At 39.9% G+C, this 123,917-nt stretch overlaps 3 protein-coding genes across 4 annotated transcripts; 2 read left to right on the top strand and 1 right to left on the bottom strand.

Annotated features, from left to right (window-relative positions):
• Window positions 1-52,093: 52,093 nt before the first annotated feature.
• Window positions 52,094-57,245, bottom strand: THNSL1 (threonine synthase like 1). Its single transcript, XM_063413984.1, is given in 5 exon segments — window positions 52,094-54,884; window positions 54,886-54,933; window positions 56,771-56,775; window positions 57,084-57,122; window positions 57,125-57,245. Coding segments are annotated over 5 exon segments (2,445 nt in total). The 3' UTR covers window positions 52,094-52,652.
• Window positions 57,246-57,265: 20 nt separating this feature from the next.
• On the top strand, window positions 57,266-68,150 carry ENKUR (enkurin, TRPC channel interacting protein). Its single transcript, XM_063413952.1, has 5 exons — window positions 57,266-57,495; window positions 60,924-61,069; window positions 62,169-62,386; window positions 64,150-64,296; window positions 67,774-68,150. Exons 1-5 carry the CDS (start codon window positions 57,350-57,352, stop codon window positions 67,945-67,947), a joined length of 831 nt encoding a protein of 276 aa, XP_063270022.1. The 5' UTR covers window positions 57,266-57,349; the 3' UTR covers window positions 67,948-68,150.
• Window positions 68,151-77,951: 9,801 nt separating this feature from the next.
• On the top strand, window positions 77,952-119,421 carry PRTFDC1 (phosphoribosyl transferase domain containing 1). 2 transcript variants are annotated; one of them, XM_063413962.1, is made up of 9 exons: window positions 77,952-78,038; window positions 81,656-81,762; window positions 82,278-82,461; window positions 98,759-98,824; window positions 113,382-113,399; window positions 114,819-114,901; window positions 115,321-115,367; window positions 117,390-117,466; window positions 118,098-119,419. In XM_063413962.1, exons 1-9 carry the CDS (start codon window positions 77,994-77,996, stop codon window positions 118,143-118,145), a joined length of 675 nt encoding a protein of 224 aa, XP_063270032.1. In that variant the 5' UTR covers window positions 77,952-77,993; the 3' UTR covers window positions 118,146-119,419. The 2 variants fall into 2 exon arrangements, with proteins under 2 accessions (XP_063270032.1, XP_063270041.1); XM_063413971.1 differs by lacking the exon at window positions 77,952-78,038 and adding an exon at window positions 78,226-78,421 and having other exon boundaries at window positions 118,098-119,421.
• The last annotated feature ends 4,496 nt before the right edge of the window (window positions 119,422-123,917 follow it).

The raw sequence follows: 123,917 nt of genomic DNA, 5'->3' as shown, positions 1-123,917 counted from the left end.
CCTGTTACATTTTGTTCTAAGAATTTGCAGATGTCAGCTAATGGAAATAAACTTCAAAGGGAGGAATAATTTGAATTAATTGGGAGCTAAATCACCATCTCAAAATGAGTTCTGTTTGGAAATGGTTGCTTTAAGCTGTTTTGTTAAGTGGGTCTTTTAACAGCTTTGCTGTTTCATATAGAGCTGACCACTTGAAATAAGAAGCAAATAGCACAAGCTACTGATTATGGACCTTGAAGTTTGAGGCAGCTCTTGCTTTCAGGCTGATAAAATGTTCAAAGTGAACCCTCAATTAAAATGCTGCTTTTTCTCTTCTTGGAAGAAACAAGATTTAAGCAAGAAAACCAGACTATCCTTTCTCTACTCCTGTCCATCTGCCCCATTCCACATTCAACAGAAAAGAAAGAGGTGAGACAGAATAGATCTTTTTTTTAAACAATGAATAACAGGGACATATCAGTGATATCAGAGATGGAAGGAAAAAGTGGAGGCAATGAAATTTCATTTTTCTGACTCTTTTCTTCACAACTTGTAAAAAGAGAGGGTCTGCTTTACTATGTGAAGTCGTTATGGTTTTTGGATGGTGTAGAAATAATGACATGACTCTCAATATGATGAAATGAGAGCAATCTTTATTCTTCTAAATTCTCTATTTATAGAGTACTTCAGCACAATTTGTATGATTGGTCTTTAGAGTCTAGACCCTTTTGTAAATACCTTTCACTTCTCAAGGATTGTTTTTGGTTCCTCCTTTGTTTTTCTCAGGCCACTTTCTCAGTGAAGGTATTATGTGAATGATTTCACACACAGACACTGCTGCTGCCTGATGCCTAATTTCAGACCAATTGTCAGCATCCATAATAGGTCAGACAGACTTCACTCTGGAGGAAAAATGTAGAGGTAGTACAGCAAGAAAAAGGAATAATGATACAGCCTTTTGTCATAGGTACAAGGCTCCAGAACACCCATGTTTTTGATTTATAAAAGCAGTTTTTATGGACAAGAAGACACATGGCCAGATAAGCTGTGCGCCAAACCTTCAAAAGTCATACAAAGCCTATAAATCAGGGAGAGCAAATGAGAGATGAGACAGTCATTTGCCATGCCAGTGGTGGGGTAGGAACACTGTAAGGCTGATCTGGACAGTCCTCTGGCATTGAAGAGGGAGGCATGACCTGAAGAAATAAGGCAGGCAGTGGGTAGGACATACTGACAAATACACTGTCAGGTCTCTCATCACCAATGCCCTTTATTTGCAGCTGTGGTGTTCATATTTCCTGATGTGGATCACTGGTCAGTAGGACCTGCATAAAGATGCACAGAGCTTCATCATTCATACAGATGGTAAAGGGGTCTTGTGGGGCTAAGAGCTTTTGGTCTTTGAACTGAGAAAAAAATCCCTATACAAGAAATAATCTCTTCAGCCAATCCAGCCTTCCTCTAGAATTTTCTTCCAAATTAATGTCAGTTCAATAGCAGAAGGGAATTTTTGTACATGTCTGTAAAACTGGGGAGACTTGAATATACAGTTCAACCGAGCAAGGAAGACATTCAGCAGAAACTGCTTGTTCCCCACCAATTCTAGAAATCGGAGGCTTCTGAAAAGATTGAAAGCTAATACTGATGAGGTAGAAGGAGGATTCAGCCATTATTGTCAAGAGGAAAGCTATTTCAGAGGAACATTTCAATTTACCTTCTCTAGAAAGAGTCATAATTTCCCATGAAAAAAACCAACCTACTTTGCAGCAATAGAAAAGAAGGATAACTGTTTTTCTTCACCTAATGTCACCCTGTGATTCCTCTCTCTAAGGCATAACATAGCCAGTTTAGTTTTTGCATTGATTATCTCAATTACATTTTAAAGGCAATTCAAACAGTAAAATCAAAACAAAGGTGTGTCAGTTACACATTAAGTTGTGCCTTCAAGGACATACTCGTTCATATTCAGTTTTCATTTAATAGACTGTCGATATTTGCTTACTACAAATCATAATTTGTTCAAGGTGCCTATTTTTCACAAATGCCATCCAGCAGTGTGGGATGGGTGTACAGTATCATCCAGCTGTTGTCTTAATCTATGGAACACACACCAAGGGCAGACAGAGGGGAGGACTTGGGACTTACAGTGTCGAAAGCTTTGTTACCCGTGCCTTCCACTTTCTTTCCTTAAATGTTTGCATGGGACAGCATCAGTCCAGTGCAGGGCTTGATGCCTCTTTTTTTCCAGTGCAGGTTAAAACACTAGCTCTCTCAAGAATCAGTGTACTTCTTCATCCCCTCTGTGCCCCAGAAAGAGAATGATGAGCTAGGTCACCTGTTAAACTGGTGTCTCTTCTGACTCAACTGCACCAAATGACTAAAGGCAGAAAAACCACACGAGTATGTCCTTTTCCAAGACTGTAAGTAGTGGCCCACTGTGACTGTAGCATAAGTAACAGGACTGCAGTCTGCCAGTTTTCATAGACAGACAATACTTTTACCAAACATAAATTTCTTTTTCCTTTACTGAGATACACTAAATTTACTGATTCTGAGTAACCTACATAAGGACATGCTGTTCTTCACATAAAAGAGATTTCCAGTAGCTGTAAGAAAAGCCAGCTCTAGGTATTTCATTGAAACACAAATTACAGCTTTCAGAGTAGTAAAAATACTGATGGTAGTAAGATAATCCAGAGACCTATTTTGACAATTCACAGTTGTTAGTGCTACTTCCCTATTCAAAATCTACTTTTTTTTCAGTTGGTCTATCTAAACTCCATCTTCATTTTCAGATAGACGCAATAGCTAAAATCTATTTACACTGCAATTCAATAGTAAACCACTCACAGATTTTGCCAGAGTCAGTATTTTAGCCTACCTTGACAAAGGAGAGACACCAGCAAGTTTTGCACTGGACTGATGCTGTGCCTTGCAAACATTTAATGTCAGAGAGGGGAAGATATGGATTAATGTAGCTTTTGACACTGTAAGTCCTTCATTCTGTCCACCCTTGGTGCAAGTTCCAAAGTTTGAAACAGCAGCTAAATAAGAGTATATCCAATCCCATGCTGCTGGGCAGGATTTGTGGAAAGTGGACTCCCTTCACAGATGATTCTGCTGAGGACAATTCAGGTCAATGTCTTTTTTTCACTTACTTGCAAGAGAATGTTGTCTCGTTTTACCCTGCTGTGATTAGAAGATACATAACCTTCAGCTTTGCTTTCAGCATCATTTGCAGCTAATAATTTCAACAAGTGTAAACAGCCTCTGCACTGCTGATTCTTCTGAATGTTTTAGTTAAAAATCGTTTTGGAAAGTGAGGCTTGGACTCTGTAGGTTTGGAAAATTCACAAACTCTACTTTTTTTCCTCAAAGATATCAAAGAATTATGTTAAGAGATAGGTAAATCCTCCATTCTCTTCCACAAGCAGGAGAGGCATCTTCTGTCTGATAAGCCAGAACTTATCAGCCATCTTATCTCAGATCTGCTATTTATACTGCCCTTCTGCAAATGTGTTATCACTGCCCTGCATGCTGTTCTAAGGCATTTTCCACAAAACCTACAGATTTCCACATCCGAAATGAGCACAACCCAGCTCAAATTTATACAGAGGCTGGAACTGTGTCTTCACTTTGGATGGCTGTGTGTGGGTGTGTGTGCATGTATGTGTATTTGTGTAGGCGTATTAGCATTCATTGCTTAAATTTTGTTCCTGCTGTAAAAACGACTTGCATAGAGGTTTATTTTAATACCAAATTGCAAGGTTAGTTCATTTTACAAGATGGCAGTTTAACACATTGAGAGAAGGAGGGAAAATAGATTTTTTCCTAAGATCTGCAGTGTCTGTGATGCTCTGCAACAAACAGAGCAGAACAAAATTGTGGTGACCATTTTGATGAAAAAGTGAATGTGCTCAGTGAGCCAACGAGAAGCAGTAGGGGAAATCAAATATGAGACTAGACAATTTTTTCCTCTTCCAGCCATTTGACTTTCTGCAATTTCATTTAAGACAGAAATATTGTACTTAAGGGGGTTTAATGCTTTTTTAAATTAAATATGCTAAATTAGTTTGTGTAGAAACATTTGTCTATAAAAATCAGCTGCGATATTTGGTGAGCTCATTCTTTCCCTAAAAGCAAAATCAGCTGTAGTAACTTTCCTCCTAACTCTACAAAGAAATACTCTACAAATTTGGCTCTTGAATATCCACAAAGTCTGTGTGTAGAAATAAACACAACAAATGAAGACCAAAGAATGAGAACAAGTTGGCTTTAGGGCTCCATTTAAGATGGGAAGAGAAAGCAGGTTTGCCCTCAGAGCCTGTGCAGTGCTGTACCTTGTGCTGGGAAACTCAGCAGCAGCAGCTGGATTGGGTCCCTCCATCTCTGTGGTTCAAGGCAGGAGGACTGTCCCCACCTCTGCCCAAAATTTTCTCTTGACATTGTGATGTACCTGTTGGGTTAAATTCACATCATCTGCTTAAAGCCTGTCAGATCCTCCCTCTGCAGCTCAGTGTCCCAGTGTCAGGGTTACCTTTCCACCTTCTGGTGGGACCCCTCTCCCAGGAGCCCCACCCTGCTGCAAGCACACAGTTGTGTTCTCAGGGTTCACCAAGCTCTGCCTGAAGCCTGGCGCAGTTAAAGGAGGAGGCAGCACCGTTCAGTGTGATACAAGCACAGGTTTGGTGTCAGGGAGAGGTGCTGCAGATGTGTCTCCTGTTGCATTTGTCTTTGCTGTGAATGACAGTACTTTTGTGCTGGTGAACTGTCACATACCAAACACATCGGCACCTCCATTAAATGACCAAAATTTGAAAAAAAATCAAAAACTGGGAGGAAAATTCCTTCCCTTGCCTTCCTGTTCTGGTGAATAGCTCTGATCCTCTGATACTAATTAAGTTCTCTGCTTTTGTCTCTTCCATTGCACTCTTATATATTCAACTATGTATGTACACAGACACTCAACACATGCTTTAAACCTAAGGGATTGTCCTAACCATGTTTCCTTTATACTCCAACCCCATCTACATTTTTAGCCCTGAGAGACTCGGTTGCTCAGCTGAGGCAATGTCAGAGCCAGCGTTTGCAGGGACAGAAAGAGGAAGGTGCAGCACCTCACACAGCTGGGAAGGAGCAGGGGGCAAGAGAGGAGGAGAAGTCCTTCCAGCATTCCTATTATATCCAGAAGTAGCACCTAACAAAGACTGCAGTGATGAGAGGTAAGGGTTAAATCAGCTGAGCTCCAGGGCACACCTTCTGACTGAAGCTTGCAAAACTTTTATTTTTTCTGCACACTGGGAACTCCACAAAGGTGCGCAGCCACCTCTCCTGTGCTTTCCACAGCTGTTCATTACACTGCAGATGTTCCCCTGTCACTTTGCTCTAGGCCATCAGACTTGATAAATTCCTATTGCAAACTGAAGATAAGCTGCATGTTTATCAAAGTGGAATGATATCAACCCTATTTTCATTTCTGCTACTCCAAGAATATGCATTATGCATACATTTTATATTTATGCCAGTTGGACTCAATTCTGCATCTTCCTGTCAGCTGAAACAATTACCTTTGTTTCTAGCAGTGACGTGATGATGCTCTATTTACCTGAACAGGCTTTTAACTCATGATCCTACTCAGCTGCCTAATATTTTCTGGTTTGAGCCACCTTACGTTTGATAATGAAATTTGTGTGGTCCTATCAGTAGCAATGGTAAGACACCCTCCATAGACTTTAAATCTTCCCTCTCTCTTGAAATTTTGGCCCTTGTGGGAGTCATCTGTGACAGGAGGGGCAAGGGCACAGTCCTGAGCAGCAGCACCCAGCCTGCACAGGTAGTGCAGACCTTGGGAGGGTGCTGGCATTGCCCAGCACTCCTTTCATAGCAGTTTTAGGATATTAATGCCAACCTGGGAACATTTCCACCAGGCTTTCTGGTCACAGCCATCCCATTCTGGTCTGAACATTTAGCTCTCTAGGTGAAATCTGCATTGGGCCAGTCAGTCTCCAAGTGGTCCCTTGGCCATTTCATAGTGTGAGACAGCCTGTAACTCTCATCTGAATTTGCTCTTGTCTTTCCTATTTTTGCCCCATAAATGCAGCCATTTCAAGCTTAGCTGCACCTCTCTAAACAGGATATCTCTCTCTTTCTCCCCCCCTGCTCTGCATTCTCTCTTGCAGCCAGCTCTTGGATGTTGCCTTATTGATCTCTTTCCTGTGTTCAGTTTTGCCAGTTCACCACCTCTTACCATCTTCCATTTCTTGTCATCTGAACACTCTGTTCCAAATCATTTGTAAATTCCTGGTACTCTTGCATTTTTGCTATTGCCCTTCTTCTCCTTTTTTTCTATTGCTTCTGGTGGCAGAGCCTTCATAATGACATATTTTATTGGAAAGTGATAATACGTGACAGTAAAGGTTTTTAAATCTCATCTCTTTTAAATCTTTTCTTTTCAATCTTGTATTCCTCCCCCATTCCTTTTTCTCTGGTTATCTTCTCCACTGACTTTATTTTCAAGCCATTTCATTTTCATTTCCCACATTTTTAGAGCTCACCGGCACCCTGGTATTTCCCCTGCAGCTTTGCAAGCTTTGGAGTTTTTCCCTTCTTTTCCACAGGCAGTGGCCACTCATAATCTTTCCAGGAACTGTTAATCTCAGTGCAACACCTGTCTTCTCTTGTGCCCCAGCTTCTCACTTTATATCTGGTCTGCATTTGGATAGTCTAGTTTTCAACTATGTTTCATGGAAAAGCCTTTCATGGCTTTTCCCACATCATTTTTATCTGCTCTGTGCTGTGACTCCCTTCCTTTTTATCCCAGAGGCAGAAGGGCCTTGTTAGCTAGTTCTGTTCCATAGGAAATTTTCTTTCAACGTTTTCTTTTAGAGAATACCAGATTGCAAACACTGTTAAATTTAGCACACAGCTCTCCAGATCCTGATGAGTTAGAACACTGGAGAAAGGTTTGTGCCCTAAGAGCTCTTATTCATCCTTGGTGTTAGTGCCAATCAGTTCTGTCTAGCTCAGAGGTTTTGGCCCTCAGTTTCTCTCTTTTTCCATGTCTGTACCTCTATGTCAGTTTTGAAAAGGGTTATTCCCCTAAAGTTTTGCCCCACTGTTCTCAGTCACTCACTTTTGCCACTAAAATGCAACTAAAAGCATATTGCTTGTACTAGGATTAAATATTTTCTCAAAATTTCTTAGTGGTGGGTTTTCCACAGCCTTCACTAGCAACCAGATGCCTGCCCCAGTAACCTTGCTCCCCATCCTTGCTTATCCCTGTTGCAATGTCAGTCTATTTTTCTTGTGCTAACACAGTGAATATAGTGAACTGTTCATTCCTTCCCCCTTTCAGGTACCCTTTAGATTTTACACATATCCACTTTCAGATTTCTCTTCTCTGGACTGAACTACCACAGGGACTTCAATCCTTTTCTTCTTTGTTCATATTTTCTAGAGCTCTGACCACTCTTGTGCTCTGTCCTCAGGTCCCTCAGGATCTCTCTCCCTGCCAGATCATTCCTCCAACACACGAACACTGCTTTACTGAAGAGAGGCCTTTGCCTCTTTGTTAGTCTGCCCATTCCCCAGGAAATGTTGTACTTACACTCTTCTGATTAGAGAGGAGGTCTCAATGTTCAGATCTGTGATTTGTATATATGATCTAAACATAAGTTTGAATGCTTGTTAAAACAGTTTGAAGCATTTGGAAATCATTCTGATATCATGTAGCACATGCTTCCTTCACTCCTCAGCCACCCTTTCAGCACAGGGTATGTTGTGTTCTCCTAACTCTTAATTCTTTTAGCAGTGACTTTGGGCTGAGGGCACCCTTAGTTTCACTGTCAACTCCTCTAGTCTGCAAGACTTTACTGCTGAGAAGCTAATTTCATTTTCACTAGCAGTTTTCTTTCTCCCTAAAATGGCAGGAGTTGGTTATAGGATTTGTGTTATCCATCAGTATTTCATTTCTAGAATTTCCTGAAGACATATAAAGGGCCAAACACACAAAGTTCAGTGCTGTATTTCTATTTGAAATAACAGAAGTATATAAATCCACCTACCACCAGTGACCTTTCAGGATTTGCAGAATTAGATCACATTGAAAAACTCTGATGGATGAAAAATGTAAGCATAGGGAAAAGTAATATCTGGGATCCCTGGTGCAATGTTTTCAAGAAAAGATTTTACAGCAGTTATTTTACCCCTTGATTTATTCACACCTTTTGCATATATCCTCAGGGCAAAGTACTCAAACTGCTTATAAAAAAATCCACATTTGGACAGATTTTTTCCTCTAATGAGGTGCTGGCTGCCTGTGGTAGATTTTTCTGAGAGTCTTGTCTAACTTCTTGTTGTGACAAAGGTTGCAGCTAATGTTAAACCTGTAACTTCCCTACAATAACTTTGTGGGTCCTTATGGTACTGTAGAAAATGAAGATAGCCTGAAGGGCAACACAGTAAAATGATGACAATTTGCTCTGAGTGACAGGTAAGGTCTATTGGAGGTTGATGTCCATCCACAGACACACACAGAGTATGTCAAGGTCACAGTGTGAACATTTGCACTTCTGTTTTTTGCAAATCTCAACAGAGACTCTATTTCACTTCTTAAAATTAGTTTAGACATTACTCTGAGAGAACTGTAAAATCTGAAATAGGATTTTAGTGATAGATAAATCCAAGAGAATGAGCAATGCCATTTCTTGCACTCAAGATTCCTTCATCTGTAAGTTTTGCTCTTAAATCACACAATGTCAAATAAATCTATCTAAAACTTGTCTGTTCCCCTCCTTTCAATAGTTTTGCTGGGTAAAAGAATATCCTGATGGCTGGGCCCAGAAGGTGTTGGTGTCCCACAGGAGCAAGAGGCAATTCTCTGACATGCCAGTGAGTGGGGCTTGCCTTTTGTAGAGGAGAATCTTCTGCAAGAGCAAGGACACGTGAACGTGAGCAATCCAACTCCAGCCTATGTGCAAGGTTCATTTGGTATTCATTGGGTATTTGGAGATGTGCACAATCTAAGCTTACGTGTGAGAATCAGTGTGTTTGGATAAGTAAGCAGTTGGACCAAGAACTTGCAAGGCCATGAGAAAAGGAAGAAGCGATGTGAGAAAGAGCTCCTGGATGCATAAATGGATTAAAAAGTAACATATAAAAATTTGCAAAACCACTGTGTGTGCAATATATGTTAAACCAATCACTGCAAGCAGAGACACGCGTGCTTTTAAGGCTTGATCAATTGTAAAGCAGCATGTAACATGTGATTATTAGTGCCTTTAAAAGTACAAAGATGAATAGAACTTTGTAATAAACAATTTCACTTGATCATATTGATCATGGCGTGATGTCCCATTCTTAATTCTCCTGCTACAGCCTTTAATCCTTAAACTAGAAATTTAGTTTGCACTTTGTTCTTGCTTTAGTGTTAGCAACCTGCTTGGCTTTGAAGAGCTTTTCTGAGGAGCCTCAACAGCAAGAAAGTCAGTTAATTAATTAATTAATTAATTAATTAATTAATTAATATTTGCCCAGAGAGGCAAATCCCTGGAAATGTTCAAAGTCAAGCTGGACAGGGTTCTGTGAAACCTGATTTAGTTGAAGGTGTCCCTGCCCGTGGCAGGGGGCTTGGATTAGTTGCCCTTTGGAAGGTGCCTTCCAACATGAACCATTCTGTGACTCTGTGATCCAGCTACCATGGCCCAGCGCTAAGAGCGGAGCCAGCCAACACCCTGGGGCCGGGCCAGGAGGGGCCCTGGTTCTGTTCAGCACCCGGAGCGTCCCTCCCGAGCGGCGGGGCTGAGCAGAGCCGGGCTGTAGGATATGGAAACAACATTAGGGGGAGCTCGGGGCCCTCGTCCCGCCGGCTCCGGCACAGCGATTCACCCCGGGAAAACTGCTCGCCAGCCAAACCCATCCTCAGAGCGGGCAAGAACAGCGATGGCTTCACCATCTCTGACCCAAAAGTCAGAAACGCCACAGACTTAATGATTGTCTTTACATCCACCACCGCATTAGTTAATGAGACCAATTATTAGTCGTGGGCACTTCACGCTCCCAGGTTGACACAGGCGCTGATACAATGAAATGTTTTGGCATTTTCCCTGCAATTTTCAGGGCTTACTACCCAGACAGTTTACTATAGTAATTATGCAAGAACGTTTATTATTTTCATACAAGCTGTAATGTGCATAATTTACTTCATAAATAATCATTAGAGAATAAATGGAGAGAAAGTAAAAGAAAAGTTCTGATTCGGAGGAGATGGGATGAATTTGAGTTACAGAGAATTAATGTGGGCAGATCACAGCAGAGCAGTTGTGGGGAAGGGTAACCACGGGTGTTCCAGGGAAATGGAGGGGAGCAGGAGAGACTGGAAGAGACAAAGTCCATGCACTTGGCTGCTAGTATTACACAGAGGGGTTATTAAGTCTCTTTTCCTTTGTTTGGGGTTTTTTGTTTGGTTGGTTTTTGTTTGTTTTGGTGGGGTTTATTTGGTTTTGGTTTTTCTTCTGGGACAAACAGATCGACTCTAAGCTTATTTCAACAGGAAAACAATAAAATGCTTTACACTAAATGGTCTTTTACTCATCTTAAAATGCTTCTACCCTCACTAGTCCCCTGCAGACAGCAGCAGTGGCTGCACAGCAGCCCACAGTTCTGCTTTGAAGCACGTTTTAAGCACCTCAGACAAAAGGAGGAGGCTTTTTGTTTGGGTTCTGTGTGCACCATCTGCTGAGAGGAGACACACAGACTTTCAGAAGGCTGCCAGCTGGCTGGCCATTCCTCTCATTTCAAATAAACATTCAACATGTTTTCAGTAAATTCTGAATGATAGAAGCCTGCTTTTCCTTTCTGCAGTTCTCACTGGAGAGGGTGAGAGCTTTTCTTTCTCTTGGCTATGTTATGGATTTCCAGCAAGATGAACTTTCACTTCAGATTGTTACTATCTCATAAAAATAGCCCACAAGGATTAATATTCATTATTAGGGTATTTCATTATGAACTTTAAAGGTGTAATTAGTTCTTTGAAGTATACTAAAGAACAAGATCACTTAAAGATCACTTACTGAGCCTATACCTGAACCATTCCAAGCATGTTCTAATAAATTTTAAAAGAGAGATTTTTCTTCCTAGTGTGTTTCATTCATAAAAAGTGAGGACTGCAGAGAGTTCTGGGGTGAAGTGCAAATTTTGCACAACCTTCACTGCATAGTGATCCAAAATGACAAGCAAATGCCATACCTAGGTACAGGACACGAATAAATATACATCACTCTGTATATAGCAAAGACCCTGCAGCCAGCACTGGGTGTCTTCAGGAGGAAAGGTCTCAGCTTTATGTCTGGGATGATGCAGATGTCCCTATTTTAAGCAGGATGGAGCATGGCACATCTGGCAGGGAGAAAGATACTTTTGTAATCTGAAAGAAACACAGACCTGAACCACACAGTCACATTCAGTAGGAATGTAATTCTATAACACCACTTTCAACTTTTTATTTCAATGTGTCCTAAATAAAATCATGGAGACTATCAAAGTGGTTGGAGTACCTGATTCTCCCCGCCTCTTTTCAGTGCCTGTGAGAATATAAAAGCAATCAAGTTATTGTTATTAGAGGAAATTCCAGAGCGTCAGCTATTGTCTGATAATTGCTCATCTGAATGTTCTTCCATGCAGGAAGTCATTTGTGTGACCTTGTGTGAGGTCATTTTCCCCTCTTCAGTTGGCAGATAAGCAGTCTCAGACCCCTTGATCCAGAGAGGTAGACACATACAATTGCCATGTAGCCCCAAGATGTAACTCCCATTTTGTCTGCCTCCTAAGAACCTGTGCTCATATGTCCTGAATGGCCATAGGAGCTCCACTTACACAGGCACTAATTCTGGATTTCAGATTCTCAGTCTGTCCTGGCACTTTCTTCCATCTTCTGCTTTGCATCTTGCATAAAATAAATTTTTTTGTTCAATTTTTTTAATTTTATGAGCCATTCGTTATGTAAAAGGTTTCATTGTATGACTTCAAGTGGAAGTACCAGGTTCATGCCAAAGGATTCAAAGCAGTTTGGGGTGGTAAAAGACAGGTGGACAGACAAAAACACAAAACACAGTATTCTTGGAGAAACCTGGGTAAAAATACTCATAGCAACAGCCTGATCATTTGGACAAAGACTAAGGTCAATAACTTTTTTGGGGTCGATTCTCTTATCAACCCAGTAAGTTTATGTAAAATTATTCACATGCATAAATACTTACAGAACCTTACCAGAGGTCATTTCACATCATTCACTGTGCTAAGCTCATCTTTTCCTTTGGTGATATAAATTGCTCATACATCAGGGAGCTAAATCAAAAGCACAGTGGTATTTTATCCTTTGGCTTAAACTATAAGACAATTTCCTTCCCAGGAGAACGTGTCATTTAAGAAGAATTCTTTCACCCTCCAACCGCCTCAAAAATGTAAAAAAAAAATCATATTTAGCTCATTTCCTTCTGGAGAAGAGAAATAATGTGAGTGAGAGTACATGGGAGATTTGTGACTATTAATTTACTGGCAATCCCAATAGCCTGTCCAGTGAAGAAGGAAGGAAGTATAGTTCATCTCAATGGCAATTCCTATTGTGAGAACAGTTTCACATGCTGAAATGTTCCATATGACCATGAAAATGCATCCTCATGCTACTAAAAACAGACTAGGAAATTGTTACTTACAGAAACATAAACAAAAAATATTCCCAAAATAGCGTAAAAGAATGAAGAAAACTATTAAGTTAAGGAAATTCCAAATGAAGGTGGTAACTACATCAGGCAGTGGCATAACAAATACAGAGCACATAAATAAGGCAAGACATAATAAAAGGTAGATTTACCAAGGTGCATTCTGCACAACTCATATCCTGCTGCATTACTTCCTGTCATTAATTACCCCACCTACATCCAAATAATATCAATCAGCCAACTGGAAGCGCAAGTTAATGAGCAAAATTTCATACTCTGGGGGGTCAAGTTCCTTTTCCTTCATTTGTCTTCATTAGCAGCACCTCTCAAGGCTTTTCCCCGAATAGAAGGCAGTGAATTAGTTGAAGAGATTTTAAAAGTTGCACTCAGAAATAAAACTGCTGGATTAGCCTCAGAGCTCTTAGGATGAAATGGAGGTTGTTATTGTTATTAAATGAAATTATCAAAATGAGATGTCTTGCCTTCCTAACTATTTTCACCACCTCTAGTCTTGACCCATTTGCTCGGCACCTTGGCACTGAAGGATGACACGGATGCTTTACAAATCACTGCCTGGTCTGTAAAGTGTAATGGTGTTCCATCTCTGGTTACTCCTGTTCAGCCAGTGAGTTTCTCTTCTCAACATTCTCTCCTTTCTTCATGCTCCATATAAACAGGTCTTATCTCTTTGCTTCCCAAGAACAAGGCAAACAAGGCCACCACCATTATCCTGTGGCATCTGCACAGCAATGACAAGAGCAGTGCAACCGAGGGTCAGCCACACAGATGTCCTCCTTCTCCATAACCTATTCCAGGGAGCTTCTGTCTCTTCCAGTTCTGTTGTCCTTGCAGAAGTCATACACACCAAGACTCTTCTGCAGAGTCCATATCCCTTAAAAAGATAATTATGGACAGGGGCTGGAGATGCAAACAGCAAAGTGAGATATTCCTGCATTCATTCTCCTAGGAAATCTCTTTGGTTTATGTAATTTCTGCTTGTGAGCTGCTAGAAAGAGAAGGCAGTGTCTTTGGGAGCCCTTCTTTATCAGTAGCCAGGGTCAGTTTGAAACCTCTGCCTTGACCCACAGATGAAAAAATATATCACAGAGTTACAGTCCTAGGAAATATTCCCATCACCACAGATTCAAGCCAGTATGGGGTGGAAAGGCAGCAGTTATTTTATAGCTCAAGCAGTTTGCACACTTGTGGGGAGGTTGGAAGCATCAGCATCACTGACAGGCAGCACAAGTTGGAAGTGCTGGGAGATCAAACGTGCACACAGCACACGTCTGAACTGAGACAGGGACTCCTGGGTTTTCCAGTGAATAGAAGAATCTCAAACTCATTCCTCATGAAAATAGATATTTCTTCTGAGCTGTTCCTATTCTACTTAGCTCTAACAGAGAGTCTGTTTATAAAAGGGCAAGGTGATAAATGGCAAAAAGCTGTTCTTGCCTTCAGTGCAGCAGTGTTTTACTTGAGGGATATAAAACAGACTTACAGGAATCAAATGGAGTCAAATAAACACAATCAAAACCACCCTGTAGTGCTGTTCTGCCTACACATACAAGAACAGGAAAAGGAGAAAATATTTGCACTCTTGGAGTTTGGACGCCAAGGTTCATTGTGTCAGTGAAATTCAGACAGTATAGTTTGAGGTCTCCAGCCCCGTGAAAGTTGAGGGCACATGCAGGGTCAGACTGAGGTGGAAAGGCATGATTCTTCTGCCTAATCTGCTGTCAGGAGGCTTTTCTGGGTGACCTTGGCCAAAGGCCTATTGCATCCTCTGCCTGCTGCCAGCTCTCTAAGAAGGGCATGAGCATTTTTAAAAACTAACAATAATATGTGATTTTTTTATTGTACATCTTTCAGCACTGACCTCTCTAACGTGGTGTTCAGGACCAGGTAGGGACTGAGCCTCGTGTTAATGGCACTCAGAAGCAAGCTGATCTTTGTGAGGACGTGACTGACCCTCCCAGGACAACCACTTGACAATCTTTGGTAACCCCAGTGCAGCCTTCCAGAGAGCCTTTAAATCACCCGAGTTACAAACTGCAGTATAATTTTGAAAAAAAAGCGTTTTCAAAACAATTGTAATTACATGTTGGTTTTATCCTTAAATCTGAGTGGAATCAACAGCAGCTCCTTCCAGAAAACAGTTTCCTTCTCAGCTGCTTGGCTTTGTTATGTCCTTGTCTCCACTCAAAACCTCTCAGCTCTCTGAGTCAGAACACTTTCCAGGAGTGGTGAGGTCTGTGGAGCGATGGCTCCTGTGGAGGTGTCTTGGGTTGAAAAATGTAACCAAAAATGTGTATTCTACTTTCATCTGTTGAAGTCAGTTGGGAGATATTGTTCTGTATCTCTTGTAACTCTAGGGGTGGAAAGAGGGCGGATGCCTTCTGTTAATGGGACATCTGATAACACCAGATGAGGCAGTGCCTTCTTATCTCTTCCTCCACCCATCCTCCTCTGAGGGATATCACCTGTGAATGGGCCATTTAAGGCCTCTGGCATGACTGATAACATCACCTCATTCCATTGGGAGATACTCCATTCAGTGGGAGGAGCCAAAGCCTTTCCACGGGGATAAAACCAGCAATCCCAAACACCAAGGGAGCCTGTTTCCACTGGATTCCCAGAGGACAACTAGACCCTTTCCTGAGGATCGTCTCTACTTCAACAGAGCCACAACGGTCACTCTGAGAGGACTTACTTCCAACACCTTCCAACACCCTGACCAACAGGGTGTCAGGTTTGTATTCTGACCCTGTCAGTGGTCCTTTGTACTATTGCATTTATCTTATTTTATTTTTATTTTATTTTTATCTTTCTTGTTGCTTGTTTCTTCTCTCTCTATTAAATTGTATTTCTGACTTGGAGTCTCACTGGTTTTGCTTTCAAACCAGTACAGCAGGTCACTCCTGCTCAGAACAGGCCCTTGGCTGATCCCTGCCAGGGCACCACTGAAATAAATCCACATCCCACCCTCACAGCAGCTGCAGACAGCGAGGGCAGCCGACACCAGGGCTCTGCAGACCCCTCATGGTTCAACCCCCTGTGCACAGCAGCCTCCTCCAAGGACAGACACCCTGGGCCAGGGAAAGGAGGTGCTGAGGGAGCTCGGTGCCAGAACACGGCACTTCCAGAGCACCGGGCACAAAGGGAGGTAATTCCCCACCAAGGAACAGGAATAACTGGAAAGCTCAAGATGCACCATCCTACCTGGAGACTTTTCCATGCATCCCGGCTAGGCATAGAGAAGAAAGGCTTGTTCTGGTGTTTTTTAGCTTATAAGGCGGCCTAGCTATGGAGCCTGAGTGAATATTTTTTAGATAAAATAGGAAAATTAATTTATTTAATTTTATCATCAATTTTCTTGGAAAAATTCAAGATAATTGAAATGCCAGATTCCCGATAGAAAATTATTTCTGCACAAAAACAGATGTTGAGCTGTTGGTCTCTGGAATATTACCCCAGCTGCTCATAAAGAAGGCTGTGACTTCTTTTGAAGAAATCTTTCAAAAGTAATTTGAACAGTTCTTTCATTTCTGGTGTTTCTAGATCCCTATATGGTCTCTGTGAAAGAAAAACTAGGCCAGTCAATGTTTTGGCCCTGGAAAGAATCTGTATTAGTAACACTGTGATGGCCCTGATGCGACAGCTATTTATTGCTATTGATTTTCTGTGGAAAATGGACAGACTTGTGTAGCCAAGCCTGATAAAAGGGATATAAGAAGGACTTTTATACCAACTGTGTACCTTGTCAGTCATTTGTGCTGCCAGATTGATAGAAGTGGAATAGTTTTGGAAATCTGTCTATCAGCAATTCATGAATCTCAATTAAAAACTTCTATTACAAACCCTCAGTATGCAGTGGCAACTACATATTAAATCACAAACTTCAGTTTGTGAGGCTAATGTGCCTTTCTTACCACTGTCTTTCCAGTTCTGCTGGGGAGCAGATGCCAACGTTAATGACAAAAGGCAAATTCAAGATTTGCTAAAGCTGTATGTACCTCCTACTCAAAAGAAAACCTTCTTCAGCAGAGGATGTGGCCAGGTGAGTAAAACCAGCTAGTGTCTACTCAACACTGTGATGACTTGAAACACCTGGTGGCCTGGATCAAGGCCATGGTAGGTGAAAGTGCAGCCTCAAAGCCCCAGAGCTGTGCAGCCTTTTTGCTGCATGTGCACCAGTGAAGCAGTGGTGTGCTTGAGCATGGGGCAGGTAAGTCATCGGGTCTTGTGCCTGTCTGTGATCCCTCAAAGAACTGACAGAAGCTGAGGTGAGACAACTGTGGTACGTGAGCACTGAGCAGGACACACAAACCAGGAAATGGTTGCATATGGCATTACAAGACATGCAGCATGATAATATTAATTATTCAATATATTTCAGTATTCAATATCATTGTGAGTCTTTGTATGCCAAGTCATAGTTTAAAGTAGGAGAGGTAGAAGAATGTGAGTGAATGATACCACAAGCCTCAGCCTGACTTTGATCATTCTAATCAACATTAGTGGGAAATAAATTAACAGGAAAGCAAAGAGTGTCAGATGTGAGTGGTAAGCCATGACGTCCTATCTGCTGGATTAACAGAAAGCTGGACTTCAAACAGCAAGGAGGGATATCTGCTGGCCTTAAAAAGGGAGATAATTTCATATCAGAGGTAAGTTATTAAAGGAAGGAATCAACCCATATCTTAGCTTATGTTCAAGTGAAGATTCCTATCAGCAAATGGCTTTGGAGCTTCCTTAGTGCTCAGGTAAATTCAAGGATTCTCCCCTGCCAGAGAACTGGCCTCTATCAGTGAGTGATCTTCAAGGGAGGGCTCAGAGCTTCCAGCTGTAACTCTCACTCCTGGGCCTGTTATTAGAGGTTTAGTACTGAAGCCTTATAGAAATTCTTTTGCTTTAGCAGATTGTCCTTTTTCTACTCTTTTCCATCCACAACTATGAGTGCAACATTTCTGTGGAGGGTATTCCTAGACTCCCTTCCTTTCAGCTCATGTTTACAGATCAACAGCTGCAAACAATAGGGTCCCACTTAGCACATATTTAGTATACAGATAATATAATGAAGTCATAAGAAAAAAGCATTGTAGGAATATGAAAATTCATAAAAGAATGTATTGGGAAGGAACTGGGTTGTAGAAGGGATGATCATTGGCTGCACCTCGTGGCTGATCAGTTTTCTGCTCTCATCAGGGTAAAAATCTGTAGTGCAACTCTGGTATCAGGCTGAAGGCAGAGGGAGTTTGGTCCTGGAAAGATGTGGCTTTAGAGTGGGTTCCAGCACAGCTGCCAGAGATGGTGGGAGAGCAGTGTCACTGGTGGCTGGTAGAGGAGTCAGCCCTGGAAAGGGCATTTTTTAGTCAAGATGGTGAAAAGAAGCCACTTCACCACCTTGGCTGGTATCCAGAGGCCAGGGATAGAAATCCATTGACCCTGTAAAACAAACTTAACCACCCAGTAGTTAAAGTTCAGGGAAGAGATGTGCCAGGAGATGTGTGAGGCAGACAGTTTGTGCCTTGCAAAGCTGCAGCCAGAGCAAGTGAACACCAGGCTGGAGCTGCCCTGCCAGTGCAAAGAAAGCAAATATCATTGTGAAATGCAGCCATCAGGTCAGCATCAGTGCCAGGTGCTAGGAGAGGACCACTGGATGGGGTGTGACCCTCCAGTGGGTGTGGGAGTGCAGGGGAGCTGCTCCAGCATGCCCTGGTAGGCACTGCAGAAACCCTGCACCTTTGAGGATCAGAGCAAGTATTTCCAGCAGCTTGGTGCAGCTTGGACCTGGGTAATCTGACCCCGTTTATGTTGTGCTCCAGTTGAACAGGGAAACTAGTGGATCTTTTAGATGGACCCTGATGTCTGTGTTGGGAGGAGAGGGAGCCAGAATTTGACATGAACTACTGCAGCAGTGACCATCTAAAGGAGCACAAGCTGCATGAAGTTGAGAGCCCCACAAGTGCTTTGGCCTGTCTGCAGCCTGTCAAGTGTGGCCACAGCTTGCTGACTGCCACGTCTGAGCCAGCTGCCCTGCCCAGATGACTGCTGCAGCATGTTCTGTCTCTCTGAAGCAGTGCCCACAGGTTCACTGAATTTTGAACAGCTGGACAAACTCACACATGCACAGTGCTCGTTGCTGTGGTTCCCGTCATCACAAGGAAAAAGTATTAGCATATGAGTTTGGGTGAATCCACAGCTTGCAAAACAAGCTAGAAAGAATACAAATATATTACATGGCAAATCTTGTGATTTTAAGTCAATCTGTCCCCTAGGGATCAGGGCCAATGGTATAAATACAGCTAAATGAAGTCTATACAGTGTTTACTCACTTTCCACTGCATGACCTAAAAATCCAAGCAGTAGATATTCTCACTGGACACCACTCTGGCCATGTGCATGTTGCCATGCTCATGGTGCCAGTGCCTTGTCCACATTCACAGCTCACAGCAATGGCCTCCTGGCATTTTACCTGTCCTTTTTTCTTTTCTTGTCTTTCCCAGCATCTTCTTTCCTTCTCCCAGAATCTGCCTTTATACCATCCCAAGCATCCAGCCTCAGGCCCAGCGAGCAGCATGTCCTGTCAGCTGCTGACAGTTGTGTTTCCTTCACTTGAAATGGGGTTCCTGGCAACACTGAAGCTGATTAAAACTCTTCACAAGATCAGTTGATTAATCAAGACAACAGAAACATTGATCAGCAGGAACCAGAACATAGTAAGTATACAGGAGGCCCTAAAGAAAGATTTCCTTAGTAAATAACAACCTCACTTTCATGAAGTCTGGAAGTGTCTCATCCATGACTACTGAGCCAGCAGCTTCCCCTCCAGGCCCCTGGCACAGCAGAGTCTGTTCACTATGCTGAAAACACTCAAAGAGATTTGTCATGAAACCAAGAGAAAGCAATAACCTAACCATGGTAGAATAAAGAGTTTTTTACAGTGGAACAACCTTCCCAAGAATATGGTAGAGTCCCCATCACTGGTTTCCAATTTGGGGCAGTCCCAGGGTGCTAGATAGGGTTCCTTTTCCCAATAAGAGGCTGGACCAGATCTTTTGTGGCTGCTTCCAACATGGGCTCCTCTATGATTCTGTAACAGAAGTGAATGTGAGCTCCTGAAAATATAAAGCAGGGGCTGAGGCTCCACAGGTCTCTGTTACTCTGCTGGCCTTAACCAGCTGTACCTCTGAGCCTACTGCAGGCTGGTGAAGTGGGCAGTGCCAGCCTCTGCGTCCCCTCGGCTGCAGTGCCTCTTTTTCCAGGCAGCTGCAGTAGCCACCAGGACTCAGCAGGAGCTGGGAATTTTGCTGTGTACCAGGATGTGGAATCCTCCCTTTTCTAAGAGGCTGAAATCTCATCTTACTCTCCTTGTGTTAACCCCTCCTTTCATCCAAACCCTAAAACTCTGTCCCTTCATCACCCTGTAAAACCCCACGACACGGCCCCTGTCAACCTTATCTTTCCTTTCCCCTGCCTTCCTCCCCCTCCCTGGTCCTGGGGAAATAAAATGGGTCCTGGAAGTTAACAAATAGAGGCTGTCTCGTCTGTTTTCCCTGCCGGGGCTGTACCTCCCTGGACACAATGGTCACTGTTGCCCCACGATGCAACACCAGGACCCCAGCCCAGCACAGAGCAGCTCCAGGAGCAGAGACAGGGGCGGTGTCTCCAAGGCTGAAGTCCCCTTCTCTGTCCTTATCACGATATGAGATACAGGTAGTCTGGCATATTTCTGTGTGCAGAGCAGTCTAATTGGACTCATTACAGCAGTATTTGCATACATGAGCATCACCAGTGACAGAGTGGAGTTGTCATTATGTAAGTGTCCCTGTTTGGAAGGAGCTGTCCGTCAGCCACCCACGGTGCTGGCAGGAGGCGCTTCGTTGGCGGAGAGGCTCCTGCAGCCTGCTCTCCCTGCCATTTGTTTGACAAACAGTATTGTATCAGCCAGGGGACTTAGCGAGCTGTCACTGTGATGACACAGATCTGGTCTGTCATTAAAAGGGAAATCTCTCTGAATTTGTCTGTGTATAAATTGACCTAGCTAAATTCTGAGCAAAGTGATCTAAATTTTCCATTAGACATGTTCTGTTTTGTAAACCATAATGGAAACTGTGAGCATTTTCATATATGACTCTAACCAGAAGCATGTGCTGAAGCAAAATTTATTACATCATCAGTTATTCACAACCTTTTGCAATGTACGGAAAATTATAAACTCTGTAGCAGGATCAATAAGTAGGTGGTGTGTTCTGAATAAGACGACATTTCATAGAATCATAGAATTGTTTAGGTTGGCAGAGACCTTCAGCTTCATCGAGTCCAACCACTAACCCAGCACTGCCAAAGTCACTGGTCAACCGTGTCTCCAAGTGCCACAGCTACACGTGATTGACATGCTTCCAGAGATGGTCACTGCATGGCCTTCCTGGGTGGCCTTTCCTGGGTTTGACAGCTCTTTTGGTGAAGAATTTTTTTCTAATATTCAGTCTGAACCTTCTCTGGAACAACTTGAGGCTGTTTCTTCTTGTTACCTGGGAGAAGACACCAGTTCCCAACTTGCTTCAACCTCTTTCCAGTTACTTGTAGAGAACAGTAAGGTCCTCCTTGAGCTCTTTTTCTCCAGGCTGAGCACCCCCATCTCCCTCAGCTGGTCCTGATCAGACTTGTGCTCCAGACACTTCCCCAGCTTTTTTGCAGTTCTCTGGACTCACTCCGGCACTTCAATGTTTTTCTTGTACTGAGGGGCTTGAAGGGATTGGATTAGATATTCTGACTTCTAAAATGGTTTCATGCATTTTTTCTGCTTTTTTTCAGTGGAAAATGAGCATACAGGATGAGAGGCTTAGGAACCTTATGTCAACCTCAGCCCCTGACAGTGACATCATCCCCTCTGTGTGGCCAGATGAGGTCAGTTCTGCTGATGGAAAAAACCTCAGAAAATTTCTGATACAGAAATTGTGAATACTTTTTGATACAGACTTTGTCTGTAATGTTTTAAACACAAGAGTGATACTAAATTTAGAATTATTTTTATTTTTTAAAGCAATACTGTGTATTTGGTATGCAAATACATGTCCCATAAAAAACAAACCATGTTATCAACCTGGGAGGCACACTCGTTTATCAAAGAAGTGTCCTAACAACAGGACTGAAGGTCACTGATAAGGAGCAAAACCTGACCCATTAATGCCTATGTGGATCTCACAGCTAATGAAAACAGCAGAGCAGCTCCTCAGCCTGCAGAAGCCAAGGTTTGGCAGAGACACGTCTCTCTTCTGCACCAGGGTAATTTGCTGATTAGACTCCCAGGGTCTAAGCAGTAAACTGGGTGCTGATGAGTCCTTCCAAGAAACTGGGGGTAAATTCCTGTGTGGCAATCTCTGTGAGAAGAGCAAAGCAGCCCCTGTCCTCAGCCTTATCAGGGATAACAACTTGTAATGGGAAAATAATGGGAAAGGTGGTAAGATACTGTCAAACCTCTGTCAAGGCAAAAGCCAAATGTCATTTCTTAGGCACTGCTGCTGTATTAAACAGGCTCTGTCTCAGAGTGCATTATGCAGAGGAGAGGAAGGATGGACAGTTTGACAGCAATTCAGTTACTTCAGACAGGCAGATCGCTGCCAGTTTTTCTGGAGTACAAGTATTTTGCTAATTGATAGGAAATGCCAATGAGTGAACCGCTGAATCACAGACCAAACTCAAAACTTCAATTGAAGACATCTACCAGTTCCACTGAATGGCTGTGGTGCGCAGCCTTCTCCAGGGGTTCTTGGGGCTGCTGTGGGAGGGAGAGGGTGAGAGGGCATAGCTAAGAGAGGTTTTGAGCAAGGCTGTTTTCTTCTTTCTCAAGACATATGGGAGTTAAAGAGAGAGGACACAGTGATGTTCTCACATTCCCATTTAGGACAAGACCAGTTTGGTACAGCCCTAGCCATTCCCCAGCAGTGGAATGCACATACATATATAACATGCTCAACATGCTTTCTGGAGACTTCTTCATCAGCACAGAAAAGGAGTCACAACACAGTCAGGCTTGGAAAGTATGTGAGAAACCATTTTAAACCCAAGAGGAAGGGCATCAGAGGACGTACGGAAGTGAATTCAACCCTTCTTCAAAATATATTCTGGGCTCTGTTGTGCCTGCAAACTGAGGATCACACTTCTGCAGAGTGAGAATATTCCCATTCAGACACTGGAGTCTGCTGCAAGCTCTGAGACACAGAGCTGGATTATCCATCCACTGAGCTTCCTCTATTTGCATAAAAAACCCCAAACCCGACTTGTGTCAGACACTGACAGAAAAATACAGGTGGCTTTGTTAGTTACAACCTGTTAAAAATAGGCAGCTTTTAAAAACAAAGCCATGATTTGGAGAGTGAAGAGACAGCCCCTCAGAAACACATTGTTCTACCCTTTGCTCCCCTTGAAGGAAGGTGTCTGGCAGCTCCCTCACCTGGTGTCCCACAGCCCCCTCTCCGGAGAACATGGTGCTGCAGAGATAAAGAAGCTGTTACAGCTTCCCTCCCAGATAAGGATGACTAATAACTCACTCAGCAGGTCCCTCTATTTTGGAAGTGCCATTTTTAAAGGTTTACAATTAGTCAAGTCTGATGAAGGAAAATACCATTTCTCTGGGAGTGGCAAGTAGCTGAGAAAGCTGGTGGCCCCAGATGAATCAATTAATCCTCATCAGCCTGTCCCCAGAGCAGTAGATCAGCAGAGGTCACCAGGCTCTGAACAACAGCCCACTTTCCCCAGAGTGTGAACCACTGTGCACTGGCACCCAGGGCACTTTCAGAGGGTCCCCATCCATCCACCAGTGTAAAATGCTGGCATGACTGACCTGCCTGCAAGAGAGACTGCCCAGACTGCTGAGCCCTAAGGTGAGATTGTTTAATGGGTCCCTTGGTCTGATTTTTACTGAAAGCTAAACCTACCATCCAGCTGGATGGCCAGGGAGAAGGAATGTCAGCTGGAGGAATGTCAGCTGTCAGCAGCCAGAGCCAGATTGCTTTCAGCAGAAGGGAGAGCAAAAGCATCCTCACCCCAGCGCCTGCTGCTGGAGCCTCTGGTACTCGAGAGGCAGTGCCTGAGCTGCTCTCACTGATGTTTCCTCAGAATGTCCCCATCCAGCTACATGGCTGCTCTTGGTGCCTTCCGCTGCTGTTCTCCAGCACTGCTGCTAATGCACATGATAGGGGGAGTTCAAGCACCCAGAGAAATCCCAGCAGCGAAGGCCAGGGCTGGGGATGCCTTTCAGGAGGAGAGCAGTGCCTTTCCTGCCACTGCAGAGAGCTTTTCTGCAAGCAAATCCCTCAGGGAAGCAACGACAAAAGCTAAAGGCAGAAAAGCAAAGTGAGTTTGGCAACCCTAAGGCAGTGTCTCATGCATCTGGTGCAGGCAGCAGGAGGGTCTGGCTGCAGGGGTGCTACTGAGGGGCCTTGGCTCCCCCACTGCACTGATCCAGGATGGGCACTACCAAACAGGGAGAGACAGGAGAGAGCACACAGCTCCCTGCGTGTCAGCAAAGGGAAACAACAGTCACATTAAACCCTGCAGACTTCACTCAGCACCCACTGCTTACGCCAAGAATCTCAGGCTGCAGATAGAGGTTGCATAGATGTTTACATGCAGCATTTTAAATCAGTTCCTGTGACTCATCATAATACAAATATTTTTCTAGCTGAATGTAGGCATATAAAGATTACCTTCAGAACAGCAGCCACATTTAACTACTGCCATGTTGTAAATATCAATAATTAAACAGTAACCATTCTGAAGATCACAGGAGAAGACAGCAGACTATACTTATGATGCTGAGAGAAAAAGGTATTTTTCTTTTACAGCTCTGCAAATATCTTAGAAAACCATCTCATGAGAGTGCATGTTTCCCATAATCTAACTAGCAACCCCTCAGCTTTCAAGCAAAAGCAATATAGAAGATTAAACCAACAGTAATTTTAAAAATTCCATTAAGATAAAAACCCTCATGGAGTGGCACTTTCATTCTGCACTTACATGATCTCTCCTGATTTACCCAACTACATTTTCCTGCCCAAAAAACCTTGATCTGCCAGCCCCACAAAGGCAGTAATACAAGAGAAGAGCAGCAGATTCTGTCTGCCCTTTGCATCATCATGAAAACTGAATGCTGCTTTCTACCTTTCAGCTACTGATGTGCACACACAGCAGAAAGCCAGCCTGGCATTACATACAGGTGATGTATAAAAGGATTGCGATGAAAAAATGTCAGTTGAAAGCTGAGCAAATAGTCTATGGTGTTTATCAAAAAGATAACAGGCCACACTGCAATTGGTAGCTTCAGTTATGGCTCTAATACTGCGTGTTTCACAGGACAGAAAGAGAATTGGGAAATGGTACTGCAACACAAAACCAGGCAGGCCACCATCTAAAGGCAGATTAGGTAGCTACGTTATGATCTGCATGAAATGAGCTGCTAATATCACCCCACTTCAGAGGGAGGAGATACTCCCATTAGAAAAATCTCCATCAGAGCTATCGTTTTTCTTACCAGAGGCAATTTAGTCCCAAGCCTCTATCTGTTCCCAGAAATGGTTCTTCTGTGGAGCCCATGGACAGACAGGAATGTGGATGCCCAGCCTGCACTCCTCAAGTGCCATTCCCATTCCACTCCACTGGCAAGCTCTGGAATTCACCTTCCTGGAGTCTCAGGAGCAGCACTTTGAACCATGGCAGCTTTTTTGGTAGAAGAGCGGCACCAGCATGTGCTAACATGACACTGCATATGATTACAACCATGTTGGTAATATACCCTAAGACATGGTCTTACTCCAGAATCAAGGAGTTTTTTGTTGGTTTTTGTTTGTTTGTTTGTTTGTTTGTTTGTTTTTACCACTGTGGATTAGAAATCAAAAATTCTCTTATTCCAGAAGTGGGGTTTCCCCATGGGGATTTATTCCTGTGTACCCATATTGGGTACATGTATTACATGTACTAGAATAAAAATATTGGTGACTGATAAATATCCCTAAGCTGTTTGGAAGTATAATGTAAACAAAAAAAGCTTGGATAAAGGAGAGGGAAAGGACTGGAGGGAGAAGAGGCAAAGGGCGGGTCTGTTTCACTGCTCTCCAAACGAAGAAATCTTGGAGCTGTGTCTTTAAAGTAAGGTTTTCATGGGATGCAGCCATCCCTTTCGCTTTATCAATTCCAGGAAAGCTGATGAGACTCTCCTTCTGAGAAAGCAGGTGGCTCTGCTCCATCCAGCTCTTTGAAATCACCTAATGAGATCATTTCATCCAGGAGCAAACTGAAGAGCCCATGCTGCATAGCAGCCGCTGCTCGGCAGAGCAGTTGGAGAGTGAAGGGCGTTCAAGGTTTCAAAGCCACATCCTCCCTCATCTCGACATAATCAGATCAGTGGTGAGGTGGTGTCTGCAGGAGCCCCTGGCATGAAGACAGAGCCGCCAGTCTGTCAGTCGGCAGCCGCTGGGTGAAACGGGCAGCACTGCGGTCCTGGAGGGAGAGTAATGAACCTTCGTTTCCACTGCTGTCTGCTCTGTGACAGATAAAAACTAGACTTCACTGCAGAGTATGCCAGGTGATAAATTCAGGTTACTTTAAGGTAAGATATCTGGAAAATGCCTATGAATATTGTCAGCTCTGAATGTACAGCAGGGACCCTGGCAGCGCCCCTCCTATCCAACAGGAGCAACTGAGCAACTATAGAATCATGAAATCATTTAGGTTGGAAAAGACCTTTGAGATCATCAAGTCCAACTGTTAAACCTAACATTGCCAAGCCCAACACTAAAGCACGTCCCTAAGTGCCAGATTCCGCACATTTTTAAGTACCTCATTGTGCTATGGAAGTGTAAAAGCCAAGCAGAGACCTCATTGTAAATGATCTGAAAATTCCTGTAATGTCATACAGCAAATGTCATCCCTACAGTGTCAGGAGATCTGTTCTTTCAGACACTGATCTTTTTATGCCCTTAAGGAGCAGCCTGCCTGTTTCCTCAGTCAGGCAACTTCCTCCAGTACATTTCTGTATCAGAAGCAGTGTGGGCAGCCAGTCCAGGCAGTCGTTTCTGCCCCTCTACTCCGTTCTTGTGAGAACCCATCTGGAGCACTGAATCCACCTCTGGGATTCCCAGCACAGGAAGGACATTGACTTGTTGGAGCAAGTCCAGATGAGGGCCACCACTTGACCATAAGGCTGGAGCATCTCTGCTGTGAGGAAAGGCTTGGAGAATTAGGATTGTTCAGCCTGGAGAAGAGAAGGTTCTGGAGTGACCTCATTGTGGCCTTCCAGTACCTGAAGGGAGCCTACAAGAAAGATGGAGAGAACTTTTACAGGGCCATGTGGTGACAGGACAAGGGGCAGTGGCTTCAAACTAAAAGAGAATAAGCCTAAATTAGATAGCAGAAAGAAATTCTTGTCTGTGAGATCTGAGGGGCACTAAAGAGGTTGCCTAGAGAAGATGGGATGCCCCATCCCTGGAAGTGTTCAAGGCCAAATTGAATGGGGCTCTGAGCAATCTGGTTTTGTGGAAGGTGTCCCTCACCACAGCAGGGGGGTTGGAACTTGATCATCTTTGGTTCCCTTCCAACACAAACCATTCTATGATTCTATGGTCTCCCTGGCTCATGGGAAGCCAGTTGGAGTTCAAACTCTTTTCCTATTTTGTCACGTCCTACTCGGGAGAGAGTGTCATTGCTGGTAAAACAAATCCAAAATTCATGTACTGGATTTACAGCCCTTCCTTGGTGTCAGGTTTTGGCTGGGCAGGAGATGGGAGAAAGGTCTTCTGTTGTTATTCATCAGTAGATGACTTAGGACATAAGCAGAGCTCTTGACATATCCCTCTTATATCTCCTAAGATTTACAGCAGGACTACAGGGTTTGGTGAGCTGATTTCTGCCAGCAGCTATTGCTTTTCCTGGCTGTCCACAAGTGATTATCCAGGGCACAGAGAAGTCTGAAGTGGGAAGTGCATCCCTCAGGCACTGCTGAGCATATGTTAGGCATGAGATACTGGGTTCAGTAGAGAGGGCTTTATACAGTAGCTGTTTCCTATTGAGCTACAAAGCACCAAGATAACACAAATATCAACTGTCTAAGAGTTTAGGTTGCTGTGCTGCAATAAGATACTAATTTATTTGATTTTGATGAAGATAATTCTTTTTCCAGTTCTACAGACAGTGTAGGATTTACACCCACTTGAGGATAAGCAAGTTTAGAAATGCTGAGTAACTGGGAGAGCAGAGAGGGAAAGTTCTTGAAGGCAGAGAACAACAGAGAACAAGAACAGCCAGCCAGGTCACTAAGTCCCATCTCCTGTTGTCCCACAGCCCAGATGGTGTCATCCATTCCAGATGCCAGCTCCTTTCCTTTGGCAAAATAGGAAAGCATTTGCTTTGTGAAAATCTTAGAGAATTTATTGCAAAATCTCAGTGTCTAGGGGGTTAGAAGATTTCTGACTGAAATGTACTCTGTGTATGTCCTGTCTGAATGCCAGTTTTAGGCTGGTACTGCTCTTTCAGTAGATACATCTCTTCTTTCTCAGTCTTTTCCCTTTGGTGTATCAGGAGGCAGGGACAGTGTTTTGCTGGGCTTGACATGTCCCTGAGATTGCTAACAGAGCTCTGCAAGGAGTCCGTGCAGCCATCTCTGAAATGGCAAAGCATCCTTGCTCTCCTGTCCATGATAATGGGACAAAATCCGTGTCTCCCTGATTAAATTGCCCTGATGGGGAAGGAGAGCAGGAGCCAGAAGAGGGTCAGGATAGGCATATGAGCCTGCACTGTGGCTGAGGCACTTTCCTTCTGCCCATCACTCAAGTTAATGGTGAGAAAAGAGTGAGTTTTCTATTATGTTTTCTTGTTGTCATTGTCATCTACAAAATATGCTATGTTTTAAAGAGATTCATACAAATATTTCATTAACATGCTTTAAACATCACTGCATATGGTCCCAGTATGAAAAAACAATATCAAGGCTCTGTTTTGATCAGAATTTTCTCTTGTGGGACATCTACTCTTTATTTTGGTCCTACATAGAATTCATCCCAACTAAATCCCTACAAGAACAGCACCTGAGCCATCTTTAAAGGGATATAGTGATTCCATTCCTGAACCCTGTCATTGTGGGGAGGATCCCACTGTGGCAGCAGGCAGGTGCAAAAGGGCACCCTGGCTGGGAAGGCACTAAGGGTTGGCAAAAGTTTTTGTTGTTCCTGTTCTGCAAAGCTCCCCAAAGGCTCAAGGACATTCTTGAAATTCCTTTCTCCCAGCACAGTTGTTTGATAACCCATAAATAGCTCCTTTTCAAACAATGCTGAAAGCCCCAAGTAATGAGGCAAGAGTGAAAATGTTTCAGTATTGAAACACTTTATTGAACTTGCAGAGGCCAAAAGCTTCAGTGCTCTGTTCAGATTTAAAATAAAAAACAAAACCAAAAACATATTCAAGGAAGGTTATTTCATTCCCAAAGTTCCCATAAAACCGGGCTGTTTCCCTTCAGTCATTACAAATACACCTACAGAGCAGAAAAGGTCATGAAAATAGCAAGACTGAAGCTGAACTGCAGCTGCTCTATGTGCTTTCATGAAATTGTCTTGGAGACCATGGCCAGGGTCCCTGCATTCAGATACCTAAATATAGAACTGTGTATACTGACCATGGCAGAATTGCCAGGAGCCTTTATGTTCAGAGCTAGAATATGATCAACAATTTCTAAAAAAATCCTTGTGATGTCTAATTTTGCACACTAAAAAGCAAATTCAAGCAAACACAAGTTTCTTATGGAAATACTGAGATTTATTTTCTTTCAAGTGTCATTCATGGGATTACTTTCTTCCATGGCTGTGAAGGAAAGATCAGGGAGCACTGACCCTGAGCTTTCTTGGTATTAATATCATACAGTATTACCTTATAAATATCATACCAAGACATCCAGTAATAATGTGGTTATCCCACTCTGTTCATTTAACACATCCTCCTAGCAACATAAAGTCTTTTTTTTTTGACTTAAAGGCAAAGCAGTGCTTTTGGAGAAAGTACTTTTCAAAGGGAAAGAAAAATGTTTTGTCCTGAAGGCTTTCCACCTGTGCCAACACGTGTTGTGTAACTGTGCTGCTCAGCACAAGTCCTGCCGTGGTCACTGGGATGCCCCTCTGCTGTGCGTGCCTGTGCAATGCTGTGTTTCTGAACTCCCTGCCACAGATTAGCAGTAATTTGCTGTCACTAGATGGTAATCCATGGACTATAACAGAGGAAAATACCTGTTATCAGTTTGGCTGTGCAATCTAGAAATGCTGGCTGGCTATTTTATCCTGCCAAAACTAAACCTTCTGTAACACAATTAACATTTCACATTAAATGCCCCTGAGTACCAGGGATGTTTATTTACCCTCTAACCTAGCCTTACTCTGAAGCATGTGCTTACCTTTCCAACTGGGAGCATCCCTTTTAAATGATACAGCCTGTTTGATTAGTTTCAGTACAGGCTAAATCACCAGGAGATGAGGGTCTCCAGGAGAAACACCTTCCCCTCCCCTGCTCTTTGCATCCCATCTATCCTGGTCTAAGACACTGAAGACATATTGCACTCATTTTGATGATAGCTGCTATAAATATTAAGAGGCCTGTGAGGCTAGAAATATCCAGCAGAAAGCAGCCATGATAACAAGTCATGATAAAGTTTTAGAAATGCCTCGCAGCTTTTCAGCTAATGTGTCTTTGGTGAGAATATAACCACGAAGAGCAGTAAACTCACTTCCAGGCTGGTCTCTCTCACATAACTCTTGCACTAGATAGGTGGTGGTTGAAGGTGCAATTAGGTCTTGTGGTTGTTCGTCTCCCTGTCTCCATGCATGGCATTAACCTCTGCAGTCCACTGAAATGCAGCCTGAGAATTCACTGATGGGACATTCTCACCCTCACTTTGCAGAAAAAAAATCATCTGGTACCCCTGCTCAGGATGCTGCCACCACTCCCAGTCAGGGAGAGGCTTGTGCCCCCCTGAGGTCTCAGCTCCCACTTGCCCCAGCAGTGCCGTGCAGACTGACACAGAGGAGCTTGTTCCTCTCCTGGACTGGCTCCGTCTCCTCGTTCTCAGATAATAAAATGACTTCTTGGTTTAAAGATACAGTCTATTGAGTTTTCTTCCAGTTTTAGGAAATTAGATTTGTTTTCCAGCTTGATCTGTATTTCTGAGAATTTGGCCAGTTTCTCAGTCCAAATGCAACACCAAACATTATGACATTTTTCTTCCTTCTATGGGGTGTAGATTCAACTTTTTCCAAACATCGTTCTACTTTTAGTAGATTTTTAATCATTCACTCACACATCATTAAGGATACAAAAATGGGCAGGAGCTGTGAAAAGTGTGACCACTAAATATTAGAGAAAGACCTTCAGCTGGTACAGGTGGCATTTCTGCAGCTGGACAGAGAATGCTGTAGAGTAGCTGAGCAACCCAGCCTCGTGGTGCCTGGGCCATGGGGACCTGGCACAGTTGTGTCACAGTGGCTGGAGAGTGGCTGTGTGTCACAGGGTCGGACAGGTTGGAAAGGGCAGGGTAGAGGCATCCCCAGCCACACCAATCTGGAGTTTAAGTTCCCCCACTTTAAAGGAATGCCAAAAACTACTTCTAACACAGAAAAACGGATGCACCTTTATGCCCTTTGCAACATTAAGCCTGTAAACATGAGAAAACTGCAGGTCCTTTTATAAGCAAGAAGACAGACAAGCTCTAAAAAGACTGCCAGGTGCTTCCCTGTTGCTGAACTGTGTCAGGAGGTGACCCTCTGGCAGTGCTGGGATGTCCCAAGTAGCTCTTGCAGTTTCACGTGTTCCAAAGCAAGGCAAATGAGAAGTGGTTGGTTTAGCATGTGTAACTCCTTCTACCTCCTGCTCCCAGGCAGCACCTGCTGATACTCCAACTTATTAGCCAAACAAGGATTCAGATTAATTTATAAAATTATACTAAGGAGTTGAAGATAAAATATAATCTTTTCCTTTCTTTTGGAATAAAATAAGCCAGTCTCACCTTCAGAAGTAAGACTGGCTCTTGTAGAGCAGTCAGCAGGAGACTAGGCTTACAGACGTGCTGGCAACTGTTTGACTACCAGGCAGGAAATGGAATTCCCTCCAGGCCAGTGTGGAAATCATGGGTGAAGAGAGAGTATCTTTGCAGTGATGATATTAATAGCTCATCTGAAAATTTTTACTCAAATCTACTCACTTCAAAAGCTCAGCTTGGGGACCAAGAGAGGTATTTTTCAACAAAACATTAGTCTCAATTAACAAAATGTAACCAAGATAAATGAGCTGAAAAAAACCAGAAGCAGCTAAAACTGGTGAGGCCATTAAATCTATAAAAGGAAGATGCTGAAACTTGGAAGGTATCCGAATACAATCCTACAAGTATTGCAAGGCAGGGTCAGAAAGGGATAACAAGGCAGTCCCAGGCCGGAGATGCTGAGTGGCCAGACGGTATTGACACAGACAGTCGAACAGCAGCACAGCCCACAGCAAACACTGTGCACTAAGGTGGGCAGGAATTTTAATGAGTCTCATACGTGCTATGAAAAAAGGACTTGGCATTGTTCCCAACGCCAGCGCCCTCCAGATTAGAGACTAAATCACAGCATCCTCAGGGGAGGATGAAAAGAGATAGCAATAGAGTGTCCTTCTTTTTTTCCTTTGATCCTGATGTACAAATAGCAACATGTGTGCATGCATAAGAGCAACGTTGGGGTCTAACGAGCAAGCTGAAGAATAAAATAAAATAAAATAAAATAAAATAAAATAAAATAAAATAAAATAAAATAAAATAAAATAAAATAAAATAAAATAAAATAAAATAAAATAAAATAAAATAAAAATAAAGAGTTGAAAGCAGTGGACTAAAATTGAACCACAATAAAGTAATGTTAGATGATTTTAAGGCATTAATCCAAAGTTTTATGAACATTTATAGCAGGTTGTGTACTCTTAGGTAAACAGTAACTTATTTGGCAAGTAGAGCCCCTTTGACAGATGATTTTCTGGTGTCTTCAGCAGGACCAACACCGCAGTTCTCTCAGAGGAGGCAGATGTACCAACGCAAGTAATACCATGTGGATGACACGTTCTGCCCTCCAAAACATCACCAAAGAACCGGCATATGCAGTGAAGGCAAAAGGAACAAAACGCTCTTTAGGCATCAGAAGGCACCAAAAAGCTCAGCTGTCCTCCGCAATTTGTTATCAGCGCAGGGTAAATGAGTCAGATGCTTCCCCCGGAGCCAGCACCGCAGGCGGGCTGGGAGCGGGGGCCCGGCAGATGGTGCTGGGGATGCCTGTCTGTCCGGAGCACCGGCACTGACAGGAGCGTGTCCGAGCCCAGCCAGCCCTTAGTGCCGCTCTCCCGGCCCCGGCCCCGGCCCCGGCCCCGGCCCCGGCCCCGGCCCCGGCCCCGGCCCCGGCCCCGGCCCCGGCCCCGGCCCCGGCCCCGGCCCCGGCCCCGGCCCCGGCCCCGGCCCCGGCCCCGGCCCCGGCCCCGGCCCCGGCCCCGGCCCCGGCCGCTCCAGAGCTGTCTCTGCTTCCCCAGCACAGCCCAGGCTGCCGCGCCGCCTTCCTGGCCTTCGTCCTGCCCTAGGCTACAAAAGTATGACGAGATAAGTCGGCAAAACTCCTAGAAAAGCCTACTAATGCTCTTGTAAGGCTGAAAAAGGAATGTGCCAGTTATTTCTGCAGCTCTGCCACGCCATGCCACTCTCAGCCGGGAGAGCAGCATCTCGAGTTTTAGGAGCGATTGTGCTGCCACGGGATTGTGGGCTCAGCCCTCATGTGAGAGGAATTCCCCAGCCAAGCTGTGGAGCCAGGGAAGGCCAGCTTGATTCATCTGTTACTGCCACCATTCGTGAAAGGACAGCCCCTCTCACTGCTGTGCCACTCACTTCCACTTGATCCCGTTCATTATTTCTAAATAGCTTTTTATAAATCAGTGTCCTGCAAAAAAACCCTGAAATTGAGCACAGTGGAGACCTAGGCATATACAGTGCTCATATCCAGATAAAGAAATGCCTGTTAAACTGTGGATGGCTCGGTATGGTTCTGGAGGTGCAACCTGGCTGCTGTTCACGTGCCTTCAGATAAGGGCCTTCAGCAACCCTGAGACTGCACAGCAAGACCACTTAGAGTGTCACCTAGCATTGGACAGACATAGTCATCCTTTCAAGCCCTCCTATCAAAATAAGCAGGAATCTGAACACGTGAAACCAACTAAGTCTTTGATAGTAAAGACTGCAAACTCTTTGTTTTTCCACCAACTTGGGAGCTGTGATATTTTTTTTACCAACTGGAGAGGTTGTCACAATTTTTGAAAACATAAGGTAAATCTTCTACAAAAATGGTTTTACATTATTTGGGCTTTTTCTTTTATTTTTTCCCCAGGTAGAGTCAAAAACCTCCACTGTTTTCTACATCAGTGGCTTCCCTTGGGTTTTTCACTTAAAAATCAAAAAGATTAAGTTTTGCCTTGGTAGAATATTTCTATTATTTATGTATGAATTTTCCTGTAAACAAGACTGCTTCGTGGAAAGTCATCTCCTGTGTTTCTCAAAGAAGAAAGTAGCTGTTGTTTGAGAGGCAGCAATGATTGCTTGAATGGCAAAGAATAATTGCTGGGTAACAGCCAGTTGCAGGGCTTTGCTTTTCACTGGAAACCTGTTCCTGACGTAGAGACTAATCAGCTCCTGCCGAAAGGAAATGGGAGACTTGCAGAGCTGCTCCTCCGCTCTCATTCCCAGTGATTTGCAAGGTGTTTCCTGACCCTTTCCAATCTCTGACCAACCTGATTCCAAACTCCTCCTTGGCATGTTTGCCCACCTGCTGTGTACCCTTCCTCTGTGGCAGAATTTAAAACCACACTGCGTTTTCCTTTCTCTATGGCAAATTAAAACGCTGAATGCTCATAGCATGGATGAGCTTTCCAACTGGGCAAGGGGCTTTTTCTTTGGGTAATCAGTGGGGCTGTACTGCCAGGGAGGCACTGCACTGTCACTTTGATCACTGTACTTCTAGCATACTATAAGGAGTAGTGGTGGGGCAAAGAGGCTCCTCTCTCCTCTGTGGGCCCCCCACAGCTCTCCTCAGTCAAGGTAATCATGCCAGGCTGACTTTGCTTTGAAACTTTAGGAAATCAAGAGTTTAGATCAAATCTCTCTCTGCTGGGTTCTAACACAATGCTCTCTGAAAGACCCAGCTCATAGGGCTACAGAGGTGCTCACAGAAGGTATTAGGAGGAAACATCAGGAGTAACTTTTCTGTGATGTTGTAATTAAATGCTATATTATAAAGGGTATATGTAGGGAAATTGAGCTAAGGCGCTTTGAAGGTATGACTTGCTTATTTTCTAGCAGCTGAGAGTTTGACTTTCAGCTGTAGCTTAAACTACTGTAGCTGTAGCTGGGAACTGTAGCACTTCTTTAACTAAGTTTTAGTATGTGCCATGTTAGTAGGGAACTTCAGTAGCTTCAATCACAGACTTGACAAGTATCTCCAGTGACCATGGCCCTTGTTGTCTTTCAGCTTCATTACACACAGCAAGCATGAGGGAGATGGAAAGAGTGAATGAGAAATTTAATTGTGTTGGAAAGCATGATGTCCTGTTCAGGTTCACATTTACATTTCATGGGTAGCTATTTTAGGCTGTGTAAAACAATAATGAAAAGGTTAAGAGGGAATGTCATGGATAATTGTTTTAAAGTTAATAAATATATAATTAATTTTAAGCCTGCATTTTGCAATAATCCAATCTTGCTCCCACTGGACTCCATGGCACTTTTGTGATTCACTTGAAATTAATCAGGTTGCAGAGTTTCCATAAAGTAAAATCCAACACTTAATTAAACCCTTTATTCTGAAATTCCAGGGTCGTCTTCAAAGATGCACAGTAATATTACTCCTACACAGATGTAGATGCTAATGTTACATAGTCACATAGCCAGGTGATGAACAAAACTAGAATAATTCATAACCTTCTTAAATAAATGAACTTCAATGAAGTTACTGGTTGTATCTACAATGGGCAATTTTTAATTTTTGTTATTTACAAGAGAAGTTCAGCTTCTTCTTGCAATCCATTTTTAAATGCTGTTTGGAAACTGTATTTCAATTCTTTTTTCCCAAACAAAATCTTACCTCATCTATATGCACTGTTAGCATATCTGTTATTGCCTTCCCTAAATGCCCAAATTAGGCTCTCAGCCCTGTGCAGGTAAAACCACTCACTGCAGGGAGCTGTGGTATTGCAGCAAGGGAAGAGGGTGAAGTGGGCCAGGGCAGGATGGGGCAGGCAGGATGGGATGGGGCAGCCAGCCCTGGCAACAGGACCCAAAGCCTTGTGCTCACCCAGGCATGACAGCCAAGTTCCCCAATTTCCATTCCAGGAAGGGCACATTCATTTTGCTGCCACAGCAGTCACACAGGCAGTACGTGGCCATTCCTGGACCTCACACTCAGGCCTGGCATCTGCAGATTTGTGAAAAACTTTCATGAATCAGGAGTGAATTTTCCCAGTTATCTCTAAAAGTGCTTGGAAAACACAGAAAATGCACTCACAGCTTGCATCTTCCAAAGCAGAGTCTGAGCTACTCTGTATTTGGTCTTTTTCTCCATCAGGGCAGCCACACCAGCAGTTTGGTTTTAGGCATCATGCCAGTCCTCTAACACACTCTGATTCCCCTTGGACAAGTTGTGTACATCACTGGACACTTGCTTTGCATCAATACTCTGGGTTTTGGTTCGCAGATGAATGCTGTTTGAACTTTTTGTGTCATAAAGGCACTCAGATTCCTTCCGAGAACAAAATGATTTCTAGTAGTTACTCTATACTAAGCACTGCTGATTTTGTCTCACAGCAAAGAGTTATTTCCATTCTGCCTGATAATTCAAAATGTTTCTTTTGGAAATTGTATTTTTAAAGACTCAGCAAACTGAAAATTAGCAGTGATTTTTTTCTTTTTCTTTGTTTTAATAATAAAAGCAACAAGCATTTCCAAAAATACCCTTGTTTATGTATCAATTGCAAGCCAGAAACTGCTTTTGAATTATCGCTGCTTGTAGGAAACTGCCTTAGCTTTACAGATACCAGAACAAAGTGCTTATTTTTGTTACCATGAAAGAAAAACTCCTATGTCCTTCAGCCTGCCACTATTTCAAAGCCCATCTGAAGCAGAGCAGCAGGTGTAGCAGCTTCTCACAGTCAGTGAAAGGAGTGATGATGAATTGCATATATTGCGCCCAGATCCCTGCCCCTCCTCCAAAAGCCAATATTTCAGATTAGGCCGAACACAAACAGAGCTGCACAGGACCACCTGCTCTCCCTTGTGCTACATAATGTGTTCTCTAAGCTCAGATGTGCCTGGAAATTTAGTGAATCCAAGTTCAAAGGAAGCAACTAAGGGCAGAGGGGTATAATGGAGTGGGCTGCAGAAGAGGATAATTTATTTTCCAGTTGATAGACTGCTGTGAGTCTCTCTCCAAAACGTATCTTTTGCCTCTTTAGCAAGTGCCCAAAGGTAAATGCTATTGTTCATTGTGCAGTAACATTTCTGCCTTCAGCTTACACCAGAGACTGGTTTCCTTAGAGGAATTTGGGCTGCAGCAATTTCTACACAACAGAAGCTCACTTGTGACTAGGAAGCCTTTTATTCCTGAGCACCTTTGTCTCTTTCTGGTGTATGAAATTCTACTTCTCCAGGTTCCCAAGTGATTTAACCACATGGGCAGTTTAGGTCACTGGATATATTTTATATTTTGTCTATATCTAGTTCACACTTCATAGTTTTGGAGACGTCTCAATAGCATCATGTCTCACTGCTACTTTGAAGTTAACATTCATGGGGTTTTGTTGTATGGAAAATCATCCAAGTATAAAGTTTATAGGCCATATTGAGGTAATATTTTTCTCTGTAATAAACTGCTTTTGACATGGCTGTAATTTTTTTCCAGACTAAAGATTCTCCTTTTTACAGCTTTTTTCCCCCTGCTTTTTGCCTAATTATCAACTCAATGAAAAAGCTTCCATTTATTTGCAGCCATTGTACTCGCATCTGAAATTTTGCCAAAAGCTATTTGCTATTGCTAGAAAGCTATTGTACTTCCCCTTGTACACCATAACATTAATATTTTCAAATAATTCTCCTACATTAAAGAGCTATGAACTTCCTTCTTAACACTACACTACTTAACACTTCTCTCTCTTCTGCCTCTGCCTCTTGGTTGATTCTCCATCACTTGTTTATTCCTCTCTTTAGTCAAGAATCCACTGAAGGGATTTCTTAACCACTTTAAGTACAAAACCATATCTCCAATTTCTTTGAATGTTACTATTTTCCAGCCTCTAAGGTTTTTCTTTAAATGTCAGTTGGAAATAGCAGGCATTGTTCATGCATTTGAAGCTACAGCTGAAATCTACACAATGTGGATATAATAAAAATTTGATTGGCATTGGTATTGATTGGTCTGATTGCAACTAGTGAAGTAGATGCAACTTCCACTATATGCCAAAATGGATACTCTAACAAAACCAGACACAAATCCCATTCCAAATCTGGTCCTCAGAACTGACATTTCAGAGACACCTAAATTGCCAAACATTTTATGTTAGCATCCTCATTTAAAAATAATCAACAAATAACAAAACCAATCAAACAAAATCCTCTCAGATTAAAATGTATGGAATCAAGGTATACTTGCACTCCAGCTTGAATTGTCCAGCCTGTTATGTCCAATGCCCTTCTGCTAGCTTAATTACCTGGCATCAGAAGTGAGATGAAGAAACTGGCTTTAAGAAGCATGGTGCTGGTAGAAAAGGGTCTGGTCTGAAGGATACAAAAGACAAGGAGATGCAGAATCTTCACTTTGGTCTGAGGATTTCAGAGCACATGCCAGAAGCCTCACACACATTTCTTCCATCTCCACACCAAGTGAAAACCAACAGAAGTTCAGTAAGGCATGGGCTGCATATCAATGCCATCTACAAAATAGTACATCCAAACATGAAGCCTATAAAGGCTACTCCCAAAATGAGATTATTTCTTTAATCAGGGGGATTTGAAGGCAGCACAGTCTGTGATGTATAAATGTAGTGTACTTCTGGGGACAGCTGGTGACTTTGGTTGTGACAGCAAGGTGGGGAACCTCTGCCAGGGCTCAGCAGCAACTGGTGACTGCTGTGACTGGAAACCAGAGTTATTTTTACCTTGGTGCTTGTATAAGCAATACTGCAAAGCGTTTTGGGTGCTCAGTCCCTATCCCAGCCCCAGACACTCACATCAGGGCTGAGAATGTCATTCTTGCTCCTCCAGCCCTGATGCCAAGCTGCGTGGGTGGCCAGAGGGCTGGCTGGTCACTGTAGCTGCTCCAGGGTCACAGCACCATGCCAGTGTGGACATCGGGGTCAAGAGCAGTGAGAGAACGGTACCACATGCCGAGTGTGCCTTGGGGGTTGCATGTTTACAGAGTGAAATGAGAACAGTAAAGAGGCACTTTTGACCAGAGGCTGCACAGAGAAGCATCCTTCAGATGGATCAGGAAGGAGCTTTTGAGATGAGGATCCATATGGAAAAGGAAAGGGGAGAAGGCAAAAGAAGAGCATATGAAGTGGTTTCTGTTGCTTTTTATTGGTGTTGCACACTTTATTTTTAATAAGAGATGTCTTTCATTCATTTCAAAATATCCCAGTAAATCAGTAGAAGTCCTCACAGTTGCAGAGATGCCATCTTCTGTTTTTTCTCCCTTAGATTTTTAGATCCCATGGCAGTATTTGTCCCCAGTCCCCAAGAGAGTGTTCCCAGCTCAGCACATTCAGTTCTGCTTGTTTTTACTTTCCTTATCTTGCACGGTCTCAGTTTACAGACTCTCAGAGCTCAGCAACAGCTTCCTCAGTGACAGTGAACCAAGGTCAGGCACCGATCTGCACAGAACCAGCCAAGGGTCAAGGCCAGCTGGAGCTCTGGGCTGCAAAGCCCTGAACCCAACAGCAGCTCAGGGAAGTCATGTGGTCCCTCTGGGACATGAAACTTGCATTCAGTAGGAAGGACAACTGCACGGGTCAGATCCCTTCTGGATGTGATGATGCAGCAGACTGGTACCACAGGGATCTCCTTCTTCATGGGGATGCACATCTCTTTCACCATGTGATCTGAGATGCACCAGTCAAGAGGGTTCACACTGATCCAGCAAGCTACAACTCCAGCATGATATTCGATGCACACAACAAACTGAAATACATCTACAAGCTGTAGGCATGCACATTATATATACATGTGCAAATAGATAAAATCATACAACTTCAGATAGACTGCTTAACTATAAATCCTCATTCCATGTTAAACAAAATTTTTGAATAAAAAAGTTTAAATAATTTTTTTAATGCTTTATTCCTCTTTTAGCTCAGAATTATTGCCAGACAAAAAGTAGAACCACTCCTCTCAGTGCCCCTGCAAAAAGCTGTTTCCCTGGTACCTAGCCTCGCTGCAGCAGGCTTTTACAAAAATCTCTCAAGAAAACCACAGCTCCATTTTTATAGTAAGATATTAAGGCTCTAGGGAGCCTTAGTCATGGCCATGGTTAAAGGAGTTGTTTAAAGGGTCAGAATTGCAATCTTGGGCTTTAATTTACATACACAGCAGAATTATGTCCAGCTTCTGAGTGTGTACTGGATCTGATTTTTGCTGCTCTTTCCCCCCACTTTTTACTTTCTACATAATAAAGTCTGATCTTAAAAATTTTTGTATCATTCATTTATGAATTTGGGTACGAGTAAGGTCGAGCAAAAAAAACAGCATCTCCTAATCAATTTGAAATCTTGCAAAAATCACCACTTTCAAGCTTTCTGAGAAAGATATAAACTCATCAAATATCCGCACACTCATACATATGCATCTCTTCTCCTCTTAAGTAACGTTAGTATAACAAAATCATGTCTTCTGGTTTTCCTTGCCACTGAAAATTGTTGCATACATACACGTTTCCTTCCAGTCAGAACTCATGGCAGTTTTTAAAATTCTGCTAAAAGAAGTACAGTGACAACACAGTGTCACAACACAAAATGTCAACACAGTTTACAGAACTTCAGCATGAACATTTCAAAGGATACCTGATTCCAAAAGGGAAATAAAACTCTTGATCTGCAGTCCAACTACCAGCCTGAAAGGAATTTAATTACATTAACTACACAATGCTTATTACAAGATTATTTTTAAGATTCTGGTATTTTGAGTTGTAATATAAAGCAAAATTTATCCTTCAAAGACTGATTTTAAAATGTCCCATGAAAAGGCTTAGAGAATTAAAAAATAGTTATGCTAAAATGACTTTATGATAATGGGTGACAATGAAGAATTTGAGTGCATAACAGAGACATCTGGTTTGCAAACAAAACAGATTACCAAGGTGGTCTCAATGGCACTCCAAATGTTCCTTATTTCATCTGTCTATCCTCTAAAACCAGGTCTATGTACAGCATTATCCCTAACAATATCTAATACAGCTATCAAAAAAGGAAAAAAGGAGAGGCAACATCCAGAAGGGAATCTAGGAACACGGGACTGGGAAATTATTTCTGGGGAACTGGAGACAAATGCATCATAGAATTGCTTTCATAAGCTGATCAAAATACTTCTTAAATTAAAATGACAGGAAACTCATTGGAGGATAGTTAAGGGACACTGGAGGTTAAACAGACCAATTTTTGTCTTTTTGGTTCTTACCCACACAGCCACAGGAGCCATAAGGCATAATAACTCATCAGTTGCTCAGCTGCACAATTACTTTTAAGCTGTTCCATTTAAATATAAGTTGATTTATGAAGCAGATCATGCAATTAATACAAGGCAAAAACCTCACAAATGAAGATGATGCTTCTCTGCCCCTGAACTGACCAAAGAACTGAACTCCACCATGGGAGGTGGGAGATCTACTCTTCACCCTGAGGCTTAGCACAATAAGCTAAATCCTCACAGAAGGCAAATTTTATTTTGGACAGATTTTTAAAAAGAAGTGATTTATATTCCTTCCATCTGCTGTCAGCTGTGCCTTGCAGAAATGAGTAACACTTTGTTTGATATTGGGGGATCTTAGTGGTTTGTGAAGTAGTTTTTAACCAGCTTTTATACTCGCTTATACTTTTCAGTGCTGAAAAGCTCACTTTGCACTCCATATCTTTTGGCTCAGCTTCATCACTCTGCATTTTGAACAGAGGTTGACTGGGTATTAGGTTTGATTTGTCTTTACTAAAAGTAATTCTAGTGTCAGGCCAAAATAACACAGTGGATAACTCTGTTTTACAATCAGATACCTCTGAGAAGGAGGGATTTGGACTTACAACTGCCTCTTTTCACAGTAACATAAGTGCATAAGAAAGTAAAAGCTTTGCCACCAGTGATCCAGGAGCACAATGAACAACATGGTGGCAATTCAGGTGCTGCACACTTCCTGGAATCAGGATTTAAAAGCTAGATTTAACAGTTTGAAAATGTAACATCTTCTTGCCTTTTGTAAAGGAAGTGAGGACAGTTTTTCTGTTTTCAGTAATCATCAGTGTAGCATTAGCACCCAATATAAATTCAGAGAATCCAGCATATGCATTTGATAACAGATAAAGTAAAATAATACAATTTGGAAGTACATTAAATATTTAAGTATCTAATAAGTTTCTCAAACATGTAGTTATAGATTTCTGAGACTCAGGAAGTGAAAGAGAGAGGCTGGAAGAGATTATGTGCGTAACCTGGGGAAGCAAACCTTGACCCTTTATCTTCCACCAATTTAAAACCCACATGAAAGTACTTTACAAATCTAACATTTCCAATAAGCAGACCTGGTCATCTATTGAAGGTAAACAACTCCAAATTTCTTTTGGAGTACAATCATTCCAGAAAAGTCTTTAATCAAAAATGTTAGCCAGAGTGATAAATCACTTAGAACAATAAAATCACCTGCATGAGCAAACACAGCTTCTGTCAGTAATTGTGCTTCCTTGCCCTAGGCATGTTTGTTACATATGGGAAGTGATAATACTTGTGGTTACAGCTCCCAGTATCACACTTTCCTTTCCCAGTTCACACTTACTCATATGTATGCTTATCCAGCAGCAGTTACATAAGATGCAATTCCAAACATTTATAATCCACCTCTTGCAAACAATAAACTGCATCAAATTAGCCCCTGACGTGCTTTGTACTAGCAAAGCAATTTGCAGCTCCATCATGAAGTATCAGGACTATTATTTGCCTACAGTCAGTACAGCTGGTTTTTTCTGACAGTGTTACCTGCAAATGCTGGGTTATGTGAACTTATAGTTGCTCTCATATAATTGAGATACCCTTAGGCAAAAGGACAAATTCAGTATAATTTCTTTCCCCCATTTCTGGGAGCTGGAGTACATATCCATGTTGGCAATTCAGGTGCTACACACTTCCTGGAATCAGGACTTAAAAGCTAGATTTAACAGTTTGAAAATGTAACATCTTTTTGCCTTTTGTAAAGGAAGTGAGGACAGTTTTTCTGTTTTCTAATCATCAGTGTATCATTAGTACCCAATATAAATTCAGAGAAACCAGCATATGCTTTTGATAACAGATAGAGTAATTTCTTTCCCCCATTTCTGGGAGCTGGAGTACATATCCATCCGATCCGACATCATGAGATGTCTGAGAAGCAACATCAGTGATGCTCCAGACTACTGACTTCTCCTGGTGATGTCCATCATACCCTACACATTACAGGTTTTTGGGGACCCTGAACCCTGCCATTACCTTGACTAATCTGTTCCCTTGTATAGCTGTGTACAGTTCTATCTACAGACCATCCTTCACAATAAGCCCTTTCCACATGGCAGACATCAGAGCAGAGAATGCTTCTTTCCATTTGTTTGTTTTTTCTTTTTTGTAGATTTGTTTTTCCCATTTTTAAACTTCCTGTGTGAGACAGATTTCTTGCTCTTCTCAGAGGAATGTTGCCCTTATTTAAGCACCTAGTGCTATGCTTAACTACTATAAAGAAAATTCAGTGTGTAGCTTAACTTGAAAGGCAACAACAACAAAACATTTACTTCCCCATTAGCATTTCATCACTATTATATATAATTTTCTCTATCCAGCCATTTCCATACCCTGGAGACAGTCATTTTCCCCACATTTCTTTAAAATTTGGAGCATGTGGGAGATGTTCAGGCCCTCAAATTTTACTGGTAGTCAGCATGAGATACTAGCAACTCAGAAGGTTTGCCTCTACTGTCCTTGTGCCAGATTCAAGCAGCAGGTAGGTTCTACCACCTTGATCATTCTGAAAGTGGGGTTTTTCTGACTGACAACTGCTTTCAGTGAACAGGAATTCGTATTCTGTTTTGCAGAGCCATCTTTGAGAGATGATAGAGGTATAACAGAATGTCAAGAAAAAGAACATCTGCTCAGTGTCAGAAAAGTGCCCACTAACTCAGCAAAGGCTGTCATTAGTGTCAGCCCTGGTGCAGCCGCTGCTCTGTCCTTTCAGCTGTGTTAAGTGAGAGGAACCAAACCCAAAGGGCTGAGGCATCAGTGGGAGTCGGCCCAAGGAGCAGAGAGATTAGCAGGAAATGTACACACGCATTAGAAAATACCCCACAGAGGTTTTACTACCACAAAACAACAAATCAAACCCCAAACATCTCATATTCCTTTCTGTTGACTCAAAATGGACTTGGAAAAAAATCCTCAATTTATATTGGATTACAACTTCAGCACAAACTTTAGGTTATGTCACTTTTTTGCAAACCAAAACGCAAGTAGGGCACTAGCTAGAATGGAAATATAAATGATTATTTAGCTAAGGTCTTGATCTTACAGAATCAGCAAAAAAAGCAAAGTAAGATCAGGACCTTAACTATGGGAGAGAAAATATAGTATGTGCATATAATATGCACATCCCTGTTATATAATATCTAGTGCACTTTTATTGCTTTAGCAGGTTGTATTATACTCCCTCCATGCTTGTATTTAAAGAAAAAGAGTAACAAGGCATTTGAATTTAGCATACAAGGACTACAAGAAACTGAAAAATATATAAAGCCTAAAGAAAAGCATATCTGCCTGCAGGCTGTTATCAACCTGGAGGACAGGCATATGAAAATAAGTTGCTTGGTCATTGTAACATTAAAGTATGCAAAATCCTCCCCTGCAGAGCAAGACACAATTTAAACAGCTTTTCCCCATGAACACTGTTAGCTGCCCTTCCTTAACCCAGAATTCACTACAAGCTCCATATGCTGCATCATGTTCAAAACAACAAACACTGCGGTTTTCATACAAGACCATGGTATTACTTGTGCTTTTGATTTAAAGAATTTTTAAATTATTACTTTAGACTCTTTCATTAAAGCAAAAGGGATTCCAGCTTTCCAATTGAAAAGTCTCTAGTAGCATATAATGCCATGAATGAATGTGTTGTTTTGTAACCTGGAACCATCACAATATTTCTGGATACTCCACAGATCAGTAAGTATTAACCTAATTATCATTAAGGTTTCTGACCTAAATTACTCTTAGTTACACTTTATAAAAATGAAAACATGAAAAGCTCATATAATATTACAAATGCTTATGACTGCCTCTCTCTTAGAGTCCTTCAAAAACTGCAAGTGACCACGTTTAGCAAACTCCTGTTAGGAATGCCACCTTGTGGATAAAGGCTGTATGGAACAATGATTCCAGGTAAATGTCACTAAAATTTTTACTTGCAAAATACCGGTTTTGCAGAAATGAGCCACTCTTGTGGTGTTTCCGAACTGCATAGAATTCTTTTATTACCCTTCCTGGTAGAAAACTATGGTGAATATGGCTTTCCCATCCTCGTCTGTATAAAATGCTAATTAATCATGCAGTGAGCATTGGTTTTATTAGGAGATAGGATGCATTTATTAGCATTTTAAACAGAATCAGATTGCCAAAGATACTTAGAAAAATAGTCCACTAAATGCCTGCTCTATTTAGATATAATTTAGTGAATTAGTTTAAAATGTAAAGAAAAAATACATTTTAATCAAAATATGTTGCTAAAGCAGAACCTATGAGTACATTTTACCTTCTCTGAGCTTTAACTGGAATATAAAAGTTCAAGTTCAACTATAAAAAGGAAACACTGGATTTTTCCATTTGTCATATAAGTCTTATTACGAGCTGAAAATGAATTGAAAATGGCTTGAAATGAATTGAATTGAAAATGAATTGAAATTGGCTTGCAAGTTGCTTGTAAAAACAGAGAAAAAAGGGGTGCAAAAGCATCTAATAAATTTCAAAAGATTTGTAACTTTTAAAAGCTTGAAAAAATAAATAATAATTAGCTGTATTCAATAAAGCTGACATTTACCCAGACACTTTCCTCCTGTGCTGTTCACCTCATTTTCATAATGCAAGTATATATAGCCCAAACCATCACAAGGCGTATTGTATAATGAAATTTAAAACTAATGAGCCATATCCTAATAGCCATGAGTCAAGTCGGGGTATGCATTAGTAGTCCATTTGCAATTCTCTAGAGACAGAAAGAACACAGCTAAACATATCCAGTAGCTTATTTAGCTCAGAACTTGCTCTGTATACTGATCACCCCACAGCAGAACTGAAATTAGTTCATAATCTCTATCTCTCAAATAGAGATTCTCTATCTCTCATCTCTGTGAAATGCTGCTCATGCTTTTGTTACTCCTGGGGCAGCCAAACATGACTCGTGATTGTTTGGTTTGACCTCTTGTGTAACATGGGGCTGACTTGTCTGAATCAGCCCTCTTTCTATCAGATCACATTTTTTCAGGAAATCCTCTAATATGACCAGACTAGGGATGCCCTTACTGTTCTGTTACATACCTTTACCTCTTTTTGTAACATGTCCAACTTCTGCTTAGACTTGCTAGATCACTCTTTCTTTGCTAGTTTTTTATTACCAATTTTTCTCTGAAGATGGTTCATCTAGGCTGAATCTTCTTTCACTAAACTAAGCAGATTCTCTTTTTTGAGCCTCTCACACCAGTGCTTCTGTTTTTATTGCTCTCATGACTCTTTTCTGTCCAGCTTCCCAGCATTACTGAAAATTGTGACTATTGAAATTGGGCATAATATTCTTCCAAAAGGTTACACAAAAGCCAAATACAGATAGCAGTATTTCTTCCCTGGCAGTATTCCCATTCCTAACCTCAGGATCTCATTGGTCCTTTTGGCCACAAGGCATGCTGAAAATTCATGCTCAGTTGGGAATGCACATCATCTCCAGACACCATTCAAAGTCAGCATTTCCTCCCACAATTTGTTCAACTTGATAAGTATGATCTCAAACCTCTATGCTCCTAAAAACACAGGTCTACTTTAGGCTAGAGTGAAATGCAAATTGCTTACAGCTCCTAACCAAGCAATTAATCTTACTCTGATTAAGTGGCTCTTTAGTATTTAAGTTTTGTGGCATCTGAAGACTTGACAGTCATTACTTTATTTCCTCCTATATTCTTAATAAACACACGGTTAAGAGTCAAATCCTGTGTGAACTCACATAACAAATCTGTTCAGTCTTTCCTTTCCAATTTTTATTTTGAGTTCTTTCAGGTTTGACTCAATTATTGTCATGATGAATTTTAAATCTGTGGGTGATACCATCCATGCTTCTGTAACTGTAACTCTTTAAAATAAAAGAAACTCTTTAAAAATCTAAGTCTATTCCAAATACCAGTGACAAAATAACTAAATAAAATGCCAGAGTAACAATTCCTGTGTTATGGAACTGATTTTGTGAAACTTGAGATATACTTTTTATGAAAAGTGTGTTCCTACGTCATGCAAGGAAAACACTGTGGATGCTCCCCTTGGTTAAGTTTTACAACATCATGCACAAGCAAATCAGGTGTTATCTTAATTCTCCTAAATAATTTTCCTATAATGTCAAGAAGGAGACCAGACAGCATCTTAAACACTTATCAGGGAATAAAGTCTTCTCGAGTAAAATGAGCAAACAACTTAGATCTTGGTTCACACAGAGAGATCTTTGAAAGTTTTAGCTAAGTTGGAGAGCAAGACCAAGACAGTTGTCTTTCGGATTGCTACATTCTAAAAAAATCTGAAGCAACATCTTCCCAGGCCTGATAAGCAAGCTGAGCACTCTCGTAACTGCTGTGAAAAAACACAGTGACATTTAAATCCTCCTTAAACTGCTAATACATGTTCAGAATCAATGGCCCATTCACATTAATTCATTGATATTAACTGCTCATTGCTGTTTCAACCATTCAAGTAATTTTTAAGCCCAAGATCCTGAAATGATATTACAAGTGTACCAAAGCTGCTCCACAATAGCTAACAGACAACTAGCTCATCTCTCCACTGAACTAAACATGAATAAGAAACGTTAAACTGTCAGAGATTTCCTTTTCCATACTAATCCTCAGAATGCAGGCTTCCCATGCAGCACTGGCAAGTCTGTGGTGCAATGTAAACAGAGAGTTTAGACATTTGCTACTTTTGATCTGTGTTTCCTTTTTAATACATACTTCCTTCCAGAATGATGCAGATTATCTCACTAAAATTTTAGTCTCAGCAAAGTAAATTACTAGATTATATATATAACTATACCCCTAACTTTCAAGGAAACACAGGATGGAATGCATCTTTCAAGACTTAAGAATATCAAACTCTGAAACCGCTTCTTTTAGTGGATTTTCTTTATAGCAGATTGGTAAGGATTTACAAATATATTTGCAAAGAAAGTGCTATAGTGCTATATAGATGCTGCAGTGTTTATTTAGGAAAAAAAAAATCAGTGGATACAAATGAGTAATGTGTACTTTAGGTATGCCAAACATAATATACTTAAATAGCAATGTCTGTTCTTGATGTCCTTGAATGCAAGCTGACCTTTTGAACAACAAGAATCTTCCCTGTAGAGTTCCATCAGATAAAATATTCCATCACCTCAAAACTGTAAATAGCAATTCTTTTTATATAATAAAATCCTAAGGAAACAAATTATCTTCTGATGTTCTATTCATCCTTTACCTCATGTCAGTCTCTGTCACCCTGAGAAGAAGGGTTGTGACTAAAGGCAAGTAATGAGCAGCTGGTACATCTGTAAGCACAACAAAGTATTTTCCACATAAATATTCTTATAATAAGAAGTGTAAATATAGAAGTTATATTTCTCCTTACATTAAATTTGTCCCTGAGGTTTTTCATGTAGTAGGAAGTGTTCAGCAAAGATTTATCTATACAGAAGAATAACAGCTTAACTAAAGCAATGCTTTCACTCTGGGTCAACAAAGCTAGTGGGAATGTGTAGATCTGCACGCTCACACCTTCTGTCAACCTGGATTTTATTGACTGATACTGCAACATCCTGCTAGCCAAACAGGAGCAAACTGTGTATACAGCAAACCTAAATGGCTCAAAGAATCCTGCTAACCAGCACAATATGGATTTGCCTTTCTGTACCATCGGCACACCCACTAAGCCTTAAGAAGTTAATAGAAAATTATGTATGACAGCATTGAGTGTCCTAACACTGAATACACAAGACAAGAAAAAAGGGCACTTATGTCCAGTCTTTAATGCATTTTGAATCTTTCATAATACTGACAGTGGGGAAAAAGGACCATAACAGTAGCACAATATTGGTTGAAGCACAGAATACTGTCGACACCAAGAATATCTGGGCTGGGAAGAAAGGGGGTTTGCTTCCCTCACTATCCTGCTTCCCTCACTACCCACAGCCAGCTATCCTGAGCATGCTGGAATTTTTTCCCCTTCCATTTCTACAGGCCCTCCAGGACAGAAGACGGTACACTACAGCTACCAGAACACAGCACCAGCACCAGGTTACAAGTACTGTGTACACCCAGGATCACACTACTGCAGCATTTCAGAATGCTCATTACTAGGATCCACAAGCAGATGTAGTGCAGGAAAATAGTTTACTTAAGTTAATGAAAGTCCAAAAATCAATTATTTTTGAAAATTAGTAAATACTATATTGTAAAAGCCTTTAGGCATTCTGAGAAATGCATTAATATTTTATGTGCTCACTAAACACTGCCTTTAGACACCATAAGTCCACATTGAAAGCCCTTACTCAAGTACAAGTGCTCATTTTTTTTACTTATTTAGTTATATTGACTGTTATAATGGCTCATGCAATAGGAAAGCAGCAACTAGAAATTCAAACCATGCTTGGGTTACTGCCATGAACTTTAAAATAATTTAGTCATGCCAAAATAAATCTCCTGCTAATTTAGCTCTGACCAGTTTATCTAACAGTGAGTTATCTCAGGGTAGGATGTCGGTTTCTAGTCTTATCTTGTTTAGAATCTCAGCTCTTCTCTTTCAGATCTTATATACAAAAACAAGCTCTTCTTTGAAGATGTTTCTATAAAGTATCATATCAGTGTGTGACAAACTGCCCTGTGATGTCAAATGGCATTAAGCCCCATGGAACCAAGTACTGCAGGATTTCCACCAAGTCCTTAAGATGAAACCAAACACTGCCTCAGTAATTCAACCCAGGCAGTTGGATTTGTCTGGTTTTGGCGTTTTTTTTACCAAGAGTTAGAATTCTGGTTTTGTACTGAGCACATCCAGAGAAAGCATTACATTTTCTTCCACCTGGAACTACTGTAAGAATCATACTGAAACATACAGAAATACAAGGTAGATGTTCACTTATCACTAATACAAGCAATGCTTCTTTCTTGGCAATAGGCTTATGTAACTTTTACTTACGGAACTTTTTTTTAAATTACATAACCATGGTCTTTCCCACGTCATGTTTGGAAAATAAGGGAAATTGCCCTGCCCTGTGACGACACAGAATGAGTTAGATTTTTTCATACTACAGGAGGTTCAGTGGGCACTTCAGCACAGTTGTCCAATACTCCAGTGGTGGTTAGGAAGAGGTTGGAGGCTCTCTCTTCACAAGGAGCCCTACGGAGATGACAAGGGGGAAGTTGCACCAGGAGAAGGTTCATTTTGATATAAGAAAGAAATTTTTACAGTGAGAACACTCAATCACTAGAACAATATCCCCAGGGATGTGGAAGGGTCTCCATTGCTGGAAGTTTTCAAGACTTAACTGAAGAGGGTGCTAGATAATCTCATCTAGGCTCCCTTTGTCACAAAAGGTTGGCCCAGATGATGTTTTCAGGTCACTTCCAACCTGGTCTGTTCACAATTCCATGAAAATAAAAAGTTATTTTTCAAAGTTACTGCAGAAATAGTGAATGAGGTTTGAGCAAAGAACTAGAAAGGTCCTAAAAAAGTATCTAAGAATGGGGGAATCCAGAAAGCTACTGTGTCACACCTGTGTTCTCAGCTACATTTAATGATACTGTGTATGTATTCACTGTGGCAAATGCACATCATGCTTGGGACTTTTACCTTATGCTGGAAGAAATTACAATTCTTTAAAATAGTTTGCTAGATGGTGTCTTGTTCAATTCTAGCGTGGCAAAAAGTACAAGCAGGCACACAGAGGAAGCTGTTGGATACGACAACAGTTCAAAGCCCCAAGTGAATCTTGACATGTAGGAAAGGTTGCCTATTGATGAAGCAAAAAAAGTGTTATCAATTACCAGGTTATTTGAATCTTAGTGGGAAATACAACTTCCCATAACTATATGTCCTTACATCTGAAGACTCTTTGCTCTTTAGCTCTAACTGCATGCCACTCAAAACTTTCAATAAATCATTTTACCATTTCTCATAGTACGAAATGTAGTTTATGCTCTTGTGAAATACAATCTTCAATTAGCAGAATACATTTGTCCACAACCACATGATCTCCTAGGACAATCCAGTCTATTTTTTTCTTCAGAAAAAAACAGCAAAGAGCCTGTCATTAGCAAAACCACACAGATGTATTTTGGGTTACATAATTAACACTTTTGATGCTATCACACTGGAATTCATCCTTCACTTTCCTTGATGAGATGCCAAGTAATTTGGGAAGCATCTTTCTTACACTAATTCATGCAAAGCATGAGTAGTATAGAACATCAAGGAAATAAGCTTAAGAAAAATATGAAAACATAAGTAATTAGAACAAGAAAAGCTACATGATCTCAAAGATAAATCATAATACAAAAATATATATAAATAAACGGTGAAGTCTGGTTCTTATTTAAGAAGATGGCTGTTACCACTATCAGATTCTTCTACAGTACTAAAAAAGGATTCTGAAGTTGAAAGTTCAAATAAAAAACATCTAAGAAAGACACTAAAAGACACTGGAGGAAAAGCCACACCTCAAATATATTAACAATATTGAAATAGGTATTCTATTTGACACAGGAAAATATTTGGGAAAAAGAGGTGTTAAGAACAAAATGATCATATTTTTTTTACTTAGACTTAGCCACAAAATACATAAAAAACATTATACAAGAAGTAATATATCACAAAATTCAATGGTTCAAGGAATAACAATACAAGGATATTTTAATCTTTGTAGTGAAATCAACCCTCATTAGTAACATATGAACATGTGTTTCAGTGCGTTAAGTGAAATGAGTTAAAGTTTAATTAAACATCCACTGACCAAAGGTTCACATCATTGTTGCAACAAAACCAGAGCCACTCGTTCCAGAAAGGTCAGACTTCATTATCTCCACTGAGAATGCTTCAGGCCTGTGGAGGAGACAGCACTGCCAAGGAAAGCTAGCAGTGCTGGCATCTCCACTGTGAATGATTTGCAAATATTCCAGTTTTTTACACTCTTGACTCACAACCTTTCACTGCCACTAGAAATCTCACACATGTTACTTACAAATACTGTTGAAAGCTTGACAACTGAATATAAAACTGTGAGATATGCTGTGGACTGGACACAGGCCAGGTGAATGATGGCTTTAGTAAAACATGCAGCTTGTTAAGAAGGTATTACAATTTGTGGACATTGGATCAGCGGCTCAAAAAACTTTCATAAAATGCTTTTGAATTAAGGTTTCTATATGGGACATCAGCACAGTCATATCAGCAGCACAGACCTGGTGATCCCCATTTCCTGTCTTTTTCAGAGTCTCTAATAGGCCCCAGTGGATTGGAGGCAGAGCACTATAAGAACTCAGCAAGTGAAGCTGACTTAATGGATTCTGATTTATTTCTGCAATCCTCAAGGCCCTCAAGATAGCAGGTGCAAACTTAGAATAATGAGCTGTAGATGAAATAATAATTGGGCAAGTTCTATCTTGTAATCGATCTGCAACTACTTTAGCAACAGCTGTGTGTGTATCCAAAATATATCCTGTGGTACTGTACACAGAGTGAATGGCAGCCAGGCAGTCCTCATCAGAGCACCAGCCAGCCACCAAGTCCTGCTGAAGCTTTCCAAGCAGGTCTTTCCGCAGCTGGAAGTGGCCCTGATTTTCCAGATGGTTAAATAATTGTGTCACCAGTTGTCCATCTCCATTAGCAATCAGGTGTAAGTATCGCTCAAGATTGGAGGACTTCAAAATATCTACTGCTGGTGAAAAACTGCAAATTAATTTTCTTCCCCTCAAATCATAAACACCTGTTCTTATGAAGTCAGTCAAAACATGGTTTTCATTGGAAGCACAAATACATTTTCTAATAGGAATTCCCATCATTTTAGCATAGAAAGCAGCTAATATGTTGCCAAAGTTTCCTGTAGGAATGCAAATATCTACAGGGCTTCCAAAAGAAATAATACCTTGATGAACAAGATCAAGGTATGCAGAGGCATGATAAACTATCTGCGGAAGCAGTCGTGCCCAGTTTATGGAGTTTGCTGCAGATAAAGCTGTTCCATATTCTACTGTAAGAAAGCCAGTGAAATCAGAATTAGTAAAGATTTGCTTTATAGCTGTCTGGCAAAAATCAAAATCAGATTTGACACCCACTGACCAAGCATTTTCTTTCTGACAGCCAATCATTTGTGATTTTTGAATTGGGCTTACTCCATCCTCAGGAAAAAAATTCACTACAGCAATTCTCTGTTTGTCAGTGTCATGGAGACGACTAAAGCCATCTAGAACAGCACTTCCTGTGTCCCCAGAAGTAGCTACCAAAATCAAGTAATTGCAGCTTCTGGGAATGCAGTAGGCAAATAAATGTGGCATCAACTGTAATGCAAAATCTTTAAATGATGCTGTTGGTCCATGAAATAACTCAAGAAGGAACTGATTGCCTGCCAGATGCCTAACTGGGGCAACTTTAGAACAACTAAAGTTTTCTCCATAAGCAGTTTCAATGATTTCTGCCAGCTTGGAAGCAGGAATATCAGCAGGATGTATGCATCTTTCCAGTATCACCTGGGCTCTTTCAGCGTATGTTACATCTATCAGACCTTGCCATTCTTCAGCAGTGAATTTTGGAAGTCCTCTCTCAGGAACAAAGAGTCCTCCATCAGGGGCTAAGCCCTGAGTAACAACGTCACTGAAATATAATTTATGAGAGTCTTCTTCCCTACTCCTTCCAGACCTACTAGACCTTGTTGATACGAAAGTTTCCAGTTCAGAGTCTTGGTATCTCTTCACAGCATCAAGCACCTTTTCTGCTACAACCTCTGCTGCAACATCCCCTCCACAAAGAACACGGATGTCAAACCACCTTTTGTAGAACTGCTTCCTAAACTGAAGCACGTCTCTGAGAGAAACACCAGGAGCCAGACCCACGATTCGTTCTGTCTTCATTGATTTCAGCCTGCTCATGATGACTGCTGTGGGCACATCCAGATACACAACGATGCCGTTTTTCTTTATGTGCTGCATGCCAGCAGCATGCATCGGATTGGACCCGCTAAGGGAAATAACACTTCCAGATGCCGAGAACTTCAGCAGGGCTTTTCCTTCCTCCTCTAGAAATTCCTCATAACCAACGTCCTGCAGTTTTTCTGACACACTCATGTTCCAGGTTGTTTCAAGGACGTCATCATCTATGTCTATGACAGGGCAATCCAGTTTCTGGCCTACTATTCTCCCAATCGTTGTTTTCCCAGCACCTGGAGGTCCCATCAGGATAATATTTTTCTTTCCAAGAAGAGAATGGCTTGAGAACCATGACTTCCATATCTGTGCAAATGCAACAGGTCTTGAAAGCATCAGTTTTAAACACATGCTAGAAAGACTGTTTTGGGTTATTAGTCTTAAAGGCTGATACTGAAAAATGTGAAACATCTTCTGGATGAGTTATTGTGGGTTTTTTTCCAGGACAACTTGACAATCCACTTAACTGCTTCAGAAAGAAAACAAAAAAAACCACAAAAACAAATGGTAACTAGTCCTTCAGCAAATATCTAAGAAAAAACCCTCAAGGATATAAAATTTAGAATGAGACTTCAAACATAAATCCAACTATGACTTCATCAGTGCCAAGGAGGTATTTTTCAGAGTAAGACTGATTCCACTCTCCTGCATAGTTCCAGCTCGTTTCCACAGACAAATCCAACTTCAAAAAGTCCATGTCCTTAAGGTAATAAAAGACATCCAAGCCTAACACTATAATACTGTTCGCAAATAATATTGCTTCTAGGAATTCAAAATCAATTACTTTTTCTTCTAGAAGACTTGCTTTTAACTACACGTTCTTAAGTAACAATTAACTTGATTACCTTCTTGTAATCAAAATGTTAACCAAATATGCATTTGTCCCACCTCCCCAGAAAACTTTGAGGGTTTTTTTAATCCTTTCTTTCTAAAAATACCAAATGTAAGTCTCACTTAAATGCACAGGTAACTCACAGTCTTGGGCAACAGCAAGGCTGCATGAGTTGCATTCAAATCTCTTCTGAAGGGATGGAAACCAAGCAAGGGATTTTTGAAGAACTCCTATACTGGAATTGTATTGAATGTCATTTGGGAATACAGAGGGGAGGAGAGAGAGACAGACAGACAGAGATCATGGGGACACTAGCAACAAAAACAGTTATAAGGATGGATTTCCAACAAAGCAAGAAACTCCCAACATTGTGCTTCGCTTACTTAGAGCAATAAACACCAATATCAGCACTAATTGGAGTAATTTGTCTGCGATTTTTAGAGCAAAAGGGGAAAGACTCAAAAATCTCCCTAAAACTGTGAGGGGGGCAGGGGGAAGAGCATTTGCTCAATTCTGTGCAACGTTGAGCTTGCAAAGAGTAAATCTCTGTGTTTGCACCAGTGCTGTGACCTGAAGGATACGCTGTAATTACAAGGCATAGATCAGAGTAAAGATGAGCATATAATGCTATCCAGGTTTTTTCCTCAATCCTTGTAAAGTATAAGGGAGTCATCCTGTGTAGATGCAATATAAGGGTTTTATAAATCTTTAATTTAAAAAGGGGTTTAAAAACCTTTATAAACCCTTAATAAAAGGAAACACAAACTGCAAAGAGTAATACCCAGTATTGCTCTAAAACTGTACTGCAACAGTAAGCACTCTAGTGCATATATATATATGTGCATATATATAAAAATGTATATATATTCCTTTTAGGGACAGAAGGAGATCTTCATATTAAACTTGCAGATGTAAAAAAAGTTATATTCAGGAGTAAATAAACCCCAAACCAGTATATTTTAGTGACTATTTCTTGAACGTTAAGAATCACTTCAAGCATTGTGTGTGTGAACTAAAGGAGTGAAACCCACACGAAGCAGAGTCCTGCCTGCCATGTCCTGCTCCACTACAGGTTAACTTTGAGCTGCATTCACTTGGTGTGCATTACACAAATAATGGGTAACATCTGGGCTGCCTTATTAATTTAGGCCATAGGCATTGTTTAAAATCACTGTGAGTTTTGCACTCACCCATATAAGGTACACCTACACAGAAGGCCACAAGCATTGACTACAACCCATCTCTTTGAAATAATTTTTTTCCACTGGCAAAATTTTAACAGTAAAAACAGCTCAAATGATCCACCCACCCCACTTGAGATACAGACTCCATGCCAAAAGGGTGGGGTTGTTGCAGCAGAGCTTACACCCATACCTACAGTGACATTTTGCTTTAGGTATGCAACTCGACATGGAGAGCACCTATATATCTTTAGCTGCGATCCACAATTTTAACAACCACTGCCGGTGACAGGCGCTGAAACGAAAACTGGGCCTTGTTGCTTGGACAGACACAAGACCAGCCCCTAAACCAAGCTCCTGCAGCGGCTCCCTGAAGGCGTAAAAGCGCGGATGGGAGGAGGGAGGGACCGCACCCACCCATCCGGCCAGCACGCCCTGGGCTACGGGCTGCCACCTCCGCTCGCCCTGTCCTGTCCTGTCCTGTCCAGTCCTGTCCTGTCCTGTCCTGTCCCGCCCTGTCCTGTCCCGTCCCGTCCCCCCCGTCCCCGCTGGGTTCCACCCCCGCCCCCCGGCGCCCTCAGCGCGGCGCGCGCACGTACCGGCGTGGGCGGGGACGCTGCCACCTGCACCGCGCACGCGCAGTCCCACGGCGCGGCGCGCGCCGGCTCCCCCCGCGCCGCGCGGCTCCGGCAGCGGCTGCGCCTGCGCGGCCGTTCCGCGCCCGGCGCTGGGGCAGGTGGCGGCGGCGGCGGCCCCGCCCCTCATGGCGCCGTTCCCCTGACGGGTTTCCCCGGTAACTGACAACAGCCGCCGGCCCGCCCTCAGCTCTCGGCGAGGCGGCGCTTCCCCTGTCCGGATCCCCCAGCGGGATGGGTACCCCGTGTCCAGAGCCCCACAAGCAGACGGGAGCTTCCCCGTGCCCGGGCTCCCGCGGCGGGAGCATGGCCACACAGTGTGCCCAGGAGTGCGCCTGTGGCCCCCCGCCCCGACCGGAGCAGCCCGACAAACGTGGCGGGTATGTGGGTGTGACGGAGCCGCTTGCAGGCAGGGTGTCTGGTTCTGGCAAGGCAATTCATCTAACGGGTAACAGGTTAAAAAACCCCAAGCAAACTAGTTTTTTTTCCTCCTCCGAACGTCTCATTAACATCCAGGGTGCTGGAGTGTGTCCAGAGCAGGGCAGCGAACTTGGCGAAGGGTCCGAGGCACAAGTCCGATCAGGAGGAGCTGGGGGAGTTTATCCTGGAGAAAAGGAGGCTCAGGGATGATTTTATTGCTCTCTACAACTGCCTGAAAGGAGGGTGCAGCCAGGTGGGGATTGGTCTTTTTTCCTAGGCAGTTAGCGACTGGACAAGAGGACGTGGCCTCAGCTGTACCAGGGCAGGTTTAGATTGCATTTGTTAGGAAGAGATTCTTCACAAGAAAGGGTGATTAGGTACCGGAGTGGGCGGCCCAGGAGGGTGGTAGAGTCCCTGTCCCTAGAGGTGTGTAAGGAAATACTGGATGTGGCACTCAGTGCCATGGTCTAGGTGACAAGATGGTGTTGCACTTGATAATTCAGAGGTCTTTTCCAACCTAATTGATTCCATGATTCTGTGATCTGAGGGTTTACAGTCTGCTCCAAGAGGTGATGACTAAGTTTGATGTCTTCAGTGACATCTTGTTAGTTCATAATTTTCAAAGCACTCCTGTGCACAGGAATTTCATGACATCATTGTTATTTGCAGTTAGAACAACTCAGTGGGCAGCTGAAAAGGTGGGGTATCCAGTTTCCATACCTTCCATGTTTCAGGTGTGTCATCTGACATTATTTCTTGTGCTTCCCTTTCTTACCTCTTGCCTTAAAAATATAAGAAAAGGCCTTTTGCCAAGAGTTATGCAGACATGCTGTTTCTTTCAAGTCCCTATTTATATAAAAGGCTGTTACACTTAGCATCTTTAGTGGAAGGGTAGATAGTAACTCAATAGCTTTAGAACAAGTAGATGTATCAGTGACACTCATTAGACCAAAGATGGTTATCCTGTTTCAGGTAAAAGGATTCAGACTTGTGAGATTCCTATTTCTGAGTCTTTCCCATGCAAAAGTAGGTTAAGATTTTGTTTGTTTTCATTGTGAATGGATATGGTTTTGGACAGAGATACTTTTGAAGACAGAGGAAGGTGAAAGGACAATATGGCAAGGCATACATACTGAATCCATTCCTGCCTTAATACCATACAGAGATTTGCATACTCCATGACCATTAGGTTCAGTTTAGGCAACGGATTCCTTGGCTTAGATATAATCTGGCTAAATCCCCTTCTGATCTCATTTGCTTCTGCTGTCACCCCACTTGCAGCTTAGGTTCACAGTGTGACAAATATTCAGCTGGTAACAGGACCACTGAACCTGGTTAATAGCATGATTTGACAAGTGTTAATAATGCGTACAAAATCTACTTTGTTGTATGAGGTTTTTCTTCCAAATGAGATCTCAGATTTGCTCTCAGATGACTGGTACTGCTCATGAAACCACAGCAAACATCCTCATTTTTCCCAATTTTGATATCCCAAGTTGACACCTAAGGAGTAGGTGTCATCTTCTTCTGTCTTCTTACAGATGTATTGTCTTTTTTTCCCTTGCTAAATGATGAACAATTTAGATTCAGATGTTCCCCATAACCATGTTTTCTTCCTTGCAAGCCTCTCTAGCCCTGTGATATTGAGCCACTTTCTTGGTCTGGAAAGTCACTGAAAAGATAACAGATCCCCCATCTCTTTGTCCAAAGGAATGTCTATAGCTGTCTACAAATGGTGTCTTTACCTCATGGCAATATGTAAGAAACTCAGTGTCTTCTCATACATTTTCTCGTTCCAAGATTGAACCCCACTGGGTCAAAATTTGCATAAAGCCAGTTCTTTTCTCTCCCATGTGCTCATGATGCCACTTCTAGAAAATGGTGAGGAATACTATTATTTATCACTTTGGTCAGTTTGTGCAATCTATAGATCTTTGCCATGAATTTAACAGAAAAAAACCCCACCTCATTTCTTATAATTAGAAGTAATTCAGGAAGTATATATAATCTTATGCAAATATCCTCTCTCTGATTTTGGAGACCAAATCTCCAAAAGACAAAGTAAGTCCACAATTTTAATGAAGCCCTCTGACATGTTCTAATGTTATGATCAAGTACAAATACCTTTATCAGACATTTGCAGCTCATGGACAAGAGCTTTTATCAGTGTTGCTACTGTGATCCACATTCAGTGGCCCAGGATTGCATGGATTCTTTCTTCCTATTTCAGTATTTCCATAGAATGGTTTGCACTATGTGTAATCTTTCTTGTTCTTTGTTTTTATCCTTACTTGAAAACATGGCATAGCTTTTTTCATAAACGTATTTTTCTGTAAAAGAAACACAGTTTTTCATAAGCTTTTGTCTACTATAAATTAATATGCCATGTTTCCTAAAGATGGACATATTGTAACAGTACAGTGAGGGAGCCTTTGCTTCAGGAGCAGGGAGTTCTGCTTCCTCAGGCAAACATCTGTGACAGCTCAGTCCCTCAGAGAGAGGCAAGATGTTGCCAATCAGCTAATGATCAGCATTTGGTGTCTTTTGGAGATTTTGATTAAAGCAGAAGTTATCATGCCATATGCAACATTAGACCAAAAGAGCAGTGTGTGCATACCATGCTCATACAGCTTTTCATGCCTGAGCCCTTGCTGATTTTCACATCAGCTGTTCCAGTGCCAAACCCAGCACTGACTGCCATTGTTCAGGGCTGCAGCTCCTATCTGTGTAATAGAAGTCTGCAGTGTGCTGTGCTGTTTCAGAGCAGTCACCCATCTCATCTCTCATAAGGGTCTGTAACAGATGCTCCAGCTGGAACACTGGGACAGTGATACAGTGGACAGTAATAGAAAAATTGGTGGTCAAGGACATGCTGTACAATTCTTGACTACATTTGACGTCTTTTCTCGAGCATAAATCATAGAATCATAGATGATGCTGAGTTGGAAGGGAGCCATCAGGATCACTGAGTCCAACTCCTGGCTCTGCACAGGACACCCCAAGAATCGCACCATGTACCATAAGGAATTCATACAAGCAGTACTCGAGTTTGTTTCCAAAATTCAGGGTTTTTTTGTATTTCAGAATGTCTGTGTTCAGTGTTTATATTTGGTATTTATTTCCCCAAGTGTGATAATCCTGACCTTAGAGACACAAGAGCAGAAGGAAGAAGCAAGCTAACTGCAGAGCCAGAAAACTCCTTTGTCAGTGCAGTACCAGGTTTAGTCTTACCATGGAGGCTGTGTGAACGCTGGTCTTTATTTGGGAGAGAGTACAAAACAAAACAAATTAGGCTTTTGTTATGAGCTACTGCAAAAAAGTATGTTCTTTGAAAAACTATTTTAAATATTTTTCTGACCCTTAACTTCTTTATTTTTTAACTTCTAAGGTATATATCCAAACTTAAAGAAATTGTGAAACATGAAGCAGAGAAAAATAAATCTCAGTGGAAAACTATGGGGCCAGCAAAAGTTGCAGTGCCACCTCCAAATGGTTTTCTGCAGAAATGTTCCAAGGAACCCAAGTTAGCACCAAGTAAGTGTAGACAGAAAATACACGCAATGTAATGTATTTTTTAGAGTAGAGAGTTAAGTCTTTGTGTCCTATGGTACTAAGTTATCACCAGCAATTGGGCTGTAAAAACAAAAGTACTGGTTTGTGGGGTCAGTATCAGGAAACCAGCTGTTGTAGGAATGAGCTTTGTCACTTGGGACATTACACTTATTTACTTCCAAAGAACATGAACTCAGACAACTTGGATCAAATCCTTGTTTCTAGTAATGATCATGAATTAGAGCTATGTCTAGTGGGAAATATAATGGGAAATAATTATTCTTAATCACTCACTATAAGTGAGAGTACTCAGAATACTACTGAATTTCTGTTGGTGCCTCGGAGAAAAGATTACACTAAAATGGAAGAGCTTCTATATTCTCTGGAGAAAGGGTTATGAGAAGTTGTTTACAAGGATTAGGGAGCAGCAGGAGCAGGGCTCTGCCCTAAGGAGAGATGAGTCAGACTCGTGGTTGAGGGCAACCACAACGCAGGCTGGGCAAAGACCTCACCAGGAGAGTGCAGTCCCACTGTGTAAGGCAGGCCAGCACAGAGTCTGTCCTGTCCGTGTCCCACTGACCATCAGGGTGACAGGCCAGGTCCCTCCAGTGATCCCACATCGCTCCTCAGGAGCGGGACTGGGGCAGACATGCTGAGACTGCTCATCCCGGTATTGGCAGGTGGAATGGGTTCCCAAGCCCAAGGGGCCGGGTGGATGCCCCAGGTGAGATTGGATGGGACCATTGTTGCCCAAGGGCTCTGGCAAGGAGCACCTCTACTGAAAGTAGTTATAATTACATTTGAAAAAACACCTGTACTACTGCAGTCAAGAGCAAATGAGTGACATATAAGGAAAACCCACCTGAAACAACTTAGTGTTTCCTAGGTTATGAAACCTCTGTTCAGCCAAACAATCATACATCACAGTTCATTGACAGGCAGTTCTTTCATTGTAGATGCTGTTGGGTTCTATTTTTATATAATTCTGTACATAGGTTTTCCCTTTTGAAAAGTGTAATAATATGAAATTACAAATATCTTCAAATTTATTTCTGAGAATGTTTACATGCTCTATTCACAGAAAAGAAAGAACAAGATGGTAAAAGATTGCTTCCATTAGTGCCACCCAGGACATACCACCCAGTTATTCACATTAATAAGAATTTTATACATAAAAATGCAGTTGCTGTTATCACAGGGGAGCCTAAAAAGCCTCGACATTTTTGTGTTGATACAAGACACGGAGATAAATATCTCCTTGAACCTTCAGGACTTTATCCAAAATACATCCAAAAAAAGGTCAGTTTTATTAAATTACATTGGAAATACTATTTGTGATGCCCATTTTAGGTTCGCTATTGCATAGATACCATGGCTATTTGTGTTAGACCTCTTGAATTCATCAAGAAGAAATCACTGGATGCTGGATTTGTGCCTTGCTTTTGCTCTGTTTTAATTTGTTTATGGTGTCAGCCAAAAAAAATTGCAGAATGATTGTTCTGAAGTAATGTCATATGTTTTGCATTGGGAACCCAGGGAGTGTCTAATGGGGAGACATGGAATTCTGTGATGAATGAGTGTTTGCTGCTTAGAAAAGACAGGCAGGGAGGAAGAGAAGGAGGGTTGCCCTTTGAATGATGGAGCTGTTCAAATACATGAAGTTCTACGAAATTGGCAGCAGGCTGGTGGAGACTGTGAGTTAGGATCAGAGGAAAGGCCAGACTGTCAAAAGTGTGTTTGTTACAGAGCACCCAATAAGGTGAGGAACTCGAGGAAAATCTCTTTAAGCAACTTGAGGAAATCTTCAGATCACCATGCAGCTTCTAATGGAAGACTCCACTCTCTTGATAGTTGCTGAAATCATAACACAATGAGATTAAAGCAATCCCAAAAGTTTCCTGAAGCATGTCAGCAACACTTTCTTGGTTGGAATGGATGGTGGATGAGCCAACCAATGGTTGTGCCCTTCTGGTTCTGCTACTTACAAACGAGGAAGAATTTCTGAGGGGTGTAATGATCAGCTGTAGTCTGGGTGGCACAGACCATGCAGCAGCTCCAGATCCCCTCCTGTCCAGGGAGCTGGGTGGTAGCATCCTGACTGCTCAGGAGAGCAAACAGCAGCTTATTGAGGGTAACTCGTAGGTAGGACCCCATGTGAGACAGCTCTGGAAAGCAAAAGCTTGGGAGACCTGACATGCTTTTAAGGACAACCTTCTCTGTGCACAAGAACAGTCCATCCCCTACCCAGGAAAATAAGATCTATCAAGAGTCTGGCTTATCTAAACATGTAACCCATGACAGAGCATTGAGATGACATAACACATAACTCGAGACAGAGAAGATGCCAAAAAGAACCTGAAGCCCCTGCAGTACTTTTCCATGGCTAAACATGTATATAAACAATGGCAGACGTGGTGCTACGTGACACTAAAGGATTAGTGAATAATTTTGCACCTAGTAGAAAGAAGGTAGACTCTGATATCTTCTGGACAGAGGAGCTTCATTGGACAAAGGTTAAGGCAAAATAGGTGTGTTTCCCCAAGAATGTCTGGGATATTCAGAAGTTATTTTTTTCCTCACAGAAATACATCAGTATGGGATAGTTTATCCTTCTTAACTAGTCCAGTTTTCATGTATGTATTCTTGTATGTTGCAATGTTCAGCAAAAATCAGGATACAGGAAGACCTTTCAAAGAAATTCTCTAAGGAATGTTTCCAATCATAGAAGCTGATACCATATAAAAATGTAAAATAGCTCACTGTCATGAACAGGTTTCAAATTCATTGCTCAACCATCAGTTCTTATAAATAAACATTTTGGGTTCTGGATTCTGTTGTCTTCTAAGATTGTGAAAAGAAATGGAAGCAAGTTGTTAATATTTTCTGTTTTTCTCATGCTATAAAAATAATCATGTTTGACACTTTTAAGAACATGGTGGATTAGGATTTTAGTGCTCAGTAGCACAAATGTCATTTCAAGCTATTTTTGCAAATGGATGACAGGTATCTCTTTGTTTCCTTCTTAAAAGCACATATAAGAAACTTCTTCCTTCTCCTTATAGAATTATGGTGTTGTACCAAAATATGTGACACGGAGAAAAGAAGAAATGAAGAGAGAGGAGGAAGAATACCAGGCCAGTGTTTTGGAGGAACTCAAGAAGAAAGCCCTGAAACGTCTGTCTGAAGAAGAAAGGACTGATATTCTAAAGGTATGTATTTTGATTTTATGTAATTAGTAACATGTCCAAAAGATTAAATAAAGTAGTGCAAGTCCAAATAAATAATAAAAGTATACTTTTTTGGTTAAGTGAAATTAATTAGTTGGCTACTTTTTCACTAGATGGAGCTGTAGAACAGTTGTATACAACTGAAAGGAACTGATCTAGCTACAGTTTTAATCCAGTTTTCAATTCTGTTTGATTCTTATCCACCTTAATGACTTGGAATTTCAGTGAAACTTCAAAGAGCAGAAAATCACCAATATGGATTTAGTGACACATTAATGGAGGAATACAATTTTTTCTTAATGCAGAATATCGCTCCTTTTATTGGCAATTTCTGTCTTCACATTGTGACTTCACTGATTAAAGCATAATGACTTACTTCAAAATGTGGCAAAAAAAAGAAAACAGAATTAAATTGCAATATAATCCTTGAACTATGACTGAAAATTTTATATTTTGTCAAGCTGTTCTGGATGCGGTCTTTCATACAGTTTTTATTGCACAAGACTTTCTAAAGAGAATTAATACCATAAAAGAAGTAGAGCATAAAGGAGATATCTTAAAAGTATATCCTGCCCCAGAACTGGAATTTTTCTTGACCACTTTTTAGACAAATTTCTTATGAAAATGGAGCTTATATGACTGTGATACCTGTATATCAGTCTGTCCCTTAATAACTTGCTCAGCAGCCACCTGAAACAAATTAATAAATAGATGGACAGCTCAAAGATGCTGAATTCACACACACAAAAATATCTAGAGAGAAAACAGTGTCTAACTCACTTGCCTGAAAGATGAACTGGTTAATTGGCAGGTCTGAAATGTCCAGTACAATGGTTTTTTGCATATACAACCAGCAGTAGAAGCTAGGAGGGAGTATGGGAGGGAGGTGAGGGGATGCACTGACAGCAATGTAAAGAACAAAACAGCATGCTGTTTTGAAGAAGATTGAGATATTTTTATGGTGGGAAAGGCATGGAACAAGCTGATGGTCCAACAAGTTAACTATGCAGCAAAAATATATGTGCAAAAAAGGCATGTGAGTTCAGCTGCTCATTGTTCTGCATTTAGTTTGATTAAAATGATGTTCTGTATTTGAAAAATATGCACTGGAATATTTTTTTAAAAAAATTTAAAGTTTTTAGATTGTTTTTATTAACTCAGTATTTCTTTTAATTTTTTTTCGAGAACATTTGCACTTCCATGGGCTTACTTATATTGTCAGGAGGAATTAGTGTCCCCAGGGTATGTGGCTGTAGACATATGGGATTTTCTGCCCTTTAAAAAAATTGATATTGCTAGTGAACACACGTGTACTGTCTGATTTGAAAGAATACGTGGCAATAGCTGCCTGAGACCAAAAACAAGCCTCATGACCTTACAAAAATGAAGGGAAGTAATTTGTGCCAACATTTTTTGAACTTTTCCTTGTGCTTACTTTGGTTGGGATTTTATGAGAGTAAAAGAGAATGTTGATAAATGCAGTACATATTTCTCACTGATCCAGCAAGTATTAGAATTCCATATATAGAGCTGGATATTCAGTTTGTGATCTAGCTGTAGGAATAGTGGTCAGCATATTACATTGTTAGAGGAGCTGTGAAAGAGATTTTTATTAGAGTCATGACCTGCTTTTGATCTCTCCACTTCGTAGGGATAGAATATATGCCCTAATGTTTTAAAATTCCCTGTTTTCAATGATTTCTGAGCCAGTTCTTACTAATGTAGACAAATAAGAATTATTTAAAGAATCTATGAATTGAATTATTTAAAGAATCTAATGACTCTTTTATGAAAGTTTTTGAAAAGATGAGATTTATTTTTATGCCTATATATTTATAAACTGTACCTGATGCCTGGTAGACTGTGGACCTTATCAAAGTACTTGACAGCCTTGGATAGCAAAGACAAGTATCATTACAGGACAGTAGATAAATATCCTTGTTATGCTAAGGTTCACATGTAGCAGGAAGGTTTTTAAACTTATGTTGATATTTGTATATGAAGATTGTAGTAATAACCTTTATGAACAGCACTTAGATGCTTAATATGAATATGCAAAAAGCATTAATTGCTATGCAATAAATACACTGGTTTGAATTGTTAAAATATTACTTCATATTAAAGGTTAAATTTTTCTTAGTGTTGGCAGGAGAGTTCATTTTTTTTCTGTATATCAGTTTATATAGTCATCAAAAGACCAGTGTTTAAGCACAAGAGCCCTTGAGTTCTGAAACAGAAACGACAGCCTTCAAAGCTAAATATGTATAAAAATAAACCCTCTAAATTTAACTTCAATATGTTCATCAGTTAGCCAGACTGTGAGAAAAGTGTTTAATAATAATGGAAGACATGAGACTGGAAATCACAGTGTGCCATAAAATCAATGTGCCAATTAAATCCAGTTTTAGTTATGGAGAAGAGCTGAAAACTTTGGTTCCCAAGAGAGTAACTTCACTCTTTTATTTTTGAAGATACTTTGTGGTGTCCTCTAAGGTGACAGAATTGAGAACCATAGACATTTTGGAGAACTGTTTTCTCACTCATAGGCTTGTTATTTACTGATTGCTGTCTCAGTTCCTCGTTAGTTCTGATTATTAAGATCACTCATATAATTTTCATGGGGACGTTTGATGCACTGGCTAAATTCTACTAAATCCTCACACACATGTGGATAGAATGTGTGGAGTTTGATTATACTTCTGAGGAGAGAAAGTAAGAGCAATAGTTGTGGTAATTGTAGGAAGGATATAAAGATAAGATTTAAATTTTATTTTTCTACCACTGTCTGGTTCCTTTTAGTGTATATTGGTGGATAAAAGTGTTGTCTCTGGTGTCGGCATAACAAGTTTATGAATAAGTTTTGGATTATAGCATTTTTAATTTTTTAACATAGAATTTTAGTCTTGAGGTTCTATATATGGAGGATACAGTTCGCTTTTTCTAGAAAGGTAATTCTTTGCACAGCAGAATTCAAGAGAGGTAGTAGTTATTGAAATTATTGTCAGTAGTCAGTGACAGTTAGGGGTTTTAGCCCAAATGATAAACAAATTGCCCATAGTTGTTACTGTAAATGTAGATTAGAAGGGGAATGCAATTATTCACATTTTCTTCAAAGTAGTTTATAGAAGTTAAAGTGTTGTGGAATCAGTTTGGTGACAGTGGTCTGAACAAGTCATGATTACAGAAAATTAGGGCTGGTGGTGAGATGGCCTGAAACTTCTGCTGAATTTTGCTGAATTTTGACTGGAGTTCCAAGTGTTGTAACTCTTAAGGATTTAATTAATTTGGTCCAATTAAGATGATTACACATTATTCATGTACTTATCTATTATTTTTACATTGCACTGACACTTAGCAAACGTAATAAAAAACGTAATAAAAAAACCCAAGTAGTTTATGTACATACTGTTCTTACTTTAAGTTTTTCTCATGTATTTCCTTTTCATGTAATGGCACCAGGCACTGAAGAAGAAGTGGGAGGAAATAAATAGTGCATATCAGTGTCTTCCAGTACTAACCGACACCAGGTACAAGAGGATGCATAAAGAAAAGCTGGAATTACAGCTGCAACAACTGGAGCATGACATAGCAGCCATCGAGAAGTACAAGTGTGTCTACATTGCAGATGTGTAAGGATTCTTGTTCAAAGTACCTCTTTTCTCCTTTTTCTCTATCCATGCATCTCCAAGAAGGGCCTCTCTAAATTCTCAGAAGATGCTACCGTCAACTATTTAGAAGGAAATACCCCACTAAGTATGTAGCTTCTTAGAAAAGTTGTTTTGTGTAACTCATCTGTACAATTCCCAAAACATTTTGAAATAAAATGTTCAACTAAACTTTGAGTATGAATAATGAATTTAATTTATTATTTTTTGTAATTTTTATTAAGTACTAAGATTTCTATAAACATCATACAGAAAGGATATAAAACACTGTTTCAAATGTTTGGAGTACTTCTTTCCTTGCCCAGCCAAAACAAAGGGAAATAATTGGCTGCTGAAGACAGCTTGGTAAATACAACTTCAGCATGGAATGGCTTCTGGACTATATATTAAAGAGACGTTGTGCTTTACTTAAAAGCTTGAGTGATTGTATTTCTAAACAGCTTGGCTTCTGCATAACTTTTTGTGTATCATTTTTATACCAAAACCAATTTTTAATGTGCAAACCTGTAATAATACAGACTTCTCACAATACAGATACCACATGTGCTTTTACAAGTACATAATTCTGTAATACTATAGTAAACCTACAAATTAGAAAAATGTGTTTTGACTGGAATTATGTGTGTACTGTTAGAATGAAAGCGATGTACAAACATCTGAGTCAAGACTTAGACAAAAATTACATAAGCACACTCTATTGCAATTGTTTGCATAGAAGGAAAAAATGGTTTTCTTCCTACTGCTAAACCTTTTCTTCATAGAATTGTAGATATTGTTTAGATTAGAAAATATCTTTTTCAGTCTTTCAGAGCACAGCTTTTTCTGCATGGGATCATGTGGTCACTACCACTACCAACTGTTGGGACATCATCATATCTGACATCAGCAAAGGATAAAGTAAAAAATTTGAAATTAACTAGAAGAGCCAAGTATTCCCTTACATTAAATTCCTTTCCTAGATTTGTGTGGCTTTGAAGACTTCACAGTGATTCTAGGTTTTATTTCTTGTGCATATTATACTTGTCTATGACATGCACTAGGAATGTGTGGGTGAGCAGGAATGCGTATTTTATTTGTAACTTATTGTTAAGCAATCATGTTTATTTTTGAAGGATGTAAACTGGAAGAAAGCTGCAGATTTGTAAAATGTGGATTTAACATACTTTTTATTCAAAAGAATGACACACTGTATATTTTAACAAAACTACGCTTAGTTATTAGCACTTAATAATATGTGACATTATCTTCTAGTGAAGTACCTGATGCCTCTCTTAAGAAATTCAGTGTAATCAGAAAAGGCTTGAAATAAAAAAAAAAAGAGGGGTTTGACTCCAAAAGAGCATTGCTTCCCACTGCTTCCCTCTCAGCGTTTACTTACTTGCAGACTGGCTGATTTAGGTCAGGATCTGTATTTGGTTCTTGTGTTTCTCATCAGTGTTGACTTTATGGAAATGCAAAATAGGTGGTGGCCTATCCCAGAATTTGAGATGAGCAGCTAGGTCACACTGAGAAATAGTCATCATTCACCAGGGAAAATGACTGCTTTTTAAAATTGTGAGAAATATGTTAATATATTATTGGGAAATTAGGAAGTGAGTGAGAAGGGATGCAAAAAGTATTCGTGCTTAACAGAAGAGGAAGAGACAAAAGCCAGTGTCCTTCTGTAGCTGAGTGGACTGTCACAAGTGTCTTTCAAGAGTGCTGTGACGTTTGTTTCCTGAGCCTCAAATAGCTCTTTGCAGGTAGCTCTGCTGCATGTTCCCCTCATTGAGACGTGAATTGATTCTGTCACACTATGGAAAGGCTTTTGGTGTGTATTCCATGGGACCTGCCAATACCTCTGATTATGGAAAAAAATTATAATGAAAATCATTGAAAATGCATGCAGAAGGATAATATTCCTACCCTTTAGCTCTCTCTGGGAAGTTTGACAAAATAAATTTACAGAATCCAAAGAATGTAACTCTGTATTTATATGTTTAGGAAATGCCAGTAATTGAAAGTATAATGTTCATGAATCAAATAATATGTATCATTGGTATAACAAAATGAAAAAGGTGAATAAGCTCAATTGTTCTGATAGAATTGTTCCCTCATAAAAGCTATTAAATATTAACAGAAACAAGTCTGTTTTCAGGCTAAAAAGTAGCATTACCGCTTGAAACATCCTTTAAATTCACTAGTCAGTTACTAATAGACAATGAAATAATAAGACTATAACCAAAATGCTTCAGTACATCATAATTATAAAATTGGTAATTTTAAATTATCCATATTAAATTGGATAACCATAATAAAACATGGAAAATGGGGTATGAATAATCTGTTGGTCAGTAAGAGTTACGTTCCCACAAACTGAAAATATTTCCTGTTGGAAGTTGTGCATGACAAAGCTGCGTATCTATTTTTAAAAATAGCAACGTGAAATTATGATGAATATCTCACTGGCTGTTGTTGAGAATGAAACTATTTATATTCAGGAAGGAAGGGATCAGATATGGCATCATCACAAACAGAGGGAGTTCCTGATTGTATGGCTCCGATAGAGCTGCCTCGAGCTAGCACCAGCTCTGACAGGAGCATGTGGGCTCCATGTGGCTGATCCGGGACCGTGGTGCCTTCTTGGCTCTGCATGCATTCCTGGGGACCAAGTCTGGGACAGTTCTTCAAAACCTTCCTTGTAACCTCATTCCCTTCACAAAGCAGTAAGGCAAAAAATCAGTAGGAAAAAGGGGAGAAATTTGCCACTGAATTAATTTTCCAGTGTCGGTAGGTAGGTTTTTATTGTAGGAAGGCATGTTCTGAGCCCTTATATTTCTTTGTGGAAAATTGATACTGCAAACTGCTGCTGTGATTGCCACAAAGCTAAAATCTAGTCCTTTCACTGGCTTACATTTTAAGCAGCACAACACATCTAATAATTTCAGCCTTAATGAAGGCAGACATCTTTCAGATAAGAAAATGTCACATATATGCAGATTAATAGGATCCTAGATAAATGCTAGCCCTAGTCCACACTTTCATCCTCAGCTTTGGGCTGCTTATAATATTAATGACATGATCAGAGGAGATACAGGTGGCAAACCCTGTTATTAAGGTCGTTTGACATTTCCCATAGTCAAAGGAGGCAGCTGCTGAGCCCTGCTGCTGGCTGGCACTGTCCACCCCAGGAACCAGGCGTGTACTGAGCCAGAGCAAGCCAAGGAGGATTGGCCATTTCTTCCATGAGTGGCCATCCAAGGTGCTGATGCACACTTGAGCACATGAATGCCTAGACTGTAGGGGTTTTATACTATCTCAATCTTCTTCCTGCTCCTTCTTGTCATGCAAAGTTATATAAATCAGAGTAAATTCAGAGTTCTCACCTTCCAGGCTAAGTAGTGGCATTATGGTAGGAATGCAATGTGAGTTATTTCTTGAGTTTTTTCTTTACTGTTTAAAGGGTGCTGATATAAATGTGACTTCCATTTCACCAAGTTATGAAACACAATTTTTTAATAGACTCTACCTCCACAAATAGTTGTAGACAGGCAGGCATAGCCAAGTAGCAGCTATATGCTGGTCTTGTTGATGCTGCTAGGAGAGTGAACTTCTGTTCAGCCACAGTACTAGCCTGTGGTGTTAATTCATTATTCCATGCCAGCCCCGACATTGACTAGACAGCATGAAGAAATTCACAGAAACATGCAAACTCTGGAATAACTTTGTATTCAAATCTTTCCTCAAATGGCCTTTGCAGTGGTGCCCACCAAAAATTTAACAACAGCTGAGATGCTGGTGAGCTAAAATAAGGGTTTATCTTGCTGACCTGTGCAATTTCCTTGAACTCCTCTGGTACTGTAGCCTGCTGTTTCTTGTCTTAGATTGTTAAGTTATCTGTCATATGGATCGTGTTTTTCTCTCTTTGCTTAGTGCCTGACACAATTTTGTCTGTTCGTAGAGCTCTTGCATGCTTATAATAACAGTAATAATAAATATGATCATCTGGGCATGAAGACCATGCAATAAGATTCTTGTTGTTTACTAAAAGGATCTGTTTTCCAAGAACCCTCATTTCATTTGTTTCAGCAGCTGGAAAGTAGGAGTTGAAGGAAGAGAAATGAGATTTAAAGCACTTAACTTATTCCCTGGAGCAATATGATTTATTCATGTCTTTGTCATAGCATGTTTTTGAAATGCAATGGTAAATGACTTATACCTGGCTTTTTCACTGGAAACCATTAATACTGCATTTCTCATTTTGGGGATTTCTGTCATACGATTTGAACCCATCTGTTTTAAATACAGGATATATGTGCCTAAAGTTAGAACTATGATTTGAGCCTAAACAGCACTATGGAATAGTTTAAAAGCTATTGGTTATTCAAAATTTTTTAAATTAATGATTACTTTAGTCTTGCTAGGTGAGAGCCCCATACAGAAAATTCAGGTGACTCAATCCTCTAATTCCAAGAGCTGCTGTAAAAATGGACAACTACATGGAGAACTGTTCTTTGAAGTCCATTTTAAAGGACCTCATGTTGCTTTGAGGTCCATATTCAAGCTGAGGAAGCAATGCAGTAATTCTCTCTTCGAAGGAAGAAACTCTAGTAGTGTTCAACATGTGGCCCCAAGCACTGCACAAAGGGAGAAACAACCACATTTTGCAGTTTGCTCAGGAGGAATGATTTGTCTTTTATGCAAACAATAAAATTAGCAAATGGTCCAAACCCAGCATTCCAACACCCTCGGGTGGCGGGTCATTCTGTGTTGCAATGGAGCACAGAGGCTCTCTAGCCATGAACATTCACTGTCCTATGCTACAGGACAGCTCTTGGGACCAGACTCTATTTTTCAATCCACTTTTGTTTATTCTAAGCAAGCTGTGAAGTATACAAAATTATATCAAAGATAACTGAGCTATTCTGGGGGAAAAAAAGCCCTTAAACTGTTACTTGTTTATAGTTGTTCCGACACTCTGAATTCTTTTGTTTGGCAGACTCTCCTAGATTTGTTTTAATGAAGAAAAAAAAAAAAGGAGGGATGAAGCCAAGTGAACAACCTCCTTTAAAAGGAAAACAAAGTCTAACAGTTAAATTCATTGCCTTGGGTGTGACCCACTATATAGTTACAACTCCCTGACTAGTTTTCATGGTCATGCATGATGAATTTGTCATAGGATATGATGTGAGCAGCATTCCCTGAAAATAGTACTTTATCATTCAAACGTCAATACCTCTAAATAGCTAGTTGGGGAAAATATTTCCATAATATTATAAAGAATATAAAGTTTATTCTAGTTTTGAAGGACAAGAGGAAATTTCTGTTTGCATTTCTTCCAGCTATAAGAACTCCATATTAATAACATGAACCTGAAAAGCAGGAAGAGTATCTTCAGGAGGCAGGAAATTGCAAAGCAAAGCTCTTGCTGCTCTTGTTTGGCACAGTGAGATTAATAACAAACAAAAATGTAGTTTTGTATTAAAGATGTTTATCATAGACCAAATAAGTCAAAGCCCAGGGTTCTGTCAAGCAGTGCCTAACAGTGATTTGAAGGTTATAAATATTTGAAAAAATAGACTAACATCTTGAATGGCAGCTTTTAGCCATTTTTCTTGATATCAAAGTTACTCCAGTTAAGTTTCAAAGCCTAAGTCAGCCCCACAGACTCAGTACAGGTTAACTGTGACCATGCTTCCCTTGTGGATCTTAGATGCTGCAACTGCTTCAAAGCTAAACTCTCCAGTTCCTCTAAAATGATGGTAATTCTGCTGAAATTGAAGGTGGACAGGAGCCGGATTCCAGCTTGCAGTGCCACTCTGTCACCTGCTCTGGTACAGGAGTCCCAAAGAACAGTGTGCATCTCTCCTGCTGCACATCACAGGATGCCCCTGCTAATGGGGCAGCAGTTCCTATGGCCTGCCTGTGTTTGTGGCTGTAGGGGGATGGTTTGAAATCCTGCTCCATGTTCTCCCAGGTGTCTGCAATACTGTCTGCCAGACGTGTTCTGCTGCACTCAGGGTCTCCAGCAGCCACCCTATGCACTGGGTCACTGCCTCAGGTAATACACAAGAACTCGAAAGTCTGGAATATATTTAAGCTGGACATGAAAACAATTTAGAATTGTTTCCAGCATGCCCTAAAGTACCGTACATATGCTAGACTTTCGCTTTTAATAACCTGTTCAGTAACCATTTTACCCAAAAATGTCTTTCTCTGCCACAGTTGGGTGTGTGTGTGTGTGTTGCAGCTAACCACTAAGACATGCAAGTTTATGCTTGATAAGATTGTTTACAGTTCTGCTGTTCACATAACAGCTGCAGCAACAGGCAGAACCAGAAAAAGAGCTCTTACTTCATCCCCTAATTGGCAAGCTTCTGCCTAGGTAAGCTATACCTCTTGAAATATTCTGGATTTTCATGCTTTTCTTGTCTAGTTTTGGTGTTTACATATTAAACTGTGTTGTCAAATGTTTGTTATAGCTTCTTGGAAGCAGAACACATAATGCAGTTGCAAAGGTTGCTTGCAGGTAACTCCGTAATAGTATTTGCCTTGGACTGCTTTCTTGGTATATCCCTGCACCCAACCTTTTATTTTCAGTATTTCTTTACACTAAAGTTGTGACAGGGTGGGCATGTCCTACTTTTATCAGTAACACAGTAAGAGAGAAAGAGATGTCTAATTGAAATGATTAAGTTGTATAAAGGCCAAAGATATAAATATATTCGCTGGGGATTTGCATATGTCTTAACCCTGCTTTATTTCTCTGTGTGTGGCTTCTTCCATCTGCCCCTTTATGGCTCTTGGCTATGTGTCCAGACCTACCCAGTCTTACTTGTTAGTATTATCTACCCTTATTTTCTTTGTTCTTTTCCCCTTTGATCATTTCCCTTGGTTGTATATCTAGAAAGGTTTATTTTTCCTCCTATTTTTAGTTCATAAACAAACAGCTAAACAAAAATAGTAAGAACACGCTTCAGAATGTTTACAGGCTTTTTCATAGTTAAGCCCCAAATATGTTGTCACTAATCATATTTTGCCCCTAATTAAAATGAATTTTGAAAGTCTACTGTACATTCATTCATTCTATACCAGTTCATACTGTAAAAAAAAGTAAACATTCAGTAAGTATATGTTCCTCTATAACAAAATCCTTAGCGGCTTCATTTCCATCAAGCACAAAGAACCTCATTAATTCTGGTTTCTGCTAGTTCTGTGAGTTCACAGAACCATGAATTTATCTCATTTGCAACAAAACTAAACAAAACGTATTACATTTTGTGCCAATGAAAAGAATCTTCCATGGAGAAGAACAGCTTTGAGAGTTGGGTGTATGGATGACAGCAGTACTATCGAAGTGTAACCCCAGCTAAATTTATCTAGTTTTTCATTTCTTTACTCATATTTATTGTTATTAGCAAGACATGACACTTCATTACACTCCTTAAGCGAGCCCTGTAAAATTGCTGGAAGATAACATCAAAACAAAGACTTGACAAACACATTCATCCAATCTTGATGGGAAGAACAAACATCTCCTGCTTAAGTTTTCCAGCACAATGCTGAAGGAATTTATTTATTAGTGTCCTGATCATGTTAATGCTTTTCAAAACATTAAGCTTCTGTCTGTAGTTAGTCAGAACAATCTCTTGTATTGCAGTAGTCTGATAAAGAATATGGTTAAAAAATACAAAAAGCTCTGTTAATAGTAACCCAAATAGTCTGAAAGGTAGAACAGTCCTCATGTAGCAGTGGCAGAGCTGATTTGAGTTTCTAGCTGTAATCTAAATAGCTTCAGATCCACAGAGTTCAGCTCTGCGACATAAACACAACAGCAGCTTTATTGGTAACTTGGTGGTAACTGATTCCAACTGTACTAGCTTTAGGGCAGATAGGGGCTTTAGGAGGCATTCTTTCAAGAATGGATGAGAGACAAGAAGAGTCTTCAAATCCTGAAAAGTGTGGGTACAAATCAGGAGAATTTAACCCAAAGATCAGATGAAACATTTAACTTTCTTTCTCAATAGTTGTATGAAATGTTGACATGTGATAGAAATCCAAATCTATTTAGCAATTTTGTCCATTATGAAAATCTTTTCTGTATTTTACTAAAATATTTTTATTGGATTTATGTAGGTTTGTACAAATCTGCATATGCTGTTTATCAGATTCACTACTCATTATTTTACAACACTGTGAACAGGAACTATTTTTTCCCAGCACACTTGAGTCTTCATATACCAGCACCACTTTGAGGCAGATATATTCTGGAGTGGACTTCTGACACTTTGTAAACCTCGTCTTTTGTTCTTTCAGACATGCTGTCTATTGTAGGAATAATTCTTTAAAGAATAGTTCCTTAATTCATCAAAAAGCAAACACCCCTGGCTTCATATAAGAAACAAAGCATTTACCACAAGATAATCTTTAATTGCTCTAGTACTTCGCCAGATTTTAATTAGTGATTAATTCATAGGAGCCTTATTAACACCAGGTTCCTAAAAATTGTCCTATCAGCTCTGATGTAAGTGCATTAACAGGATGCACCTTAAAACTAGTCCACATTGGACACCAAACTCCCTCTATAGTCATACCCATAACTGCTCCCTGGATCCATCTGCTGTGACCAGAAGTGTCAATGACCACATTCTAGAATAGCAGTTACCAACCTGAAATGTTTCCTACTTAGTTGCTGAAAGCCCCTCAGGTACTTCTAAGAATATTGCACTATGCCTAGGTCTCCCCTAAAAGCAACTTTTCTTCCTTTAATATTTTCTAGTATAGGAATGGCAGAATTCTACCAGCTGTGTATTTGACAGATTGATACTGAAATTATAAAGTCAGAAATTATAACCACCTTTCAATTTTAAGAAAGTGAAAAGCTCTATTTTTATCCACAGTGGGCAGAGAGGCTGTTAGGATTTTCCACAAAAGACAGGATACAAAAATGATGGAGCAAGTCCAAATTTCAACTTCTTATACAGGAACATAAATGTAGGCAATGATCTGAGTAAGGCAAGAAAAAAACAAGCTCTTTCTCATCTGTGAAGCAGTGAAAGCAAAATATTAATAATAATAATTTTAACAGAATTGGAAGGGGGTGGCAGCAAGCTGCGCTGTTCCTGATCTGTTTATCTCCGATGGCACAGGGAGCATAGACAACGTGGGCAACAGGAACACACAGCCTGCCCCAGCATGTGCACAGTGGTGGGAAGGAGCAGCAACTCCAGAAGACAGCAAGGATGGAAAGTATGATTACTGAACTGTTGGAAAATTATTTTTTTCTTCCCTGGAGTACAAGAAAATCCTGTTAAAACGGCAGTTTAAACCTCACTGGCTTCATATTACCCATTAAGCAGGCCAAGCTCCTTGGCCAGCCCTGCCCAAGCCCTTCCACCATCCCGACCATACCTATACCCACACAGCTTCCTTCCCGCACCCCCCATCCCGCACCCCCATCCCGCACCCCCCATCCCACATCTCCCTTCCCGCACCCCTCACCCCGCACCCCTCACCCCGCACCCCTCACCCCGCACCCTTCACCCCGCACCCCTCACCCCCGATCCCTCAGCCCCCATCCCTCACCCCCGATCCCTCAGCCCCCATCCCTCAGCCCCCATCCCTCACCCCCGATCCCTCAGCCCCCATCCCTCACCCCCGATCCCTCACCCCCATCACTCACCCCTGATCCCTCAGCCCCCATCCCTCACCCCCGATCCCTCAGCCCCCATCCCTCAGCCCCGATCCCTCAGCCCCCATCCCTCACCCCCGATCCCTCACCCCCGATCCCTCACTCCCGATCCCTCAGCCCCGATCCCTCATCCCCGATCCCTCACCCCCGATCCCTCACCCCCATCACTCACCCCTGATCCCTCAGCCCCCATCCCTCACCCCCGATCCCTCAGCCCCGATCCCTCACCCCCCATCCCTCATCCCCGATCCCTCAGCCCCCATCCCTCACCCCTCACCCCTCACCCGCCGCAGCCGCGCCGGCCCCGCCCCGCCGCAGCCCCTCGGCCGGGCGCGCGCACGAACATGGCCGGGCAGGGCGGGAGCAGCGCTGGAGGCCGCGGTGTTGTGGTAAATGCGGAGCGCGGCCCGCCCGCCCCGGCCGTTCGCCCCTCGCCGGCCGTGGGGCCTCCCCGGTGCCCGGCCCGCTTCCCCGCTGCCCCCCGGCACTTTGTGCTGAACCCCCTGCCCTTCCCTTCCCTTTTCCCGCTTGCTCCGGGTCCCCCGGCCGGTGCTTGGGCCGCGTCCCCTCACCCTGCGCCGGCCCCGCCACGCCCGCCGGCCCCGGCCCCGCTGCGGCTGCCTGAGGGGGACGGGCGTGTTGGGCTGAGCCGCGCCTTTGGCTTCCGCCGTGAAAACACGGTCCGGTTCCACCCCGAGCGGCTCCTGTGGCCGTGGCTGTGCTTCTCCAGGCTCCTTGAGTACCGGGGATGAGGATCCTCAGGCATCCCGAGGTGTCTTTCTCCCGCCGGAGCTCTGAGAGGTCCCCGGGGGTCTGGGGGCGCCGTGAAAGAGGATTGGGCTGTCTTTGTTCTGCTGGGGTGGTAAACAGCCCGAACCTTGGCAGTGCGTTTGGAGTGCCTGTAGGAATTGATAAATGGTGCAAAAATAAATGAATGTGATCCTTATTCTGATAGACACACCAGATTCTCCTGTGAAGCAAATGCCATCACTGCCACCACCTTAGATATGTTCTTAATTTAATGTGGCATTAGGATTTTAACAGGAAATTCAAGACTCAGCTGCCCAGATCATGGCCCAGGGCCCTCTGTGTAGGCAGTGAGGCACTGTCCACTCCAACATCCCCTCCATCCCCCTTCTGAAGGACCTGTCTCTGTGTTTGACCTCTGTCTGAAAACACCACACATCAGCCACCTGACACCTGTGTAATGAATGCCATTCCTTAGGTGGGTGACTGTGCATATCACCAAAGCAACATGAGGTTGTTGCAAAGAAGGACATGAATGTGCATGACCATGCTCTGCTGCACTGGTTTAATTTTTTCTGCTCATCTCCCCAAAAACCCAACCAGCAGTAAGTCCAGTGCGGCATCATTTATGTTAACAAAAGCTGGGCTTTGCTTCATGCTTGCTTGGAGCTGAGGACTGAGCTCAAACCTACCTGTGCTCACTTTGCCAGATGAGAAAACGAGCAACATTCTTCTAAAGGGGCTGCAATTGAGTCTTCAGCTTCTCTCTTAGGCCTCAAGGGAACACTTTTGGATGTTGCCATGTATTTGTATTCCTTTTTGTATCCATTCACATCAGCTATTTAAAGACTCACTGAAGTATATCTGCTGGGCTATTCAAACACGCAGTGCCTGAACTTTAAAAGTAGGTCTTTCTTTCACAGTAGGAATTTTTTTACACAGGAGTATGCCAATGTATTTAGAATATATATTTACTATATATTTACTTGTCCAGTTGAATACTGCTTTTTTTCTGAAACAATCAGATTTTTTTTCCTTCATGTTTTCAAGGGCTTTTTAAATTCTCAAGCGGAATAGTCATAAGAATTTACAGTTACTTGAAAATTGTCTTATAGCATAACACTGGGAATAGCTTTACGATAAATGAGAATTTCTAAGACTTCTTGGGAAGTGCCTGTTTAAAAGAAAGAAGAATATGAAATATGTTTATTATATCAGACAGATAATTAATTTGGAAGTATACGTGAATTCCATCTTATTTGTCAAATGGCAGCAAGCACTTGTAAACAAGAACTTCAATATTATTCTAGAGTTACACTGTTTATGTTCTGCTATTCTAGAGAACCAGAAGGATAAATGGGAGAATCAAAATTTCATCCTGATCCTGTTTTATAAAGGACTTATTGTAACCTAAGTAAAAGTTATTGGCTGGTATGGGTTCTGAAGCAGTTTCTATCCATTTAATTTGATCTTTTGCATCACACCGAAACCATTCGATTTGACAAGAATGCAGAAGTAAGCAACACTTGAAAGGAGTTGCTAGCCAGTGTTTGTAATACTTAATGAAATTGTTTCAGTTTGCAGTAAAATGCTATTGAACAAACTGTTCATTGCTACAAAGTATTTAAAAAGTTTCAGCTCCCCCATGCACTGAACAAGTAGATGGGGAAACAGTCTTTCCAGGCTGACTGCAGCAGTGTTTCTGGAGCAAGATTTGCCTCTAATTAAAAACCTGGCCAAGGAGGATATTTATAATCTCCTGTTTCTATGGAAATAAGGAACACAACTTAGTAACTTTTTTCTTTTGTGTAGTTTCAAGGCTTGTGTAAGTCAGAGGGAAAACTTATATTGATTCCAGTGATCTCCCAGGCATGCCCTTCATGGGCAAATATTCAGTAGCAGTTGCCAACTAATAACTTTTTTGATGAAGAAATTTTGGGGTAGAATTAAAATGTGCCAGTCAAGGTGTCTGTAGCTGTCAATGAATATGCAAAGAAAACCCCCAGGCAACCCAAAATCCACAAGGCAGAACTGTGTTTCAGTACAGCACAAGGCAGGGCTGTGTCTGAGTTAAAGAAGAGGGGATGTGGAGGAACAACTCAACATCAAATATGTTATCTTAGCCAAAATTGTGAGAAACTATTGCTCTACTATAAAATGGTAAGCAGAGGTTAGTTTCAGTGATGGTCCTTTAAAGACTATTTGTAGCAAAAATGTCATTAAGACATGCACTGCACAATGGCAAGTTTGTTGTCATTTCTCCTTGTAGCCAAGCTGTAGAAGGACAATGTGTGGCTCGAGGAATAGGATTGTAAGGAAAACCTATTAGGTGTTGCTTTTTATCCTGAACCAGTATTGAAACAAACTTTGTAATGATTTCAAGATACCTTGTGAACTCACAGGTCTTGCCTTTCATAAGGAATAGGGAAAGTGCTTGTTTTGGAGTTTGTTTAATTTTTGTGCTGGTGACTTTGCATTTCACAGCTTTCTGAAGCCTTCAACTGTTGGCTAATTTTTGACCTTCTTAATCTCTGCCACCATTGTATGTTGTGAGATCTAATCTCTGTATTCTGATACTTACAAAACCAATGTATATTAAGTGTGTACAGTATTTTTCTGTAAATATATGCATTTACAGATTAGTTCCATAGTGCGGTGAGATGCAAAAATTTGTAATTACTTATCTTTGATGACATCTAAATTAAGAACCTCACCTTTGGCAAGGTGAGGTTTTCGCTTATTTGTACAGATATCATCCATGAACCACATAAATTATTTCCCGTATGTACTGTTTCATCTGTAGAATACTTATCTATCTATTTATTTATTTATGACTTTTAGTCATTTAAACTAGAAATGTACAATTTTAGTATAGAATTTTTTGACTTTTAATACCACTATCCAAATCTCCCATTGGAGAATCCCTTCTTACTGGCAATATTATATTTGCACTTAGAGTTTGAAAGTACATATTTTTGCCACTAGTTTAGAATTAAATATTTCCTTAGTCGAAATGGTTGTTTGTAATTTCAGGTGACATTTCCCACATTCTATGGGGAAAAAACTGTAGCATTTGATTTCTGAGTTATACTGAGAAGCAAAATAATTAATGGGAAAAGCAAAATAGTAAATTGTAACTGGAAGAAAGTGTGGCACACAATGAATTCATCCAATACAGTGTACTAGAATGCTGATTTTATATCAGTTACATAATGTTAAACACCATGAAGTGTTCTTGACAGTACTATTTGATATTCAGATTTCAGACAATTGGCCTGGATACAGTCTGGATTTGTTCACTTATCCTCAGCACTACTATGGAGACCTGGAATATGTGCTCATTCCTCATGGCATTATTGTTGACAGGTATGTGTAGCTTGAATGTTACTAAATAAATTGTTTGATCGGTAATATTATTCTTTTTTATAAAGTCATTCATATACAGTGCATGTATAATCTTTGTCCTAAAATATCATTAGTTTAAAAACTTGGGTATTTTATTGAGAAATTTAGGTTCAAGTGCTTTGCACCTTGCATCCATCACTCTGTATCTGCCATCTGTGAGCTGGATGTAAACCCAGCCAAGCACTGGAATGGGCTGTCCTGGGAGGTGGCAGGGTCACCCCTTCTGGAGGTGTTCAGGAAATGGCTGGGCATGGCATTTACCATTATGGTCTAGCTGGCATTGTCGTGATCAATAAAGAGTGGACGTGATGATCTTGAAGGTCTTTTCTGACCTAAATCACTCAGTGATTCTGTGAAGTCAGGATGCTTGAACAGTGCCAGTCAAGCTTTATATCACCACAGTGTTTGTAAAGCCTACCATGAACTAAGAGCATCTGCATCTAAAGTTATTTTATCCCTAATTTTTTTTTGCCCAGGACAGAACGACTGGCAAAAGATATTATGCAAGACATTGGAGACAATGATATTGTGGTTCTCTGTGTCCTCAAAGGTGGCTACAAGTTCTGTGCCGATCTTGTGGAGCACTTTAAAAATCTTAGCAGAAATTCAGAAAGGTTCATCTCCATGAAAGTCGATTTTGTTAGACTGAAAAGTTACCACGTAAGTCAACAACTGATTTATGTAGATTCTGGTTGAATGGTGGAATAAACAGTTGACTTTTGCATGTGAGATCTCTACCTCCAATTATAAGAAAAACTATGTGGAAAATATTTTTGTTTGAAAAATCTGTGAGGTTTTCTTAAAAACTCATATCCCTTATACCTTTTAGATAGTTTGAATAAGGATATGAAGCATCCTTGAGCTCTCTTGTTTTATTTAGTCTGTCTTTTACTTCTGGACAGAGAAGTATTCAAATTTCATTCATGTAAAATGTCGGCATCTTGTTTGTTCTCAAAACCCTCAGCAGTTCTGTCAAGTTCATTTCATGTTACTTCATTTTCCACCCCTGCATAATCTGGCATAACTGCAAGGTGGTAAATCTATGTCTTCTTCTAAATGTTTAATGCTAAGTAAATGAAACACTTTCATCTTCATAGCATGCAGATTATACAGTAGCAAAATATACCACCAGATGATGATAGTGTTCTACAAGAAAATTAAACAAGCCATTCAATCAAATCCAGTGCTGAAGTAATCATCAAGCCCTCCTGTTATCTTCAGAGGAGATTATGCAATAATAATTCATCTGTGTCACTGAGGATATGATAGTGAGGTGACCAGAATTTTTTAGAATCTCTAACGACAATTTCTTATTGTAGAAATTATAAATTTATATTCTACCTTGCAGTGCATGTTTCATAGTGAGGGAACATTTCTATAAGTAGGTTGTTGGAGGAAGTACACTAAATAAATAGAGTGATAGTGCAGTGTTTTGCAGAAATGCAACTTGCTATCCAGTAGTTCCCACAATACATCCTGTCTGCAATTTGTTGGCTGGCATTTTCTTCTGACCCCAGTGACTATAAACTTTTCCTAGTTTTCACAGATCTGGTCTGACTTTTTTTCAGTATGGAAAAAAAGAGAATGACAACCTTTTATAGCCATTTGGTCAGGATTTGGTCCGGAGACTTCTGTTTCAAGAATTAGTTAGTTCTATGAAGCACATTTGAAATACTAATATTATGTATTTTCTAGGTATTCAGCAGTATTACAGAAATAATTAATGAATTATAATGTTTGTCTCACATAATGGCACATGGAAATTTTACTCAATTTTTTTTTTGCGTAGTTATAATAGCACTTCAGTAACACTGCTGAGCAAATAGTGGAATTACTTAAATTGGGTTTTATTTTGCACCTGGCATATAGGTAATGGGGGTGCTTTTCCTACAGAGTTATCTCTCATCCTGTATGAAGCTGTCCTGGTTCTAAAATTTCTTTCCTTGGGGTCAAATCTTATTAGCCATACTAACCCATAGCCAATGAGTGGCAGGAGGTGTGTACCACAAAAGTGTGGAAATTTTCACATCTTTAGCTTAGGAAATACTGTAAAAACCTGTTATATTAAGCTGAAACAGCACTAAGACTTTTGTTATGCAAGGGTGCAGTTACCAATACTAAGTCTTAGATGATCTTAGCATTTAGTGTTTTTGTGTATTTTGGGTCCCAGCCTCATGCTGTATCACAAAGGTAGCACCTTCCCAAGAGCTAGTGTCTACATCTGACTTTTTGAAAACATATTATTTTTTCTTATGTACTATATGTATTCCAAACAGCTGTCATGTATTTAGAGGCTGAAGCTGTCCTTGATTTAGTGCTTGGATCAGTGCTCGATACCTGTGTGGTCTTGAAAAGCTGAATGACACTGCAGTAGAAATTTGAAATTACATTAATATGGGTAGATACAGTCCATGAGATATGCATAAATGTAATGCATAATGCTGCCTAAAGCACCAGTGCCACTACATAAAGCACCAGTGCCACTACCTGCCTTCCTTTGCATCTTGTTGTGTCCTGTGCAATTGCAGGTTTTGGACGTTCCTTGTCAGCATAGCTGGGCTCAGATCACTTGAGGAACTCGCTGTGCCTAGTCTGAGTGACTCTTTATCCCAGCCTTATATGAAACTGCCAAATCTTCATGTCAGTTTATTCTGTAATAACATCTCTTTCTCAGTGCTTTACACTTTAATCAGAGGCAACAATTACAGCTTTAGAGATAAGATTGTACTTAAAATCTTGGAGCATCACCAGGTGCACTCCTTTGCTTTCTTCTGTGTTTTCTGTTCCACTTTTTAGCAAGACTTATTACTGTTCTCTCTTTTTATCCCTTTTTCATTTTACAGACACTGTTCTTCTCACATTGTTTATCCTGCTTTCTTTGACTAACTGTTCTCTCTTTCTCTCCTGAAGGGAGTCCTGCTGCTCTCAATATGCTTCCTTCAGACATGTCTCCCTTCCCCCCTCCAGCAACTAATTTCAGCTCAAACTCATGGGATTTTTCTATTGTCTCATTCCAGCTTCCATATTGAAAGGTTAGTTGATTTTTAGGGGTTGTGATTCAAAGTGGGATTTCTTGGTTTAATAGGACAGCAAAAATGGGCTGTAATTTGTGACGCAGAATCAGAGCTTGGCATCCATGAAAGTGTCCCTTAATTACCAAGTCTCAGTGGAAAATGTTGTACTTTGCTGTTTGGCATACAGACATGATTGCAGGAAAAGGAGATTGCAAATATGACCAGTTTTATGTGGCTCTTTGTTTTTCAAACCTGTCATAATATTACAGAATTTAGACTTTAGAATTTAGACTTAATTAGTATGTTAGGATTAGCTTTCATATTAAGTAGCTGAAAGCTGGGCATGTATCTCTGTTAGATTTCTTCATGCAAATGAATTGATTGGGGGAAAAAAAAGCATAGTACATTTAGGTTCTCTGGATATTAATGAGATGAGTGGCTACTTGTACTGCCATAATCAAGATGGTTTTATCTGGTTTACAAAATATTGTCATATGTGCCTGAAGATTTTTATATTTTTGTGAGAAACTCTCCTGTGTTTTACAATGGGCAGATTAAAAAACAGCACCAAGATGAAAGTTAGAAAATATGATTTCAGGAGTAAAGAGATAGGAAGCATCATGTAGAATTAAAGATAGAAGTCAGGAAGTAGATGAAGAGAAAAATAAAATCAATTTTCCAGATAGAAATCTGAATGAAAACAGCATCTCTGAGTTTTAAGAGGCAGAGAAGAGAAAACATACACTTTTTGGAATGAGCTCAAGAGTAGCAAGGCAAGTACACTGGGTAGAGCAACAAGCACTACAATAGTCCCTGTGTGAAATGTGATGAATATATAGAAAGATGCATGCAAAGTTTTAGGGGAAAACACTGTATTCTGGAAACACTGACATGAGAACTGATAGAATTTGGCAACTTTTTAGATATTAGGTCCTAAGATTTTAATATAAGTCAGGAACAGTGGAATTGACTGCAGAGATTTTTGAATTTAAAACTGGATGAATCAATTTCACTATATGCAATTTTTACCACGCTGTTTTTTTTCCTGAGTGATTGCTCCTCCACAGAGAATCAGAGTTCTGAAGTTGAAAAAGGGTGAGGATTTCAGATTGAAAGAGAATTAAAAATTATTTTCAGAAGCATGGTATGTTGAAGTCAAAGATGAAAAGTAATGGTGGAAGAAGTTGAGCTGGGGAATGTCATCTAAGGAGAATGTGACCCTAGCAGGAGAGATGGTGGATCCAGAAATTCTGTAATACATTTGTGCTATTGATAACTTTAAGAGAATAAAGAGCTGATTAGGAAGAATCCAGAGGGAAGCTGAAGAGAGAAATTAGGAAGATGTTTTTCTAGGATGTTTTAAATTAAATGATACGACTAGACAAGAAAGAATTTTTGAGGATGAAACAAAAGAAAGAATAAACAAAAAATAGATGGATGTGGATGTTATGAAGAGAAGGGATGAATAGGATTTGTTTTAGTTAAAAACACATGCTATAAGAAGTGTAGCAGAAGAGTGGACTGTTCATAAACAATAATTACAGCTTCTCTTTGTTCAGTGTGGAAAAGACAGTTTAGGACAAGCTGAAAAGGTAAAGGTTGAATTACAGCTTCAGACAAAAGAGGATGTTCTGTCTTAGCAAATCTAATCCACAACTAAGAGATGCAACAATATCACCTAATCCTGTTCCATGGCCATGCCAAATGTGACCTTTAAGTCAAACCTCAAGTTTTAAATGGAATTGAAAAAACTAAGTAGAGGAAGTATGCAGACCTTCTTGAGAAGTTCTCAGCAGCCTCTCTAGTACACACACACACAGAAGACAAGGTAAATACCTGTGAATTAAGGCTTTTTAGTAGATAGATGATGAAAGCTAAAAAGAGAAGGAATCTTGATGAGTCATTGTTGAAACTAGTGGTGGGAACTGAACTGAGGAAAGAGAGGAGAAACACCACACACTAGGCAGACCAGTGTGCTTTCTACGTGCATTGCTACCTGTTCTTGTAAATGTTTAGTATTCCAGTATGGTTATCCATAGATATCTATCTAATTCTATTAATTACTATATTTTATTAAAAAATGGGTATGATAGTAAAGTTCACATCTTAGGGAAGGACAGGTGAATCTTGGTGGCATAACTGTTTTTCCACTGAAAACCATGGGGAGATAAACTAAGAATGAGATTGTTAGTTTTCCTTAAGTCCTTTGTGATTTGTTTGATTATATATGTGGACTAAAGTGGCAGAAGAAGAGTCATCTCTGTTGTTTAGAAATGACACTGTTATAACAAACTCTGATATTTTGAATAACTTTGGGACTCCACCTGGAGTACTGCATCCAGCTCTGGAGTCCTCTGTACACCAAAACAAGGATCTGTTGGAGAGGCTCTGATCATACATGATCACAGGTCTAGAGCACCTCTCCTAGGAGGACAGGCTGATTCAGCTGGGGTTCCTCAGCCTCGAGAAGAGGAGGCTCTGGGGACACCTTAGAGCAGACAACCATACCTGAAAGGGGCCTACGAGAAAGGTGAAGAGGGACATTTATAAGGCCATGGAATGGCAGGACAAGGGGAAATGCCTTTAAATTGAAAGAGGGTAGGTTTAGACTAGGTAGAAGGGAGATTTTTTTTATGGTGAAGTTGGTGAGGCACTGGAACATATTGCCTAGAGATATGTTTGTTTGATGCTGCAAATATGAATGAACTTCGGAGGAAACTTCAAGAGGATTATGTGGATTTTGGTCAATTCATGTAATTATTTCAAATGAGTACATTATTTATGGTTTCCAGAACATAACTAATAAAAAAAAGTAAAAATGTGACTGCTGAATTGTAATCCATGCACAATGGTTGCATTGAATTCTGTTCACAAACAAATCCATTGATATGATCTGTTTCCTCTTCAGCCTCCAGTTGTTTGAAACATATTTACAACTGTTGGTTATTAGTCTTGGCATAAACAGCACTATTAGTGCTGCAAGAATCTGAAAACAAGCAACAAAACAAGCATTGTTTAGTAGAAATCTGAATGTTTTTGCTATATGAAGCCATCTCAGTAAATAGTTTTGCTAAATCTCTCTACTGTAGGAGTAAGGAAACAAAAGGATTTTATAATGAGTAAATTGAAAGCTTGGTAAATGGAGTGAAATAATTTCTTTTTCTGCCATGAAGGTTTCCTTCTCATACTCCAAATGAGTGTACTTAATTCCTAAAAGACTCAACAGCATGAAGCATCAGACTATAATCAGAGTGGTATAAAATATACAGTCCTACTTTTCATAATAACCTGTTCTTATTCAACATAATTTTACTGTATGTAGCTTGGCTTTGTTAAGATCACTATGAACTTTGCATTTAAAAATGATATGTTGAAATCCTGACCCTGAAAAAGTAAGTAACCTCAAAATGCTTTTATTAATTTAACAACACAGAAGACACAATTGTCTTGCTTGCATTTAGTGATTCATGTCTATACCCAAAATCTGCACCAGTGTTAGTGTTACAGTGTTTATCTCCATTGCTGTGTCACACAGGAAAGCACAACTTACGATGTCCTGAGTAAAATATACATGCTGAGGTAAATGAGAATTCACATTAGTTTTTGTACATTAGTTTTACAGGTTTTCTTTTGGGCAGATTGTGAACTCCCTTTATTTTGCTTCATGTACACTGTTTAGCTGATGACTGCATTGTCATATTGATGCTGAGTAGCCGTGGAAGTATTACAAATTGGAGCCTACCTGATAGAATGAACTCCTATCAACTTTAAAGCCAAGTTCTACCATAATTTCATAGGACTGAACTCTAAATTGTCTGTGAATTATACATTTGACATGCAAATAAATAACTTCAGTCTAGGCAAAAATATGGTTTAATTTGAAAATTAGTGATTTGTGGTTTATTTAATTTGGAGAGAGGTTGTGTGTGTACTAGACATTCAAAAAATAAAACATACTGTTAATCTTTTTCAGATGTATGGCTTGCAGTCACCACTACAGAGACTGAACAACTACAGAGAGTTTTGCAGCATGATATAGTTTTAGACACTTATGGGCAGCAGAAACATGATATACTTTAGTCCATAGAAGCTACCAGTGTCAAAGATCTAGACCTTAAAGTGGTTGCTATTCTGAGCAATATGTTCTGTTGATTGTAGATGGTGTTGTCAGAGAGATGTCTTATGGGCAAGCTCATGATGAGAGATTTGGGAAATGTCCTCCTTGAATTGGCAAAGGGATTTTATCTCTGTGCACTTTCTTTGGCTATGAATGGATAAAATAGCATTCACATCCCAAAGTAGTAGTATCTTTTTGAGTGAAAGTTCCATGAGATACTTAGACCTGCTAAAACAAGTGAGTAAAAGGTCTTTTAGTGCTCTAAGCCAAAGACACTCCCAAATCTTATGCAGGCATTGGTGCTCTCCCTGTATCTCTTATGCTTCAGTTATTTTCTGAAATTTAGTAAGACCTGAGATGGTTAAGAAGGTGATGAACAGTGGAAGCAGATCATAATTTTTGTGAATTGAGTGTTTGGAGATACTACAAATCACAGTTCTCCAAACTGTGTCCAAATGTTCCTTTTTCAAGTGTTAAGACTTGTTTAAAAATAGAATATTTTTCATCAAAGAAACAAAAACCCCACATCAACATGCAGCAGTGTCTTACTGCAAAATATCAGCCTCAGAGACACTCAAACTTTTCATAGAAATAGCTGAAAATGTGTTAGTAGTGGAAGTCATCCCAAAAGCTTATTCTTGCAGCTAGCTGATGAAATTCTAAAAGAAATTCACCAAACTGTAATGAGAAGAATGACATTTCTTTGGTTAAATTGTGGGTGGTGTTACGAGAGTAGCAGCACAATTCAGGCACTTTGAGAGTGAGCTCTCCTGCCAGATTAATCCGTACACCAGGTACAGTGGCTTGGTGTGAAAACTCAGACACTGGAGGTGGGTCTCTCTTCCGATTGCACCTGCACTGGCTGGAACACTGATGTCTCCATTGCTCAGGGACTGCTGTGCCCTCCAGGCAGTCACACTGGCCAGCTCAGCTGCTTCTGAGCACTCCCCAACCCGTCTCAGCCCAGATAACACCAGTTATGAGAGAATTCCTATTTGGACCTCTTCAGCTCGCTGGATTTGATTTTAGCAACCCAGATGCACACATGCATCTCAGTGGCAGCTGGGGATAGCTTAGGCAGTAAATTCTTTAGTCAGCACAGTTCTTGCAGGAAAAAAGTCTGCCCATAGCCAAGGGACCCTCACTACCATGTGTGCAAGCCTTACCCTCTGCTTTACCTGAGAGAAACTCCTCAAAGGTATCAGAAGGAGTGTGGATATTTCAATTCCGGTTATTTTTGTGTACCAGCTTATTTTCATAGTGGTCTAAGATAAACTGAAGAAGGCCATACTGTACTGTATGGAATAAAATGTGAACTTAAAAGTCAGGGTCTTGAGACTTCTCGAGTCTGGAGGCAGATGTTCTCCTTTCACCTGTGTGACATCTACAGCTTCCATTTAACGTGATAGTAGAGTTGTGAGATATGAGAGCTTTTCTTGCTCAAAGAAAGTCTTTTGTTCAAAATAAACCATACAGTTTTATTTTGTGCTTAGGGGCTTGGGATGCTACTTCTAATGTAAGTAGGTGTTAATTTGTGGGCATAGTTCAGGAAAGGTCATAGTAAGTCTATCATACAGTCAGTTTATCAAGTTTATCTCTAATGTAAAACTTACTTATAGCAGATGATCTTTGTAACTATGCATCAGATAACACACCTACACATCTCTTGAATATGTTAGCACCATCTGAAATCTTGGTGATTTTTTTAAAGTATGAGTAAGTGTTTCAGTGACTCACATATGAAAGATTTGGGGGAACCAAACAACTCAGCCAAGGGAGAACTGAGTAGGAAGCGGCCTGATTGCCATGGGGACAGAACTAGAGCAGACGTGGCAGTGAAGGCAGAGTAATACTGAGCTGTCCTACAGCTCTGCAGAAATATCAAAGTATTGTTGTAAAGTGTTTATGGAGCATATTAAAGCAAGTAATCAGATGATTTTTAAAGATACTCTTAACTTTTATCTATTGCTTCCAGCTTAGTATTACTTCCTTTCATACTGATATATGGTTTTTAACCATGGAATTATTTTTTTTAAATTGAAAAAAAAAATCCTATATCACAATAGGTTGGTACTGTGTTCTTCTGGATCTCAGAACTAATATAAACTCCATAGAGGAATTTTCTAATATTTTTTGAGAAATTTGTCTCCTCAAGGGTCACGTTTGTCTTACAAGCTGTAATGATTTCTTTTGAAAAATGTCTTCTAATTTGAAATAAATGTCTTGGATTACAGTATATTACATAGGGTACAGCTACTATGTATAAATGGAGTTTAAGACCTAAAGTTCCTTTTTCTTAAGGTTTTGGGGTGGGTTTTTTTGTTGGTGCTTGTTTGTTTGTTGTTTTGTTTTGTTTGTTTGTGTTTGTTGTTGTTGTTGTTTGGTTTTGTTTTTGTTTTTGGGGGAGGGGAGTGTTTTTTGGTTGGTTTGGGTTGGGTTTTTTTGTGAGCTTAAATCTTTGGTATTTTTAAGCAATCCAGGTTCCTGGAACACCTTAAGAGATAAGATCTGATGAGTTTGAAAGAACTGTGACATGTTTATGCATTTGAAAAATATCACATTACTTGTGCGCTAGAAGTACCATTTAATATGTGAGTTTTTCATATTAAGATCTGAAATGGGGAAAATTAATTAAAATAAGCTGGAGGGTTCTAATTTTTCTCAAGGAATTTGATGACTCCCTTTTACTGGCATGTTAAATGCTGTTTCTTAAAACAGATCACAACATGTGTTGTGCAGTTCCAGTGTTGGTGCAGTGTCACATCCCAGCAGCTCTGTAAGGCATAGACCAAGAGGGTCACTGAAGGAATATGGCAATAACAGGAACTCCTCTGTAGCTGCAGTGCTGATCTGTGTGACAGATGCAAAATTCTTTTCCCTCATCATTTGATAGACAGAAGTTAAAATATTTAAATAAGGATGGGATACTATAAAACAACTGTGCAAGAAAATTCACAAAGAATATGTGTGCTGTTAAAAGTTTCCAAGCTGTCATTAGCCAAGGGACTGAACACAGTAGTATGGAAGAGAATGCTACTGAGTTGTGAATCAATGATAAACGAAGCTCCAGATTGCTGGAAGGGACTAAGCATCTGAGGTTTTTATCAGACTCATCTTCCATGAATTTGCTTATGCCTATTTATCTGTTTTCTCAGCCTGTGGCTATTTGACAAAGTTCAAGATTCTTCTTCTATCTCTGCTTTATCACCAGATTCTAAGAACTAATGGTAGTCAGGGTCAGAAGGTTAGCAGTTTGTGCTTATTCTAGAGAAAGCTGTTTTCTCTTGTGCTTGCAGAATCCCCAGGTGGACAGGGGTTTTATTACTGAGCTTCAAACTCACTATATCTTTTTTCATAATGTGCATTTACTTTTGAACATTAATTTACAACACAGTTTATAAAATGGGGTAAGATCATACATGTGGATCTAGTAGTTTCTGAATTGGCATGCTAAGATCCTCTGTTGAGGCTGGGAAACATGACTTCTAATTCCACTGCTGTAATGTTCATGCATTTAATGCTAAACAATAATTGGGCAAAAGACAGATACTCCATTATTGTGGACTTGAATCCAAACAGACATTTTCCTACCCAAGTCCAGTGTAGTTGGCCATAGTATGATTGATGACCTTAATGACTTTTGCATTACCATAGCAAGAGAAAATTTTCTTTACATTCTTTGGTTTATGGAGCTGAGGAGGAAAAGCTTCCCAAGTCTGCCATTCCGAGAGTGTGGGCAGGTATTACATTATTATCACAAAAGGTAGACAGCCTTAGCAATGCCTCCTGGCAGTCTAAAAGGTGTACTTCAGTAGGACTATGGCTGTTCTTGAGGCTATGCTTCCTAAATTTTTCTTTTACTTGTAAGTTTTAAAATTTATTTTCTTCCCATCTCTGGAGAAAAGTTATGTGATCTAAACCATACCTTACATGACTGAAGAGCCTTGTGAAATTGTTAACACCTTTTCTTGTCCTGGAACATACACAGATTTAATTTCTATATTTTAAATATTATCTTAGAGAATAAAAATAAGCTAAAGCTCAGACTGTAATAGGTGAAAACTAACCTGGGTTTTGAGGATTTATTGTGTTTCTGATATACATACAAGTCAAAACCTTTATAATTATATGTTCTTGATTTCAGTTCTTGCAGATCATTTTAAGTGTTTGCGTGCTGTTTCTGCTATATGGTGATACCTAGTGCTGCAATCTTACTGCCTCATTCTTAAACAAAAGAACCCATTTAACCAATGCTAAGCATATAAATACTAAGCATATAAAATTTAATTACTAATTCAGAAATTAAAAAATGAAACTATTAATCATCTATAATCCTTATTAGCCAAGTTAACTGGTCTGAATTCTGCTTTGATTTATGACAGTTTGGCCCTTTTTAAAGATGCCTTACCTTCCTTGGATTAAATACAGAGAAGGCATACAGCAGCCCTGGAACACAAAAAATTGCTAAGCATCTGAAGAGATGATTACAAGCAGTTCCACTTATTAAGTTGAATAGCTTACTGTTTCCCAGACTGTTGTTTAAGCTGAATGACCTGCCTTGCTTTTACAGTAGGGAAGAAATATACCCAGGTGTTACCACAGGTCAGCTGATAAGGAGTACCTTGCTGTCAGTAAGTTCATTGTTTGTCTTTCTCTGTCCAAAGCCAACTTCCTCATTGCAAAACTCTGGCTTTCCCTGGAACTGGATAGACTAGCCTGAATTTGAAGTAGTTCCAAACCTGAGTGGTGGAGCTTTTAGCTAATATAGCAATAACAACAAGGAAGAAATAGAATAAAAACTAAGTAAATCTTCATATGAGTTATATTGTAGGTCTACCCCTACAGAAGTAAAATATGTCTTACACTGTGGTAACTAGAACTCTGCTAGATATGCACCTACAGCAGTTTAAAATCTGCTATCATCTGTTATCCTGGCAGTAGCAATAAGGCCAGTCTCAGTGCAGCACAGTCAGTGGTGTGGTCAGCTCAGGGAGGCAGCTTTAAAGCCTTCAGAGCTCCACAAAGCTGTCAGTGCTTCAGTGCACATGGACCTGTACTTCCCTGCAGAACAGGGGATGTCCTGGCAGTGGGTGTGTGCCAGTTTGCTGCATTCCATTCCCACTTGGCTCAGCATTGTTGGATTGTTTGCAAGGTATTCAAGGCACCTCTTAAAAATGTTTCAGTGACCTGGCACTTGACTATTTTGAATGTGGGTGTACCCAGGAGGTTGCAGTCTAGCCTTTGGTATACATTTGATTCTGGGTAAGGGAAGGCAAACTTTCCAGTCTTTACTGGGAAGTGATCCATATCATTCCCACTCATTTGTACAAGTCTCCAGCTTAACAGCACTTACTAGTTGCCCTCTGAATGTTCCTTCTTAAGCTGGATAGTCCTTCTAGCTGCCTGCCATGAAAACTGAGAGCTCATGTTCTACACCCTTAAGGTCTTTTGTTCTGAGCTGTTGTTCTTGGGAGAAGAAACCCAAAATTGTATTGATACAAGCGTGTGTTGTTTCTAAGTATAGCATTTTATATACTACCACTCAACTTGTACACATCCACTGAGGCTTTTTCATAGCCTATACTTTATATATCAGTTTGACTTTACCTATTACCCAAAATAGGTTAACAGATCCTGTAGATGCCATACTGACACTTCCCCAACCAAGTTGTTCATATTTTGAAGTATTTCTCAGGAGGCAGGTTGCAAAGCAGTTTAGTTACATACTGGGGTCCGAGGGACAACTGAATGGTCTGTCATTGACTTTTCTTTGGTCCAAACCTTCCTGGAAAACCCAATTGTAGGAGGTGGAATGATGGTGTGAAGTGAAAGAGCTGTCCTAATGGGAATTCTCAGGTTGGAGGATCTGCTGTATCACCCAAGGGGACAAAAGCAACACAGAACAGGCCTGACGGTCACATTCATCTTTGTTTTGAGTTTCCCTGATGAATTTTGGGAGAAAAAGGTAACCACATTTTTTAAGAAATTCCATATGAACTCTGCAGACTGTAGTGATTAGGTGTGATAATGACCTTGTGTCCATATTTCATAATTTAGTTATGCATTTAAACTCTTCTGTTAAAGCTACTTTTTTTGCCATGATTAAAGAATCTTTGTTTCACTGAGCCCAGTATTAATGTATTCCAGATTCTGTTTCTTCAGAAGAGTAACAGATGTTCACAGTTTGGTGCAATTTTCAGATGAGCAATGCTGTTTATAATGAATTTTCCTGAGACCACCCAACTCATTTCACTTGTAACTTGAACTATGTCCAAGTGTTGATCTCAGGAGATGTAAAAGAGATGTAATAATTCTGTGCCCCACCCAGTTCAAAATACATGACTTAGTATAGATGGAATTTAAATATGTATAGTTCCAACCTACATAGAAAGCAAAAGTTTTATCTTGTATGCCATGAAAAATTGTGGTGGAAATAACAATCTTGCTTTAATTCATCAAGTATTCCTAGAATTAAATAAAATTAAAAAACATAGATGAACAAGTGAAATACCAAAACCCAGTAATTAAAACCAAAGAAGTTGAGATTTATCGTGGAAAATGCAGATTTATTAAGCACAGAAAAAATGTAGAAATATAGCTTGGGATGAAGTGTGGGGATGTGATGTAATGCATCACATCTTGTCAGAAACAGTGCAATAAATTCTTTGCTACATTAACCAAAATACAGTGTGATTTAGAGCTGTCTTTATCCAAGCCAATATATTTAGTGTCAAATATTAAAAAAAAAAAAAAAAGTGAGTTGATAGGGTTTAGGTATTTTAGGAAACAAGTATTGAGGAACTTTGGGTGACAGAAAATGAAGCTTCAATTCATATTTCTGCATTTATAAGAAATCTCAGGGACTCAATTATATCAGTTGGAGCAAATCGCAGAGGAAGAAAGAAGCTCTGAATGACTTGAGACCATGAAAATTACACAAACAGTTCTGAATTGACATTAATTGGTGTTGAATGAAACAGATTTTTTTCTTTCCTGACATTCATTGTACTTTATACTTAACATTTAGTGCAGTGTTATTTTGAGATTATAAACTGAGAAGTCAGAAAAATGCCCTGAGAGGTTCCCATGGCAACCGTAGTGTGCAAATTATCTATGTGAACATTATGATCAGGGTAATGTCACACCATGGTATTGAGCCTTGCTGTTTGGCAGGTATGTATTTTACAACATGAGTTAAGTGATAAATGTAGATAGTTATAAATGGCATTAAAATCAATGATCTGATTTTTTTTTTTTTTTAGGAAGAGAATTGCTCTCCAGTGTGATGCAAGGAATTTCTTTAATTTTTTTGAAAATACCTTGGCTAGAGGGTTCTGAGCTGCATATATAAAAACCATCTAAAAATGATATAGGCAGCATGAATACTCAGCCTTGTCCTTTGAGAGCACTCGTTCTGCAGTCAGAACACCAGGATTTCCATAAATGTGTGCAGTTGTGTCCCAACAGCGACGTGTGAATGCGGAGATTGACGGGATGCTGTGATCCCCCTGCTCTCAATGGCTTTTGTGTTTGCTTAGCTGCTTGCCAGCAATGAAGATGCTATTTCAGCATCTTCCTTTCAGCTGAAGCCAGAAATACCAAATGCAGAGGAAACAGTGTTGCTGTGAATACTGTTGAAAGAGAGGGGTTTTTTTTAGTGAAAAATAAATAAATTCATTAATCATTGCACCTCACTGTTATCTTTCTTCTCTTTCTCAACTAGCAGCTTAAGGGCAAACTGCTTCTCCAGTAATTCTTGTGTGCTGGTTGCTAATGAAATTCTACACTTTCTCATTTGGAAATGAAAAAATATTTTGTCAGTGCCTTGGTTACACATGCTGTGGTAGATATCAGAAACAATCTGCTTTTTATAGTCTTATAATAGTCTTGACTTGAATACATGCCTGACTTTTGAAGAGTGACCTGTCTTGCTTTACAACAAAAGACTTATGCTTTTAAGCCTGAACTTAAAATCTTCTCAATCTCCACTTTTCACTTAGTTTTAAAATAATCTTCTGAAGAAATCAGTTACTTGCTTTGTTGTTGTTTGGCCTTTTTTTTCTATTTTTCTTTACAAAAATAAAAGAAATATTGAAACTTATATTAGAGAATGTATGGGATGTAACCTTCACTGCTGCTCTAGCTCTGTTTCCCAGGAAACGGATCAGAGCAGCATGAAATTTATCTAAAGCTCCCAGATCCGGTGCAGAAAAAGTGAAGGCAGGTCTAAAAACTGTCTTTTAAAGCAATGACTGCTAAGGACCTCTTACAAAGCTGTAGTGTGAAAGTTTTGTGGAGAGCAGAGTCTGAGTGAAAGCCAGGAAGCCTTTTGGTGGGTCTGCAGAATGCAAACTTGGAGAAATTCTCATCTGGGCAATTCTACAACCTTTGCTACAGTTACTCAGGAAGGTTGTATTAATTTAGACATGAGGACCACGAATAATTCCTGAGGTTGTGAGATTGCTTGTGATCAGGTGTCTGCAAAGGAGCCTGGAAATCCCTGAACTTCTGCCACCTGGGCTGTGAGCGTGGGCAGCTGTGGTTCCATCTGCACAGGGGGCTGCTCTGACCCTCCGAGTGCTGCCTCTGCTTGTCCTGCTTTGGGTGGGGAGGAAGAACAGCTATAAATCCCTTAGTCCAGTGGATCTTTACCCATTGTCAGTCCTGATGTACCAGTATTTACCTGCAGAAAAACATTTAGCTTCAGAGCACTGGATTTATGAAATAAAAGCAGAGAATTCAAGTACTGTGTATTTGTCAGTTGTTTGTAATGATGAAGCTTCCTGGTGTCACCAGTAAACCACAGTGTCACATTGTGGTACTGGAGCTATTATTAAAACTGGTCTAATGCTACCGTCCTATGGGTAGGAAGATTAGATTAACACGTGCATCACTTTGGCAGAAAACTCACATTAACTATACTTATTTCTGCTCTTGCTTTTTCTGAAAATTTCATATAGCCTGGCCATGACTGTATTATTTTTTAATTTGCCACCTTCTTTAAGGCCTCTTTTCTCTTGCCTTAGAGGTAGGGCTTCCACGTGTCTCCCTTATGTGATCTTAACTTTGTGTTCTGCTGATAATGAATTGGACCTAGAGCTGGTTGAGAATTTTCCAGGAGGAATTTGAACTAGAAATGTCTATAAAACAAATTCAGAAAAAAAAATTCTTCAAAAAAAATCTTCTTTAACAGAAAAATCAAAACATACTGTTCTGTTGCTCTTAGTTCAACCTGATAGGCCATATTCAAGTAATTAACCTCAAGGATTTTATCTTTGAATCAGTCATAAACAAAGCTCTGGAAACTGTATGGCACACTGAAAATATTTTTGATTGTAAGTGATAAATTTTGCAAAACTTTTTTCCCCTGAATAAAAATGAAGTGAAATCCACCAAAAAGAGCTGACATGTAAGCACATTTAGCTTGTATTTCCAAAAACTGTTCAAACCAAGAATGTGCTTACAGAGGTGTTTGGTCAAGTGTTGAGAGGTTTCTGTCCTCCCATTTTGAAAGGGATATATATGTTACTCAACCCTTGTCATACTAAGAAACAGCAAGCAAGGGAACACTATTTTAATAAGAAAGATGCAACTTTTTCTAGTCCAGTAAAGCCTAGAGTTTGATGTTGGTTTAAAAACAAGCAGGAGATGCAGGAAGCCACAGGAAGAAGTGAGAGTGTGGTTTTCTTGTACACCTATACTAACAAGCATTGGAAAATATTCATAACTAAGACTAGTAATCAAGATATTTTTAAAAAAAGGTAACATTTATATTTTTATTTTATACAGTTATAACCAATTCAAAGTTTTATGTTTCTTGTTTCAGAATGATCAGTCCATGCAAGATATGCAGATAATCGGAGGAGATGATCTTTCAAAGCTGACTGGAAAGGTTTGTTTATTTAAAATTTAAGAAAGAAAATAAATTCACTAAAAATACTTGAGAAGAGATATATAATTTCTGTTAGGTACTAATACTGCAATCAAAGTTATTTATTCTTCTGTATTGAATTGCTGTGATGCTGCTGCTTTCAGATTGCAGATGCCCAAAAAGTTCAGAATGTAGGCTCTCCATCCTTGTGCAGCATTTCCCAATAGTTATTACACATGTACCATCAGTGAGACTGGGGACAAAAGGTGTGCTGTAATGTTTTCCCTTAGCTTGTTTATGTCATGGAGCCTTGTTTTTTCTGCCTTCTGTTTCTTCTGCCTTTCTGCCTGGGTGCATACAAGCAAACTGCACAGTGCATATCCCTGTTGAATTCAGCATATGAGTTTAATACCATTTTGCCTACTGCACAAAATTCAGTTATGCAGACTTTCACTCAGAGAATCAAATGGGATTTTTTATTTCAGCATGAGGCTGGCTATGTGACTGAATATGCACTAAGCTTGAGCCTTGTGGTAAGGAGAGAGAGTGGTTTGAGGCACTGAAAAGGCCATTTTCATCCAGCCATGGTAATACAAAGCAGTACTTTGAAGAGGAAGGAAGGCTGATTTCATTAGGCAAATGGTCTGTGTGGCAAATGGTCAGAAAATGGATTCTTTACTTATGCATTACGGCAACATAATACTTATCTTGTTATTTGTACTGTATGTGCAGTCACTGTTTTATTAGGTGGTTCTAGATAATATCAGTTTCTTCAAAGCACTCAAATGGAGCACTAGCAAACTCATTTGTGTTGCTGTACAACAAGCAAAAGAACAGAAAAACTTAACTTCAAATATTTCATTAATATTAAATAGGGTTTGATGCAACTAGAACTGAAATTTTAAAAATGCTGTTATACTCAGAATATTTGAGTGATATGTATGTACTCAATTTATACTTCCAAATGCTCCTGATGGGTGTTGTTTCCAAATTACCACTAAAGTGTTAATCATATTCTGGGGAAATATTAATTAATTTGCTACTTGCTATATTCAAACACTGGAATTACCTGTTTTTCTATGATGATTTTGCATAAGTTTGTCTACCTCACAGGCAGAACTGGCAGTGCATCTTACTTAACATTTCTCTTTTTAAACATAGTTCAAACACTTTTTAAACTTCCTAGCCCAGCTCTCCTTCCCCATCTTCCAATCCCAAATTTCCTTGATTAATGGTTGCAGATAATATTATTTCCAAACATATTTCCAGTATCATTTGAATTCACTGGGCAAAACATTATTTTTTGCAAGACTGTTGTGTATTTATCTGTGCCCACATATGTATGAGAGAGAAGGAAGGTTTCACCCTATTTAGTCCTGCTCTTATCAAAAAATAAGTAAATTGTTTTCTTACAATGAAAATCCTGCTAATCTTTTTCTCAGTGGCATGGCTCTCCTGTTCCCAGGTATGGAATGGGACACAAAACTTGGCTAGGATGAGATTCTAGGAGATACCTGGGGAGAAGACTGAGTAGCAACATAGTTCAAGATACATGGGCAAGGAGGCCAGGCTCTTGGACAGGTGTCAAGTGGCTGCTTTGGGAATAAATTGTTGCTCAGGAGAGGAGCCCAGGGCTGGAAGCTGGGTGGGGAGGCTGAAGGAGGCAGGAAGGGAGAGCTGGGACTGCCAGGGGAGCAGACGCTCACAGGGCCTGTGTGGTGTTTGTTTGCACGTGGGGCTGTCTGTGACACAGCTGATGTAGGAATAATGAAAGAGCATTTTCGCTATAACATGTGACAACAGGGTTCCCTTAAGACTAATTTTACTGTTTGAAAAGCTGGAATGCAAAGCTTAGGCTCAAATGCTCATGCTTACATGTCTAAAGTTGGATATGTGAAGGAGTGGCCTTACGTCCACAGATGCCAACTCCTCCATCTGTTGCTGACTTCAGCATTTTGTGCAAGTATTCAGCACATTTTACTAATCAGCCATTTGTGGGCTGATTCAGAGCCTCCTACAGGCCATGTAAATCTTTTCCTTGAAGTGTTTTAGTGTCTCTCTTTAGCTGCTGGCTTTTAAAACTGCCGGTTCAGTATCCATCCAACGTCACTGAGTGAATTAGATGAAGACTTATTCAAGAGAATTCAACTTCTTTGCTGTCAAGCAGGCTGAGTTCTTCCTCTGGCTACTTGGAGTATTGAATAAGAAAATACTGTAATTATATTGAAAAATTAATATACCGAGTTAAATCCCATTAACTTACTGATTGTGGAAGGTGTTTTCAAAAGCACAAGCATAGGTTTGGAATATAAGTTCCATTAAGTTCCATTCCATAAGTTCTGTAAAGTTGGAAAGTATCAATTAATGTATACATTTTGAAACTTACAGAGAAAAGATTCTGAGATTTTGGTGTTGAACTGCCTTTCATTAAGTAATAATACTTGGAAACTCAGCTAGCCTATAATCTTAGTGAAGAACTAAGGCATGTTCATGCTTTGCTGCTTATTGGAAAAATAGATTACTGAGTGAACAAGCTGGTATATAATAATGTTGGGGTTTTGGGATTTTTTCTGAAAAAGCTTAAAGAAACCCAAATTTTTAAAAGCTAATTAGAAAGAGACTGTTAAGGATAATAGCTCTTCAGAATAATATCTCCTCTGTACTTCACAATATGCTTTTGTTTATAAAATTATTGGAAGTCAGGCAAAAAAGTATAATGACCCAAACCACAAAAAAGAGAAATATTATGAGAGTTAGCATACTGCCCAAACTGCCCAAATTGTTACCTGAAGAAAATCATCCCCCATTTGAAATTATTTTTCTGTGAAGAAGGTCACTGAGGCAAGAATGAAGTTTTCCATGGCACAAATCATTGATTAAGGTACTTGAAGAATGAATCCTGATATAGCTTAACTCTCTAATACTTCGTAACTATTTCTATCCAGAAAAAATATAGTTTAAAAATCTCTCCTTTAATCATGGAAGTAGTGAACATAAAGGTTCTCAGTATCTGATTCATAGTAAAGTAGGTGGTTTTCAATTACTTTAAAGCTGAAATGCTCACTTGGGTAAAATTTATCATTAATCTTTGTAAAAGGGAAAACATTTTGAAAAGGGGATATAATCAATTACTGTTCAGAAATGTGTTTCACAACAACATGGCAATGAAAATGTATGAAGATGAGGTGAAAGAACAAACAATATAACCCTGCTTAGTATCAATACTGTAACCATACTGTATAATACTGTAAAAATTCCTAACATATTTCCAAGTATTTGTGACATTTGAACAAAGTCAATTTTAAAGCATCTAGAAACTTCAGGAGGTTCAGTTGGACCAGAACTGTGAGTAGCACTGCCATTTATCTCTTCTATGTACATATATTTTGTTTGAAAAGCTTTGGAGCTGATTTTGTAGTCTAAAGTCTCCAGTGACAAGATTCTTTCTGTATATATCTCCATATGTAAAATATGTCCTGTAACCTTTCAAAAAGCTCCTATATCACTTTAACTCGTCTCCTTGCAAATGAGAAAAGTCAGATAAAATCATAAATTTGAAGTTTATGTATTCTTGCAATTAAATGCTTATTACAGTTGTATAATATATTTAATGTCAAACTTAGATCCATATATTACTGTCATTGTCCCTATTTCTAGATAGCATAGAAAGTGAACAAAAATAATAATTATTAATTTTTAAGTTAATAAGAACTTAAAATTAATACAGAGTAGTTACACAGTTAGTACTATACAATTATGGAGCCACTGAATTTATAAAATTCCATCAGTGCTTATGTTCAGTATGAATTCCCCTTGTTCATATTAAGTACGTGTTGACAGCCAATGGTCTCACCATTTTCAGAGAAGTGTAGAAGGTAATAAATAGTCATTAAAAAAAGGCAAGTGAGTATTTGTGTTTTCTCTGTACTTGTTGTATTAGTTTGAGCACTCCATCCTCACTCTGATGGTCTCCTAAAATGACTGATCAGCTCATATGAAAAAGAAGTTTCACTCAGAAGAAGATATCCTCCATGCAGCTCTTCTCAATTATTTCTGGCAGGATTTTTGCTATAAAATCTCCAAACTTCCTTTATAGGTCTTGCCTAAATCAATTTATCCACCATATACCATTTTCTTGCCCAGCTTGGCATTTGGGAGGAGGTTGCAGGAGCATAAAGCATTCTCACTTTCTTCTCTTATGCCTCTCATTTCATTCCTATTTTATTGAACCATTTTTTATGCATGTCATAGGCTCCAGCAACAGTTCTGAGAGCTCTTTCTCTATCATTCTCCTAAATATGTTAGCACATCAGTATTTAATAAACCATACATGTGGCAGCAGTCTAACACAATGTTTTATTCTGTAGATTAATATACATATTATCCTCACCATTTCAAGTTTGTTTCTCAGAATTATTATTCTCTCTGTTAGTATTCAGTCTTGACTAATGCTGTGATTTCTTCTCCTATATGCATTCCTTTCTAGAATAACAGCCATAAATTTGCAGAAACAATAATGCCATTCTCTTTAGAACATTATGTACATGACAGACAATTTATATGACAATAAAGGTATGCAAAATTCACTAGACACTTTGGCAATAGTCATATCCCCCACTCACCTCAACATCTTACTTTATTCCTATCAGATATGTAGCCTTGCTTTTCATCTTTTCAAAGGTTGATTTTATGTGTCTTGAAGCATTGCACATATTCAGTACTTCTGCTTAACTTCCATCTTTAGTCACTTTTGTTGTTCTGCATTTTTTCTTAATTAGATTCGATACTGTCTATCCTTCTGACAGTTGCCATCCTTAACTGCTTTTTCCAGAGCATAAGACACTATTTTTCCCTTCTCCAAAGTCAAGCACCTTTTTTTGCACTTCTTTCTTAGGTAATCTGTTCTACTGTTCATCATTATTTTCTTTTGTTGTTGTTGTTCTGGAGGAAGGAATGTATAAAAAAACTCCTTTACAGCCTTCCTAGCCCATTTTTCATATCGGCTCTGCTCAGCCACTGTCTGCCTGCTTCTACATCATACCTGTTCATAATTCTACTTCACCTATGTCCAGAAAATTCTCATCCAATTCCAGATGACCAGAAGACTGTGCTTCTTCATGCAAGTGAGAAAATGGAGACATGAGTCATTCCTGGATTACCTTTAGATTGATTACGATAGTTTGTTCTACTTTTTATGCACAGCAGAAGGATGCTGTGAAGATGGGTGCAAGTGGAACATGAGTGTGCACAGCATCTGACACAACGCTAACAACAAAGCATCAGGTCCTCCATTATGTCCCCCACTCTGTTAACTCTTGAAGATTCTGAACTTGTTTTACACCATTTAAATAGCTGGAGTTTGTATACATGGACTGTTAACACATTAATCCATTTGCTCCCATCAGCAGCTGCTACTGACCAAACCAAGTGTCCCAAAAAATAACATTTTTGAGATGTCATGTCTGCTGTTCTTCCAAGTATGCCGTAAGATGTGGATGAGCCCAGCAGAAAAGATTAAAATCAGACACACGGGAACTTTTCTAGAACCCTGTAGAAAGTTCCTAGCTAGATGTCTTATTTTACAGAATATTTTCGGACTTTGTGATGAAGTGTTAATATCTGTGGATTTCATTCCTGTGTGCATAACACAAAATTGTTTCACTTCTCACAGGAGTCCTTGTAGCTTCCTTTGAACCTCTTCACTGAAATTTGATGCATTTTTCTTTAATTTCTATTTGATCGTGCTTCTTCAGCTCTATGGCACTGTCATAAAATGTCTTGTTTAATCACTGGTACCTGAGGTTCCCTGAATACAATGCTAAGAAAGCAAGTACTGCATGTGTGATGAGTAAACTGATAATCCATTAAAAATTCAGTTTGAAGAATCACATTAGCAATTTATGTAATTCTGATGATATGGAGTACACAGGAAAAGGTGTCTTCAGAAAGACTCTAACTGAAAATGCAGACTACTGACTGGAAATTTATCTAAAGGGAATGAAAATACACTACATTGTTGCTTTTCATTTCCTTACCCCTTACTAAAGAAGAAATAGAGATTGATAGAAAAGAAACTTTGTGCGGGAAAGGTGATGGGTTTTTTTTATATATAAATATGCTGTCACTGTAGAACTGGACAAATAAATGAACTCACCTTTTCTTGACACTGTGTATTCATACATACTTTGCAAGCTGGTATAACTAACAATGTTACAAGTACTCCCAGGTAGTTTAAGAACCCAGGAAAGTGACAGGAAGGAACTCAGGATATCAACAAGGACTTGAAGATAAAAGTATTTCCATCAGTCCAAGTTATGCCAATCTTCTCACATTAAGGTTCATTCTTTTCCCTTTCTTTTTTTCCTTCCCAGGACAATTAACTGGTCTGATCACAAACAGGGCTTTGTTTAGAGATTCCTTATCTTAAGGCCCAAAACTATCTTGTCTGAACTTCTGGGTGATTAGAATGCAGGGTCCCAAATGATAATTTCTTCACTGTACCTACAGTGTATCTTTTGAACTACCAACAATTTTGATTTGGACACTTGATGGAGAAGCCTCTATATATCAGGCATGTTATATCAATAGTCAACTGTCATCACTGCTAAAATAGAGAACTTAATTTTCTTTCCTCAATGTGAACAGTTTTTTGTCTTTGACTATGGCCTTTTTCAATGTTTACTGGATTAAGCAGTTTGCCATTATCAAATTTATATTGCCATATGGTCGCATATTTGCCTATCACACAGTCATTACTTAAGCTTCTTTTAGATAAACTAATCCATTGGGAGCCTGCTGTACAGTACTGGCATACTGTAGGATGTAAATGAGACAAGGTTTGAAGGTGGAATTAACAACAGGAAATTAATAGTAGGCAACTGATATAGTGGGAAGAAATGAAATTTCAAGCATGCAGATCCTGTTGGTCTGAATAGAATCAGCAAACTTCGAGTTAAGTACAGATTGGGAGAAAATTTTAATTTTAGCCTAATGTGGTAATCAGACAATTTGGGATAAGAAAAGTGATTGCCCTATATAATCACCTGCCCTGTGACCAGAGGGGCAGATAAAAATGTTAAGAATTCCTCTGAGCTAAAAAAAGAGAGGAAATTATCAGCTGTGGAACACTGATAAATGAGTTGAAGGGCAGCTGCACTGGAGGATTATAATGTGCTGTAAAGCCACTATTTTATTCAGTCCATGATTTCAAGTGCATACAGCAGTTCTGAATTTTTGTTCCCAGGCTCAGCTGTTGAAGGTATTTTGTGGTCTCTCTGAGGCTGTGGGCTGAAAGGTCAAAGTTCTTTTGTGAAAAATGTTCCCCCACTGGGAAATGGGCTGTTAATTAAATAAAAGCTATTACTTCCTGCTACAAACCTTACTTCACTCCGAGGTATTTTTTCAGGTCTCAAATAATTTTTCTTTTCTCAGTTTTAAGCTCTTTCTGTTCTTTGCCTTCTATTAAAGAAAAAAAAAGTGTGTGTATGCTATTCTGCTGATTTTATGCTGAAACATTTAAGGAGAAAATACCCTCTTTATGTACCTACCTGATTTTCTTGCTATACATGTGAGGGCTGAGTTTGTCCTCTTAGCTATAGTATGGCATTAAGTACAGCTGTTTATCTGATTACTTAAGTATAGTTTCACCTTTCAAGGAAATGCTACCCCTTTGTAAATGTGCAACTTAGAACTTTTACCTTGTTAAAATTTCACATTTTACAGTAATTCAAAGACACAGTTTTCTTCAAAGTCTTATTCAGGGCTGACTTCAAACTACTACTATTTCACAGCAATTTTCCTTTGAAAACACTCTTCTGAATGGAAGGTAAAAATTCAAATCTAGAAAAAAATTGTTATTCTTTTCCAGGAAGATGAAAAATAATTTCCATAGCACTTACTACTGTCAGGCAGGAGGCAGACATGCTCTCATTATTCTGCTTGGTTTTGTTAGCTGACATTGTTCCATTTATTACTGACCTGTGGGAAGGTAAACAATAGAAATGTATTGACTCAGTGCTGGAGTAGTTTTCATCTTACCACAAGTTGGGATTTTTTTAAATGTACCGCAAAAACAATACTTTTTTGCAGCGTATAAACTTGTGTGGCTTTAAAAAGCACGAAATGACAGATTTTCAACTTCTGTATGTTTTCTGTTCATTATTAAAAAAAACCTTTCACAGAGAATTCTCTTTAGCGTAAGAGACAAATTCACATGCTACCTGGGGATTAGAAGTTATTTCTTCTTTATTTTGCATAGTACTAGTAATGTTAAAGACTTCATTTTTCCAGATGATCCAAGATGTGCTGCTAAGGGCCATTTTTCCTACTGTCTAGAAATTATTTTGGAAGCATAAAATTTATTTTTGTGGAGATCCAGCTTACACCACAAATATTATTTCTGCTCAGTTCAAATGTTCATGTACAGAGTTGCAAGTTGTGTGTTCCCTGATCACTCAAAACTGGAGCATTTTAAACTTCACAGCACCCCTTTGCATTCAAAACCACAGAGGACAATTTTAGGGCCACTGCCCTTTAATGTTTTTATAAAAGATCTGGACTCATAAATTGAATGTACATTAAGAAAATTTGCCAATGATGCTAAAACAGGAGGGGCTGTGGACTCCCTCAGAGGTAGAGGGACCTTACAGAGAAATCTGCACAGGCTGGAGAGCTGGGCAATCACCAACCTTATGAAATGTAACAAGATTCTCCACCTGGACAGGGTAATCCCTATTATATGTCCAGACTGGGGAATGAGAGGCTGGAGAGCAGCACCATGTAAAGGGACCTGGGGGTCCTGGTCCTTGGCAATTTGAACATGAACCAGCAGTGCCCTGGCAGCCAGGAGGGCCAACCCTGTCCTGGAAAGATTTCATAAATAGTCCAAATGAAAAGGGATGCTGCCTTCACAGAATGAAGTGTGTTCTGGGGGGCATCAGGCACAGCATGGCCAGCTGGGCAAGGGGGGGATTGTCCCAGTCTGCACTGCACTCAGGCAGCCACACCTCGAGTGCTGGGGTGTGCCACAACACAAGAAGGACTTCTGACTATCAGAGTGTGTCCAGGACAATCAAATTGGTGCAAGGGCACAAGGGCAAGGCTTCTGAGGATTGGCTGAGGCCACTTGTGCTGTCCAGGAGAAGTGAAGGCTGAGCAGGCTGCAACTTACTCAAGAAGGCCAGTGCACACAGCTCTCTGGTAACCAGTAACAGGACAGGAGGAAATGGAATGAAGCCATGTCTGGGGAAGTTCAGATTGGACAGCTGGAAAAGGTTCTTCACTGAACCTGTGGTCAAGTCACTGGAACAGGCTCCCCAGAGAAGTGGCCAGGATCTGAAGCCTGTCAGAGTTCCAAGAAGCACCTGGTCAATGTCATATGGTTTAGTGTATGTAGTCCCGCAAAGAGCAGGGATTTGGACTTGATGGTCCTTATGCATCCCTTCCAACCTGAGGTATTTTTTGACTCTATGTTGTGCCAGTCTACCTTCTGCCTGCTACCTGGTAAAATACAGTGTAAACACAGAATGAATCACAGTCCTCCAAATTTATCAGCTCCCAACCATCCCTCTGATCCATCAGTAATGGAAGCAGATTCTTTTGCAATGTTGATTCTTTTGCAATGACTCAATAGGAAGGTGTTTCATTCTCTGAAGCCAGCATTCCTTGTTATTTGGACTACGTATGAAATCTTTCCAGGACATATTTTAAAAAAACTGACTGTACCCTAAAATATATTAGCACCATTATTAGATTTCTGGATGTACTTCAGACATTGTATTGGTGAAGATGGCTCTACTTAGAAATTAAGCCATCTTTAGTCTAGTCAAGATGTCAGTAAATATTCCTATATCCTGTTCTCTGAGTTTCAAAAGTAGACAGAATCCAGAGGGCTGGATTACTTTTCTTTTCATGTGGTTTCCTTCTTTGTAATTGCCTCAAATATATCTGAAAGGACAAAACATTCTTGATCTATATGGTACAGGAACTTCAAACACATATTTGAGAAAAGATCTTATCTTCTATGTCCTTTAGCTTCCTATTTGTCCAGCTATCAGTTACTGCTGCAGCACCACAAGCTGATGACTTTTACCAGTCTCCTGTGCACCAGCTCACTTGAGGATTTCACAGTGAAGCTGAATAAGGTCTTCCATCTTTCACAAGAGATGCTGGGTGCAGCCAGCTGTGCCTTTAGGATGATGGTGACATTACTGACAATGTACTAATTTGTCATATCCATTGCATTCCTCTTTCATCCTCTGCTATCTGTCTGATCAAGGATAAGCTAATCTATTTCAACCAGTTTTAGTTAGACGTTGCTGCTATCTAGTCTTGGACACTATATCAAAACATTTCTTGGCAGTTTGCAGTTTATTCCTCTACTGCTCTGCTGTTCCATCCTTTTTCTAAAATCTATCTATAGACTGCTTCAACAGTAAGGCAGGGGATAGGCAGCAGTACAGTCAGTTCCCTACAGTATTTTGTAGGAGAGGGTTTGTGTACCAGAGGATGACAAACCACTCTGAATGCCTTTGGCCATCAGCAGCAGTTAATGACTGAAAAGCATGGGGAGTTTAGACACAGTAACCCTGCATAATGATAACAGAGATTGAAGTATCGCTCTGAACAGTTAGGATGCCTGCTTACTTATAGTTACAAAATGTTTTCATATCTAAATATTTTATAGTGGCTTTTCCACTGCAAAGGCCTTACATACACAATAATACAAAACAGCATCTGTGTTTTCTGGCCTAGACATCTTATAGGAACTTCCCCAATGTATATGATTTGCAACACTTGGACTCCTTGACTCTGTGGATGAGAAATGGCGTCCAACAAAATCCTTCCTTCTCAAGTTAGTCAGTAAATATGAGATCTTACACTTCAGCTGAAGTCATGTGCAGGTGACTATCACTCCTGTAGCCAGACAAACCTTTCAGGCATGTCTGGATCTACGTTAATCCTCTTTCCTTCATATGACTCATTTGTGATAAGGAAACACAGACAAGATTAAATTTCTAGTAGACAGATGTGTAACTGGTTGGAAAGCTGTTCTCAAGAAACAGTTAATTATGCTTCACTGTCAGATGAGATGCATTAAAGCACAGTCTCCAGGGACTATACAATATTTAATTCATGATTGAAAAGACAGAATTAGCATTTAATGGTACTCATACTACCTGGAAAAATACTACAGGATATTATGATCTTAAGAAATTAGTTTAAGAATTTGGTTCAAAGAATGACATGTAATGACAATAAAGACGAATACCAACTTCTGTGTTTATACAGAAGTAATCTTTTGCATAAATGCAAGTGAGGGAGGACTGACTCAGCAACAGTCCTGGAGACAATAGGTGGATCACAAGTTGCATATGAGACACCAATATATTTTTATAAAGGATGTAACTGTTGTACTGGGATACATAAAAAGGAGGATTATTTATAAAGCATACAAAGTGCTTCTGTTATTCCTCTTGACACTGGAAAAGACTTCTTTCTGGTTTGGAACACCACAACTGAAGAAGGATTCTGACCAGTTGGACCGATTCCAGAGGAGAACAAAAGAGTGATTAGAAAGCTAGGAAATATAACTTGTGAGCAAATGTTGAAGAAATAGAGGTTGTTTAATCTGAAGAAAAGGAAACTGAGGAAATATGTCTTTCAAATACAGAAGAAAAAAGAGAAGAAAACATAGCTTTTCCCATGTTCTCTTCAAAACAACTTCAGGCCAAGTATCCACAGAAGTTTTCTAATTGTATTTTTGCTCTTAGATAATGAGGTATTGAGACACATTCTCTGGGAAGGTTCTGGATTCTCACCATGTTCTAGATGAGGTAAATCAGATATCTGTGATAGATTGTTTAAAATTTCTGCTCTAGCCCAACAGAAGATGATCTTTCATGGTCTCTTCAGACCCATTTTCTATTAATGTCTGATGTTTTTTCTCACAAGTTAAATAGTAAGGCCTACTCCTCCCTATTGGTTAACCAAAATTCCATAGCCAAGGAGGCTGCTCTCCCCTCATTCTGTCCAACTTTGTGATTTCCACACATGAGCAAGCAAGAGAAACCCTACTGCTGATCTTGACAGAACAGCCGAAGCAACTGTGGAAGCAAAGACACTTATTTGTCTGTCAATTAAATGTCTTTGTTTTTCTCTCAATCTGTCACAGTGCACTAAGAGATGCACTAATAGATGCTAATGGCCATGACCTGTGTCCCCTGGGGTCTCTACTCACACCTGTGGGCACAGGAACACCAGCTCAGCTCTGGGCTCTTAGTCCATGCCTGATCTGTGATGTGTGGGTACTGATCTTCAGCTCAGCTGCAGCCAAACCTGTACGTTACTGAAAACATTGACCCAGACCCTGACTCATAGGCTGACCTTGTTGAACCTGTCTCAACACTATGGACCTGCCTTGAGATCCTTGGGCTGTGTTTGATCATGGTTACTCTCACTGGGCCTGGTACTAAAATAGTTCATTTCCATTTTTAGTTCTGGTGAGGATCTTTCCTTGTCAATTCTTTTGCTCTCTCCCTATATATCTATATCTATATCATCTATATCTATATCTATATCTATATCTATATCTATATCTGTGTGTATGTGTATAAACACCTCAATACTTACATGTATCACCACCTGCGCAAGTTCCTTGGGGTGCTTAAGCCATTACTCCTGCACATTATCTTCAGGTGTCCACTGACTGAATCAAGTAATTTCCTTATGCCTCAGACCCAGGTGTCCTGAGCTAGTCCTCAGAAGTGTTTTTCTCACTTATGACTTCATATAGGAAGCCAGATGAGAACCAAATTGGTTTTGGATCCAAATGGTTTCGTTCAAAAAAATGTGTTCCTACACACTTGTCATAAGCTTCTCCTGAACATGGGTTTGGCTCTTCATCTTACTTAGACAATTGATATACTTTCATTCTTTCTTGAAGGGAGACATTTCTAGAGGCAGAGTTTCTTCAGACTTTTGTTGTTAAGAGGCCTTTAACTTTTTGCCTTCACAGGACTAGGTGTTTGAGATCCAAAGTTGTTTTTGTCAGCAGCTGAGAGGTTGAAAGTCAGGAGTGCCAAGCAGGATAACCGCCAGTGAAACCTGTTATGAAAACACCAAAAAGGAGCCTCCCTGCAAGATTAATATACATTCCACCAGAGCTCAGTCTAAATTAGTGGCTTTCTTGAGTGGTATCTCCATTGCTGACATTTGCTCAACTGCTGTCGGGAGTTCCCTCCACACCTTTACCAAGTGTTTTGCCATTTCAGAAGCATCCAGGTATAATACCAGTGTGTGGCAAATGTGCTTCTGCAGTGCTTAATGCATGAAATATGTCATGTCTCCCTACCAAGCACTGCATTAGGAAGAGCTGCAATATGAATATAAATATAGATAATCTATATTAATAATTTCTGGCTTGAAGATTTTAAATTATTTACATATCAGTTAATGAAGCTGTTAAAGGTGTGCTGGCTGTGAGCATGCTCCTTTCACATACTCCTGCTCTGTGTGTTTGAGTCTCTCCTACAACTCTCAACCTTGGGTTTCTGTTATGGAAAAAGAAGTTAAACAGCCTCCATGTTATGTATGTAACAAAGCCAACAAGTCTGATAGAAAGTGGAATGTAAACTAGGCTGTTGGATACTGCATGGATATGAAACTATGTGGTCTCGAGCTTTTTCAGGACACACAGCGTGCACATCCATGTAAGATGTATACATTGATAGATAGATAAAGGTATTTGTGAAATAGCTTTCCCCTTGCTTGTGCAGGTTTCACTTCAGAAAGTAGCTCTTAGTGCAAGATTTTAAGAGTCCGTGCTTTTGATCATGCATATGATCATGCCTACTAATAAATAGATTTTTATTTCTTCTAATAAGGACATTACATCTTATTATTGCTTTTAGTAGAAGAACAGAAGTCTCCTTAGAAATTGTAATTCCTGGAACAGGAATTTCAGCAAAAAGATTCAGCCTATGTGATGATACTGTCATAAAGCTTGACATCACTGCTCTTGGCTGGGCCAGTCCTCTTCAAATAATACTGATTTCAGCAGCAGTATCTGAGTAGAAAGAGGGTGCTTGGCAGTATGAGAGTGGGTGTTACAACTTGGCCTCTAATCCTTTACTGTGAAATTGCTGCGGTGTGAGTGGAGGGAGGAAAAGCATTTATTTCAGAGAAAGAATATTATTGTTGTATTCTCATACTAACATTGGAAATAGTATTTTAGTGAACTACAGGGTACACTGCAGTACACAGCTAGAGATGCTGGAATGAAGTGAAGCTCATCCTATTTGGATTTCTTCCATCTAATTTTATTTTCCAAAGCTACATCCGTTCTTGGACAGAGAAGATAATCTAGACAGAGCTGAATTAAGTTGTGGTCCCTGACTGCAGGGCTTGCTCTTATGGCTGGCTCTTTTTCAGGGCACAAAAATGAAACAGGAAACTCCTTGTGTCCTACTGTGTTATACATATGCACACAGACCTATCTTCATTTCCCCTTTTTAAACACTGATTTCTTTTACCATGTGAATATTTTATAATTGTATTCCTTTTTGTTTTTTTCTTCCAGAATGTTCTAATTGTGGAGGTAAGCTGGGTGTTTATGCCATATTGTACTTAGATAAAGTCACATAGCCAAATTAGGATTGGCTGTTCAGGTCTAAATCCTGTCTGTGTTTACACTTCTTTTGCTGGGAGGTGGTGAAGAGGGAGAGGGGTTGGTTTGCTCAAAGGCCTCTCAGTCTTTTTGCAATTGCATGACAGCTCAAACTACATTGCTGTCACTCTAACTGGTGCTCTGCCTTGTGATACCCAGGAGTCTTTGTTTCTGCCTCATTTGATTTGTTCTTTCTATGGTTTCAACAACTCCTGTTCTTCAAGTTGTTCTGTTCCTTGGAAAACTGTGAATCAACTGCAGTGATTCACTGCATTTGCACTGCACTGCCCTGCATTTCTCAGGTGCATGACTTTGAATAGTAGCCCTGCATATGCTTTACAGCCCCAGGGTTGTTCCAAGTCTGGTTGGGGGTGTCAGTCATTCCCTCAAGGCCCCCCACTCCTGCACCCAGCTCTCCAGCCAGCCGTGTCCCAGGGGACAGCCCATTGCAGAGCTGCTGCTGTTGTAAGTCAGCAGTGTTCAGGTGCAGAGGGAAAGAACATGTCACCTCACTGGTGCTCCAAATTCTCATATAATTAAGATAGGTGATTCTCTTTGAAAATGTTGAATAAGCAACTGGGACAGCTAGAGAGGACATTAGGATCTGCCTGGCATTTCAAAACCAGTCTGCTTGTGTGGGAAGTAAGCTGGACAGTGTAATGAACTGTATACTGTTGAACTTTCTTCACTTAGTAAGGACAGAAAAAAGCCATCAGCCACAGAGATGGCTGGTTACCTGAATAGCTGCTAAGAGCTCCATATTTACTCATTCCAGCTGCTCTAACAGAAATTAAATATGTCCACAGAAAATTTCGTTAATGCTATTAAACAGCTGGAGGGCAGAGACAAGGTGTTGCTAATCCACCCCCAGAGCTCAGGATCAACAGCTGCTCTCCATGGTCAGTTTTCTAGCCAGGTACCAACTGATCTCATTGAGATGACATTGGGTAAGACAGCTCTGGAGAAACCATATTTATACTGTGCTAATAAAACAACAAATAGGGCAGACTTAGTCCTGACATGGAGACAAGTTGACATACTGTGATCTCAAGCATAATATGAAAAATCTAATCCCTACATCCTTGCAGTGCCCAGTAGAGTCATCTCCAGTCCCGAGTTACATCCCAAGTATTTGCAGCATAGCTGTTTTCAAGAGGAAGTGCACAGTCCTTGAACTGATAATTTTATGAATAGAAAGTGCTTGCTTCAAAGAGTGTAAACTCAGTTTTTTGGATGTGGTTTACAATGCACTGGAAAAAGAAATCATCTCCACTTCTCAGTCATTGTCCAGATTTCCTCCCTTCAGCTTTTCTTTGTGTTTTACTTACTTTATTTTTCTTGTTTTATAAGGATATTGTTGGAACTGGAAGGACCATGAAGGTTCTGCTTAACAATATAGAAAAATACAAGCCAAAAATGATTAAAGTGGCAAGGTGAGTAAAAAAATCACAAAACTTGGTAATGAATTAGTCTAGTCCAGCGTATTTTCCAGAGTAGATTCCCATTCAGAGATCCTGCTTTAATTTGATGCTGCAGTATGAAGGAGAGCTGTGCAGGGAGCTGCCTGAGTCACCAAGGGTAGGGGTGAGGGAAAGGAGGGGAAATGCTTTTGTATTGTTGTGCCTTGGTGATGACCCTCCAGCCTTTTCAAGACTGGCACTGATGGACTTGGGAGGGGAATACACCCAGCTCTTCCCTGCAATCAGGATATTTTCAGGAAAAGAAGCAGAACAAGAACAGGGACTGACATGGCTCAGAAGAGTTTTGATAAAGGGAATAGTATTTATTTAATAGTGTGTTATTCAGTTACATATCTAGGTTTAAATGGGGTTTATTTTATTTTTAATTACAGTTTGTTGGTGAAAAGAACATCTCGACCTGATGGATACAGACCAGATTGTAAGTGTTCTTAAAATCTCTACTTGACAGTAGAAAAGGTTACCACTACTCTGTCACATCCTATGGACTGCTAGAAGCATTGCAAAATACTGATTTGCAATGGATCTATGGGATGTGATAGAAGGATTTGTATAATTGTCATTTGGAAAGCCTACCCTGCTTAGGTTTTCTTCAGAATACTAACTTTATTGGGAAATTTTGAAAGGGTTTAATTTTATCAGTGAAAGGTGAGTAGATTTTTCTTTTTTTGTCTCTGACAAACAAAATCGAAGAGAATATCCATTTCTTCTTTTTCCTTCCTCATTGCATCTCTCTGGAGGAGCTGCAGGATTCCATCTGAGCATGAAAGTGTTTTATTGTGACCAAGTATTAACAAGTTTTACATTTACATTTTATTCAGAAAAGCACTTCTCTTTTTTAAAGTATTATTGTTCAAAGGGAAAACACTGATATTATAATTAAATCCCACCCCATAAAAACCAGAAGATAAATTGGGCTTTTTAAACTTTCTTCTGCTGCTCAGTTTGCACCACACTAGCACCACTACTCTCTAAATTACTGGTCCTTATACTGTGTTATGATGAAGCTGTAAATGGAGCTATACCAAGTAATTGTCATTTTAGACTTATTTAGAATAAATGATGTAATGACAGGTATGTGACTAAATACGAAAAGAATAGATCCATCTAGAAGCTTATTTAGAATAAATTATGTAATGACAAGGTATATGACTAAATACGAAAAGAATAGATCCATCTAGAAGAGATTGAGCAGTGTTTGCTACTGAAGAAGTCTCTGGTCAGCTGAGCTGGGGAGGAGGGTAGAAGGAGAGCAGGCAGGTGAGTACCAGCAGGCAGTATGAAGGGTTTGGATTTGGGATGTGGGAGAGATGGAAAATTTATGAAGCAAAAATTACTTAAACGTTGGGCATGGCCCTGAGTTTTTAGCCCTGTTATCTGAACTATCATCCAAACATCTTGTTGTACAACTTTTTATACAGTGGAGTGGTATTTTTAACATTTAGAATTTAATCCAGTAAATTAAGGCCTATATTTGACTGGATTCATTAATGTTAAACATATAAAAGAGGAAATAAAATTACTTCATGAAGGGTAGCTTTACATTTTCATGTGTTTTGAATGAAACAAATTTTATCCTTGTTTATTCATAGTGTTATGAGTTTTATAAAACATCAGAGATCTCTTTTGTAAATCACTGACAGTGCTGTTCCTCATTTACCTAAATTTACTATTCCAAAGCACATATAACCCTCAGTCTTTAACAACTGAATAAATTTCTTCACTGAATACCTGTAGAATTTTTTATGTGGACCTACTTTTGTGTCCATAAGATTGGGTTTTCCTCTAGTTATTTACAGAGCAATTTGAAAAGAGTCTAACTTGTTTTATGTAGTGCTGATACTGTAGAGACCTTCAAATTCAAAAAGATGCATGTCTGTGCTTAGCTTCAGGTATGTGAATTGTATAATTGAGGTGCACTGCATGCATTTACTTTGTTAAGAATTTGCTTGAACCTTCATATGATTTGGGCTTTAATTTAAGAAGCATTTGACATGTTATGGCAGCATAAAATATGAAATAGATTTTGCTATTCTTAGCAGAAAGATATACATCTCTGAAAGTTGCTTCTGATCTAATATTCTACATTATTCCATCGTTACTGTGGTACAGGACAGTAATCATCACACATATATACCAATGGAGCTTCCAAATGCAAACAGAATGTTCCAGCTCTGATTTTGGCTTCCTTCCACAATATGGCAGTGATAATTTTACACAAAGCTAGCCTCTCCTCTCCTCTATCTGTTCACATCCCTCTCACAAATACTCTGACTGGGTTATGGGGCTCCTGCTGACCATGATGTCTCAGAGTCAAAAGTAACATAGCCCCAGCTGACTATATGTAAATAGAGTGTGCCTGTTGAGAACCACACATGAATTTAAGGGCTTATAACTGCCACTGATCTTGTTTTGATGGTGTTTGTTCTTTGTCTCAAAACAGATTACGGATTTGAAATTCCAGATTTGTTTGTGGTAGGTTACGCCTTAGACTACAACGAGCACTTCAGAGATCTAAACGTAAGTTTCTTATTAAAAAAAAGTTCAAAAAGTCACTGATCCACTTTTCCCATATTTCTTCCCATAAAGATCCCATGATTTGTCTCCTCCTTGGGGCCCTTTGGAGATATGTCTTTGACATGGTTGGGATTTGGCATCCTTTCAGTGAGTGCAAAACTCCCTGCAAAACCTCAAATAATCCAAAGGAGTCCCTTCTCAGCACTGTGAACAGTTCCCTCCCCCTAAGAGTTCCCTAAATTTCCACCTTCTGTGAGCCTAGGGCTTCTCAGGTCCACCATTGCCAGTCTATGCAGAGACAGCAGCAAAAGTGAAACACAGACACAGGTCAGACGGGTTATCTGAATGCTGTGTTGCCTGTCCCTTTTCTCAGAGAGGTGAGGATGGAAAAAAGCTGCAAATCTTTCCTTTCCTTCTTGTGGTACTCCCAAGGGTGCACCTCAAAGCTGGGAATTCCAAGTGGGAAAACTTGCTGTAGCTAGAAAATTAAATCAGAATTCAATTCCAGATGCCTGGAAAGTAAAGAGTAATTGTAAGATCACTAGGTTGGCCAAGCCTAACTATTTCTGAGCAATTAATTAATAATTATTAATGGACTCATCCATACTTTTGCAATCTGTTCTGTTTTTTTCAGCACATATGTGTTATCAATGATCATGGCAAAAAAAAATACAGAGTCTGAAGCAGTAACATCTTTGAAGCAGTTTGAAGCAGTAACATTCAGTATACACCGGAATATTTCTGTGAAGCAGAAATTTGACTACACTCCCTCAAGCATCTCCCACAAAAGCGATTCAACTGACTTGTATGTCTTTTAACTCAGTATAATAAGGGGTTTGCTCTAGAGATGCTGATGAATATTTACAGAAGTGAGAGCTCTCATCTAAAATGTGAAGCATAGGACTTTTACAGTTACTACCTTTATTAAGTATTAAAATTACCACCTAAGATGCCTTTGGACTAATAACTTGTATGCCTCAGGTCTCATTGTGAATGCATCTTTTCTTTGCTCAGTTCTTCATTCCACCTACTGCAATTCATGTACTTCACTGTGTTGCACAAGATGGTTAAAAAGTGCCATTCTGTGCATGAAGATTATTTTACAAGATTTTACTGACCTCATCATGCCTTTAGTCTTGATCAGATATGTTGTTACCAAATCGAAAGCATTTTTTAATTTAATTCCACAATTTAAAAGTTTCAGCTGAAGTTCTGTGTTGTGTTGCAGCTCATTACCTACTCTTCCAAACAAAGTTTTAGCTCTCAGAATGTGCTGATTTAGAGTGCAGTCAAATGAATCTTTGCAAGACAATGTTGATCCAAAATTGGAAGATATAGTGGTTCTGGTATGTCATGTAGCCATAGATCTGACCTGTTTAATGTGCTGAATTTTAATCAAGACAAAACAATGCCAGGCAGGTTTGAATTTCTGCATGGTATCCTACTCTAGGACACGAACAAGTATAAAAATTAACAGTGTTATCCTCAGCTTATACTCTTAACTAAATCTCATTAAGCACAGAAGTTTAATGTTAGTCTGACAACTATTCAGTTATGGTTTGATTTTTGTAATGTGTCTAAGTAGAGACTTTTTGTAACCATCTATCATCTTTGAGAATACAAATTGACAATACTGAAGAAGACTTGTATAGAAAAAAAGAGAAAATGGATAGGACAACACAGAAAACCAGTTAATGCATAAGTGCTGTAGACTCTTGACTCCTTCCTTTATAGATTGTGTTTGAAGAAGTTTGTGAATTTTACATACTCTATTAGCTGTGAAAAGTTTAATTCTGTATTGAATAAGTGTTCTTAGAAACTTCCTGAGGGAAACCAATGCAAAGTAAGTAGCTGTGTGTCAGTAGCTTTGCTCTGAACTGTGAGAGGCAGATTGTTACTAACTGCAGATTCCTATAAACTAATAAAGAAATATTAGGAATACCTGTTACATTGCACAGTTGTTTGTTTTTCTGCTTCAGCATATTTTGCACGTCCCATAAAAGGTTTTAAAAAATATGCATTTACCTGGTAATCTAAACGTACCTCATGTATGTATTCTGTAGCTGATAAGCTATTGATATTTGGATAAAATCCATGATGTTAAGGGTATGAAAAAGATCAAAGAATTAAGATGATTGTTAGAGAAATGCCTTAGCTCACCTCTACTCATTTAACTTCTATTTTAAAAGAGTTCTGCTGAAAAGCTTTCCCTCTGAGTAAATTTCTTGTGTTTTAGAGAATAATGCTCTGACAGACCCTGAAAGAAGCTGCTGAAGAATTTCATCCCTTTTTATTTGATGAGAGTGGTAAAATTTTTCTTAATACTTCTGACTGCTATGGATTTAATAATAATGACACATTGCATAGACTGACATGCTTAGACTTCGGCTTATTCTAAGACTTCCATTAAGTTATTTCTTTTTTTTTCTCTCTCTTCTTAAAAAATTACAGTTCAATTGCTACAATTATCAGCTTTCAGCAACAATGATAAAAATTTAGCGAGTTAGTGTAAAATTAGTTTGAAAACATGAAGTACTGTAGATACACATAATTCAGACAGTGTTAAAATTGTTTAACTGGAAGACTCAGATTATTAAAATTTGCATGTTTAAAAGAAAAGACCAGATTTCTAGAAATTATGAGAACTGGAAGGTTTCTTCAAATTCCATTTCCTCTTGTCATCATGTTTTTAAGATCGTGAAAAAGGACTACATAGATTTCACTAGTGAATTTGCACGTGGAATTGTATTGTGAATAAGGGGGGTGTTCTCATCTAATGTCATATGTGAATTTTGTACCTATATGTATCTGAACATCCCAGGTATCTCAGCTGCCATCCAAGCTTGAAGCACTTCCACCTGAAAAATTAGCTTTCAATTAACAATCAGCCTCCAAAATATCGATAGTGTAATTGAAGGAACAGGTAACCAATCATGCATGTATGACTGATCAATACTAGGATAAGCCTCTCTGGTGTGCTTGGAGAACTTATTGTCTTGTGTTTTGGTAGTATTGTTGATTCCACTCCTTTAACTAAAAGGCCACTAAGTATTTTTTTAATTGTGGTTGCACACTATGACCCTCAAAGCTGTATTTGGGGTTTTTTAATCAGTTCAACAACATCTGTTACTTAATAGGAGATGTTCTTTAAAAGCCACTATTTTTATTGGACATTGTGTTTAGGGGCAGGCTTCTATTTTTATGTCAATTTTTCTTCTTGTGCACTTAACACCAGCATTTTTTCCCCACCTGTTGAATACAAATTAACATGGACAGTAATTTTGTTTAAATTGATGTAAATACTTATCAGCCTTTAGACTTTATTTAGTCCACTTATGTCTGATTCCAAAATATCCAGAAGTGATTTTCTGGAGAGAGGGAAAGGAAGAAAAATTCCTGCACCTTGGTTAACTGAATATAAATTAGAATTTCATGTTGCAAATCACAGACATGGTCTGAATATCTAGTAATTTCTTCCTAAAAATAGAATTTAAATAGTCTAAAAGGTCTGTAATTAAGATATTTTTTCAACTGAATCAGTTGCTGCACTCTTCAAGTTAGAGCTAAACAAAGTAGGAAATAGTGTCTGATTGATTGATTGACTGATTGCTATTAGTGTTATATTTCTTGACCATGTTATGCTAATCCTTGAAGTGTTACTAATAAATTTGTATAATGTAAAATTCCAACATTTCCCCCAGAATACAATATTAACTGTATGTGATATTCAGCTGCAGAACAGTTTCTGATCTGTGAAAGTGTCAAATCATCACAGTTTATACACAGTAAAATGCTTATCTTTGAGATGTACTTAGGTCATGAGTCACCACTACTGATCTATGGTAAGAATAAGGTTTATTTAAATACAAATACTGGCAATTCTAAATTTTAATATTTCTTTATATTGAAGAAGATAAAGGCTGAATCAGCTTCTCTGCGTATCTTGTATTTTGATTTTCTCAGATAACATAGCAGTGAAAACCTCTATTGAAATCAAACTGGTTACACATGCAAACTGTAATTGATTCTACCTTGAAAACCTTAATTTTGAGTTTCAGTTAAAAATGAGTCTCAAAAGAAAACCATTACAGTGCTGCATAGCAAGAGACAGAAGAATTTCTTGCCCTTTTGTAAAACCATCATATTTGAGGATGCTTTTTCCTTCTTTTACCTTTTAAATGTTTTCCAAAACCTCTCATAGTCTAAATATAAAGATCTGAGATGAATGCAGTATCTCAATGTACTGGGAAGGGTATCCTGAATTCTTCTTCTCCTTGAATTGGATGGAGACATGTAGATACAGAAGTTAGTGTAGGTGTGTGTTACCTCAGTTCAGTCTTCCAAAACTTAGCTCTGGCTGTACCCTGCACATGACTAAGGTGTCTGAGTCAGCCTCCTCCTGTGCTTGTCTCAATGTCCCCATTTGAAACCTCATAGATGAGAGAAGCATGGTGTCAAGTGCTTTAGCCATCCTTTCAAAACACTGAAAATACAGTGGAGAGAAAATAAAAGCTTGTATCCTAATTTCATACACTTTTCACAGTCACTTTTTTTAATGCCACACACCTCCCTCTGGGAAGGAAGCCTTGTACAGCTATCTCAGTACCTGGCTGAAATGTTTGTACCACTAAGGAATGGCTGCTGTGCTTGCCAGGGATATTCAGAGCAGTGACAGCACCACAGTAACACTTGGACAGCTAGAAAAGATTATTTTTAACTGTTAAAAGGACAATTATTTGTGAAGAAAGAGCAATATTATGCACTTATAATTTATTGGAAGGGAAAGAGACCCCAAATAAGGAAGGCAGCACAAACAGACTGAAGAAAGGTTGCCCTTTATGTTGCAGAAAACACACAAAAATTTTTAGAAGGGAAAAAAAGGGGCATCAGTTCTGGGTGAGGCTCCGTAAGCCCTTTGAAGGCTGTCAGCTGTAGTTTGGATGCTTGTGCTGTTATGCAGAACTGGCTGACCCTGCCTTCCTTTCTGTCAATAAACCAGTGCTTGGTTTCTTTGTACCTTCACATGAACACATGTGTATCCGCAGCTGAACTTTTCACTGCTGCCAGCAGTTGTTTTGGAACACCAAGGGGTTTCCAAACGCAGAAACTTAGACTCAATTAGTTAAATACTTGCTGTCAAGCCTTGTTCCTTCTGCTGCTGCATGGAGCAATGAACTACTGACAAACTATTGGAGTGTGCAGTACAGCGATTTATGTCTAATACTAAGTTTTGGATACTGTTCAGAGGATGACCTTTAGTTTGTTTCAGGACTGGCATGAAAGTTTTCCTCTGTTTTTCCATAGCAGAAAGAGACAAAAATTTCTTGTAGTACTGTAGTTCTAGAAGTCTGTCTTCAACCTGCATGATTTGGCCTCTGATAATAGTAAGAAAGTGTTGTTTCTAACCATGACACAAAACTTCATTAATTTAACTCATTACTGCATGTGTTCAAAAATCCATTGTTCCTACTGTTAGCAGAGCTTTGTACTTTTATCTGTGCTGTTAAGTTATGAGGTTACACAAGGGACAGCTGTTGCTGGAAGACATATGTTATGCCTTCATAGCTATTGAATTTGCATAGAAAAACATTGGAATTTAGCTAAGATGTTTTGGAAGCAATGCCAGAAAACAGAGTTATCTTGGAGTGCCTTTTCTCAGCAATCTTCCATTTTCCTAAACTTCTAGAAATATTAATATCTTTTCTTCAGACTTCTTATCTATAGTTACGCATTGGTTTCGTACTCCATTCTATCACAATGTCTTTTAACCAAGTCCTTGCCAGTCCTGTAGTTTTTAAGGACATTTACAAATGCATGTTATTTACCAGGAAACTTCAGCCCTTTTTCTGAAACATTCAAGAGCAGATTTTCAAAGGTGCTTATGCATCCAAGAAAATTTTATGGGATTTTACCTGCTTGGGTAGGTGTCTAGCTGCATCCTTCAGTGACCATGTACCTTTGAAAATATGTTTCTTGCCTTATCTGGATAGACTGGGAAAATATGCAGCAGCATAACTTGTAATGGAAACAGGAGGATATCACAACAAAAAGAAGAGGCAAACACAATCATGTCATTCTTTCATGTGGGCATGAATATCTCTTTGTCTTTCTGAATCATGCAAGTGTTTAATTGATTTATTTGTTTGGGTTTTCATGAGAATTATTGTAGTAGTGTTTCTGCTCTTTCTTAGGAAATTTGGAATGTAGTGAGAGTGCTCAATATTTAGCTTTTGGAAATAATAACTCAGCATAAACATTAGCACAGAGAGACAGAAAACAGATCAGCTACAAAGGAATATTTAACAACTGTGGCAGAAGAGTCAAGGAGAGTAAAAAATGAAGTGTCATAAAAAAGACTTCAGCCATAGAGTACTGATTGGAATGGATCCACCAGTGGGTGTACAGGCAAGACATTAAAATTAGTTAAATATGACTTGCTGAATGAGTGTGGAGA

The sequence above is a fragment of the Prinia subflava genome, chromosome 1, assembly GCF_021018805.1.
Source record: "Prinia subflava isolate CZ2003 ecotype Zambia chromosome 1, Cam_Psub_1.2, whole genome shotgun sequence".
Taxonomy (NCBI): Eukaryota; Metazoa; Chordata; class Aves; order Passeriformes; family Cisticolidae; genus Prinia; species Prinia subflava.
The sequence above is the reverse complement of the archived record's forward strand: the minus strand, read 5'-3'. Positions and strand labels throughout refer to the sequence as shown.

Bases quoted from the DNA above. Each gene is read 5' to 3' on its own strand.
- PRTFDC1 (XM_063413962.1), top strand. From the start codon at position 77,994: ATGGCCGGGCAGGGCGGGAGCAGCGCTGGAGGCCGCGGTGTTGTG. The intron at 78,039-81,655 runs GTAAATGCGGAG...TTTGATATTCAG, and splicing joins CTGGAGGCCGCGGTGTTGTG to ATTTCAGACAATTGGCCTGG. The intron at 114,902-115,320 runs GTGAGTAAAAAA...TTTTAATTACAG, and splicing joins AAAATGATTAAAGTGGCAAG to TTTGTTGGTGAAAAGAACAT.
- ENKUR (XM_063413952.1), top strand. From the start codon at position 57,350: ATGGGTACCCCGTGTCCAGAGCCCCACAAGCAGACGGGAGCTTCCCCG. The intron at 57,496-60,923 runs GTATGTGGGTGT...TTAACTTCTAAG, and splicing joins CAGCCCGACAAACGTGGCGG to GTATATATCCAAACTTAAAG. The intron at 61,070-62,168 runs GTAAGTGTAGAC...CTCTATTCACAG, and splicing joins GGAACCCAAGTTAGCACCAA to AAAAGAAAGAACAAGATGGT.